Source organism: Littorina saxatilis, linkage group LG17 (genome assembly GCF_037325665.1).
Source record: "Littorina saxatilis isolate snail1 linkage group LG17, US_GU_Lsax_2.0, whole genome shotgun sequence".
Lineage (NCBI taxonomy): Eukaryota > Metazoa > Mollusca > Gastropoda > Littorinimorpha > Littorinidae > Littorina > Littorina saxatilis.
In genome coordinates, this window is record NC_090261.1 from 38,698,487 (window position 1) to 38,811,653 (window position 113,167).

General features: G+C 41.9%; 4 protein-coding genes across 8 annotated transcripts; 1 reads left to right on the forward strand and 3 right to left on the reverse strand.

Annotated features, from left to right (window-relative positions):
• Positions 1–10,284: 10,284 nt before the first annotated feature.
• LOC138952333 (kelch domain-containing protein 2-like) lies at positions 10,285–21,427 on the reverse strand. 3 transcript variants are annotated; one of them, XM_070323977.1, is made up of 11 exons: positions 21,256–21,427; positions 20,396–20,569; positions 19,085–19,152; positions 18,495–18,716; positions 18,022–18,115; positions 15,477–15,563; positions 14,574–14,713; positions 14,106–14,218; positions 12,323–12,486; positions 11,709–11,761; positions 10,285–11,076 (listed from the first exon to the last, which is right to left on the reverse strand). In XM_070323977.1, the coding sequence occupies exons 2-11, from the start codon at positions 20,555–20,557 to the stop codon at positions 10,863–10,865; spliced, it is 1,317 nt and encodes a 438-aa protein (XP_070180078.1). In that variant the 5' UTR covers positions 20,558–20,569; positions 21,256–21,427; the 3' UTR covers positions 10,285–10,862. The 3 variants fall into 3 exon arrangements, with proteins under 3 accessions (XP_070180078.1, XP_070180076.1, XP_070180077.1); XM_070323975.1 differs by having other exon boundaries at positions 21,237–21,426; XM_070323976.1 differs by lacking the exon at positions 21,256–21,427 and adding an exon at positions 21,099–21,230.
• Positions 21,428–21,835: 408 nt separating this feature from the next.
• On the forward strand, positions 21,836–24,198 carry LOC138952334 (COA8 family protein CBG23705, mitochondrial-like). Of its 2 annotated transcripts, none has more exons than XM_070323979.1 (4): positions 21,836–22,133; positions 22,872–23,078; positions 23,365–23,465; positions 24,095–24,198. In XM_070323979.1, exons 1-4 carry the CDS (start codon positions 22,053–22,055, stop codon positions 24,189–24,191), a joined length of 486 nt encoding a protein of 161 aa, XP_070180080.1. In that variant the 5' UTR covers positions 21,836–22,052; the 3' UTR covers positions 24,192–24,198. The 2 variants fall into 2 exon arrangements, with proteins under 2 accessions (XP_070180080.1, XP_070180079.1); XM_070323978.1 differs by having other exon boundaries at positions 21,864–22,133; positions 23,365–23,489.
• A 176-nt stretch (positions 24,199–24,374) lies between these two features.
• On the reverse strand, positions 24,375–47,859 carry LOC138952332 (S1 RNA-binding domain-containing protein 1-like). The gene is made up of 18 exons (XM_070323974.1): positions 47,756–47,859; positions 47,117–47,367; positions 45,088–45,205; positions 43,700–43,835; positions 42,556–42,652; positions 39,713–39,932; positions 39,095–39,300; positions 37,652–37,809; positions 36,764–36,860; positions 36,243–36,350; positions 35,746–35,837; positions 33,211–33,293; positions 32,743–32,849; positions 29,952–30,128; positions 28,001–28,171; positions 27,530–27,615; positions 27,050–27,148; positions 24,375–25,550 (listed from the first exon to the last, which is right to left on the reverse strand). Exons 2-18 carry the CDS (start codon positions 47,329–47,331, stop codon positions 25,273–25,275), a joined length of 2,448 nt encoding a protein of 815 aa, XP_070180075.1. The 5' UTR covers positions 47,332–47,367; positions 47,756–47,859; the 3' UTR covers positions 24,375–25,272.
• A 19,320-nt stretch (positions 47,860–67,179) lies between these two features.
• Positions 67,180–103,955, reverse strand: LOC138952374 (uncharacterized). 2 transcript variants are annotated; one of them, XM_070324035.1, is made up of 13 exons: positions 103,836–103,955; positions 87,892–88,040; positions 84,640–84,886; positions 82,637–82,753; positions 80,309–80,422; positions 79,064–79,346; positions 78,508–78,747; positions 75,278–75,443; positions 72,748–72,855; positions 72,333–72,459; positions 71,605–71,803; positions 70,349–70,569; positions 67,180–70,003 (listed from the first exon to the last, which is right to left on the reverse strand). In XM_070324035.1, the coding sequence occupies exons 2-13, from the start codon at positions 88,002–88,004 to the stop codon at positions 69,611–69,613; spliced, it is 2,328 nt and encodes a 775-aa protein (XP_070180136.1). In that variant the 5' UTR covers positions 88,005–88,040; positions 103,836–103,955; the 3' UTR covers positions 67,180–69,610. The 2 variants fall into 2 exon arrangements, with proteins under 2 accessions (XP_070180136.1, XP_070180137.1); XM_070324036.1 differs by lacking the exon at positions 103,836–103,955 and adding an exon at positions 90,056–90,096.
• Positions 103,956–113,167: the final 9,212 nt, after the last annotated feature.

Genomic DNA, 113,167 nt, shown 5'->3' on the forward strand with positions numbered 1-113,167 from the left:
TCTCTCTCTCTCTCTCTCTCTCTCTCTCTCTCTCTCTCTCTCTCTCTCTCTCAGTCTCTCAGTCTCTCTCTCTCTCTCTCTCTTTCTCTCTCTCTCCCCCAGCTCTCTCTCTCTCTTTTTCTCTCAAAAACGTTCTCTCTCTCTTTCTCTCTTTCTCTCTCTCTCGCTCTCTCTCTCTCTCGCTCTCTCTCTCTCTCCCTCCCCATCTCTCTCTCTCTCTCTCTCTCTCTCTTTCTCCCAAAAACGTTCTCTCTCTCCCTCTCTCCCCCCCATCTCTCTCTCTCTTTCTCTCTCTCTCTTTCTCTCTTTCTCTCTTTTTCTCTCAAAAACTGTCTCTCTCTCTCCCTCTCTCTCTCTCTCTCTCTCTCTCTCTCTCTCTCTCTCTCTCTCCCTCTCTCTCTTTATTCCTCACTCTGTCTCTCAAACACTTTCTCTCTCTCTCCCTCTCTCTCCCTCTCTCTCTCTCTCTCGCTCTCTCTCGCTCTCTCTCGCTCTCGCTCTCTCTCGCTCTCTCTTTCTCCCTCTCGCTCTCTCTCTCTCTCGCTCTCTCTTTCTCTCGCTCTCTCTCTCTCTCTCTCTCTCTCTCTCTCTCTCTCTCTCTCTCTCTCTCTCTCTCCCTCCCTCTCCTCTCTCTCTCTCTCTTCTTTATGTGAGCCACGCATGGCCATCTCTGTGACGTTATTCTTCTGCTCGATATCAAACACATTCTTCAGCGACAGTAGTATGCTGGTACGTATAGTTTCTGGGTGTGTCCGACGTAAGATCAAACGACGAAAGATCGAACGACAAAAATGACGGACGCGGTGGCCCAGTGGATAAGACATGGGCCTCTTTATCGGAAGGCCGTGAGTTCAAGTCACGGCAGCGGCCGCCTGGTTGGTTAAAGGGTGGATATTTTTCCGATCTCCCAGGTCAACTTATGTGCAGAACTGCTAGTGCCTTATCCCCCTTCGTGTGTACACGCAAGCACTAAAGACCAAATGCGCACGGAAAATATACTGAAATCCATGTCAGAGTTCGGTGGGTTATAGAAACACGAAAATACCCAGCATGCTTCCCCCGAAAGCGGCGTATGGATGCCATTGCCAGAATGACAGGATAAAAACGGTCATACACGTAAAAACCCACTCGTGCAAAAACATGAGTGAACGTGGGAGTTTCAGCCCATGAACGAAGAAGAAGAAGAAGTGGAAGAAGAAGAAGAAGAACGACAAAAGATCGAACGACAAAGTATCGAAAGACTGACACAAGATCGCACGGACAGAAGATCGACGCAAAAAAATGATCGAAGGAAAGAAGATCGATCTTTTGTGGTTCGATCGTATGTCACGGACACAGTTTCCGGAAACCAACACACACACACACACACACACACACACACACACACACACACACACACACACACACACACACACACACACACACTGACATTCACACTAGCACTGTACCCATACCCCCTCCACAACCACACCCGACCTCCCCACCCGCATCACCCTCAAACTCTGAACTTCTTGACACACACAAAAACTACACCGTACTGGTCACATTGCCAACCAAGAAAGAAGACCATAATTATATGACCAAGGGGTCTGTAGTAAATGTACATAAATCCCCCCCCTCCCCCTCCTCCTTCCCTCCCACCTTTTCCAGTCAGGGTCACTGGCCAGAAAGACCATTTTTATTGTTGTCGACAAGAAGCTCGCCACTCTGACAACTCATCTCTATATTTTTCCTGCCTGGGCGTTCTGCCAAAGGGCGAATAACCGAGCATGTCCGGTCTGACCTCGATGGGTTATTCCCCTTGCCTCGTATCTCGAGCCCGAGACTGGCGAGATGGTCTTGGGCCGAGTATGATTATGTGTGGCACGCAGATTTTTTTTTTTTTTTTTTGGGGGGGGGGGGGGGGAGGGGGGTCGAAGGGGGGAGGGGCTGTCAGGTGGTGGTCTATGCGGCTAGCCGAGCTGGACCATATCATATCCACTGGCTGCCAAGAAGTGTTGGTATACACTGAGCGTCTGCTAGATGTGTTTAGGCGTAACATGTCAGTTACAAACGCACGGCACTCGCTATATTGATGTCATCTTCATCGCAGGTGCTGCGTCAGCAGTCCATTAAAACGAGGGTCATTACTTGATGAGGTTATTACCTTCACCAGCTCAGAGACTGTAGAGACCTACAGCATGATATTAATTGGGACAATGTCGAGGTCGCGAAGTCTACTTCACGAAGCTCGTTGCACAAAACTTTGGCACTGAAGTTTCGGTGAAAAGACTTCGCAAAACCGCGGTCTTCGCATAATCAACTTCAGGCTCAATTATAAGAACAGCATTCAAATCTGATATTTATTTGGCCAAGTCGACTTCGCGCAGTTTCCAAAATCCGTTTATTGTCCAGCCATGGTGATGGATATATAGTGGGCTTTTCTTTCTTCTTCTTCTTCTTCTTCTGCGTTCGTGGGCTGAAACTCCCACGTACACTCGAGTGGAATTTTACGTGTATGACCGTTTTTTACCCCGCCATTTAGGCAGCCATACGCCGTTTTCGGAGGAAGCATGCTGGGTATTTTCGTGTTTCTATAACCCACCGAACTCTGACATGGATTTCAGGATCTTTTTCGTGCGCACTTGGTCTTGTGCTTGCGTGTACACACGGGGGTGTTCGGACACCGAGGCCGAGAGTCTGCACACAAAGTTGACTCTGAGAAATAAATCTCTCGCCGAACGTGCTTTTCTTTCAAATAAGGTTTGCTTAATTACTGAGAACAGCTTGGTTTTCTTCTTCTTCTGCGTCCATGGGCTGCAACTCCTACGCACACTCGTGTTTTGCACGAGCGGGTTTTTGCGGCGAGGTACCCCCACCCATTTTGCCCCCGCTTTGTAGTAGCCGATTTTTCAATCTGTCCGTGGTGTCATTTCGCCGCGGCGCGCAGTGGCAAATCGCCCCCGTATATTCCATGCGATGAAGTCATGTTGAATTTCTGAAGTTTTTCGTGCATACCATGTTTGTTTGCTTTTTAAATCAAACGTTTCTAGTGAGGCAAGATTTCCTCACGTACTTCTTGTCCACGTGGAGTCAGACACACCCCTTGCTAGTGACTGGTCTATATCACTTGGAAAAATTTGACGCAAAAAAAAACCCCAAGAGCATTCACTCTTTCACAGCTCATACAAACCCGACAGAGTTATTTCCAAACAAAACCCGACCGAGTTATTTCTGAACATCGTCTATTCTAGTCGATCTGAGAAACGAAGGGACGAAACTATAATATGCAACAAGAGTAAGTGAGAGTTATGCGGCGGAACCACAGAACCCATCTCCTGGCACCTGAGAGAATAACAAGCATTGAAATGAACAAGCGAGTTTCATATGCGGCAACAAGAGTAAGTGAGAGCCGGTTATTCGGAACCCATCCCCTAGCACCTGAGAGAATAACAAGCATTGACTGATGAACAAGCGAGTTTCACATATGCGGCTAAACGCGGAGTAAGTGAGAGTTTTGCTGAACCAATTTCCTGGCACCTGAGAGAATAACAAGCATTGAAATGAACAAGCAAGTTTCATACGCGGCAACAAGAGTAAGTGAGAGTTAGGCTGAACCAATCTTTCGGCATCTGAGAGAATTATAACAAGTATAGAAATGAACAAGCGCCAGACTTTCATTCTCGGGTTTTTGTGGAGTCTGCAGGCCCCTGGCTTACGTCAGCACTGCGAGGGGATTGAGTGTCATTATCAGGGTCCTAATTAAACCGCCCCTCAGTGGCTCCCCCGTGATGGACAGGTCAGTTAATGGACTGTCTGACTCAAATGGCGAGTCGGGGATCAGCGGCGTCTTTTCTTTTCTTTTTCTTTTTCTTCCTTTTTGTTTTCTTTCTTTTTAAATCTCATTTGAGAACGAAGGAAAAGGGAGAGAAGAAAAAGAAGACGAAAAAAAACACGAAAATAAACCTGCGAGAGAGCGGAAGCTATACTGATACCAATAACAGACTTTTTTTCTCTCGGTTTTACGCTCTTCTTTTTAACGAAGCATAATTTTCTTTCTTTCTTTATTTATTTATTTCTGTCTTTCTTTCCTTCTTTCTTTCTTTCTTTCTTATGAAAACTGTAGGAGAAAGTGAAGATAAGGTAGGCTGTATGTCTGTCCGGTATTTATTAAATTAGTCTTAAAAGTATGCAGGCATGCAGTCATGCCCTGGTCATTTTTAGGAACAACTGATAAAGACGGGAGAAAAGTCAGGGTGCTTGGGAGGGAAGATAGAAATACTTGAGTTGTGCAGAATGTTTTTTTCGGAACGGAGAGAGTTACATCCCAATTTGCTGCATTGTGTCCAATACAAATCGGCAAAAACTTGCTTCTATATTTGTTGTAATTAACATGGAAATCTCTCTCTCTCTCTCTCTCTCTCTCTCTCTCTCTCTCTCTCTCTCTCTCTCTCTCTCTCTCTCTCTCTCTCTCTCTCTCTCTCTCTCTCGTTTTAATTACTTTAGATTTGTTCTAATATATTATAAAGTTATGACTATGGGACATACATCGTATTAGTACATCCATGTATATTACATAATTTATTTGCTAATATTGTTAATGTTTTAAAAATGTATTTCCCTACTTTGGGCGAGGGCTGGCCGCTGGATGTAAAAAAGTATGAGAATGCTTATTCTAGAAAATAAACATTTATCTCTCTTATCTCCCTCCCCCCCCCCCCACCCCCTTCTCTCTCTCTCTCTCTCTCTCTCTCTCTCTCTCTCTCTCTCTCTCTCTCTCTCTCTCTCTCTCTCTCTCTCTCTCTCTCTCTCTCTCTCTCTCTCTCTCTCTCAATGTCGCTCTTTTGCGCAAAAAAAAACGTCACCTTCGACAAAGCCGTAATAAAACCAACTCAGGGGAAACAACCGTGCCGCCTTCCTTCGTCAATATCTGTCTACAGTACCTCTGAGCCACAGGGAACCCACAGTCTAGGCGACACCGGCCTTGTTCCCGAAAAAGGTTGGAAATCGAGAAAGAATGTAAGTAGCACGAATTGAAAAAGAAAGAAAGCGAAGATCGTTGCGACGGACGGACCAAGGGTGTCGTGGAAGTGTGTCTGGTCGCTCAGTTCACGCCTACTATCATTGCTACCCCAACCCCCTCCCCCTAACCCCCTCCCCCGTACACACACAACCTGCATTCATCCTTCCTGAAGAAAGTTCCTCATCTAACCCGTCCGCCACTTCTGACCTCCTTAGAAATTGACCGAGAGTGGAATGGCGGATGTGGGGAGATATTTCGTTCATCTGTTGTTGTTAGTGTTTGATGGTGGTCGTCGACGTCGTCTTGTTTTTTTTGTGTTTTTTGTTGTTGTTACTGTTGTAGTAGGTGATTATATCGAAACGCATGATAACAACTTAAATAATGGCATTATTTGACAAATGAGTTTTTAACGTCATGCAAAGGATGCCAAGCAACTTTTTTGTTTTAAATCGTTCTATAGAAATGTCAAGCTTATGAATGCACAGTGGCCCTATAGATTTGTAGTTTCTGGAAAACAACAGATACAAATTGAATCAGAAAAAAAAGAAATATACAACAAAATCCGAAAATGCGAAGAGAAAAAAAAAAGAAGAAAAATAACCTTCACTTGGGACGCACACACACCTTGACGAAAACGCCACCCACACCCCAACACAAAGAAGACTTTACATACAGACCAGTAGTTACACCACCTGTCCTGTAGCCGCCGCCGCAACAAGCAAGCCGCAGACCTGAACTCAACACTACCTGCGGTGGGGAATGGAGGGAGGGGAAAAAGCGTATGTTTTGGTTTTGACCAGAAGCGAGTCAACGACCTGACCGCAAACCACAATCACCGCGACCCTCCCCCTCCCCTCCCTCCCTCGCTCCCCCATCCCCCAGCAAGCTCCTCGCACCTGTCTTTGTTGCGTTCCCTCTCTTGTCTTCTATATGTCTGCCTCCCTCCCTCCCTGGTTCGAGTCATAGGCGCCTGATGTGCGGATTTGTTTTAAGGGTATGGTTTTGGATGGGGTGGACACTGTGTGTGTGTTATTGGGAGAAGTGTGTGTGTGTGTGCAGTGTGTGTGCCGTGTGTGTGTGTTTGTATGTGTGCGTGCGTGGGTGTTGTGTGTGTGTGGGGGGGGGGCGAATGTGTGAGCTTCCGTCTGTGTTTCTATGTTGTGTCTTTCTGTGTTTATTTGTCAGTGTGTCTGTCGGCAGTTTGTTCGTCGGTTGATCGGTCTGTTCGCCTATAGATCTACTTTGCTTGCCTGTCCACCCCTGTTCCCATGCTTGCGTGTATGGCGTTTCAGAGCAGATGGGGGGGGGGGGGGGGGGGTGGGGGTGGTCTGTATTTGTGAGTGCGTGTGCCGGTTACATTGTAAGTTCCAAACAAACTACAGCAACTATTCGACTGTGCAATCCTAAAATCTGAAAGTTAAAATAAAGTAAATTATTAAGATAAAATCTGTAATTTTCTTAAATTAAGCTCACACAAATAAAGAACAATCTTCCGCGTGAATACTTAGCGTCTATAAATTCCAAAACGATTGCCCGAAATTAATGTCCTTTCAACAAAACGCGCTCTTGCCCACCCCAACCGCCACCCCTCTTTCCATACAAAGACAACTTGACGCGACATCAACAAACTAGAAAAATCCTAGCGCCAAATTCACAGCCCAGGGATTCTCAAGGACACTTGTGCCAGACTCACAGACCGTGGGAAAAGTGTCTGTCAAACAAAACAGCGGAACCTCGCCCCTCCCCCACACCCCTCCCCCGATTTAAAACTGTTCTCCTTTTAATGACCTTGGTTTCTCATAGTGTCTGTATTATACGCTCTGTAAATCCACCCTCATTTTATGAGTACTGGGTTGTTGTTTTGTAGTCTTGGTGTTCTTCTATTGTTTTTACTGTACCATATTCAACCCTGACTGACTCGACTCAATTGAAATCCCCAAGATTTTATTTCTTCATTCTTTGCCATAGATTAAACAAAGCAGATTTGTGATGTCCACTGCATGTTCCCTGCTATGTGAAGGGTCTAAATTGTATCTAATTTCCAAATGTATACATGTATAATTAATTCATTGTTTTCTTGCAAACCCGAAGGGCTGGCCGTTCGCGTATCGCAGGCGCATAGGTCAAAGGGAAGTAATCGACTACAAATAAAACTATTTCTTTCTTAAAGGTTGTTTCCCTTACAGAGTCCGGGGAAGTGTTCGTAGAAAGGCAAATACATAAATAAGAAAAATGTTTTAACAATTATAATAAAAAAGCAGATTTTAAATTGGGTTTTTTCTTCTGACATTTACCGACATCTAGGCACAATTGATGATTGATACCCATAGTGTATGGACCACCTCCACCCTCACAAACACCCACAAAACTACTCTAAAACAACAGGGGCTTAAAGGTCATTGTCCCAGCCTTTTCATCTTCTTGTCTTTTGTGACCTGGCCCTCAATATGGCCACTGGCTATTTTCACCTGTGTGTCACATACCTGCTTTTCTCTTTTCTCTGTCTTGTCAGTCCCCGACACAGACGACTGGCTTTCCCTCTCTAAAATCCCCCCGCGGGGTCTATGGCGTGTTTATGAGGGGAGTGACTAAATCTACATACCGGCTACTGTAAGTGGACAGGTGATGACACTAGCCAGCGATAACTTATACAATGAGTCGTTATATTGAGAGACCCGTAAAATAGAGGGCTCGTTAAATGGAGGTACCACTTTATCAGCTTACAACCTGGACCTTTTACTATTTTTTTTATAACAGAAAGGAACATCTTTTGCTGTTAATTTTTGTAGTACCACCCCCAAAATAATACATAATCAGTTACAACAACAACAAAAGATCAAAGAGAAAGAGAGTGACAGAGAAACCGTGAAAGAGAAAGCGATAACTTAAGATAAGTATTAAAAAAAAAAGTGTTTTTTTCCACATCCAAACCTCGCTGGAGGAGAGATTACTCTGCATTACACGTCATGATGAAAGAGACAGAGAAACAGAACCAGAGAAAAGTGGGGGAGGGGGATGTAATGGTGGGGTGGGGCGGGGCGGGGTAGTCAGTTAGCTTGGTGGTAACACTTCCTTAATAACCACTCATTCTACAGTTCTTATTTTTATTGACAGGAGTGTCCCCCGTTAAGACAGTCTCTGGAATCATAGAAAATGGCTCTGTTGTCTAAAATGACGAAAAGTGTGCAATAATCAAGCCTATTTATCTTAGAACAGCTAACAACATATTTGTGTGTTTGTGTTTGTGTGTGTGCGAGAATGTGTGTGAGCGTGTTTGCATGTGTGTTTGGATGAATGGGTGCGTGAGTGTTAATAAAATCTAACAAATAGCAAGCATCAAGCACACACATTTAATTGAATCCTGATATATCCGAACATTTGAAAATGTTTCCCAGTCCATGAACCTTTAAGGAGTCTTAACCTCTAGTAAACACACTTTATTCTTTGACCTAGCACAAATATTTTCTTATCTAGAAATCTAGAAATAATTCGCTGGAAAAAAGAATCGTAACCATTTCAGCAGAGCTGTTATGTGGTTAGAGGATAGTCATAAGATACAAGACTTGCTATCTTCTGAAATCTCGAAAAGAGTAACAGTACTAAACACAGAGACAGAACAAAACACAGGAGGAACAGCATATCCATGTATGTATATGTTACAGTCAAAACGGGAAATCAGTCATTACGGGTAATGACTAAAAGTTTTAGTCATTTCCGGAAATGACTGATTTGATCAGTCATTACCGGAATTGCCTAAAATCTTTAGGCATTACCCGTAAATGACTAAACTTTGTGAATATTTTTTACCCTTATTGCCTGACTGCTAGTTCATGTTCAGTCATTACTGGTAATGTCTAGAGCATATTTTTAGTCATTTACGGGTAAGGACTAAAGATTTTAGGCATTTCCAGTAATGACTGATCAAAACCGTCATTTCCGGAAATGACTAAAAGGCGAGATAACAACACGTACACTCTTGCAACAAAACATGGGATTCTAAAAGGTTCGTATGAAAGGAGTGGGTTTGAACTATGTCCACAAAAACTCCTGGATACGGCAGACCTTAACTGTGACACAATCCTGAGCCTGCGAGAAACAGTTATTCGCGGATCACAGAGTGGTGGGCAGGGTTATATCAAGTGCAACTGTGCAGGAACAAAAAAGTGTCGCACTAACAGGTGCAAGTGCTACAAATCAAAGATAAAACGCAACAGTCGCTGCCACCAAAGCCTGAACTGCCACAACAAATGAAATGTGTGTGTGTGTGTGTGTGTGTGTGTGTGTGTGTGTGTGTGTGTGTGTGTGTGTGTGTGTGTGTGTGTGTGTGTCATTTACTTCAATTTTCCATTGATTTATTCTATTTTACTCCAGATTTCTGTTCAATTTATCGAATGTGTATTTGTCATTACAGCGTCAAAGTGTGTGTTCAAGACGGTTTAGTTGCAAGGGGTATTGACAGGGGGAGGGAGAGAGAAAGAGAGAGAGAGAGAGAGAGAGAGACAGAGAGAGAGACAGAGAGAGAGACAGACAGACAGGCAGAGAGAGAGAGACAAAGAGAGAGAGAGAGAGAGAGGCACAGACAGAGAGAGACACAGACAAAGACAGAGAGAGAGATAATTCCATTTTCTTTAAATTTCTGTTCATTTTATCTTTTCTTTATTCCAAATTTCTGTTCATTTTATCTAATGTGTATTTGAAATAAAAGATTGACAAATGTTTAACATCAGAGTTGCGAATAGATTGAGAGATTATGCGGTTCGGGGTTTGAGCGCTTTATGGCGAAGGGAGTGCGTTCTATATAGCATTTCTATTGGCCGATCTGAGAAGTACACGCATTTAGTGCGCGTTTTATAGCAATTGGCTTTCGCACACACGGGTGCAACCTTCGTGTCTACCACTCTGTGTGTTTTATAGCCTTTACAACCAAATAAATTTAATGTGTTTTTGCTTGATTTTTGAATTATTACTAAGTTTAATATTGACTTATGTTAAATATTGTATGGAAACACAATATCATGCATAATTGGATAAAAATTAGATGATTGTGGGGGAGCAAACTATGAAGACTCACAATTTTTGTAATAATGGGATTCATCTCAGAACATTTAGTTCATGTTCAGTCATTACCGGTAATGTCTAGAGCATATTTTTAGTCATTTACGGGTAATGACTAAAGATTTTAGGCATTTCCAGTAATGACTGATCAAAACCGTCATTTCCGGAAATGACTAAAACTTTTAGTCATTACCCGTAATGACTGATTTCCCGTTTTGACTGTAACATATATACCATATTTATTCACATAAAAAAACCAGTGTTTCGTCATAAACTTTCATAGAAAAGAAATAATTGCCACACTTTCAGAACAGCCGAGAAGTGTCAAGAGCAAAACATTCCTGATTTTGTTTTAATGCCAGTCTTGGAATACATGAACCCATGCAAGTTTGATATCACCTACTGCCAAAGAAAATCTAAAGAATAAATCTTAATGACCTTGTCCATACGCTTGCAGACACACACACACACACACACTTAACTCTTTCTCTCCAGCCCCTACCCTAAAGCTGAAGTCTCTCTCGCAGCAAAATGCAAATATCAGCAGCAAACATCTACCTCATTCAAAATTTCTCCAACTCTAAACAGCAAATATATCGGCCATCTCCAAAATTAGCCCTATGAAAGTCAGTGAGGCCATATACTGAAATAAGAATGAACATTATGAGACTCACTCACTGTCACCACGACAACCTCACACAGGGCTAAATAGGGAGCCCCGACTTTATTTGAAAAGCAATACCTGTGAACAGAAACACTTAAATATCACAGTCCGTGCTGCATTGTCAACATAAACACATTTCTCTCAGATTCCTGGGTCACCGCCCCCAAGACCAAACTTTGTTGAGTGTTCATGTGCCTCTTCTGAGTGAGGACCCATCTCCAAGCGAATTTGCTCTGGAAGGGCTAGCCATCGATCACGCACTCCTTCTTTTTCTTTCAACCACCACTGTAGTTGTTCAGGCAAATACATCCAGTCCTCAGACTTGTAATGATGGAAAACGTGTTCCAGGCAAAGTCTGAAGAAGAAAAAAAGATCAGAGAAATCAAATCCACCCGTTCATCCGTCCATCTCTGTGCTATTTAGTGGACAGGTTCACATGAATATTTTCTGTTTAAAATTAGGTGCCAACTGACTAGTTTGTCAAAAGCCCTTTACATTAGAACCTTTTTAAGACCCCCCAATGTAAGACTGCCTCCATTTTTAAGACCCCGTTTTCTCACATATTCTGTTCATAACCTCTGTAAATTTACCCCCATTTTAAGACTCCCTCCTTTTTAAGACCTGATTTTCTCAAGAATTGTTGAGGTCTTAAATCAAAAAGGGGGTTCCACTGTACCTCCAATTCATAAGGTATATTTTTTGCAGTGCAACGAAACAAAACATTCTACACTCAATATTGTCCTGAATTCAAAATGTTCACTGCTAGATTCAAGCAGAAGAAACATACTCATTAATTTAACAAAGAAAAGAAAAAAATGCTGTCTGCTTGACTAAACATATTACTCAATATTGTCCTGAGTTCAACATTTTCACTGCTAGATTCAAGCAGCAGAAACATACTCATTCATTTAAAAGAGAAAAGAAAAAAATTGCTGTCTGCTTGACTAAACGTGGCGTTTGTTTGACAGTGCAAAGCAAGTTACTCACAGTTTCAAGGAAGAAGGCTGAAGGTGGAATTTGATCACCCTGTTTGAAAAACCCTGAAAATTAAATAAACTGTTCAGCAATCATGTTCTTGCCTTCTGCCCCAGAAAGATATTTCTAGTTAATGGGTGGTTTGGTTGACTGGTTGGTCTGTTAGCTCGGTAGTTATTTGCTTGTTTGTTATTTTGTTTGATTGTGTTTTATGTTAATATCTCTAGAAAGAAGATATTCTGTAACTAAAGCCAAGAACAAGCAGACTATTACTATCCCCCCCTGAACCCTACCTTGATGAAAACACCCTGCAATAAAGAGAAGAAATAACTTATCACAGGGGTGGCCAAATCTCAACATTTTAACTCGCCAGCCGGGCGATTAACTTCAAGAAAGTCACTAGCTAGCCAGACATTTTGCTGGCCCGGTACATACCACAGTAGCTGCATCTGCAGTGTTTATATGGCTTTGAACCTCGATATTACAACCACAAGTGTTGTATTTGACCAGACTTTTCACTGGTCAGCCAGGCGAGTTGCCAGGCGCTTTGTACTAGCCCGGCGGATTTTTTTACTCGCCCCTGGGGATCAGGCGGACGATTTGGCCATCCATGTTATCATGTCTACCGTTTCAGCTTCCACGTTGTTGCTGATGTTGGCGATACATCCACCGAAGATGAGAACATCCTTGGCCTTGGTAACGACAGCCGAGTGCCAGAGTCGCGGGCAGGCCGAGTGCAGCACAACCACCGTCCAGTTCGACATAGAGGCAGTGAAGATCCAGGCATCATCTACAAACAAACAATTATCATTTCGTCATTGATCATTGCTTCGCCGTCATCTTGCAAGCGAGTCCCGTTTCGTCAACGATTTTGAGATAAGTTCATTATTTGCATCACAAGTGTTTGTCTGTCTGTCTACTTAAACGACCACTGGGTACACGTACTGTACATGTAACGTTTTGTTTCTATATGTCAATAATTAAACGTTTTAATAACCTGGCTTTCTTGTTTCTTCTGCCTTTTTTTGATTACAAACAAACAAACAAATAATAATCATAAAAAAGAACTGTTCTGCAATGAAAGCTTTCTGTAAAGGCAGGGATGGCGAATGGCGTCAGCAGTTTGCAGAACACCAAAACTTTTTCAAAATTGCATAAACTTTGCAGTCATTTCGGCAGTTCTGACAAAAAATTTTAAAGGGGGAAAGGTGACACCGAGGACTTTCTTAATGGCTGACATATAGTCCTATTTAATTAGTTTAATTACTTGCAGGCTTTTCCCATCGTTGCGGGGATGTATAAATTAAGCTTCCTGCAAAGTTTTAAGTTTGAAGTCCTTACCAATTACGAGAAATAATTAATTCTTTATTGCATTGTTTAGCAACAGTTCTCCAGGACTTGGGCTATTTTTAGACCGTTGACGTCACTTCGTGATGTTTCGTAAACCAAAGATGGCGTCGTGAACCAAGTACAAAGGGGATACTGAACTCGCCAAAGTTTTGCTGGAAACGTGAGTACATAGGCCTATTAGAAAATTAGATGTACTTGTAGCTTGTCAGCTAGCTGAAGCCTGTGGCCTTATTCTTGCGAATATGTGCTGTGAGAGATCGTATATTTCCGCCTGCGCAATTTCCGGAAAACATCCACTTTCACTTTGAGACTGTTCTGTTTACATTCGACACTATCAACACCACTTTGCAATACTGAAATAATTTTTTCTGTGTTCGAAAGCTACAGCCAATCTTTATCATATCCTCTTAGGTACAGTTTTATAACATTATTGGCACATGTAAACAATATGAATTAATTAATGACCGCTACGAATATGGCAGCCTTTTACCATCTGACATTTGTTAAAACATTTTGTTTAACCATTTCGGTACATTTCTCAAAGAAAATACATCATAGACAGTGTTCAAGATGACGGGCGAAGTGGTGCAGTGGTAAGACGTCGGCCTCCTAATCGGAAGGTCGTGAGTTTGAATCCCGACCACAGCCGCCTGGTGGGTTAAGGGTGGAGATTATTCCGATCTTCCACGTCAACTTATGTGCAGACCTGCTAGTGCCTTACCCCCCTTCGTGTGTACACGCAAGCACAAGACCAAGTGCGCACGGAAAAGATCCTGTAATCCATGTCAGAGTTCGGTGGGTTATAGAAACATGAAAATACCCAGCATGCTTCCCCCGAAATTGGCGTAAATTGCTGCCTGAATGGCGGGGTAAAAACCGTCATACACGTAAAATCCCACTCATGCAAAAACATGAGTGAACGTGGGAGTTTCAGTCCATGAACAAAGAAGAAGAAGAAGAAGTGTCCAAGATAGAAAGACACAAACTAACAGAGACAAAGAAGCAAAGGGAAGCAAGCCGAATATCCCGAGAGTCGCAAAACAAAGAAACAGGACTTACCAAGCACAACTTCTGTCTGCGTGAAGCCACCATACAAAAAGATCTTGTCTTCACTGACGGCTGACCATGTGTGCCAAGAGCGCCCAGCTGGCTGAGGTCCAGTGGTTGTGATTCTGCACACAAATAATAAGTGCTTACTTTAAAAAAAATAGTTACACTACCACTCTGTACATGTATGTAGAAATCACCATAAATATCCTGATATAGTAACATTAAAGCAAAATATGACTAGTTTTGTCATGAAGCCCTGATATGTATGCAGGTGTAAATCTGCCTGCACCCACACATGCATGTTGAGGAGAGAGCACACACACAAACACACACGCACACTCTTGAATGCACATGGGCGTGCTTACACATACAAAAAACCAACAACAGAAGACAGGCATATTTCCGACCATGCCTAATTCTACATTCATAAGTGTCTGAACCTTCAACCTGAGCAAAACCAACAGACACAGAACTTACTCCCCACTCCAGGTCAAGGTGTCAAGGTCAAGGCAGTGAAGGTCATTCATGCGACGAAGCTGATGGCGACCTCCAAAGATAAAGACTTTTTCGCCTAGCACTGCAGCAGCGTGGGCGGCTCTGGGAAGGGGAACGGGACCCTGTTTAAACGAAGACTAGAATGCAAAAACTCCACAGATTTTTGTTTCAAATTGAAGTAGATGTCATGACGCAAACATTTTTTGAAGGCAAATTATTAAATAATTAGCTTGATACATATTTCAAACCCGATCCTGCACCAAAAGAGCACAAACACACATACATTTCAGCTGAAACATGTGTGAATCTTTACAGGGCTAACACAAAACAAAACAAAACTGAAAGGCCAGGGTCCATGGAGGCAGGGCCAAACAACAGCCTTTGCTGGTACCAAAATGTATGTCAATGAATTATACAGTAACACACATTTTGCCTCCATCAAACATCCAAACTAAAAAAAATAATTTTGTTGTTGTAATTTTACTTTAAGAAACTGTTTTCAAAAACCGGATTTCCGACAAAAAAACGGAAAGTTGTTAGCCCTGTCTTTATGTACATGTAAAAGTGTGTATTCAAAGAGAGAGCAAACAGAGGGAGCAGAATAGAGACAGATAACAGCTACAGAAACATGGACTGTGTGTCTGAACACGAAGGAGTAACAACACACATGCATTACATGTGTACAGCTGAAACATTTGTGCATCTTCATGTCCATTCAAAGAGAGAGCAAAAAGATGGAGCAAAATAGAGACAGACAGAGAGAGACTGTATTTTTGTATGTCTGTGCTTGAGAGGTTGAAAGTCAAGAACTGGGTTCTCTACCAATCAAACACACATGTATAGGATGAATTACACAAAGACAAACAAAAAAAGCCAGCAACTTACGGAACACTTGGGATTACTCCATTGAAACGTTGATGGGTCCAGAATCAGCAACTGGTTGTTCCAGCCGTAAGGATACCATGGGTTGTTCTGTTTGAAAATAAACCAGGATTAAGTTTTTTTCTCCAAACAGTATTTGATGGTGCTTATGTTGGGAATACTACTTGAGATGATACTCCTTGACAGTAAGCGCTTCAAAAGCTACTTTTTTTTAATTTCAGAACTTGAAATCATTACAAATGTGCACTCAGTTTTTGTTTTATTTGTAGCATACATTTTATCAAGACAAGTTTTTGTGTTTCTTCTCTTCTGCAACTTGCACCATTTATCTGCATGTTCATGCAATCCGAACATGAAAAGACTGAAGGAAAAAAAAATCCCTTTCAAAATCTCCACAAATCTGAGAAAATCAGGTCTCAAAAAGGAGCAGACCTGTTTACCCCCCAAAATGGAAATCAGGAATGCAACTGGTGCTTTTGAGTAATTTGGGGCATCTTTGAGTAATCTTTTTTATCTTCTTCTTCTTCAGCGTTCCAGAATTTTCTGGTTACGTGTGAGCTCGTTTGCCCATTTGGGTTCCCCACACTATGCTCTGAGAGCATAGTCAGCTTCACTCCGCTTTCGTTGAGTAGGCATGCTGAGTATTTTCGTGTTTCCATAACCCACCAAACTCTGACATGGATTACAGGATCTTTTCCGTGCGCACTTGGTCTTGTGCTTGCGTGTACACACGAAGGGGGTTAAGTCACTAGCAGGTCTGCACATAAGTTGACCTGGGAGATCGGAAAAATCTCCACTCTTAACCCACCAGGCGGCAGCGACCGGGATTCGAACTCACGACCTCCCGATTAGGAGGCCGACGTCTTACCACCACGCCACTGCGCCCGTCATCTTTTTTATCAATCATAAACCAGCTCGAAAACGATGTTTGAACGTGTGCTACCATGCAATACAAGTACAAAATTAAATATCACCATGTTTAACAGTATTGTAGTACACACACAGAAGCTCACAAACACACACAGGACACCTGATATGCAAGTTAAAAAAGACAAGTCTACTTTATCTAAAAATAAAACCACAAGGCCAACAAAAAAAAGTTGTATGTTTCTGGTCACCCGACCCTACCTAGTTTTTTCCCGCCGACCCTAGACTTTTTTTTTTATTGCATTTGTAAAAAAGAAGAAAAAAAGCGTCAAAACGAAAGTAAAAGACTGCAGACAACACAAGGGGGATAACCCCCCATCCCTTTTGTCTCATTTGTTTTGTAATGTGTTGTCTTTCTCTTTGTATAGTAAGTCCAGTCTCTTTGCGTCACTGTATAGTTATTTTCTACCTTGACCACAAAAAAAAACCCCAAAAAATACCTACCTACCTACCCTATTTTTTGTAGCCATGTTACCAGAAACATACAACTTTTTTTGTGTGGCCTAAAGTATTTACAGTCAAGATGCATGTCAATAAAACATCTTAAATTCAGTCACATCAAACATCCTGCATTAAAACCAATCATAATAATATCCTCCCCAATACAATGAAATTGTCAAAGTAATTATTACATGGCCTATTATTCCAAGTCACACGGGTATTTTGGTGGACATGTTTATCTATGCCTATACAATTTTGCCAGGAAAAACCCTTTTGTCAATCGTGGGATCTTTAACGTGCACACCCCAATGTAGTGAAAAAGGCAAGTTGTGCTCGATGAGAAAATCACACAAGTAGGCTTCTGCTCTTGTTATTTTCCTTTCTTCGCTCTTCTCGGCGTACTTTTCTTTGATGTAGCTGCTCACTGATGGTATTTTCTCCTTCAACGATGCATTTTGCTTGTGTCGAGTACTCTCGATGTGCCGCTTACAGTCGTGTGCGCCACCACTCGAACACGAGAAGTCCGACCCACACACAGTGCAAAAAACATGCGATTCACTCTTCTTGCATTTCACCAGACACGGCCACCTGGCTTGATAGTTTGGTATATATCTCTGAACAACTTTGGCCTTTTTGGTTAGTGTTTTGTCCACAGCGCGATAGGCCTTACGCTTCGCCGGACCCATGTCGACCAAAAACCGCGCGTTGACCGACAAACACCTTGGTGTGCACATGCGCGGACAAGCCTGTTCCGGTCAGCCTTGAGGTAAAAGGGAAATCACAGTCCTGGTGAATACCATAATTTGACTTTGAATTTTCGCGCACGGAAAAAGGTTCTCGCGACCGGAATTTCCGGAATTTTCTCTAGCTTTCCGTAATACCGGAATTAGGACCCCAAATCCGTAATAATTCCGGACAATCCGGGAGGGTAAACAGGTCTGAAGGAGGTAGGCTTAAATTAAAATGGAGGAACTTGCAGAGGTCATGAAGAGAAAATCTTAAAAAGCAAGGTAATAAAAAGAGAGAAGTTTAAAATCAGGAGCTCTTAAAAGGGAGGTTTGACTGTACCACTTGCATCATGTAATTCATTGCATGTCCATGCAATATAGATATGACAAGATAAAGTGAAACAAAGTTCTGCATAGCAGACCATCAATACATAAACAAACAGAGCTCTTACGTTTTCCCCCTGATCTGTGACGTACTGTCCATTCTCAAACAGCCAACCACTCTGTGTTTGGGGATCAGGTCCATAACCCCCGAAGCAATAAATTCTGAAAGAGGAACAAAAAATAAAAATGTGTTTAAACCATTTATTCCCTTGCCAATATACTGGACAGAGAGACCAAGATTATATGCGTCTGTGTGTGTACACAAGCGTGTGTGTCTGTCTGTCTGTCTATGTGTTTTTCTCTGTGTCTGCGTCTGTCTGTCCTCTCCAGACTCGGACAAAAATCATTGACACTCCAGTTCTGCTACAACAGGTTATTATTTTTTGCTCATTATCACTACATCACAACTGCAAGGTGTCATCACAGAATAGCAGCCCGAATTCTGTATGTGGCATCAGCAAGAATTACGTTAGCTGCATAAAACCAATGAAGAACAACCAGTTTATCATACAGTTGTTACAAAGAAAAACATACCACATACTTTTTATCAAAACCCCAAGCAGCAAACTTGTCACGAGCGCTAATGGTATCACCCTGAAGGTTGAGCAACTCCCATCGGAACTCAGTCAGATGAAGACGATACACTCTGTCGTCGTGATACTGTGCTCGATGACCACAAATAATGTATGCGTAAGGATGCACCAACACGCAGGAGGCTCCAGAAGTGCCGCGTGGAATATCTCCAGTACATTTTTGACATTTCCTGTTGACAGAAGTATTTTTTTCTCTATCAACCCTTTTAGAAATGTAGCTTACACCCAAAGAAACTGTGTATGTATCACTTGGCTTTATAAATGCAGCTCAATGAACCCCTTAGGAGAACATAAGGGATGGGTCTTGAGGGGGGGGGGGGGGGGGGGTGAATGGTTGCCAGAAGAAGCATTATCCTGTTTACTTACCCTTGTCCTCCCATTGTAATTTTAACACTATATGTTTTAAAAACATATATATATATATATATGTATAATGATTTCATTTTTGAGAAAGAAATGTTCACTGCGATTCAAAAACTTGCTATCAACAGAAAATGCATTTTAGACAAAAATTACACATTTTTAAAGTTGAACTCACCAACAGTCAAAGTTCTTGTGATAAATCCACAAGTGATCTCCTGGCATTGGCATTGCTCCATTCCCATCCTGCAAAACAAAGCAAACACTAAATAATAATCAAAACAAAATGCTACTTTTAAATCAATGAATTTGAAAAATGTGTTCCACTCTACACAAGATTACAGCTTGAGAGTGAAGACACATTTCTGGAATCTGCCTGACATCAGGCTATTTTGACAAAAAGTTAGGAAGCATAGTTTACATTACATTTTACTTTCCCCCTAATTCTAATACTTGTAAATGTGTATCATAAACAATAATTTCTACATTTTTAGTTTATTCCAAACCTTTCCAACCTTACAGCACTTTATTACTCACCTGTAAATACTGGCACTCATAATAAATACACTTATCATGAAAATACAGCTTTGTAATACCATTACAGTCATCCTAAATAGGTCATCTTCGACTGGTCCCAGTAAATAAAAACTGTTTTATGAAGCGAGTACTACTACAATGGAACTCCCTTTTAATTTATGAACACCACCCCACCCACCCCCCACCCCTCCCATGTAAGATTCCCTCCCTTTAAAAACCCTGTTTTCCTAAACCTCTGTAATTGTCAATGTACCCCTTTCCTTCCAAGAGGCAAAAACCCTCATTGCCAACCGCTGGACTTCCAACCTTCAAAGCTGCTAGAGACAGCTACCAGCCCACCCAAGACACCATCCTCCATCTGACTCGCGCAGAGCAAACTGCCATTTTCCGCCTTCGTACTGGACACTGTAAGAGAATAGGCGTTGCAACCACAGCTCTATGTGACTGTGACTGTGGCGAGGACGATCAAACCCCCCAGCACATTCTACAAGCCTGCCCTCTCCATGCCCCCCTGCACGACCTGACCTGGCCAGAGAGGACAACCCCCGACACAAAACTTTGGGGAACTGTGGAAGACCTACGCCGAACCTGTGAGTTCATACAATCAGCAGGCCTAAGATTATTAGGGACACAACCGTCAAACGCTGAAGAAGAAGGAGTCAATGTACTGCAATTTGAAGACTCTCCTTTTTAAGACCTAAATTTTCTCAGATCTTTGGAGGTCCAGAGGAGCTAGTTCAGCGTATGGTAACGGTACTAAATGCAGGGAAGCAACCATCATGCTGCAAAAGTACTTACCATTTCATCAGAGGACGAAAGTCACTTGTTCGTTTCAATGCTTGTTATTCTCTCAGGTGCCAGGAGAATGGTTCCGAATAACTCTCACTTAATCTATTACACATGTCGTATGCATTTTAGAGCGCTTACTTCCCTTTGTTTATCAGATACTTACCATTATGTATCCTCCCCACACGTACAAGCTCACTCCATCGCAGAAGGAAACATGGCCGCATCGAGAGCGACAGCGGTGTTCCCCCGCCATGGTACTTGGGTGAGAACCAGGAACAAGGAGATGAAACACTCGGTTGCGGAGACGCCTCAGATACGACCACATTTACACTAATCCCTGTTGGCAAAAAGATAACAACAAGAAGATAACAAACCAATGACAATCTGTGACTTTGTGCCAGCTAGGTTCTATCTTCACAGATAACATTAGAATGGAGGCCCCCCCCCCCCCCCCCCCCCCAAAAAGAAAAGAGAAAAAGATGAGTCTTAAAGTTAAAAATTGTTAATTTACAAAGGTACATGATGTATCATGATTGAACAGGAAATTTAGGTTTAAAATGGTGAGGGGCGTTCCACTGTGGTACATGTACATGTAGTCTTGTTCGCAAACATCACAGTCATCTGATGAAATACTTTTCACGAACATGTGTTTTGACTGAATCATGTGTGTCATGAAACTTTGTGAGTCTGATGTGACAGTAATTAACACAAAGTTTGCCATTCATGCTATGTCCATCTCACTGTCGATGGCACGGGCTGAAGAAACCTCCAAGTAGTATGTATATTAGTAGAACAACTGAGATCTGATTTCTTCTGTCATTTCCAAACATGCTAATTTCCGTACAAAAAATACATAATTTACAAACCGTAGCAAAGTACAAGAACAGTCTCCCCAAACTTTAATATATATCCGTAAACAGTCCGCCCTTTTTATCGTCCTCAATCCGCCCTTTTTATCGTTCTAACTGCAACCAACAAACGATTTGGGTATCTACGCTACAAACCTCAGAGTCAGAGTCTTACTTCGGAAGCTAGGCCCAGCTGTTTTGACACAATTCTTTTGCGGAGTTCTCTCCCCTGAACAGTAGCGCACGAAATCGAAAGAATGTGTTAAATGCCTGAATGCTTAGGCGTGTTAAAAAGCCGTGAACATATTTCAGTCACAATGACCTAAAAACCAACAATTTGTTACAGCCACTACCATTTTTTGTCCCATAAATGAACTTTTCACAAACTTTTCTTTAGAGTTTAGCAAAGCGTTTTGTTGGCCTATGCCTATGCCTCGTTTCCGGTTTAGTATAGTTATCGGACTTAGTCTTTTCACTGCAAGTACCCGGTACTACTTGTCTCCGAAAACCCCCGAAAACCTCAACAACAAAAACGAAAACCTCATCAGAAATAAGAAAATTCGTCCTTAGATCGTGTTTTGTTACATGATTGTTTGCAATCATGACTTATATTTGCAACTTTCATAGTTCATGGCTTTATTTTCGTGTTTGTGCGAGGATTTACGAAGGCGCGGAAGCACTAATGACATGACGTTCATCAATACTTGCGCTTTCGAGTAACAAGAGTTACCTCCCTTGCATTGAAATTGTTGCATCGATTTCGTCGATAATACTGCTCTCAACACAAATATAAGGGTGCATGTAGCATGAATCAGGCTTACTTTTCACAGGCATGTCCAATACTTCACTTTGAAGATAGATTTAGTTAGTCTAGATGGGGTTTTCGGTTTTTTTTTGAGGTTTTCGGGGTTTTTGGAGGTTTTCAGAGACAAGTTGTACAGGTCTACAACAAACTTCACGAAACGTACAACCATGTTCACACTTCAGCGGAATTTGTGCCTTTCTTGTACTCGCAGACGCTTACTCTCAAGTGTTTCTTCAAAGTCCAAAGAGGTGTGTTTGTGTTTTTAACATAATTAGGGAATTATGCCCGCAAACATCTACCTAGCTGTTGTTTAGGCCTATGTGTTGAGCCTGCAGTTGACTTTGACAAGGACTGGAATGTCTCTTTCCGTCAACCTACAACTAGCGCGTATTCCCTTACAACTACAAGTGATTCTTAATCTATTCCCTTACAGCTACAAGTGATTAGAATTCAGTGTGTGTGTGTGAGAGAGAGAGGTAGATATAGACATAGAGAGAGAGAATGAGAGTGTGTGTATGTGTGTGTGTTCTTCTGATAATCAAATGGAACAAGTGACGTCTATGAATATAATGCAGTAGTTGACACATTTGCAGTTCACAAATATATGCAATGCAATAGTTTACACAAATTGACGCCAAGTGAGCAGCAACAAAGCTGATATTAAAGCTTTTAAATTGACACACTGTGATCAAGGTCCGTCCCAATAGACCTGAAGACACAACTGTGGTAACGGGAAGTGGCAGTGTCTTTATGACAGACATTGAATTTAATTTTAAAGTTTCAATTACCCACTAGCACATGCAGGGAACGAAATACAAAAAATGTAGGTCTTATTTCAGTTGTGGATAGACAACCTGTTACTATTTCAAATGAGTTTAGATGATCAAATCAAGATTTGAGAATGTATTCTATTCTGAATTCGAACTTGAATTACAATATATATCTTTGGGAACCTTTGCCTTTAACCTAAAAGCTTTTTTTTTCAGGAAAAGTTTAAAATAGAGGCAGAACCTCCACCACCAGGTACCAAAGACTGGATTGGACCCCCTGACCCTGTGTCAAATATTCGACCAATCAAGTTCCAGGTGCACAAAAATGAATCGAACACTGAGCGCAGTTTTAGAAAACAACAGGCTGCAAACATTGAGTGGAACCACGACTTCTGGCAAAAGCACAATAACAAGTTCTTCAAGGTTTGTGTTTCATTTTACATTTGATTTCCAAGCAGGCTGAAGCTTGAATTCAGTTTATTTTATTTTTTCCTGTGAAGAGTTAAATCTGATAATGATATAAACCATGTCAAGTGATTTATATAATGTATACAGTGCAAAGTATACTGTCTTCCAGAAATGTTCTCCGAAGTCCTAGTTTCACCGTTTTAAATGTTCTTATTCTTACAAGGAATAATGCTCTTGCGAACGCATAGAATTAATGTTGTTCTGGCGAATGATTTTTCTATGCTAACATTCTTTTTTTCAGGAAAAGGAGGACTTTGTGGAAAAGATAAAAGAAGAATCAGGTGAAAAAGCCTCATCAGATCAACTCTCACAGTTCTACAAAAAGTTCTTGGATGAAAACAGGCGAGAACACCTCAAGTACAACAGGTAGAGATATTGTGCAGCTATACTATCTCATGTATGGAACCAAAAACCATCATTTATCAATTTATCTTTAAAATTTGAACATGTTTATGACATTTCGCAGTGCTCATTAGATTAACCGAGTGTTGAAAGCTCTGCTTGTGTGTGTGAATTCATGTGATTGTGAGTAAAACAGAAGCAGGCTGGTTCATGATCTACCGAAATCAAATGTGTAGATCTATATAACCCTTATAAGAGTACAGCTTAAGGTTATTCATATATTATGTATACAGTGGTGCCTGTGATGTAAAGAGCCGTCGATGAGAGGACACCTCCCATGAAACTATTGAAAGGACACCTTTTGTTTTCCCTTTTGTCTGTTACTTTGACCAAAATATACCTGTCATGGAAGGCCATGCACCTGCAATCTACGGAAAATTGTTGCTAATTCAAAGGGTGACCCTACATTGCAGGTAGGTACCACTGTACATGATTTCAGAGGTCTGCCAACATGATAAAGAGGGAACCAACATGAGCAAAGTATGTAGAGTACCAGAATTGTTCAGCTCATAATGTCTTAGTCATTGTGTGTGTATAAAATTATAAGCATATTTCTCTTTCATGTGCAGGGAATGGTATGTGAAGAACATCTCCCTGCTGTGGCCTGCGCTGCAAGTGGCTGTGATAAAAACAATCCGAAGACTGAGACCAATAAAGAAGTCATGAACACAGAGTCTGAACCGGCACCGTCTTTTTATTCATCGTTTGTGGGAATGTTTTTCTTTTCTTTCATTTGTGTTCTTTTCAGCAGGCATCTCTGCTTTTTATTTTTTTTTCACTTGTAGGAGTATAATACCACACTTACACATTCACGCAAACACACAAGAGGAAAAAATCCTCGAAGAACAATTAGTTGCTCGCTATCTTTCCTTCTTTCTCTCCCTAACAATTACATGGATTTTATTGATGGACTCATCGTATTCACACATGGAAATAATCATACACACAGAACAAAATAAACCTTGAACACTTGTGTGATGTGCTCTCTCTCTCTCTCTCTCTCTCTCTCTCCAGACACACACAGACTGTATTGACAGGTTCGGCATATTTACACATCAAAACAAATTCACACATACATTCAATCAATCGCCTTGAAGCAAACAAAAATGTACATCGACATGTTGGCACTTGCATAAGTAATGGTAAATCGAATCTTTTTCAACTTTGCAAAAATTACATAAATTACTATTAACAACTTTCATTTCCTTAAGGACTGGAAATGTGACAACTGTATTAGACTAAACCTTACTGATAACTTGATACTTTTTGGTTTTGACAGTAACATAAAGACAGATCAAGGCTTTGATTTCATACTCTTGAACGCTAAATTTTTTGTTTATAAATGTAGAATCAATAACATCAGACCATGTTTACGTGTATTTTTGAAAGAATTATCTTATCTACATAAAATTGACCAATATGTTTACAGTATTCATATGAAACAATATCAGTTTACCCTTAAATGGGCTCCATATAATGCATTATTAGCTGCCATATAAATTATGTATTATGTTGTTTTGTCAAATATTTATGTACCTTGAATTGTTTGACAATTAATTCATGCATGCCTGAATAAAAAATGTTGAAGAAAAAAAAAAATGTACATCGAATTGGCACCACCCTGTAACTCTTTTGCTCTCTTTGAATTTCTGTCCATTGCACTGACATCATATCTTTTCTCACTTCTCAGGATCAGCTCTTAAGACAAATGAAATCAGTTCAAACAAGTCAACAATAACACCAACAATCACGTGCCAAGGAGCTTTTTCAATTGAAGGCCAATCCTGTTTTTGGAAGACTCCACAGACAGCACACACACCTCCACATGATCACCGAGTCCCAAGTTCTGGTTTGGCGCCAGAGGGGGTCGCATTTTGCTGACATGTATGAGTCCATTCTGTCCAACACCAATGTCCACAAAGGCGCCAAAATGGGTCGCATTGGTCACCCTCCCCGTCAAAACTGTTCCAGGTTTGAGGTCTGCGACCGAGGTCATTCCTTTCTTGAACAGTGGCTTCTGAAAGTCTGCAGAGACAGGAAACAATTATTTTATTAATAACGGAGATAGGCAACAACAACAAATCAAGACAAATAAACAAGTTTTCTGATGAAAAAAACCACAATGCAAATCTTGCCCCTCAGTAGGATTTTCCATTCAGAATTGTGTTTTCTGTGCTCAAGGCTTTCTTTAGAATGATTATAAACAACAAATTTAGCACACAGTCTAGAGAAATCCTGCTTGCTGCCGCGCGAGACGAGAAAATATTCCCTCTTTATCTTCACTGGTGCTGGCTGCAAAACCCCTCCGTGCGGAGGGGCACGGAAGGGTTTTGCAGCCACATCAGACACAGGGTGCACAGTACACAAAGCATATGTTCCCCATCTCAAAGAATTATCTAAAACATGGAAGACTCTGCAATATAGTGGAACCCCCTTTTAAGACCCTGACCTCTGTAAATTCACCACTATCTAAAGACTCCCTCCTTGTAAGACCCTGACCTCTGTAAATTCACCACTATCTAAAGACTCCCTCCTTGTAAGACCCTGACCTCTGTAAATTCACCACTATCTAAAGACTCCCCCCTTTTAAGACCCTGACCTCTGTAAATTCACCACTATCTAAAGACTCCCCCCTTTTAAGACCTTGACCTCTGTAAATTCACCACTATCTAAAGACTCCCACCTTGTAAGACCCTGCCCTCTGTAAATTCACCACTATCTAAAGACTCCCCCCTTTTAAGACCCTGACCTCTGTAAATTCACCACTATCTAAAGACTCCCTCCTTGTAAGACCCTGACCTCTGTAAATTCACCACTATCTAAAGACTCCCACCTTGTAAGACCCTGCCCTCTGTAAATTCACCACTATCTAAAGACTCCCCCCTTTTAAGACCCTGACCTCTGTAAATTCAACACTATCTAAAGACTCCCTCCTTGTAAGACCCTGACCTCTGTAAATTCACCACTATCTAAAGACTCCCACATTGTAAGACCCTGCCCTCTGTATATTCACCACTATCTAAAGACTCCCACCTTGTAAGACCCTGACCTCTGTAAATTCACCACTATCTAAAGACTCCCTCCTTGTAAGACCCTGACCTCTGTAAATTCACCACTATCTAAAGACTCCCACCTTGTAAGACCCTGCCCTCTGTATATTCACCACTATCTAAAGACTCCCTCCTTGTAAGACCCTGACCTCTGTAAATTCACCACTATCTAAAGACTCCCACCTTGTAAGACCCTGACCTCTGTAAATTCACCACTATCTAAAGACTCCCCCCTTTTAAGACCCTGACCTCTGTAAATTCACCACTATCTAAAGACTCCCTCCTTGTAAGACCCTGACCTCTGTAAATTCACCACTATCTAAAGACTCCCTCCTTGTAAGACCAGATTTTCTCAAAAGGGGAGGGGGGGGTGGGGGGTTCCACTGTGGTACACAAATTATCCAAGACAAGCGCGACTCTGCAAAAGAGAATACACCAAGTAGACACCCCAGAGAGATAATGGGACAAACTCACCTGATCTGAAGTCATAAGACATGGGTCGAGACAAGGCATCCACTATGAGCTGCATGGTCGGTGCACCAACACAGTGTTCCTCTGCCAGCTTGTCAATTCCTGCATGAATCCAGAAACAAATATAGTACATGTATGTGGAATGTTGCTTCCATCAACAAAAGACAACAAAAAGTTCACAGAGATTCCTGCATGGTTATTTCAGAATGAAAATTCGCAAATCCAGGCAGAGGGAGTGAAAACTCCTATTTTATTCAATATCTCAACATTTGCCTTGTTATAATGTAGCAGAGAATTCTGACTGGTGTCAAAGTAGTATTTGCATTAAAAAAAATAAAAATAAAAATTATACCAAATCTGATACAGAGGACGATGGCTAATAAGAAATTGATTATTTATGGCACTGCACACAAAGCCAACCATAAAAGCCTTCTCATCATGAAAATATACAAGGTTGTACATGCTTCTGTGCAAGAACAGTACCTTTGCCCGCAGCAACCTTTTTCGTTTTCTCAATAAACTGGCTGCTTCCAACACCTTCTGCTGCCAATCCCAGCTCTGAAATGAACCTGATAAACACATAAACAGTTAGATCATATCACCAAAAATATAACATAGCAGTCTTAATCAAACAGAGTCGAACTAAGTTGATTGGTCCCTAACTATGAGTCTGATGATCATTTGATAAGAAACAACACAGAAATGTTGACAAGCAAACACTTTGTAGCTAAAACTGTTATATTATCTTCAACAAATAGTGCAGAACCCCAAAAACTAAATTAACAAAACGCCTAGTAACAGACAATTGATGTGCAAACCAGCATGCCACCAACCCCTATTTCCTTCCACTAGCCTCAAATCATGCACCTGAGACAAGATCCGCAGCCAACTGGTCACAAATGTTACGTGGAAATGCTGTTCTTGCTAAAGAATATCAACACAAATCTGCCCCACCTTTCAGCCACAGGGTAGGACTCAGGATGTATAGCCGTCATGTCCAGAGGATTGACCGCATCAGAGGCGGTCAGTTTGGCTTTCTTCCCTTTCGCCCCGGCTTTGCCAGTGGCCTTTCTCTTTTGACCAGCTTTTGCTGGTGCTGCATCCTGAGTTTCTGACTCCTCTGCTCTGAGCAAACATCCAAAGAAATATATCTTTCTGATATGACTGATTTGTAAACTGGGTACCAATCTGTTCATACAGTGGAACCCCTCTTTCAAGACTCCCCAATTTAAGACTCCCACCCCCACCCCCTTTAGTTTTAAGACCTTGCTTCTTTAGGTTTTTGGTTCATAACATTTGTAAAATTACTTTACTTCCATTTTAAGACTCTCTCCTTTTCAAGACCTGATTTTCTCAGATTTGGGAAGGTCTTAAAAGGTGGGTTCCACTGTACTATCCGGCTCAGAAATTGTGTTTGCTGTGACTGTGAGGATTTTGCTCTGTGCACATCAAAAGATAATACACCAAGTAGACACCTCAGAGAGACAAAGCAAGAAGAGTGTGTGGATCTACAAAACACAGAACCTCTGTATCAGATCAGCTGAACCCTGACAGGTGAATCTTTGTAATGATCAAATGTTTAATATTGTACTGTACTGTACTGTAACAAAAGAAAAGCTGATATCACTGGATGGGTTACCCAAAATCAGCAAATTAGATGCCTTAAAGGCAGAGTAAGCCTCCCGTAAACCATCACAGATACGGTCAGGCTTTTACACACAGTACAAACACCCTTTCATATAAACACTCACCGATTGAGAACATCCTAGGTGCCCTCCGTAAAGAGCGAACAATTTCCAAAGAATTTATTTTTGTGTGGTTTATCTTACCCCTGAGCCATCGTGAACCCGTGTGATCCAGTTTGCCTTTTTCACAATGTAGTCGTCAGTTAGTTATTTGAATGCGACTATTTACAATAGCACGTTTTTATGCACGAAACAAACGGCTGTGGTTCACAAGAACTCTAGCGATGGCTTTTGACTGTTGAGAGGAACGGCGATATGCACTGATAAACCGGCGTCGTCTGCTACGACCCTTGCGTGACCCTGCTTCCGGGCTTTTCTTTTTTCAAACTTTCACAACTTCGAATTGTACTGATCTTGTCTTGATGAAAAAAGAATTCTTTTATGATTAAAGAATGTTTGTGTAACAAGCTGTCAATTTATTATTTAGATTTTAAAAGTTAGGTCTAGCGCAAAAACGCACCACGGTCCAAAAACATTTTGATAATCATCGATTCACGGCTATCGCCAGTTTACATCGATAGAATGAGACCCGAAGGGAAGTAACTCATGTTTGACCTGAGTTCAGGATGGGTCCAAAAAGTGTTCGAGACAATCTGCAAAATTAATTCTTTAAAAATTGCTCGCTCTTTACGTAGGGCACCTAGGATGTTCCCGTTTGGTGAGCGTTCAAATGGAAGGGTGTTTGTACTGTGTGTAAAAGCCTGACAGTATCTGTGATGGTTTAGGGGAGGCTTACTGTCCGGGCGTGAATTCCGGTATTCATAACAGCCGTCCAGCACCAAAACGAGGCGCCATTGCTGTTGAGGCCAAGTCCACGAAAATAAATTCTTTGAAAATTTCTCACGCTCGACAGAAAGCAGCCAGGATGTTCCCGTTCGGTGAGCGTTCAAATGTAAGTATGCTTATACTGTATGTAGACGCTCGGGGAGCTCTGTGATGGTTTACGGGAGGCTTACTGTGCCTTTAACTTTCTACCTTTGAAATACATGCATGAAACAAATTTGCATCTGAAATCATGGGACTCTTCGCAAACAAAACTGCACAGAGAAGAGAAACAAACAAGGCAAAATGTGTATCTTTATCTGTCATTTTCTTTTTCATTGACATACAGTCCTTGCAATATACATGGAACAATTTCTTAGTGACTTTGTAAAACTTACTTCATGTTATCTGCAGCAAACTGCTGAACAATCCGCACAAAGCCAGCACACTGCTCGTAGCTCTTTTCACCAAGTCCTTTGACCTTGAGAAGCTGTGACCTGTTTGTGAACGTTCCGTTCTTGGTACGCCAGTCAAGGATCTTGTTCGCTTTTGTGGCGTTCAACCCTGCCACACGTCTGCAAGACCCAAGACATAAACTGTTTATAATTCTTCTTCTTCTGCTGCGTTCATGGGCTCAAACTCCCACGTACACCCATATTTTGCACAAGTGGGTTTTTATGTGAGCGACTGATTTTACCCCGCCATTTAAGGCAGCCATTACCAATTTTGGTGGATGCATGCTTGGTATTTTCGTATTTGAGACTGTGCCAAAAGGTGACGTTTTCATGTCAGTATGTCCCAAATGACATCACCAGTACATTTTTCATTCTATCTAATCTGTTTTCGTTCTATTTTTTCTAATAACATGCGTTAACAATTGATTGCCAACTGGAATGGAAGAGCACAAAAAGTGTAACTTGATATGTAGTTTCTCTAGAGGGAAAAACATCTTCCACTTTCATGTCAGTGTGTCCCATGCAACATACATTTGCCAAACAGCTATGTGCAAGTAGATTATTTGTTAGTGGTATAGAAAATACTGATCAACAATTAAAGTCAGTTTTCACATTCATTTTCTACCTATTTCTTATTTGTTTATTCTGTTGGCAATGGTGAAATGTCAGCAATCGTGTGTCATTCGGGACAGTAGACATGACACCTGACCTTTTGGCACAGTCTCATTTCTATAACCCCCCAAACTCTGACACAGATTACAGAATCGTTTCCTTACATACTTGGTCGTGTGCGTGGATGTACACGTGAAGGGGGAATAGTGCATGAACAAGCCTTCACATACGTTGACCTGGGAGATACAAAAAATCTATTGCGCCCGTCAAACCGTTCATAATAAATCACTAAATACAAAGAAGACAGTGGTAAAATCATGGAGAAAAGTGCACTGGAAAGAACCAAAGCCATGTTGATTTGTACAAGCACAGTTCCCTTTATCTCCCTCTCTCTTTGCCTCTCTCTCACTTAGCCGGCTCGCGGGACGGCACGAGATCAAGCAGGGCGGATTTTTCACTGTTGCGATCTCTCCAGCTTGAAATTCTTCATTACTCCACCACAATGTCTGTTGTTGGACTTCCAACCGCAGTGAAAGCCATGCTAGAGGCCCTGCTTGCTGAAAATCAGCTAACTTCCTGGAAAGTTGCCTCTGAAGGAAGCAAGACAGTCGTTTTTCGAATGACCAGTAGCAGCACAGCCGCCATTACCGCTCACTCAACCAGTAAACAACAGTTTCGTCGCAAGCCCCCCAGCCAACTACGAAGTGATGCGATGAGGGCCGAAGCCTACACAAGATCCAAACAACAGGAACAACACCAGGAACAACAGGCAAGTCCCCTTTTTCGCCCAACCCCCCTATTTTCCCCCACGCCAGAAAAGGAAAGTATAGGCAAAGATGACAGATGTGACACACAGTATGAGCAAGCAAGCATTCCATCGCTGTCACCATTGCATCACTATGGCAATTCAGCACGTGAAAACCGTGAATTAGATATCGCCGAACGGGCGACTGACTTTGAAACTGGGTCACTGGCTGACATGCATGCGTGCTATGTAAACAAAAACACTGACTTGGTGGAAGAAAGTGCAGTGGATTCAGAGATGAGTGAGGGGAAGGGGAAGGCGTTGCGGAAGGGGGACTCGGGTACAGAAGAGGAACGTGTTATTGAGAACAGTGCAGAACAGGCTGGTTTTCTCCTAGATGATATCTACGAACAAGTGGGTGCAGTGACAAATACGAAGAAGCAGAGATGGCTGAGGGATATCCGTCGTAACCAGTCCATACACCACGCGGTGCTCGACAAGCGTTTTGATCAGAACGTGCTTGTATGCGAATCGGACGACATCGTGCTAAGATACGACATAAGAGAAAGGAAAGTGACTGATTGGTACATCAAAATGAGAAAAGCAGAGGCTACAGAACTGGAAGACTTTTCAGTGCGCTGTCTGAAGAGGTCGAAACCTCTGAGCAAAGACGACTTCGCAGAAGACAGAAGGCAGGCGACCAGAGACCTGAATGTTTTGGCGGCAGTCGTGAGACTGTACCTTGGCTGATCTTCGACCTGCATTGTTAACGGAAATAACGAACAAAGACCCCCGTGTGACGGACGTGCACCTCCCTACACCTAGCTGTGTGCACAGACTGACTCGCTATCGGACTTCCAGTAGCGAGAATCTTTTCGCGATCGTGCATGTTTCGGTATCCAGAAAGCTTTGTACGTCGACATCCCAACCCCACAACACCCTTTCGCTAAAACCCATTCAGTGTTACCGCGAATAAAACATTCTGATTCTGATTCTGATTCTCTCTCACTTAGCCACCTTTCAATGCGATATCAGACTGCACCATGAGCTGAATGCACAAACAGGCTATGGTTTAGGTAAAGATGGTGGGGTGGGGTGGGGGGGGGGGGGAGAGGGGGGATGGTCTGTTTTATTTAACAACAAATGTTACATTTTATCCACATACCAACTGGTTGCCATAAATACGTTTTGGAGAAAGCATTCACAACATTACATAACAAAAGCATTATTTCTATCACATTTAATTGTCTGAGAAAACAGCACGTAAGACCTGAAGATAGGGTGACATCTCTCTTACTTGAGTTTTCAGGCTCTCCTTAACCTTTTTGCATCTGTCAGTTGTAAATGTTGTATTCTAATTGAAAGTGTGTGACTAACCTTAGCAGACATTGGCTAGCGGTGTTGAGATCTACCCCAGTGAAGCTGACGCACTCTTCTATCACCGAGTCCAGCGCTGTCTGTAGCTTGGTCTTGGCCACATCGTGCTGCACAAAATCATCACTGGGATCAAGACTCAGAGACTCAGACTCAAAATGTTACTGTCCTTATAAAAACAAGGAAAATTGCCATGCAGTGTCAGGCATAAAATACATCACATTTACTAAGAATTAAAAATTGCACTAAAAACAACAACACAGCAAAATGACGCCCACACTGCTAACCACAATGACACGTATGTCTTGTCAGAAAAAAACCCACAAAAATGACACCTTCATTCAGTCAAAAGCAATATTGCATGTGTTTTGCCAAAGTCACTGACATTCACACAGTGAAGTTAAACCATAATACATCCAGCTCACTTTTTTTAACAATAGTTTCCGAAGAATCAAAAAGTAACTACAGTACCTGATACATGCCCACTCCAATGTGCTTGGGTTCAATTTTAACCAGTTCTGACAGGGGGTCCTGCAGCCTTCTTGCTATAGATACTGCAATGGAAAGAGACAGGTTCCAAAAATAACTCAGTTGAGTATTTGACAGGCTGTTGAAGAGTTGTCACCTGAAGCTGAGGCAAGCTAACATGGTGGTACAGTGGAACCTCCCCTTTAAGATCCTTCAAAAATCTGAGAAAATCCGGTTTTAAAAAGGAGGCCGTCTTAAAGGCCGAGGGTCGGGTATAAAAGCAGAGCGGCGCGTGGCACTTTAGTCTAATGTCCAGCCCTTTTCAGGAAACGAGCTCTCACTTGAAATATTATTTTCAAAAATACTCTGTCTATACCAAACTCAAAAGCACCATTTTTGTCAAGCAAACATTTGAAGGTGTACACCACACATGCACCCCAAAAAGTGTTTATAATAACCCCTGGATAACGTACTTTCAGAAAAAAATTCACTCGCCAAATTTGAATTCAAAATCAAACGGCTGTCAGTCGTGGTGGACTGGGCGGAGCTAAAGACACGAGAAAGATAATGTCCACGCACCGCTCATTCCTTTTCGGCAGCACACACCCGCCACATAACGTTTACCAGATGTTGCCTGACCCCAAAGTTCCGGTCACTCCGCGCTATTGCAGCCGCCATGGATGCTACATGACACCACTGGTTAATCTGCCTGAGAGTTAAACACTTTCAATAATCGTTCTGTAATTAATAAATCGTTTCAAAGATTGTCTGCACTTTACGAATGTTAGTTTGGTATTTATTACTTTTTTTTAAAAAGTGAAACATATTCAACCGAAAAAAAAGTTTTCTTCTTGGGCTGAAAAGGGAAGCTGAAGTTATTTGGTGGATGAATACGATCGTCAGTAAAGTACCAATGTCTTGAATTTATGGCAGACTTTTCCAGAGAAAATAATTGTATACGCGTTGCTTGATGTTTCCGGTAGAACACCGCGTATCACAGTCATGCACGTTGGAACCAGGCACTCATGACTCATGAAACACACTTTCTTCACTTTTTCACACACTAAAACACCATTATTCAGGCGACTCTGCAGCAAATGTCGTAATCCCTGTCTGTCACAGATATCATATTCATCCACATCCAGCAATAGTGATGCTCTGCTATCTAATTAAACATTTATTAGTCACAAAGCTGTTCTCCTCCGGACAGTGACGACGCGAGACCATGCCTTGACGACTAAATGCAAGTTTTCCCACCAAATTTCTCCTCTTCCCGCAAATTTTGGTAACCTAAGACAAAACCAAACATGTGGGCTCGGGGAGCGAAATGCACGCTCACAGTGCCGTTATGTATCTGGATTTACTGGTCAACCTGAAGCCAACGGTCACATGCGTAATTAACAACCGCAAACTATATCTTTTGTTCAAAATAAGGGTGTCTAACAAGTCAGTTTCAACTTGTTAGATTCACAGGCTTTACATTTGGCTTATTAAGGCAATGGTCAATATATTTTCTTTAGAGAATGCAGTCGGTTTGTGTAACAAGGGTTCCACTGTTCCAAAAGCCGGCTAGACTGACCTACTGTCTTGAAAACGGTACCGACCTTGATACCTTGGGAACTGTAAAACCAAGACACAGAGCTACATAGTGGCGCCAATGTCTTGGGTGAAACATTCAAACATGCATGTACAGAAAGCAGTGACACATTTAACTCTGTAGATGGTCCCTCAAGTTCTTGGCATCCGATTGTTGGTGCGAGTTTCCACTCAGGTTCTGCACGAAGAGAGAGGGTATTTCTACTCTCCAGTCTACAACACGAAGTCAGGTTGACCGGTTGCGTTAGTGCATGGCACTGCATAACTTTCACCATGTGCTCAGTTGTATTGCACACGTGTACAAATGCGCGCGCGGCATGCGACGGTGTGTGCGTATGTGTGTGCGTGTAATCTGCATTCAGAGGATTTATTGCTAGTGTGAATAAATTATTGCAACTAATAATGCTTCCAAATAACCGTCAGAAAAAAAGGTGAATACCACATACACACACACACACACACACACACACATAACGGGACTTTACAGAGGTTCACAAGAAAGGCACACACACCAAGGCGAGGTATGCAGTCTGCTGTTGGCTTGTTTAATCAAGCGGAATGCCTTGGCCACTGCATCCACCAGACTAGGTAACTTGAGACCTGTCGGTCACTGAAAATAGGCTCCGCCTATACCCATGGGTATTCTGGCCTGTTGGACCTCGGCCTTTAAAATGGGGGTACATTTACAGAGATTATGAACAGAAAGTCTAAGAAAACAGGGTCTTAAAATGCTAAAGACGCTAAAGGATTTGTATAATTAACAACCAAAAAAAATCATCACCACAGACATTTCGAATCCGGATTTCCGGCATATACCGGAAGAATCCCACCCATGCACATGTACACGCGCACCCACAGACTTTCTCTCTCCCTGTTAATTTACTGTTATTCTAAACACTTTCCTAATATTTCTATCTATGTTAAGGAAACAAAAGGGCACACCTGCTCCTCGAAGAGTGGGATCCAGATCTGGCATCTCTTTCTGGGCTTCGTCAGACACACTGTATATTGATGCTCCTCCTTCATCCACGATACTGAATGCCAAATAAATCAACAAATACATCAATAAATCAACAAATGCATAAATGAATAATAAATAAATAGATCAATAAGAACCTTAACTAAAACCTTCATTTTATTCACCTCATGAGTCAAGCAACTCCCCAAACATTTGTATGATGTTGACGTAACACACAGTCAAACATTCATATTCATATCCCATGTTTCTGGATAGTACACTGCAGAAAAAAATTGTGGTAATTGTCAAAAGAGTCTGAGCAACAAAATAGTATTAAATGTGATTGTCCAGTTTTAATGCGACACACAGCTCAAAAAGGACAAGAAGTTCAAAAGCACTGTTGGAAACTTCATCCCTCAACCCCATCACAAAAATGATCTCTTTCCATGAACTAAGCAGAACATTGAACATGTACACTCACCAATAGACTACAGACTGAGGCTGGAAGCTGTTCCTCTGAATCATTTCTGACACTATCTGTTCTGTTTCTCTGCAGGCCACTCCATTTCCTATCGCTATAACATTGCACCTGCAACAATAGCATCAGAGACAAATATGAAGCAAACATGGTGGCAATGCTTGTACAATCTCATGCATTTACTGATCTCGTTACACCCCCCCCCCCCCCATCTCTCTCTCTAATATCAAGTTATACAAACACTGACCCTACCCTACCAATGACGCATGCAGATGAAAAACTGTTCAAAACTACATTCAATATGGTGCTGTCTGATGCAAATCTGAGCACGTTCATGGGGTTTTTTTCTCCTGCTTTTTTATTTTACATTGGAAATATGAAAATTCTCTGAGAAGGAGCACCCTTGTACAGAGGAACCCCCTTTTTAAGACCTCCAGAAATAATTTGAGAAAACAGGGTCTTTAAATGGGGGGTTCATTGTATACATTCTAACATACACATGCACCTTTATAGCCGCTGCTTACTTGTAAGTTTTGATAGCGTTGATCATTTTCTGCTGCTCAGCAATCTTGTTGGACTTGTAGTCATGGAGGTACAGAACCACTGTGTGAAGAATTGCACCTGAAAAAGAGAGAAGTAAGTCATACATTTTAGAAAATAGACCTAACTCACACTAAATCAATTTTTTGATTTTTTACTTTTTAGTGGGTCTGTTTTAGCCTTCTGAATTATTTTTCAGTTTATTTTCATTTTTATTTTCATTAATTTATTGTCCCATCGCTGGAAAACTCGGGTGGCTTCCTCCCAGAGGAAAGCTAGCAGCAACAGGGCCACGCTACCAAGGTCTTTCTTTCTTTCTTTTTTTATTTGGTGTTTTACGTCGTTTTCAACCACGAAGGTTATATCGCGACGGCGCTACCAAGGTGTATGCCTGTTTAGGTCCAAACAGCCACTTGTGGCAAAATAACCGAGGTCTTCTACGAGCTACAGTGGTGATGCGGGGGTGGAACATGGATACCGTCTTTGGGTCTGCACATAAAGTTGACCCATGTCCGTCCCGGCTGCGACCTTAGGATCACAAGTCCAGTGCTCCACCAACTGAGCTACCAGGCCCCCTAATATAAATTACCACAAAAAGAAAATGCTACTGAAATCACCTAACTCAATCACCTTACAGAGGATACTCTTTTGGTTTGAACAGTTATTCATTCGCATGATCATTGAAGTAAAAAATCATAATTATTTCAGAAAACAACAAGCCTAAGGCTTATGTGGCATCTTCAAAGCAGAATTTGAACAAGCGATGAATATGGAAATGCAAATGGTGAGCAGTCACTTTATTACATAATATACAAGAGCAGTAAACAGAATACTCTTTTACGTTTGAAAAAAACAACAAAGCCTGAGGATACCTGTGGTTGAGATTACAGCCGCTTTGCATCCATTCTTGAAGCCTGGGTCGACACCAAACACAGTTTTGCCTTTCACCGGTGGCTGCAGGAGCAGGCGGTGAAGGTTGTCACCAAAAACAGCAATGGATGCTTTCTCTGCTGCTTTCGTCTGTTCTGATCTGAAACAAACTCAGAACTAAAATGCACAGGTAAAAAGAAGTGCAAGTTTTCAAAATTGAGAAATCGGTTCCTTCTTTTCGTCTGAGCTGCCTTAGATCCCATTTGATTCTCTATTCCACCCTCGGCCTTTCTCCTTTTGTCTTTCTTTTTACATTTAGTCAAGTTTTGTTTTGACTAAATGTTTTAACATAGAGGGGGAATCGAGACGAGGGTCGTGGTGTATGTGTGTGTGTCTGTCTGTCTGTCTGTCTGTGCGTGTGTGTGTGTAGAGCGATTCAGACCAAACTACTGGACCGATCTTTATGAAATTTTACATGAAAGTTCCTGGGAATGATATTCTCAGACGTTTTTTTAATTTTTTTCAATCAATACCTTTGATGACGTCATATCCGGCTTTTTGTAAAAGTTGAGGCGGCACTGTCACACCCTCATTTTACAATCAAATTGATTGAAAGTTTGGCTAAGCAATCTTCGACGAAGGCCGGACTTCGGTATTGCATTTCAGCTTGGTGGCTTAAAAATTAATTAATGACTTTGGTCATTAAAAATCGGAAAATTGTAAAAACAAAAAAAAAATTTTATAAAACGATCCAAATTTACGTTCATCTTATTCTTCATCATTTTCTGATTCCAAAAACATATAAATATGTTATATTTGGATTAAAAACAAGCTCTGAAAATTAAAAATATAAAAATTATGATCAAAATTAAATTTTCGAAATCAATTTAAAAAACACTTTCATCTTATTCCTTGTGGGTTCCTGATTCCAAAAACATATAGATATGATATGATTGGATTAAAAACACGCTCAGAAAGTTAAAACGAAGAGAGGTACAGAAAAGCGTGCTATCCTTCTCAGCGCAACTACTACCCCGCTCTTCTTGTCAATTTCACTGCCTTTGCCATGAGCGGTGGACTTACGATGCTACGAGTATATGGTCTTGCTGAAAAATTGCATTGCGTTCAGTTTCATTCTCTGAGTTCGACAGCTTGACTAAATGTTGTATTTTCGCCTTACGCGACTTGTTATTTTCTTCTTCTTTTTGTGAATGACAGGACTTCTTCTTCCTGCAAATACAGACCGAACACACTAATAAACAGATTTATTGATTGAATTAATTAAATAGCTGCATCATACATAAATTACAATCCTTGTAAATTTTCAGGCACCCACACATAGCAGTAAAAAAATACATTTTGCAAAATTCTAGTGCCACAGCCTGAACCTAAATATAAGGCTAGACAATCACTTTTAACCAATTAGCATTGTATAGTTAAGTCACCTGATGTGTCGACACATCTGCGGTTGCACCAGACGATCAAAGCTGTCCTCTATGCTCTTCTCAAGGATGGCCCGGCACAGCTCTGGGAAGAAGTGACGGACAAACTTGTGATGGGCGAAGCGAGTGAACCTGACCTTGACACCATCAGGCATGTTGATCTTTACGGTCAGCACTTTCTGCTCTTCTCCTCTGTTGATGGCTAAAATCTGGTACAGAAAAAAATGTCGGCAAAACTAGTGAAAATTGAAGGAACTTTTCTGCAAATGTCATGTAAATCGGTTTTTGACACTCCCTTTCTTGTAAAAAGGGTTTCATATCTCAAGTAAGCTTAACAAAATTAGTATGTAGTTCTGAAATATTCCTCAAGCTGCAAAGATTACATTCCATGTTTCTACAGAAATATATTGAAACGTTTTTGTATTCAAAAACCAATGGCAGCCCCATTTCTCAAAAAGAATGTGATAATGTTTTGGCACATCAGGGGAAGTTAATGTCTGAACGTGAGAGTCCAGCCGATCTTCTTTCTGTATTTTGTGTATACGTACACCTAACATTCAGGTGAATAGAAGCAAACATGCATGAAAATGCCCACATGCACGCACATAAACACACTCTTACCTGATGTGGTTTGACATGCCTGATGGGACAGCTGAAGTCAAAGTATTGCTCAAACTTTGCACTGTTGTCTTTTCCTTCCCTTTTTATCCCTGCGTTCTTCGTCTCCACTTTTGTTTCTGCAGCTTTCTTTTTCTCAGCTGTTTTTGCTGTTGTCTTCTTTGCCTCTGCATTACTGACTTTAGATCGCTTGCTTTCCAGCACCACATGTGATGTTGCACATCTACAAAAAGAGAAAAAAGTATAAGATACAATTTTATGAAAGATCAAAACTTCTATGCGGTTTATACCTTAGGTAATGGACCAAGGCTGCAGTAAATATTGTCACAACAGGTGTATCATACCAAAACATAAATAACACGTTGAATACAAAAATATCACATGACCAAAGCTAAGGAGAACAACCCAGTAAACATTTATGGTGCGCCGCGCATGCATTCACCGTCGCTTGGGCGATCCCACCTGCGCGGACATACGCCGCGGAGACTACGCGCCGGTGCATTTAAATTCTAGGTTACACCATCGCCACTGTCAATGCGCCATACCGACGCCGCGCAGTTCCGAAATGCGGGTGTATTTGTTTTGCTTGGTTTTTGTTGTTGTTGGTTTGTTTGTTTGTTAATTTTGTTTTTACGTAGAGCCGAAAGGTACATCGGATTGTGGGTTGGTCGTGCAGACGGTAGAAAAAAAAACCAGCTTTAAAATGTGAAAAAGTCCAAATAGCTATTTCTTTAATTTAATTCGGCGGCTAAACGGCTCAAGCGATTTCAAAATCCTTTTAAGACAGTATCATGCTATTGAAGGGGTACACTAAAAAAAAATTGGCAAAACAATATCTGGTCTCTGACGGCAAGCAGCTTGATTTCCCCAAAACGTTTCACGAGAGCGGCGTCCTAACCGTAAGAGCTAGCGCCTGCGGATTTATTGTGAACGAAGAGGGGGGGAATGTGCTTATGAAAATCAATTTTCGAGAGCCTATAGGTCTTATTTTTTGTTTTTTTAATGAATTTAGTGGGGGAAAGATCTGTTTTCAAATGTAAACACAGTAGATAAAATAATAAGAAGATAGATAGATCTGTTTAACCAATCACAATGGAACTCCAAAATATTCCATAGATTTGTTTACTTAATTTTTAAAAGATAAGTTCGAAACATTATCATCTGATAAGTCGCCGTATAACCTCATAGGTTCCAGCGACTAAATATTCCTGATCCTGTTCCCCGGGTTTTTGAACCAAGGGCGGCAACTGTGCAACCATAGACATGTACGTCATCATGATCTCCCCTTATTATGCGTTATTCTTCGTCAATAATTTGACCGTTATTTTGGCTGTCTTAGTGAAATGGTAAGATATATCTCTATGTTTTTTACATGTAAGTGTTCGGAAAAAATACAGTTATAGCAGTTATGTACAAAAATAAGCAGCATATGCTCTTTTCGCCAAAGTAAAGTCCTTTTTATATTTAGTCAAGTTTTGACTAAATATTTTAACATCGAGGGGGAATCGAGACGAGGGTCGTGGTGTATGTGTGTCTGTCTGTCTGTGCGTGTGTGTGTGTGTGTGTGTGTGTAGAGCGATTCAGACTAAACTACTGGACCGATCTTTATGAAATTTGACATGAGAGTTCCTGGGTATGAAATCCCCATACGTTTTTTTCATTTTTTTGATAAATGTCTTTGATGACGTCATATCCGGCTTTTCGTGAAAGTTGAGGCGGCACTGTCACGCCCTCATTTTTCAACCAAATTGGTTGAAATTTTGGTCAAGTAATCTTCGACGAAGCCCGGACTTCGGTATTGCATTTCAGCTTGGTGGCTTAAAAATTAATTAATGACTTTGGTCATTAAAAATCTGAAAATTGTAAAAAAAAATAAAAATTTATAAAACGATACAAATTTACGTTTATCTTATTCTCCATCATTTGCTGATTTCAAAAACATATAAATATGTTATATTCGGATTAAAAACAAGCTCTGAAAATTAAATATATAAAAATTATTATCAAAATTAAATTGTCCAAATCAATTTAAAAACACTTTCATCTTATTCCTTGTCGGTTCCTGATTCCAAAAACATATAGATATGATATGTTTGGATTAAAAACACGCTCAGAAAGTTAAAACAAAGAGAGGCACAGAAAAGCGTGCTATTCATCTTAGCGCAACTACTACCCCGCTCTTCTTGTCAATTTCACTGCCTTTGCCATGAGCGGTGGACTGACGATGCTACGAGTATACGGTCTTGCTGAAAAATGGCATTGCGTTCAGTTTCATTCTGTGAGTTCGACAGCTACTTGACTAAATATTGTATTTTCGCCTTACGCGACTTGTTTCTTTTGGTTTCTTACATGTGTCACAGCACACCGCAAGCATTTAGGCGAATAGCAAGTGAGTGGTATATATATATCATCAATTATATAGTAGGTAACGGTGTTAATTACTTGCCATGTTCTTTACACGTTTTCCATTTGTGTCATTGATTATTGCTTGATGCCATGTATATGTCTTTCAACAGTGTGTCAACAGTGTGTCCAGTTAGATTGCGTACATGCATAGTCATCGTAACTCGAATTTTGTTTTATTTCGAATTACTTGGGATGCGCCGCATCGACTTCTAGCATGCATATGTCACCTGCTCCAGGCATGGTCACGCGATGGTCAGGCGCACCATATACGCATGCGCCGCGTCGACTAGTGGACGATCATAGTATTGACTGAGGCGCATGCACCAAAGTTCCATGAGGCGCATGCACGGCGCAGGTGTATGGTGCATGCGCGGCGCATGCGCGGCGCACTTAAAATGTTTACTGGGAAAGTCCAAGAAAAATGTGTGTTTTTCACTCACATTTTTCTGATTTCATCCATCACCTCTTTGTCCTTAGAGATGATGTCGGCAATGATGTGCTGGCTGCCAGTCTCCACCTCGCCTCTGTTTGACACACCTGCAAAAACAGTTCTACCTTTAATGTTCATTCTTTGTTTTGTTTATTAATTTTATCACATCATGTGGTGGTTATACATATATAATAATATATATGTATAACCACCACATGATGAGATAAAATGAATATATGTCTCATATTTTTTTCTACATTAGAAATGTATCTGCTTATTCTGCAATTCTTTTTGCCAGTAACAGTGAGAAATGGTTGTTTGTACTCACATGAAGACAGCCTAACTTCAACCTACATGGCCTAGCAAGCAGCTCTTTCACATTTAGCTGAGTGATACCAGGGCCCCTTGTCACCTTTTCAGAGTCTGACTCCAAGTGCTGATTGAAAACGACAAAAAGAATTTGTGCATGTTCAGGGGTGTCGTTTGGATCGACCCTTCAGCCAATCGCCGATTTTTTTTTACTTTGGCCGAAACTTTCGTGTCCTTATCGGCCAAATGTCCGAAGAGTATCCGTCTGAATCGGCCAAGGTTTGTCAGTTTTTTGAGAATTGGTGTCTGTTTTATCAGCAAAGCTGATTGTTTACCGCCCTGATATCACCCTTCGTGGTGGACTGGGCGTTAAGCAAACAAACAAACAAAGCTGATTGTTTCAGTTGCAGTATGCAACATAATTAAGTGCGATGACTTTCGATGATCTAAAATAATAGCCGAACATTTGTCAAAATGTCCTAAAGCTTTCTGACAATTTCGGCCAAATGTCCGAACTTGAAAATGTCTAGCAACACCCCTGCATGTTAATTAACATAATCAAAAAAATTTAAAAGACTTTTCTTCTGCAAGGCCAAAAGCCACAACTGTGCAGTGTTTGCCTGAAACGAGTTCTTAGAAGAAAGGGGTATTAAATCTAAATCTTAATATACATTAAACAGAGACAGAGAGAGAGAGAGAGAGAGAGAGAGAGAGAGAGAGAGAGAGAGAGAGAGAGAGAGAGAGAGAGAGGCAGAGAGAGGCAGAGAGACAAAGAGAGAGAGAGAGACAGAGAGAGAGAAGTGATGTTCTTCAATAATAACGGAACAAGTAAAATCCACAGATACCTTTTTCACCGGGTTTGATATAGTTCTCCAACTTGATCATCTTTCCATCCAAGACAGCCAGAGCTGCAGGTTCTAATCCCAGGGCTTTGGCTCTCTCCGCTAAACTGCCTTTGTGGCCAGGCTTGAAAGGTGCATACTGAAATTGCAGACAAATATATACACTCTATACTTTAAGAAGAAAATAACGCATTAGAAAACAAGAAGGGCAAAGCCCATACGACTCACATGCTTTACACATTTTTCCTACCAAAATACATGTGACCTTGACCCAAGGTCAAGGTCATCCAAGGTCATGCAACACAAAGCTGTTAATTCAAGACATAGGAAGTACAATGGTGCTTATTGGCTCTTTCTACCATGAGATATGGTCACTTTTAGTGGTTCACTACCTTATTTTGGTCACATTTTATAAGGGTCAAAGTGACCTTGACCTTGATCATATGTGACCAAATGTGTCTCATGATGAAAGCATAACATGTGCCCCACATAATTTTTAAGTTTGAAACAGTTATCTTCCATAGTTCAGGGTCAAGGTCACTTCAAAATATGTATACAATCCAACTTTGAAGAGCTCCTGTGACCTTGACCTTGAAGCAAGGTAAACCAAACTGGTATCAAAAGATGGGGCTTACTTTGCCCTATATATCATATATAGGTGAGGTATTCAATCTCAAAAACTTCAGAGAAAATGGGAAAAATGTGAAAAATAGCTGTTTTTTAGGCAACATTTATGGCCCCTGCGACCTTGACCTTGAAGCAAGGTCAAGATGCTATGTATGTTTTTTGGGGCCTTGTCATCATACACCATCTTGCCAAATTTGGTACTGATAGACTGAATAGTGTCCAAGAAATATCCAACGTTAAAGTTTTCCGGACGGACGGACGTCCGGACGGACGTCCGGACGGACGGACGGACGGACGGACGACTCGGGTGAGTACATAGACTCACTTTTGCTTCGCATGTGAGTCAAAAAACCACTTCAACTAGCATGCATCCATAGTAAACAAGAAAAATCCAATGAAAAAGTATATATATCTTAATGTCCAAACATTTCTTAATTCATGTATTTGTTTTGTTTAATTTTGTTTGTTAAGTTGTATTTTTTTTCTGAATAAAATGAGGACAGTTCCTTTCATTTGACAAATCACCAGAAGGATCAGAACATAAACAAAATTACTACTTTACACATTTGAAAGCACCTGACACAGTCAGTCAGACTATTTATTATCACTAGTTTCTCTCTTTTTACTGGAGCAAAATAAATGCAAGTGTCAGCTATGTCCCTTAAGTTAAAACTGTTTACTGATCAAACAAAGAGTCCCCGTTGTACATATACTCCTCTAGCATATCAAGTAAATCACTAAATGAAGAAAAATCCAGGTGTTACCAGCATTTCCACTTCCTCCATGGTACGAGCATGTTTGAGGGTCACTTCCAGCTGTTTGGTCATCTTCCCCTGACCGCTGATAGAGTTGAAGACGCTGGACATCTTGGACTTTACAGTTCTAAAGAAAAATAATGTGAAGAGACATTATGGGAAAGAAAGAATAGGGTGGCCGAGTGGTAAGTGCACTTGCCTCGGAAGCGAGAGGTTGCGAGTTCGACCCTGGGTCGGGGCGTAAGCAATTTTCTTCCCCCTTTCCTAGCCCAGGTGGTGGGTTCAAGTGCTAGTCTTTCGGATGAGACGAAAAACCGAGGTCCCTTCGTGTACACTACATTGGGGTGTGCACGTTAAAGATCCCACGATTGACAAAAGGGTCTTTCCTGGCAAAATTGTATAGGCATAGATAAAAAATGTCCACCAAATACCCGTGTGACTTGGAATAATAGGCCGTGAAAAGTAAATATTCGCCGTAATGGCTTGAGATTTACTGGCCGATGTGAATGCGTGATATATTGTGTAAAAAATTCCATCTCACACAGCAGAAATTAATATGTAAAGCGCTTAGAGAACGTCAAGCGCTATATAAATCTCCCATATAAATAAATAAATAAATCATGTGAAGTGTGATAAATTAAAAACAATGCATGCATAATGTCAACAAAAAAACAATTAATGTAATAACTAATAATGAGAAGTAAAAATTTAGCAGTTTAATTCATTATCTTGTACTAGTTCAGCACTTACAGTCACAGTTTTCTGTAAAGTTGTTATGTGTTCAGGGATGTTGCTACAAATTCATACCTATAGGACAAATGTCCTAGCTCTTCAGCATCAATAGGACATTTGACCGCTTTCAGAAATTTCAATAGGATGTCCGAATTTTTTTCATTTTTAAGAATGACGGTCGCCGTGTTCCCCCCTGTTTTTGACACTAATTTAGCACAAGATGCCGTTGAATAGATAAACGTGTTCAGCTTTTGTTGAACTTTGGCAGGCTTATTTTTTATTTTTCGGTGGCATAACTCAGTGCGCTTCATCAAAATGTCTCGAACTGAAAGTGAAAGCAAAAGCAGACGCAAGACTTAGTCAGTTGGAGTTGTCTCCCATACTCCTAACTTTAATGTGCTGCAGACGGGTTTCACCCAAACGCAAGATCCGCACTGCACAACTTCAGAGCACCTGTACGCGAGAGTGCTTGGTCGCTTTTTGAAAATGTGTATCTTGAAAGGAACATTAACGGATATCGCGCTGTCCGAAGGAATTGAGTTCTTATTGGACAATGCCAGAGGTCAGTTCAAAACGATAGGACATCTGACCGCCATGCGGCTATGTGAATCGGACATTTGAGCCTCTTAATCGGTCTATGTCCGATGTCCTACGCCTAACGACATCCCTGTGTGTTACTGGCTCAGCAGATCATTGTAGTTAAAAATAAGATGACACCTATAGATAGGCTATAGGACCACTTTAAATGTCAGAGAATTGATGTGATTTGTTGTTGTAGTTGTATAGTTGTTTCAGCAAATTTGCTGATGGAAATAAATCCATGCAAAATCTTTGCAATTATGACTGCTTTCTTGGCATTTAAAAAAAATTTGTTTTAGCTCTTTATGCAAGAAATACAGTGCTTTTACTTTTAGGACCATCCAATTCGACTTCCCTCCCTTTAATTTTCAGATGTACTGTTCATTAATTATGTTTATAACCTCTGTAAAGTTGCCTCTATTTTAAGACCCCCTCCTTTTGAGTTTTTAATCTAAGAGTAAGACCTGAATTTTTTTTATTTTTTTTAGGTCTTAAATTAACTTATTAAGTTGAAAGGGCATTTCCACTGCACACAATAGACCTTTTCGGTATCTGAGTGCAGCTCTCGCGAGACACGCTCTTTGTTATGCTTTGAACATTCAACATCGCGAGAACTTCTAACCTTGGCTTGTGCAGCTCGCACGAGATCGCTGTACCGCATGCTTTGCTATGCTCTGAAGTTTGCGAGAGATTACGAGAGCTTGGAATACCGATAGGGTCTATTTACCTCAGGTCATCCAGCTGTGCAGAGACTTCACGCAGCTTGTTGACAGCCATATCCCCTGTCTGCTCCTTGCGGTATCGCGCAATGAAGGGAATGGTGGCGCCTTTGTCCAGCAGGTCCACCACATTGTTGACGAAGCGTTCCTGTTCATTTACCTTCTCTGCAATGACCACCCCTTCTTTCCATGCTGGATCAAGGTCTTTTACCTTACTTGCCATTGTTCTTGCTCTTTTCTTCCGTATTTCCGACTTCTTCTGTAAAGAGAAACATAATGTGATCAAGGCTTACACACACACACACACACACACACACACGTACATGTACATACACACAAAAGAGCAAGAGGAAATTAAAAATAAAATCGGTTTCAGTCATTTTTTTCTTCACATGAATTTTAGTTTACAATGAACATTTGCCGAAGATTGAACATTGACAGAATACTTCGCAGCTGCATTAGCCTACAAAGTGTTCAAATCCTATCACTGATGACTGAATCAGGAAAAAAATGCGTTGAGCATCATTATCATATTGCTTTAAAAATAACTCATTCAGCGAAATTAAAGTTATTCAAGCCAGACGACGGAGAAATTTAATCTGTGACACTTTCCTTGAGTTTTACCCAAGCATCTCATTTAGACTTACCAGGTTTACCAGCTTTATGGAAAAGATGCATACGCCGACCGCTTCCCGCAACGTGTTATGTTCAGCCACTCTTTTGATCACTATATTGAGAGTCGTCGGAGTTATTTCCCATACAAATGTTTCACTTTGCTGGGTCCTGCTGCGCGCTTGCTGTTGGGAAACGGACTGAACCCATACCGGTTCCTTCCAACCAATATCTCTGCCTCTCACCCTCCACTACAGCCCCCCCCCTCCCCTACCCCCTCTCCTACCCCCTCCCCTACCCTTTTATTCCCCGTTGCTCATCCTCCTATTACCTCAACGACACCGCCCCCCCCCCCCCTTCCCCTCCCCTCCCCATGTGCTAGACCACCCCACAGAACTTATATTAGTGTGGGTGTGTTTGTGTGTGTGAGCCTGTGTGTGCGTGCGTGCGTGCATGCGTGCGTATGTAAATGTGTGTGTGTTTGTAAGAGAGAGACTCGAAGAGACAGAGAGAGAGAGAGACAATGACAATGACAATGACAATTCTTTATTTTACGAGGGTAACAGAATAAGCATTGGTATACTTTTTTGCATCTGGCCCTCGCCCTAAAGAGGGACTAAATCTACTATAAAAACTACTACTACTACTACTACTACTACTACTACATACTTACATAATTAGTAAAACAGTATAAGTTTATGTACACACGTGCATTATTATTATTATTATTATTATTATTATTATCATTTTTATGCGCCTAATCTAGATATAGCCCTAGGCGCTTACATATTAATTTCTGCCGTTTGAAATGGAATTTTTTACAGACAGACAGACAAACAGACATTTTTTACACACAATATATAACGCATTCACATCGGCCAGTAAAGCTCAGTAGTATATGAAACATTGTAGTTTAAACATGTTCATGACAAGGTGCAAAGCAAAAATTTGCAAGTCAATTAGAGTAAGAATACTATGCAATAGTACATCAACTCTGCAAGACAATGGATATAATGCAGAACATCATAATTTCATAAACAAAACAATAAATCAAAAGTGAGTGACTGTGTCTCAAAGGACATAACAATCAAGAATATACTATTTTCATTAAATGGGATATATATTTGTTTTTGAAAGAATCTGTGCTGGTAGCTTCCCGTAAGGCATTCGGAAGAGCGTTCCAGAGACGGCCACCTGAATAAACTAGACTAGACTTAAATAAGTCTATCCTAGGAAGAGGAGTGTTAAATTTCATAAGGTGGTGTGAATTCTTCAAAGAGAACTTTGAACAAATGGTTTGGGGTAAAGTTTCGGATATAATTTTATGCATAAAGATTCCTTTGTTAAAAAGCAGTCTTGACTTTAGAGGTAAGGGGTGGGTTGCATGAGAGAACTCAAATTCCAAGCTGAGGTTCGATTTTACTCTAAAGCTTGCTCTGTTAAGAATCCGCAAAGCACGAAACGAAGTCGGGGTGCATGAGCCGTCTTTAGGGCCGACTCAACAGAGAAAGAGGGCAAGTCGACGTTGTCGACCTACTTAGAGCGTTAGTGGGAGATTCCATGACGTCACGGGAAATGTGGTCAGCAACAGCCAATGCAAACTGCAGTCTAGTTGGTTCGCGGGAAAAGGGCGCATCAGAGACCGTCTGTTACACAATAATGTACTCTGCGGCATCTGGGCGCATTCAAGCATGCACAGGAAGCGCGCGCTCATACCAACACGGGAGATGCCGTGTGTAGTACAAAGTAGAGCGTACGGCGTTATAGTACTATTTTGTGCATTGTGCATGTTGGATCGAGTAGAAGAAAAATAAAGATTGTCTTCTTGATCTTGAATCGCTCTCTACTGAAAAGGTAAACATCAACCAAAAAGTAAAAAAGTAAATACAAAAAGAAGATAAAAATACAGTAATTACAAAAAAACACGAATTATATCAAAATAAAAAATGAAGTAAAAACAAAATCGAAGAAAAAGAAACCAAAGTCATATAATGTGAGATTTAAAATTTTTTTTTTTTAAATCAAATTATAAAACACTTATAACTATTAGAGACAGCATTAGGTAACAAAAGATGATTTCTAACAAATAAAAAAAAGACAACAAAATATAAATATATTAATGATTGAATAAATAAATACATAAATACATATTTCAACAAATAAAAAAAATTAAAAAAATGATTTCACCCTAAAGAAAACAAAAACAAAAACCTTTTGGTTGCCGGGCACAGATGAAGTAAACAAGAAAGTTGTCTAACTCCGTCGCGTTGGTGCGACCTATTATAGCACCAAATGATAAAAGGTTTTAAAACATCATCTTGCAAGCGGCAACTGGCTGGTTAAGTCTGTTATCTCTGCCAAGCTCAGCGTTAAGCCTGGGGGGGAGCAGGCTCAAAGTTAAGCAAAAAACGCTGTGCTCAACGAACGTAAGACCGCTCATGCACCCCGGTTTTCGCGCTTTCCGCGTAAAGTCAACCATCTCAACTTTGAGCACATTTCCGCCCAGCTTAAGTCGTCTCATGCAACCCACCCAAGATCCCTAAATGTATGTAGTCTAACTCTGTGAGGGTAGTGTGCTTTAGTAATACTACTTTTAGCGCTCTTTTATGTAATCTGCTAAGTGGTTTTAAGGAATTTTCACTTGCTGAGTCCCATAGAGTGGATGCGTAATCAATAACAGATTGAATATGAGCAATGAAGAATAATTTTCTGGTGTGGCAGTTCAGGAAGTGTTTAATTCTAGATAAGAGGTACACTTTCTTTGACACCACTTTACTAAGTTGCTCTATGTGGGTTGACCAAGACAAGTTGTTATCGATATTAACACCCAGCAGTTTGTGATGGTCGACTTTTTCCACTATTTCACCATCTATCATTAAAGCAGGACCAGCTGAATAAATATTCTGGCGTTTTTGTCTTGTTGTTATGACCATATATTTGGTTTTCTTTGGGTTAAGAGACATATGGTTTAGTTCAGTCCACGCTGTCAACTGGTTTAAACTTCTTTGAAGTGATTCTGATAAGCAAGTTGCTTTGTGTTGCTGGAGTGAATTGTGGTGTCATCTGCAAAAAGTTCACATACATTTTGAATATATAGGGGGAGGTCATTAATGTATATAGAGAAGAGGAGGGGTCCTAAAACCGATCCTTGTGGTACACCGTATTTTACTTCTTGCATGCTCGACGCCGAGGCGTTTGTTAGTACAGTTTGTTGTCTGCCGGTGAGAAATGAACTAATAAGTTTGACAGTTTCGATTCCGACGCCATACAATGCGAATTTTCTCAGTAATAACGTGTGATCAATAACGTCAAAGGCTTTAGCAAAATCAACAAAAATGGCACCACAGAATTCATTGTCGTTGATTTTCTCCAGCCATTGATCAACAAGAGAAACTAAGGCAGTATGGCAGGAATGGTTAGCTCTAAAACCCGATTGTTTAGGGTGAAGTAAATTGTTTTGGTTAAGATGCGTTAGAATATGTTTGTTAATGTGTTTTTCAAGTGGTTTTGATAAAACAGACAATATTGAAATTGGCCTATAGTTTGATGGGTCTTTTTTGTCACCTGATTTAAAGGCCACCATCCAAAAGAATTTTTCTCCTGGAGCGACCTAAACTTGAACCCGTCGCTCTTCTTGCATGTCTGTTTACTTCGTGTTGCACGCAAAAATTGCGCGACTTCCTTGCCGCGTGGATTGACGAAGCTATTTTATTCTCGTGACTGAAAACACTGCAGTGCGTGCAGTTTTTGACGAGCCGCAGGAGCGGCGACTCATATGGTCTCGGCTCGAAAGCTGTCTGTGGAGGCTGCGTGCTATAATTAGCTGACCTGCTGCGCGAGCAGTCACTGCAGAGTTTTGAGATAACTTTGTAACACGTTTTATTTTATGCTCCTCAAGAATACAACTTTGGGCAACGTGCCACGTAAAACTACACGCAACAAGGATTCAGTAGGTACCAAACATGCCTTGGTCAGAAGTAGAATGTAAATGAATCTTTATAAAGAAGTAGGCTACTTCAAACGACAGCCACAGCCACGGTTGGGTTCACGGCATCAAACCGATGCGACTCTCCGTCATATCATACACGTAATCTGACTAATAAACATGTAAACTACATGTATACGTCTATCGTCGGACATAAGAAAGGAGAGCTTCCCCCGGGCCTGTGCATGTGTTGTTCGTTGTGCGTGTGTAAATGTACACAACAAACTGACGACAAAACTGAGACAGACCTCTTTCGCTTCAGTCTTGCAGAATTTAAAGACGAATACAGGTAAATCGTGCATTATACTAACTGTTTGGTAAAAGTATCAAACGTTTCTTTTTATAAATAAGTGGCAGGCTTACAGGAATACAAAGAGGCGCAAGTTGAAAGTAATGGATATATCTCTGGAAGATGCCATCAGTCCAAGTTGTCAAATGAAATCAAAGATGACAGAAACAGAAGTTTTCCATACAAATGTTGGTGTTTCAAAGGAAGTTGGCATTCTTTCAGATAATGATATAGACGAGGTGGCTGTTTGTTATGAAGTTTCAAAAAGCCAACATTCAAATGATTTTACTTCATCTACAGATTTTTTAAATTCAGCACTTTATAACTGTCATTATGAACTTGGAATCAGAGAGAGACCGTCTTTCCATTGTCATTCATGCCATAGATTTTTGTTTCAGAATCAATGTTTCACATGGCGTTCACAAGAGAGCATGCGAAGTTTCCGACAGTCTTTAGGATTTGTAAACAAGTCGCGTAAGGCGAAAATACAATATTTAGTCAAGTAGCTGTCGAACTCACAGAATGAAACGCAATGCCATTTTACTCGTAGCATCGTCAGGCCACCGCCCATGGCAAAGGCAGTGAAATTGACAAGAAGAGCGGGGTAGTAGTTGCGCTAAGAAGGATAGCACGCTTTTCTGTACCTCTCTTTGTTTTAACTTTCTGAGCGTGTTTTTAATCCAAACATATCATATCTATATGTTTTTGGAATCAGGAACCGACAAGGAATAAGATGAAAGTGTTCTTAAATTGATTTGGACAATTTAATTTTGATAATAATTTTTATATATTTAATTTTCAGAGCTTGTTTTTAATCCGAATATAACATATTTATATGTTTTTGGAATCAGCAAATGATGGAGAATAAGATAAACGTAAATTTGGATCGTTTTATAAATTTTTATTTTTTTTTACAATTTTCCGATTTTTAATGACCAAAGTCATTAATTAATTTTTAAGCCACCAAGCTGAAATGCAATACCGAACCCCGGGCTTCGTCGAAGATTACTTGACCAAAATTTGAACCAATTTGGTTGAAAAATGAGGGCGTGACAGTGCCGCCTCAACTTTCACGAAAAGCCGGATATGACGTCATCAGACATTTATCAAAAAAATGAAAAAAACGTTCGGGGATTTCATACCCAGGAACTCTCATGTCAAATTTCATAAAGATCGGTCCAGTAGTTTAGTCTGAATCGCTCTACACACACACACACACACACACAGACACACACACACACACAGACACACAGACACACGCACACACACCACGACCCTCGTTTCGATTCCCCCTCGATGTTAAAATATTTAGTCAAAACTTGACTAAATATAAAAAGGCCGTGTTTTGCTGTACATGCAAAAACTACCTGTCAAAAGGGAAAGTGCCTAACAGATTGCAACAACATTCCTATTTTAAGCTCAGCCACACGCCGACATGGAAGTTCAATGGTACTTTCAAACTTTTTCTTCTCTTCGTCGTATTTGATTTCTTTCTATTTCATAAGTCGAGTGCATATGATTTCGGCTCGTGTTCATCGTGAGATGGACTTAGTTTCTTGTATTCTGTGGGTTCGACAGATTAACTAAATGTTGTAATTTCGCCTTACGCGACTTGTTCTCTCTCTGTTGGCAGCGTGTAATGCAGCTGCTTAGAAATTAGAGTATTATTTTGCAAAGTGTGTACCAAAAGTTTGTCATGAGCTGCTTTAGGTTTGGGGTGTGGGTTGGTTTGATATTTCCTCCTTGCAGATCAAATCTGTATTCATTTTTGATGTTGTGTCTTATTTTGTGAAAGGAAACATGCAGACTGACTGAACGCATATATATAATTATGTAACTCATAAACACATGGGTGTAGTTATGTTCAAGAACACACACACACACACACACACACACACACACACATACACACTGACACACACACACACACACACACACACACACACACACACACACACACACACACACACACACACACACACACACACAACTGTGTAGATGTATCGTACACCTGATATAATTATTAAATTGAAGTTCACGAAGAAATCGTTTTATTTCTGTGTCATTCAACATCTAGTTTGAATCAGACAAATTGAAACTGGTACAAATATTCAATAATGTTGCGATGTGGAAATGGACATGATATCGCAAAAGATAGACAACGGCAAGATCATTCAAGTATGTACATGCTTGTTGATGTCTACTTAGGCGATGCTCAGAACACTAGTTAGATCTTCCGAGATTAAAAAAATGACGATGATCTGTAAACAAACCAGGACAAGGAAAGAAAGACAAAACGTATTTGAAAACAAATCATACTATACAGATTGACAAACTGAAACTTCGAACTCTGTTGATATTTCACGGGAGATGAGGTATGGTGCAAACGTATATAATTATACTGACTACATTTTGTTACGTTCAACATTTTGTTCAACAACAACAAAAACCGATATAACCAAAGGCACACACACACACACACACACACACACACACACTTTGCTGGTTTGCTGATCAATGTCACAGGAAACGAATGAACAACAGAAAGCGTGATGAATTCCTGGCCAGAAATCAGTCACAAAGACCTGAAAGTCTGCTGAATGGAACTGGTAAATGTACACATTTGAACTGCTGTCAAAATTACTATGTAATACGATAGTCGGGTTTTAAAATTGGTAGCAAATTACAACCAATAATGATGTTTTTTGCTTCGGCATTGAAGCAATGTTCACTATTTACTAACAAAATAATGACGAAATAAACACAAAACCAAACAAGTCGCGTAAGGCGAAAATACAATATTTAGTCAAGTAGCTGTCGAACTCACAGAATGAAACTGAACGCAATGCCATTTTACTCGTAACATCGTCAGGCCACCGCTCATGGCAAAGGCAGTGAAATTGACAAGAAGAGCGGGGTAGTAGTTGCGCTAAGAAGGATAGCACGCTTTTCTGTACCTCTCTTTGTTTTAACTTTCTGAGCGTGTTTTTAATCCAAACATATCATATCTATATGTTTTTGGAATCAGGAACCGACAAGGAATAAGATGAAAGTGTTTTTAAATTGATTTGGACAATTTAATTTTGATAATAATTTTTATATATTTAATTTTCAGAGCTTGTTTTTAATCCAAATATAACATATTTATATGTTTTTGGAATCAGCAAATGATGGAGAATAAGATAAACGTAAATTTGGATCGTTTTATAAATTTTTATTTTTTTTTACAATTTTCCGATTTTTAATGACCAAAGTCATTAATTAATTTTTAAGCCACCAAGCTGAAATGCAATACCGAACCCCGGGCTTCGTCGAAGATTACTTGACCAAAATTTGAACCAATTTGGTTGAAAAATGAGGGCGTGACAGTGCCGCCTCAACTTTCACGAAAAGCCGGATATGACGTCATCAAAGACATTTATAAACAAGTCGCGTAAGGCGAAAATACAATATTTAGTCAAGTAGCTGTCGAACTCACAGAATGAAACTGAACGCAATGCCATTTTACTCGTAGCATCGTCAGGCCACCGCTCATGGCAAAGGCAGTGAAATTGACAAGAAGAGCGGGGTAGTAGTTGCGCTAAGAAGGATAGCACGCTTTTCTGTACCTCTCTTTGTTTTAACTTTCTGAGCGTGTTTTTAATCCAAACATATCATATCTATATGTTTTTGGAATCAGGAACCGACAAGGAATAAGATGAAAGTGTTTTTAAATTGATTTGGACAATTTAATTTTGATAATAATATTTAATTTTCAGAGCTTGTTTTTAATTCGAATATAACATATTTATATGTTTTTGGAATCAGCAAATGATGGAGAATAAAATAAACGTAAATTTGGATCGTTTTATAAATTTTTATTTTTTTTTTAAATTTTCCGATTTTTAATGACCAAAGTCATTAATTAATTTTTAAGCCACCACGCTGAAATGCAATACCGAACCCCGGGCTTCGTCGAAGATTACTTGACCAAAATTTCAACCAATTTGGTTGAAAAATGAGGGCGTGACAGTTCCGCCTCAACTTTCACGAAAAGCCGGATATGACGTCATCAAAGACATTTATCAAAAAAATGAAAAAAACGTTCGGGGATTTCATACCCAGGAACTCTCATGTCAAATTTCATAAAGATCGGTCCAGTAGTTTAGTCTGAATCGCTCTACACACACACACAGACACACACACACACACACACACACACACACACACATACACCACGACCCTCGTCTCGATTCCCCCCTCTACGTTAAAATATTTAGTCAAAACTTGACTAAATATAAACAAGTCGCGTAAGGCGAAAATACAATATTTAGTCAAGTAGCTGTCGAACTCACAGAACACGTGGAATTGACAAGAAGAGCGGGGTATTCGTTGCGCTGAGAAGGATAGCACGCCTTTCTGTACCTCTCTTTGTTTTAACTTTCTGAGCGTGTTTTTAATCCAAACATATCATATCTATATATTTTTGGAATCAGGAACCGACAAGGAATAAGATGAAAGTGTTTTTAAATTGATTTCGAAAAAAAAAAATTGATAATAATTTTTATATATTTAATTTTCACAGCTTGTTTTTAATCCGAATATAACATATTTATATGTTTTTGGAATCAGCAAATGATGGAGAATAAGATAAACGTAAATTTGGATCGTTTTATAAATTTTTATTTTTTTTTACAATTTTCAGATTTTTAATGACCAAAGTCATTAATTAATTTTTAAGCCACCAAGCTGAAATGCAATACCGAACCCCGGGCTTCGTCGAAGAGTACTTGACCAAAATTTCAACCAATTTGGTTGAAAAATGAGGGCGTGACAGTGCCGCCTCAACTTTCACGAAAAGCCGGATGTGACGTCATCAAAGACATTTATCAAAAAAATGAAAAAAACGTTCGGGGATTTCATACCCAGGAACTCTCATGTCAAATTTCATAAAGATCGGTCCAGTAGTTTAGTCTGAATCGCTCTACACACACACACACACAGACACACACACGCACACACGCACATACACCACGACCCTCGTTTCGATTCCCCCTCGATGTTAAAATATTCCATTAATTAATTTTTAAGCCACCAAGCTGAAATGCAATACCGAACCCCGGGCTTCGTCGAAGAGTACTTGACCAAAATTTCAACCAATTTGGTTGAAAAATGAGGGCGTGACAGTGCCGCCTCAACTTTCACGAAAAGCCGGATGTGACGTCATCAAAGACATTTATCAAAAAAATGAAAAAAACGTTCGGGGATTTCATACCCAGGAACTCTCATGTCAAATTTCATAAAGATCGGTCCAGTAGTTTAGTCTGAATCGCTCTACACACACACACACACAGACACACACACGCACACACGCACATACACCACGACCCTCGTTTCGATTCCCCCTCGATGTTAAAATATTTAGTCAAAACTTGACTAAATATAAAAAATGAAAAAAACGTTCGGGGATTTCATACCCAGGAACTCTCATGTCAAATTTCATAAAGATCGGTCCAGTAGTTTAGTCTGAATCGCTCTACACACACACACACACACACACACGCACGCACACACGCACGCACATACACCACGACCCTCGTTTCGATTCCCCCTCGATGTTAAAATATTTAGTCAAAACTTGACTAAATATAATCAGTGAGGCAGAGGGGACAAAAAGCCGAGCGGGTGTGTGTGTGTGTGCGTGTGTGTGTGTGTGTGTGTGTGCTAGTGTGTGCCTGTGTGTGTGTGTGTGTGTGTGTGTGTGTCAGTGTGTGTATGTGTATGTGTATGTGTGTGTGTGTGTGTGCGTGTGTGTAGAGCGATTGAGACCAAACTACTGGATCGATCTGTCGAACCCACAGAATAAAACTGCACGCACTGCAGTGTTTTCAGTCACGAGAAGGCAGCTTCGTCAATCCACGCGGCAAGGAAGTCGCGCAATTTTTGCGTGCAACACGAAGTAAACAGACATGCAAGAAGAGCGACGGGTTCAAGTTTAGGTCGCTCCAGGAGAAAAATTCTTTTGGATGTTGGCCTTTAAACAGAGGAATGACTTTAGCCTGTTTCAGGGAGACTGGGAAATAATTTTTTCCTAAACAAAGATTATAAAGGTAAGTGAGTGTTTCAGAAATTACAGGGGCTGACAATTTAAGAATCCTACCATCGAGGCCGTCGATTCCCCGGGAGCCTGTTTGCTTAAGGTGTGTAAGTGCGTAAAAAACTTCAGGTACTGTAAGTAGAGGAATATTCGCTTGACTTGAAACTTGTTTCGACTCACAATATTCTTCTAACACTTTCAAATTGTTCAACTTGGATTTGTCAAAGAGAGAGACTGAGAGAGACTGAGTGGGTTTGTGTATGTGCGTGTGCATAACTGTAGGGCGGCTATGTGTGTGTGTATGTGTAGTGTTTGTTTGTAAAGGTGTGTATGTCCGTCTGTCTATATGTACGTGTGGGTGTGTGTTTTGTGTGAGAGAGTGAGTGAGTGAGTGTGTGTGTGTGTGTGTGTGTGTGTGACTTGGGGTGTGTGTGTTTTTGTGAGAGAGAGAGACGAGAGAGAGAGAGTGAGAGCCTGAGAGAGAGAGACTGAGAGAGCAGGGCCGGACCCAGGGGGGGGTTCCAGGGGTTCCGGAACCCCACCCCTGGAAAAAGCATGTACCTTGCTTTGAGTGTTTTTTGTTTGCTTTTTTTTAAAAATAAATTTTGTGTGTCTCTAACAAATTTTATTCAATGTGAAATCCGATGAGAAAAAGGTACCCCCCCCCCCCCCACCAGAATGCACCAGATTGCACAGATTTTAACCGTTTTTCAAAAATTTTCCGGGGGAGCATGCCCCCGGACCCCCCTAGTTCAGAGAGAGAGAGCGGATTTGTCCTTTGCTGGGGGTATGCAGTGCCTTGGCATTGCACTTCTACTTAATTTTTATGTTGTTGCATACAGCAGGCAAACACTTTGAAGTGCCGAACACTTGTTGCAATTTCACAGTAAAAATGACGGTGTGAAACGCAATCAGTCTCGTGGACGACTTCTGTCTTATGTTTGGCGCATGTTAAATGTCTAAAAGCACCGTCTTTGAAATAATCCTCGTTGTTGACAAGGACGTTAAACCTCAAAAGATCGATTGTCGTGTAGCATTTCAAAAGTAGGCACACACAAAATGATGATTGAACACATAACAAAGTGAAAAACTAATGGTCACAGATCTATCGATGCGGCCGAAGTTATACATCAGCAAATCCTTACTACTGGTAAATTAGTAAGTAAATGGACCTGCTTTTATTCACACAGTACGTAAACGTCAGGTCGTCAACGTAAACAGAGACAAGGCACACCGTGAGACCAAACTGCGCACTGCTTGTGTGTGACGCTCGCCGCGATCGTTTGTCAGTCTCAGCATTAACAAGATGGCGGCCGGCCGAGCCAACCAGAACGCGTTTTTCGATCGCGCTAAGAGGGCTTGTCCCTTCTGTCTAATATAAGTTCTGTGGACCACCCCACCACTCTGACCACACACCGACATCTGGGGTGCGTTGCATAGAGCGGACGTTCTGTTCGCGAAGAGACAAAAAGTTTTCATGTTGTAAGCAACGCTATGTTCGCGGCGAATTGTTTGCAGCAAACTCAATTCTACCCTCTCTACCCACTTTCAAGTAAATGGACCCATCTCTTCGCTGACGGCCGAGTCCATGCATGCATATTAGGGGCGATCCTGCGAACAGTCGCTTTGTATTTGGAACAGCCCTCCCGCACTGACCAAAGTAGACGAGTCCAATCGCTTACAGCCCAGTCCATGAGTACATTTTAGGGGTGACGCTATGCGTGTGTTTGAGTTTCGTACCCCACGTGGAGAAGCAGGGGCTTTCATTTTTTTGGGGGGATGGTCAGATTTGACAGTGGGATTTCTTGTTGATTCCGTGCAAAAGTGTTGTGGTCTTCATGTCAGTCAATAAAGGTTGATTAAAGGGTAATGTTTAGGAGAAAAAAGCCCGCGTGCGCGCTCTCTCTCTCTCTCTCTCTCTCTCTCTCTCTCTCTCTCTCTCTCTCTCTCTCTCTCTCTCTCTCTCTCTCTCTCTCTCTCTCTCTCTCTCTCTCTCTCTCTCTCTCTCTCTCCGTGTCTCTGTCTCTCTTTCTCTCTCTGTTCATCTGTCTGTTTCTCCCTTCCTTTCTTTCTCTTTCTCGATCTCTCTATCTGCCTCTCTCTCGCCCCCCTCTCCCTCTCGTCCTTCCGCACACACGCGCGCGTAACCCCCCCCACACACACACACACACACACACACACCCAAAGATATGTTTACATACACACATGCACACGCGCGCACTCACTCACACATTAACATACACAAACAGTAACACACATAAATACAAACACGCACGCACACACACACACACGCACACACACACACACACACACACACACACACAAACACACGCACACAAGTGTCACTATCTGCACGCATTCTTCTCGCTCTGACTTTTTGTGGACGTCAGCCTTTTCAATCTTAAGTCCGATCTCGTGAAAAAAGCAGATAACGCGACCTTGCAGCAAATACAAGATGACACACTTAAAGTGCCATGCAGTAGCGTATGTTACTACCAAAACACACAAGCAAATACACCCAAGCATCTTATTTAGACTTGGAAAAGATGCATACGCCGACCGCTTCCCGCAACGTGTTATGTTCAGCCACTCTTTTGATCACTATATTGAGAGTCGTCGGAGTTATTTCCCATACAAATGTTTCACTTTGCGAGCGCCACAACAAAACTATGCGTTGCCTAGAAAACGTTCGCAAACGTTCTGTGGCGCTCTGCCTTTGCAACGCACCCCTGTTATCTCTCACAATTAACTTTCTCACGGTGGCATCACAGCTACGCCCCCCCCCCCCCCCTCCCATTCCTGCACACAGCAACATACACTCTTAGTTTAAAATTAACTTTCTCTAGGGCCGACTGAACAGAGAAAGAGTGCAAGTCGACGTTGTCGACCTACTTAGAGCGTCAGTGGGAGATTAGTCCATGACGTCAGGGAAAAATGTGGTCAGCAACAGCCAATGCAAACTGCAGTCTAGTAGGTTCGCGGGAAAAGAGCGCATCAGAGACCGTCTGTTACACAATAATGTACTCTGCGGCATCTGGGCGCATCATCAAGCATGCACAGGAAGTGCGCGCTCATACCAACACAGTACTCCGTCACGGCGGAGGGCTGACCGTGCACCCAAAAGCGGACTCAACCAAATGGGTATTTTTTGAATGCTTGGGGACTGCCGAACATAAAAATCGATGTTAACAAGAAATATTCAAGGGCGCACTTTCTCTTTTCAGTCAAAATTCAACTATACCCTGAAGAGTGATGCACGAGCATTTCAGACGCTTGCCTCTGAAAAAAGAAGTTCTCAGCCAAATTACGAACTCAAACTAGTACGTTTTACATATAAATGTGTTAGTTGGTATCTCTTGATTATCACAAAACAATTTGCGACTGCTTTGGCCGAGGATGCTGGTGACAGTATCATTATTATGAACCCTACCCTAAATCCAGGAAAGACGTCGTCCAAAATGTAGGTAAGTTTTGATTAAAAATAAATTCACACAAGACTAGTATTGTTGTTTGGCTTCAATGGATATATTTTCGTCAAGTATGATGTCTTTACATAATATCTGTAAAATATGAATGGATTTGAACCATATACTATGTCACTATGACCTTCCAATCTTCCTAACCCCCAGCCCAGTAAAGCGTGCGAGACGTTTCCTGAACAAATGTCGCTTTGTGGTGCGAGTTCAGTGTGACATGATTAGTTTCCAGAACCCCATTTCTGACTTTCGAAGTTTATCTACATACATTTAGCAATGCACGAGCAAAATATGACAACTTAATGGTGCCTTTTGGTTTAATGCTATGGTAAAAAATCCTAGTGATAGTGTTTACAGCTTGAAACAAAACATAACAGAGGGGAGTAGTCTTCCTCAATCTGGTTCAGAGCATAATGTATTTCTATTTTCAGAGGTAGCATTATTTCTGATAAGAGCTAGAGCCAATATAATGATGCTGAATATTTGAAAAATGAACTTTGTGACTCATCTGAGTAGCAGAAGAGCCTTCGTGATCGTCAGCGTAAGGCTGGCTGTCTTCAAGGCAATTCCTAGATGAACAACTTAACACTGCGTTCGATTATTCGCCCGTTTCTTAAGCTAGAGCTTTGAAACTTTACACGCGTCTAGGGCTACATGAACGCTTTACAATACATACAATATAGTTGACTCTCGCGTTATTTAAAGGTCACAACAAGGTCATTACCAGGCAAAAACGAGGGAAAACCGACGGAAAGTACCATTTTCTGCAACTGTTTGTTAGAAAAAGCTTTCAAATTCAATTATTTTTGGGGGATTAACGCATCTCTAGACATGACAATCATCCGATTATCAGACATCAATTGTGGAGGTCACGACAAGGTCATTACCAGGCAAAAACGAGGGAAAACCGAGGGAAAATACCATTTTCTGCAACTTGTGTGAAAGTAAAAGCTTTCAAACTCCATCTTCTTCTGGTATTGGCGCATCTCTAGGCATGACAATCATCTGATTAACAGTCCTCAATTTTCAAGGTCACAACCAGGTCATTACCAGATAGAACCGAGAGAAAACCGAGAAAAAATACCATTTTCTATAACTTTTTTGTAAGTAAGAGCTTATAAACTCCATCTTCTTCTGGGATTAGCGCTGATTTCTATGACCCTGAAGTCCGAGGAAAGTTTTCTTGACCCATGCCTAGTTTGAAGGTCATGACAAGGTCAAGTTTACACGTTTTCTATTTGTGTTCGGCTATTTTCTAAGCTAAAGCTGTTGAGGCAAATTCATGACATCTTCCTTCGCCCACAGGGGCTCTAGGGGGGTGGGCGGGGCTGGATGTAATATGGGTAGAAGAGAAGGGGAGAGAGAAGAAAAAGTCAATGTTAAGGTGTTCATCTACCGATAGCCTTGCGGTCTACAAGCCTGACTGAGGATCACACCGGCTGTCCTGGCACTCAGACGAGTCATAAAGTTGATATATTTTCCGTCGTTTTACCCAGTAATGACCTTGTTGTGTGACATTTAAATATTACGAGAGTCAACAATATTTGTTTCATGTCTTATAATGCCTAGACGTGTGTAAAATCCCATCCTTGTCATGAGCTTCAAACATTGCATGGGTCAAGAAAACTTTCCAAAGACTTCAGGGTCATTAAAATCAGCGCTAATCCTAGAAGAAGATGGAGTTTATAAGCTCTTACTTACAAAAAAGTTATAGAAAATGGTATTTTCCCTCGGTTTTCCATCGGTTTTATCTGGTAATGACCTTGTTGTGACCTTGAAAATTGAGGACTGTTAATCAGATGATTGTCATGTCTAGAGATGCGCCAATACCAGAAGAAGATGGAGTTTGAAAGCATTTACTTACACACAAGTTGCAGAAAATGGTATTTTCCCTCGGTTTTCCCCGGTAATGACCTTGTCGTGACCTCCACAATTCCTGACTGTTAATCAGATGATTGTCATGTCTAGAGATGCGCTAATCCCAGGAAACAATTGAATTTGAAAGTTCATTCTTACAAACAGTTGCAGAAAATGGTACTTTCCCTCGGTTTTTCTTCGGTTTTACCTGGTGATGACCTTGTTGTGTGACCTTTAAATATTACGAGAGTCAACAATATTTGCGTTATGTCTCATAAATCCCAAGACGTGTGTAAAGTTGTAATTAAGCTTTAGCTTCGAAATTAGCTGACGTCCAGAAAGTATTTTATTTGACCGTAAAAGATATTCCCAAATAGAAAACGTGTAAATTTGACCTTGTCATGACCTTCAAAGTAGGCATGGGTCAAGAAAACTTTCCTCGGACTTCAGGGTCATTGAAATCAGCGCTAATCCCAGAAGAAGATGGAGTTTATAAGCTCTTACTTACAAAAAAGTTATAGAAAATGGTATTTTCCCACGGTTTTCTCTCGGTTCTATCTGGTAATGACCTTGTTGTGACCTTGAAAATTGAGGACTGTTAATCAGATGATTGTCATGCCTAGAGATGCGCCAATACCAGAAGAAGATGGAGTTTGAAAGCTTTTACTTACACACACGTTGCAGAAAATGGTATTTTCCCTCGGGTTTCCTTCGTTTTTACCCGGTAATGACCTTGTCGTGACCTCCATAATTGATGTCTGATAATCGGATGATTGTCATGTCTAGAGATGCGTTAATCCCAGGAAACAATTGAATTTGAAATCTTTTCTTGCAAACAGTTGCAGAAAATGGTACTTTCCGTCGGTTTTCCCTCGTTTTTGCCTGGTAATGACCTTGTTGTGACCTTTAAATAACGCGAGAGTCAACTATATTTTACGTATTGTAAAGCGTACATGTAGCCCTAGACGCGTGTAAAGTCTCAAAGCTCTAGCTTAAGAAACGGGCGAATAATCGAACGCAGTGTTAAGTTGTTCATCTAGGAATTGCCTTGAAGACAGCCAGCCTTACGCTGACGATCACGAAGGCTCTCTTGCTACTCAGATGAGTCACAAAGTTCATTTTTCAAATATTCAGCATCATTATATTGACTCTAGCTCTTATCAGAAATAATGCTACCTCTGAAAATAGAAATACATTATGCTCTGAACCAGATTGAGGAAGACTATTCCCATCTGTTATGTTTTGTTTCAAGCTGTAAACACTATCACTAGCAATTTTACCATAGCATTAAACCAAAAGGCACCATTAAGTTGTCATATTTTGCTCGTGCATTGCTAAATGTATGTAGATAAACTTTGAAAGTCAGAAATGGGGTTCTGGAAACTAATCATGTCACACTGAACTCGCACCACAAAGCGACATTTGTTCAGGAAACGTCTCGCACGCTTTACTGGGCTGGGGGTTAGGAAGATTGGAAGGTCATAATGACATAGTATATGGTTCAAATCCATTCATATTTTACAGATATTATGTAAAGACATCATACTTGACGAAAATATATCCATTGAAGCCAAACAACAATACTAGTCTTGTGTGAATTTATTTTTAATCAAACCTTACCTACATTTTGGACGACGTCTTTCTTGGATTTAGGGTAGGGTTCATAATAATGATACTGTCACCAGCATCCTCGGCCAAAGCAGTCGCAAATTGTTTTGTGATAATCAAAAGATACCAACTAACACATTTATATGTAAAACGTACCAGTTTGAGTTCGTAATTTGGCTGAGAACTTCTTTTTTCAGAGGCAAGCGTCTGAAATGCTCGTGCATCACTCTTCAGGGTATAGTTGAATTTTGACTGAGAAGAGAAAGTGCGCCCTTGAATATTTCTTGTTAACATCGATTTTTATGTTTGGCAGGTCCCAAGCTTTCAAAAAATACCCATTTGGTTGAGTCCGCTTTTGGGTGCACGGTCAGCCCTCCGCCGTGACGGAGTACAGGAGATGCCGTATGTACTGAGTACAAAGTAGAGCGTTCGGCGTTATAGTACTATTTTGTGCATTGTGCATGTTGGATCGAGCAGAAGAAAAATAAAGATTGTCTTCTTGATCTTGAATCGCTCTCTACTGAAAAGCTTGCTGTTGGGAAACGGACTCAGTGAACTCATACGGTTCCTTCCAACCTATATCCGAGTCTCTGCCTCTCACCTTCCACTACAGCCCCCCCTCCCCTACCCCCACCCCCACCCTTCTATTCGTTGCTCATTCTCCTATTACCTCAACACCGCCCCCCCCCCCCCCTTTCCCCTCCCGCCCTCCCCATGTGCTAGACCACCCCACGGGCCACTCTGACCACACACCGACATCATTCTGTTATCTCTCACAATTAACTTTCTCACTGTGGCACGTACACAGCTACGCCCCCCCCCCTCCCAACCCCTCACCCCCCCCCCCCTTCCTGCCCACAGCAACATACACTCTTAGTTTAAAGGCACAGTAAGCCTCCCGTAAACCATCACAGATACGGTCAGGCTTTTACACACAATACAAACACCCTTTCATTTAAACACTCACCGATTGAGAACATCCTAGGTGCCCTCCGTAAAGAGCGAACAATTTTCAAAGAATTTATTTTTGCGTGGTTTATCTTACCCCTGAGCCATCGTGAACCCGTGTGATCCCGTTTCCCTTTTTCACAATGTAGTCGTCAGTTAGTCATTTGAATGCGACTCGATGTGAGCTTATCTACAATAGCACGTTTTTATGCACGAAACAAACGGCTGTGGTTCACAAGAACTCTAGCGATGGCTTTTGACTGTTGAGAGGAACGGCGATATGCCGCATAAACCGCCGTCTGCTACGACCCTTGCGTGACCCTGCTTCCGGGCTTTTCTTTTTTCAAACTTTCACAACTTCGAATTGCACTGATCTTGTCTTGATGAAAAAAGAATTCTTTTATGATTAAGAATGTTTGTGTAACAAGCTGTCAATTTATTATTTAGATTTTAAAAGTTAGGTCTAGCGCAAAAACGCACCACGGTCCAAAAACATTCTGATAGTAATCATCGATCCACGGCTATCGCCAGTTTAAGGGAAGTAACTCATTTTTGACCTGAGTTCAGGATGGGTCCAAAAAGTGTTCGAGACAATCTGCAAAATTAATTCTTTAAAAATTGCTCGCTCTTTACGTAGGGTACCTAGGATGTTCCCGTTTGGTGAGCGTTCAAATGGAAGGGTGTTTGTACTGTGTGTAAAAGCCTGACAGTATCTGTGATGGTTTACGGGAGGCTTTCTGTCCGGGCGTGATTTCCGGGATATTCATAACAGCCGTCCAGCACCAAAACGAGGCGCCATTGTTGTAAAGGGCCAAGTCCACGAAAATAAATTCTTTGAAAATTTCTCACACTCGACAGAAAGCAGCCAGGATGTTCCCGTTCGGTGAGCGTTTAAATGGAAGTATGCTTGTACTGTATGTAGACGATCGGGGAGCTCTGTGATGGTTTACGGGAGGCTTACTGTGCCTTTAAATTAACTTTCTTCTAGAAACTACACACAAATTTCACATGGATTTCGGCAAAAAGATGTAAGATGAAAACGAAAGTAGGACAAGGTACACACATGCACGCACGCACACCATGATACACACACACACGCGCGCACGCACACCATGATACACACACACACGCGCGCGCACACATTCACACGCACACAATCACACACACACAAACTTGTGACACTGACACACACACTGACACACACACACACACACAGACATACATATTTGTCTGCCTTTTAATAATTGTTCCCCGAACTTCATAACAATTTTTGTGTCTACATAAGTTATTGCTTAATTCAACATATATTAGTTTAGAACAATTTGGAACATTAAAATCACAGTTGATCACGATCAGGGCTGATAAAGCAATTTGAAAAGTCTTTCATTTTCAGAAACCCAAACAGAATAGACAGACAGACAGACAGACAGACACTGAGAGACACAGACAGAAGAAAAGATGAGAGACCAGACAGAGGATTTAGTGTGTACAGCACATTCATGTCTTTTCGTACAAATTGGATATCACTGATCGCATTATTCACACTAACACATCTCAAACCAAAGACACTTCGCTAAAATAACAATAAGAAGCGTTTTAAACAAAATAATAACAAGAAATATTACTTTTGCCGTTCTTCAAAGTACAAAGTGATTCCATCCTCATGCACAGTACCCGGTACAGCTGAACTGTTCCACATATCTTACAGACAACGGACTCCGATTGAACCCCAACATTGACTTCGCTGATATTTTACCAGTGAAATGTTTAGATTGTGTTGGAACAGGTGTAAACAAATTGAAATTTCAAGTCATGGACAGACCTTGGAAGAGGTGTAAACAAATTAAAGAAATCTCATGGATAGACGTTTTGGTGCAAACTTTTGAATACGATTACATTTCAAGAATCATATAAACCATTCCGAAAAGTCTGTTTCCTAAAGTCTATCTGGTATTTTTCTCTATTTTGTTCACACTTGTTTCAATACACTGTGAAAACATCACTTGCACAGTAATTGTAAAATATAAGCCGAGCGTTTTTTTGGGTTAATCGGTGTCCTATGTCTTTAAATTGAAGAAATAGTACCTCATGGTCTGATTTGATAACCTAGTAAATACGCGGCACGGGATTTATCTGCTAGCGTTGTAGATTACTGCTAGCACAGGAAAATAAGCTGGTGGACAGAATCGGGACTCTAGCGCAGAAGAGTTTGCCACCAACGAATTCGAAACTGTTTCCCTGTTTACGTTGATTTGATTAAATTAATTTAATTAAATTATAGTAACGGAGCATTTTTGAGATGATTGTGTACGTGTCCAAGTAACAGAGTGAATGTCCCTTAGACTTCTCAAGGTCAAATACGCGAGAAAACGTCTCCAAAATAGCATCCGCTAACACGTTTATCTTAAGAATAATTATAGGGGAAGGGCTCCTAATATGGACCGGCTCCTAATATGGACCACCTCCTGTTCTGACAAACTAACGGCGCTAGAGCGCTCAAAACAATTTCATTGGCTGTATTCACCCTCTCTGGATAACTTTCACATGTCAAAACAGTTGTAAAAACACAAACCTCAAAACCGTTTGGCCTTTTCTCTTTTTTTCACCTGTGGCAGGGTTCACTCTAAAATTGCCGCCTAAAACGGACTCGTTTCTGTCCACAGCCAAAGCTTTTATCACACAAAAATTGCTACATATGACAGCTAAGACCGTATTTGTTACATTTTAGCAGTGTTGACCCCGAGTTTCTACTGCAAACTAAAAATAATTGCAAAATCTCAAAGTATGTGTGAGTCCCCTAATATGGACCACCTTCAACAAATCGAAGAAAACAAAAGCTAAATGCTATTTTCATTAATTCATTCCGAAGCTTGCTGTAAATAACCTATAACTAGCCTTCGAGATTTAAAAAAAAATATCACAAATAGTCTTCTTTTCGTGGAAGTTGATCATTTCACTTATTTTCACTCTGTTTTTGATAAGCTTCTTTAGTTTCCTGGTGTGCTTCAAATAATGCTCTCATCAACCCGAAACAGATAAATATAAAACATATTTTGATTAGTCTGACTTACACACTAAGTTGTATCATGTTATTTTGAAGTATAGGTGGCTTTTTACAGTGATTCGAGAAGGCCGCTTCAGTGGTCCATATTAGGCACCCAGGCTCCTAATATGGACCATCAAAGCTATTCCACTCTAATAAGGCTTAACGGTTAACCTAAGAAAGACCGGCACGGTTGGCCTAGTGGTAAGGCGTCCGCCCCGTGATCGGGAGGTCGTGGGTTCGAACCCCGGCCGGGTCATACCTAAGACTTTAAAATTGGCAATCTAGTGGCTGCTCCGCCTGGCGTCTGGCATTATGGGGTTAGTGCTAGGACTGGTTGGTCCGGTGTCAGAATAATGTGACTGGGTGAGACATGAAGCCTGTGCTGCGACTTCTGTCTTGTGTGTGGCGCACGTTATAATTATGTCAAAGCAGCACCGCCCTGATATGGCCCTTCGTGGTCGGCTGGGCGTTAAGCAAACAAACAAACCAACCTAAGAAAGAAGGACTACCAAACACAAAATGAAACTTCTTCGCAAGAAAACAAGCTAGTTATCTGCAATTAACAAAAAGTTGTCCATATTAGGAGCCCTTCCCCTATATCTAATTCAACACGGTCGTTCAGCAAATTTATCAACTTGACTGTACGTGCTCTTGCGGAAGAGTTTCCTGGTCTGAAGTTCCCGCCAGATGGCGCGAATCTCCTCCAGTGGCGTCACCACGATAACGATGGCCGCCATGACGAAACTCCAAATGTGCATTGACGTCACGTAGGACGCGAACTCGGATGACGTCAGCACGCCGAGCGAAGCCATGACGCTGGGGATGATGAGGACGAAGAGCGAGAGGCAGAAGATGCTGCCCACGATGGCTGTGACCTTGGCCTTGCGGAAGACCTTCTCCAGCTGGTGGTAGCTGGGTTTCTGGTTGCCCTTGAGGTTGGGGAACTCTTCAAGGTAAAAGTTGGTCCAGGGGTTCAGAGGGTTGTCGATGTCACGCACCTGTAACGATCGTGAACACGAATGCTTTTGGTATACAGTAAGGCTTGTACCATTGATGAAAGAACTTCTCCCACTAAATGACACCTTCTGTTATCCCTTTGTCTACTAGCTTGACTAAAATATACTTGTCATGACAGGCCACCTGCACTGTAGGGACATTTTCGGCTGACCCAAAGCGTATCCTTTCATCGCAGGCGGCACATTGTCATTGTTGCATTAGCAATAATAGACACAAAATATTTGGAGGTTCATTGATTAATTCATTCAAAGGAGCACCGGAGATTGTTCAACAACAACAACAACAACAACACTCAACCATTCCGCACAATCACATCCACGACGCACCTTCTGCCATTCCAGTGCTACATCGTCCTCGTCCTTTATGGTATGGGTGACGAGAGAAACGATGATAGTGACGATGAAAGTGACGAAGAAGCTGGTGCAGGAGCCCAACATTACGGTGTAACCCTCGGAGGTGTTGACCCAGAAGTCGCCGATGCCGCCAGGAAGGGTAGAGGCACGTGCTAAGGTCGCTGTGACACCGCACAGGAGGCCCGTCACAGAGCCTGACAATGACATACGAGGGGTGGGGAAACATTATTACGATAAGGACAAAAGAGACAATATTAATGATTGTGTATTCACGCCCCCAATACTGTGTCACTTCGATTTATTTCAAGTGACCCTTTCTACTCGATGAACTGCAAGTGGTTTTTTTTTTCTTTTTTTTTTCGCGTTTGTGCTTTTCTGTTTTATGATCTTGTTTATTCGCTGTACAGGTTTCTAACCGGATCCAGCAATCCAGTGGAAGTATCGCATTTCGCGATTTAATCAATATTCATTAAGATATTCTCCCGTACTTTATGTGGTCTTTTGAAACATTCGCACAATATATTTTTCCCGTACGGTTTTAGTTCAACGTTTGTGTGTTGCAAAATGTTTTCTTCGTCAAACATCACTGTAGCAAACGCTTATCAGACCTATGATACTTGGTACTAAAGTATTCTTCTTCTTCTGCGTTCGTGGGCTGAAACTCCCACGTACACTCGTGTTTTTGCACGAGTGGAATTTTACGTGTATGACCGTTTTTACCCCGCCATGTAGGCAGCCATACGCCGCTTTCGGAGGAAGCATGCTGGGTATTTTTGTGTTTCTATAACCCACCGAACTCTGACATGGATTACAGGATCTTTTCCGTGCGCACTTGGTCTTGTGCTTGCGTGTACACACGAAGGGGAATAAGCCACTTCGTCGCGATATAACCTTGAACGGTTGAAAACGACGTTAAACACCAAATAAAGAAAGAAAGGATAAGCCACTAGCAGGTCTGCATATAAGTTGACCTGGGAGATCGGAAAAATCTCCACACTTAACCCACCAGGCGACCGCGGGCGGGATTCGAACCCTCGACCTTCCGATGAAGAGGCCGACGTCTTACCACCCCGCCACAGCGCCCGTCGAATTACTACCTATAAGCATGCCCTTGGCAGTAGTTTTAACCCTCTCTCTCTGTCTCTCTCTGTCTCTGTCTCTGTCTCTCTGTCACTGTCTCTCTGTCTCTGTCTCTCTGTCTCTCTCTCTCTCTCTCTCTCAGTACTCACCTATAACCATGCCCTTGGCAGTGGCTTTAACCCACACAATGCTGAGCACGACGCCAGGGAAGCAGGGAATGGTCACGACACACCCTGTCATGAAGGCCCAGTTCAGGTCCATGCCAGAGTGAATGATGAGGAGCCCTACAGGAACTATGGTCAAAGAGACACCCAAAATTGTCCAGCTTTTTAGGCGTACCAGAGCATCCTGCAGACAAAAGAGAATATTTGTAATGTCATGAAAATATCCGAAAGGTTTTCTTCAGTGCGGGAGGGGGTAGGTGAAGGCGGGAGAGTTGCATACACGCAGGTTTGTATCTCTCACAATCATTCAAAACACAATATTTAACCTCAGAAAATATTCCAATGTTCCTATAACTTTTTGGAAAATACAGTCCATAAAGACCACATAAGGAACCAACACAAATGATCGTTATACAGTACTGAGACAGGTGGTCATTATGGAAATGTGAATTATAAAGAAAAATGAATTCGTCGGGGATCCTTTTGGGTGGTCGTTTTGGTGAGGTGGTCGTTTTCGAGAGGTGGTCGTTTTGGTGAGGTGGTCGTTTGGAGAAGTGGTCGTTTTCGAGAGGTGGTCGCTAGGGCAGGTTCGACTGTATAAAAAACAAAGCAACAAAACAAAAACAAGCGGAACAAAAATTGCCAAATTAACCAACATTTTCAGCAAAGTTGTACATTTCGTGGTTCTATTCGTGAACGATATTGAAGCTTACCTGGTAAGTCCGGTACTCCCCATGAACAGGGCAGTGATGACGTAGAAGCTGTTGTGAAAATCCTGTGGTCGCCAGTATAGCCTCTTGATCCTCCACACACGCTGCGCACTCGGTCACCGCTGGACATCTGAATTGTAGTTAGAAATAAGTCTTTAAAAATTGTTTCAGATGAATGAATATTAAAAAAATAAGCTTAAAAAAAGTGTATATTACTCAGAGTCTGCCGGACTCTACATAGAAATAATTGTTTTACCTCCTGATACAGAGGGACACACACACAACCATGCACTCACAAACACAGCCATGCAAGCACACTCTGACGCATTCACAAACACATCCATGCATGCACGCACGCACGCATGCACGTACGCACACATAGACACACAGACACACACACACACACGTGTGACCGTACCGACACACATCAGACATGGTGGGATGGTGACCGCGAGTCGTTTCGTCCGCTGCCTCCTCCTTCTTTACCTTCTCGCACAGAATACAGTGACCCAGCCGCGACCCTGACCTGAAACAGTTCTTCTTTAATGACATACGATACCGATACACATACAGCCTGGCGGTAACCTTACGAGTAACTTTCTACTGCTTGACCATCCCTCCACTTGGACACATTGCAAACATTAAAATCCTGACGGTTTCCTGTGCAGACGGAATGGAAATGTTTTGACGAGCTGATATGTACCTGAAGTCGCTTATTCTTCATTTTATTCATTTACGTTTACGATTGGTTAAACAAATGTTCTCGTATTTTGAGCTTAAAAAAAGCATATAATGTATTTCCTGTACCATCCTAGTAAAACTATGCATTATTGTGCCTCGTTGTGCATCTTGTGTCTCCAGTGTCAATGCGTAAGTGGAAACAAAATGAAGAACGAAATCTTTCTCAATTTCTTATTTTAAAACAAAACTTGTTTTCTATTTTTTTGTTACATGTAGTATCATTCCCTACCAAGGGTCATATTTGATAACTCTTCGAAGCATTAGGCAGACTTCGTGATGAGGATTGTCCCTTTGTTTTTTAGATTTAATGTGAAACATTATGACAATCGGATCTGAACTTTTACACATAAAGATCTACGAGCTCTATGAAATGCAAATCTCTTATCGCTTTCATTTGGATGGTAACACTCCTGGCAGTTTCCAGCTCTGCAAAGTTGAAGCTCGACCTCCATCAAAGCCGTGTTCCCAGGGAGACATAGAGAATACTACATGGCTTGCTGTGTCGTACCAGATTTACACGAGTTGGTTTTTTAAATATTGAACTGCGAGCGAAAGCGAGCTGTTCACTATTTGAAAAAGCAACGAGTGTAAATCTTGTACGACACAGCAAGCCATGTAGTATTCTGTTTATCCTACATACTGTACTTACGTGTATTTTACTGAAAATGTCCTGCATTCGAGGCAGCTAAATTGAAGACGCTTGTTTTGGAACCTCGATCTCTTCTAAAGCCTCGTGCAATCTATTACGTCAAAGCAAAGAAACGTCACTCTGAAAGTGTGGCGTGACGTGTTAGTTCTAAAGATTCATCGAGGGTAATTAGCGAGCGCAATTTGTGTTTCTATAATGACGTTTGTCTCGGTGACTTTGGCATCATAAGCAGTGGAAAAACAGGTCCCTGCCAGACTTGCTTGACATGACCTCATTTACATGATATACACACGTGTGATTTGAACGATTATTATCTCACGGGTGTCTCTCTCACGTATGTAGGATAAATAAATTTGTCATCATTTTCACGAGTTTTCATTCACAAGCACCTGGGAAATAAATCTCATGTTCCCCGGGGAATAAATCCCTGGTTACCATAGTTGCAGGAAGCCCTATTACATGGATAATCAAAAGCAAACCCAATAGAAACGCTCTGGGGTTCATTGGCTCACAGGTAAGAGGGAAAACAAGAGAAAAGCGACTCGCTCATCTTTGCTTTCTGCTATTCCTTGCTCTCGATTCGTCGCACGTTTAATCCACATATCTGCTAAGAGATGTCACGAACCGAGACAGTGCCGCAAACAAGCAACTCTTCGAAACAGCGGGGCAATCCCATCGCAAGCAAAATAATGCAAAATGTAGGTCATTCTTTGCAATGAAACGCCGCTGTCGGCCCAAAGTCGAAGACGCGTACTGCTGGATTCACACACCATTCAGTTAGTCGGAACCTACAGAACTTTTCTTCCTCAAACCTGACATACTTGTCTCAACATGTCATCAAATTAATACACAGATCTCCTTGACTCGCTTTCACTTGTACTTGTAGCGCCTTCACTCTCGCGCCTGCCTTCAGTGATTGCAACAGCGTGGTGGGGCCCCAAAAACGGTATTTTCAAAACCAAACTCGCGTTTCAACTCATGGCTCCCTCTGTTAATGATGCAATTATTTTCGCGCTACCAAAATGATGACAAAAACGATGTTTGATGGGTTGTTGTCAGACAAGCTTTTTTTGTCGGTCCTCGGAGGGCATATCGACTTTTGTTTCATATTTATTGACCGCGGCCTTCGGCCTTGGTCAATAAATATGAAACAAAAGACGATATGCTCCCCCTCGGACGACAAAAAATCTGGTCTGTCAACAACCCATCAAACATCTTATATTACCAGACGACGAAACGTCAGAATAAATGTTTCACTGAAGATTTTGTTAAATATTTAAAGACTTGAAGCCCTACAGCTTGATATTAACTGGGCAAAGTCGAGTTTGCGAAGTTTACGTCACGAAGCTCGCTACACGAAGCTTGGACACTGAATTTTTGGTAAAAAGTCTTCGCGAACTTCAGGCTCAATTAAGGAAAGGCTTAAGACTTCGCATGGTTATTTCAGTGACAAGGTTCATACTCAGTATGATACTGAAGGTTCTGCGCGTGGTGTAAATGTCTTGCTCTCTGCGCACTTAGCAACATGGGAGCTCGGGTTTGAACAAACCTTACTTACTTAAAAGGGCAGACGTAGGACTGGAAGATGTCGTAGACGATGATGGAGGAGATTCCCATGACCTCTCCAGACCCCGTGGACATCATCAGCATGGTAAACATGATCAGTATCATGAAGGCTCCGTCACGACCCAGAGCCTGTTGGGCTATGTACGGCGTCACTAGCCCTGTGGGACAGAAACATGATCAGTATCATGAAGGCTCCATCATGACCCAGAGCCTGTTGGGCTATGTACGGCGTCACTAGCCCTGTGGGACAGAAACATGATCAGTATCATGAAGGCCCCGTCACGACCCAGAGCCTGTTGGGCTATGTAAGGTATCACTAGCCCTGTGGGACAGAAACATGATCAGTATCATGAAGGCTCCATCATGACCCAGAGCCTGTTGGGCTATGTAAGGTGTCACCAGCCCTGTGGGACAGAAACATGATCAGTATCATGAAGGTTCCATCACGACCCAGAGCCTGTTGGGCTATGTACGACGTCACTAGCCCTGTGGGACAGAAACATGATCAGTATCATGAAGGCTCCGTCACGACCCAGAGCCTGTTGGGCTATGTACGACGTCACTAGCCCTGTGGGACAGAAACATGATCAGTATCATGAAGGCTCCGTCACGACCCAGAGCCTGTTGGGCTGTGTACGACGTCACTAGCCCTGTGGGACAGAAACATGATCAGTATCATGAAGGTTCCATCACGACCCAGAGCCTGTTGGGCTATGTACGACGTCACTAGCCCTGTGGGACAGAAACATGATCAGTATCATGAAGGCTCCGTCACGACCCAGAGCCTGTTGGGCTATGTACGGCGTCACCAGCCCAGTGGGACAGAAACATGATCAGTATCATGAAGGTTCCATCACGACCCAGAGCCTGTTGGGCTATGTACGACGTCACTAGTCCTATGGGACAGAAACATGATCAGTATCATGAAGGCTCCGTCACGACCCAGAGCCTGTTGGGCTATGTACGACGTCACTAGCCCTGTGGGACAGAAACATGATCAGTATCATGAAGGCTCCGTCACGACCCAGAGCCTGTTGGGCTATGTACGACGTCACTAGTCCTATGGGACAGAAACATGATCAGTATCATGAAGGCTCCGTCATGACCCAGAGCCTGTTGGGCTATGTACGACGTCACTAGTCCTATGGGACAGAAACATGATCAGTATCATGAAGGCTCCGTCACGACCCAGAGCCTGTTGGGCTATGTAAGGTGTCACTAGCCCTGTGGGACAGAAACACGATCAGTACCATGAAGGCTCCATCACGACCCAGAGCCTGTTGGGCTATGTACGACGTCACTAGCCCTATGGGACAGAAACATGATCAGTATCATGAAGGTTCCATCACGACCCAGAGCCTGTTGGGCTATGTACGACGTCACTAGCCCTGTGGGACAGAAACATGATCAGTATCATGAAGGCTCCGTCACGACCCAGAGCCTGTTCGGCTATGTACGGCGTCACCAGCACTGTGGGACAGAAACATGATCAGTATCATGAAGGCTCCATCATGACCCAGAGCCTGTTGGGCTATGTACGACGTCACTAGCCCTGTGGTACAGAAACATGATCAGTATCATGAAGGCTCCATCACGACCCAGAGCCTGTTGGGCTGTGTACGACGTCACTAGCCCTGTGGGACAGAAACATGATCAGTATCATGAAGGCTCCGTCACGACCCAGAGCCTGTTGGGCTATGTACGACGTCACTAGCCCTGTGGGACAGAAACATGATCAGTATCATGAAGGCTCCGTCACGACCCAGAGCCTGTTGGGCTATGTAAGGTGTCACTAGCCCTGTGGGACAGAAATATAATCAGTATCATGAAGGCTCCATCATGACCCAGAGCCTGTTGGGCTATGTTACGACGTCACTAGCCCTGTGGGACAGAAACATGATCAGTATCATGAAGGCTCCGTCACGACCCAGAGCCTGTTGGGCTATGTAAGGTGTCACTAGCCCTGTGGGACAGAAATATAATCAGTATCATGAAGGCTCCATCATGACCCAGAGCCTGTTGGGCTATGTTACGACGTCACTAGTCCTATGGGACAGAAACATGATCAGTATCATGAAGGCTCCATCATGACCCAGAGCCTGTTGGGCTATGTACGACGTCACTAGCCCTGTGGGACAGAAACATGATCAGTATCATGAAGGCTCCATCACGACCCAGGGGGTGTTGGGGGCGTTACTAGCACTGTGGCACAGAAAAAATGAACACTAATTATTTCTAAAAATAAAAACAAAAAGGTGTCAATTAGCCCATAAAACAGGAGACATGATCAATGCCATGATTTACATGATCGATTATCATGACATTTCCATAACCTCCCTAGTCTTCTTGACATCACCAAGACGGTGAAGTTGATCAGTATCATGAAGGTTGTGTCATCAGCACAAAAATGGACAGTGGTACAGACATATCTATCGTGTTCAAACTCGCGATCGTTTTCTTGCTCATCAGAATCAAAACCGCCATTGTAACAGTCATTGCGAACGTTTTGATGCTAACCAGCATAAACATGACCAATCTTACATACATGGTTATTGTTTTTAAACTCACCATCATAAACCTGGCCAATCTTACAGACATCGTCATCGTTGTTATGCTCACCAGAATCAAAACGGCCATTGTTACAGTCATTGAGATCGGTTCGGTGCAAACTAGCAAAAACATGGCCAATCTTACAGACATCGCGATCATTTTTTACGCTCACCAAAATCTATTGTTACACTAGTCATTGCGATTGTTTTGGTGCTAACCAGCATAAACATGGCCAATCTTACAGACATCGCGATCATTTGTTTTATGCTCACCAGCATCAAAACGGCCACTGTTACAGTCATTGAGATCGGTTCGGTGCAAACCAGCATAAACATGGCCAATCTTACAGACATCGCGATCATTTTGTATGCTCACCGTCATAAACATGGCCAATCTTTCAGACATCGCGATCGTTTTCATGCTCACCGGAAAAAAGCATGGCCAGCGTTACAGTCATTGCGATCGATTTGGTACTAACTAGCATAAACATGGGCAATCTTACGGACATTGCAATCATGTTCATGCTCACCAGAAACAAAACAGCCATAGTTACAGCCCTTGCAATAATTAAAACATGGCCAATCTCAGTTTAGACATTGCGGTCTGTTTCCATGCTCAGCAAAATAAACATGGCAAATGTCACCAACATTGTGATAATTTGTTTATGCTCACCAGCATTTATGTCCGAGTCAGGCAACATGAGCGTGGAGTTGCCAGCGCTGAAGGAGAGGTAGCAGATGGCGGTGGTGGTGCCGATGGTGGCCGGAATGGCGAACCATAGAAACGTGGCGCCGAAGAAGCCCAGAACCCCTTGCACCGGCTTGGCTGCGATACGGGACTGCCAGGCTGCTTGATCGCAGAAACACACGCTGGCCGCGACAAGGGTTCCCTGCACCATCCACACTAGAGAGTCTGTGGACAAAACCCTGACCAGAGTATTTTATGAAAGCAAGGTTTACAATTACCTTCATTCTCGTGTGAACGATCGTGAACAACATCACAGATCTGTCAAAAAAATTTTTGTGTGTGTACACGGAATGAGATAAATCTTCCACCATAGAAACCAACAACTATGAAAATACACATGTTCGTCAACACGGTACACTGTTTTGCATGTGGTTGTGCAATGAGATTGCTATATTTTGAGAAAAAGTGCCTCAAAGATATGGGTCACATGGTTCCACCTTGTCCCTAAAGGTCTAGATGTGTACTGTAACAGATAACTAACCCACAGACAGAAAAGTGGCGTAGCTTCTCTCCTTGTTGTCTGCAGGTCCCACCAAGCAAGAGATCCTTTCGTACACCTCGTCAAGGCTCCCAAAGGGCAAGGAGTCATCATCAGGCACGTAGAAGATGCGCACGACGAAGACCGCGAGGATGACGAAAGCCATGAACGCGTTGAAGTAAGACACGTAGAACGTCGAGCCCAACCCGCCCACGAAGGAGTAAGAACCGAAGAGAGTCGCCATTACCAGAACGCAGAATTCGTCGCTGGAATCTTTAATAAGAGCCTGCAAGGAATAAAGTAAGTAAGGAAGGAAGGAAGGAAGGGAGGAGGGAAGGAAGGAAGGAAGACATGTAGAAAGTCGACCCAAGCCCGCCCACAAAGGAGTAAGACCCGAAGAGAGAAGCCAATACCAGCACGCAGAATTCGTCGCTAGAATCTTTCATTCGAGCCTGCAAGGAATAAAGTGTGTGAGTAAATGAAGAAGGAAGGAAGGAAGGAAGGATGGAAGGAAGGAAGGAAGACATGTAGAAAGTGGAGCCAAGCCCGCCAACGAAGGAGTAAGACCCGAAGAGGATTGCCATTACCAATACGCATAATTCGTCACTGGATACTTTGATGTGAGCCTGGAGGATAAAATAAGTAAATAAAGAAATAAATCGATTGATCAACGAATAGATGTCAAGAGAATATGTGGAAAGTCGAGCCAAGCTAGCCCACGAAGAAGTAAGAAGCGAAGAGGGTTGCCATTGCTAAGGCGCAGAATTTGTCGCTGTACTATTTGATTAGGGTCTGCAAGGGTTAACATCAATCAATCAATCAATCAATCAATCAATCAATCATTGCAAAATGATAGACAAATGAATAAAATCAAAGTGGTGCAAAGACCGCCTACATAGGAGAACCGATAAGAGGGTTGCCATTCTAAGCACGCAAAAGTGTAAAGCTGAATGAGGCACTGAATGCTGCATATATCGCATTAGGCATTTGTTTAGTGAAAAAAATACCATAAGCCTTAGTGTTGTTGCTGATATTCAAGTGAAGTAAGTCGGTGTACTAGAAAATTAGCAGGAGGAGCACAAGAACGATGACGACGACGATGACGACGACGATGATGATGATGACGACGACGACGACGATGATGATGATGATGATGATGATGATGATGATGATGATGATGATGATGATGATGATGAACGGCAGAAGCGATGATAATAATGACGATGCCATACACATTAAAAGACCTACCTGGAAGAGGTCCGTACAGCCGATGATGATGCAAGTGAGGATGGTGATGTTGGTCATGAGAGCAAAGCAGCTGATCACAATGTGTGTTCCCTTCCCGAACCTTGCTCCTACCACCTGCAACATTGGTCAGATAAAATGGGGGGTGGGGGGGGGGGGGGTAGTATTTAAAGAAATACTTTTTTTTCCGCCTGAATCGATTAACATGAACGACGTTGCAGAAAGAAAATTTTGGAGCAGGTTGCACATCCAGGTTTTCTCATGTTCTTAGTTTTCCCACAGTGATATGATTTTGTATTTGTAATTTAAGGACAGGACACACCTTCTTCTGTTACATGTCAAGTATTAAGCTTACTCGATCCGTGAAAGGTGTAAAAATGTCACAGAGAGACAGGCACGCAGGTACGCAGAGAGAGAGAGAGAGAGAGAGACAGAAACAAAAAGACAGAGAGAGACTGAGACACACAAAGACAGACAAAGACAGAGAAAGAGAAAGACAGAGAAAGAGAAAGACAGAGAAAGAGAGAGACAGAGAGAGAGACAGAGAAAGAGAGAAAGAGAGAGAGAAACAGACAGACAGACAGAGAGGGAGAGTGCTGGGGGGTTGGGTAATCGAACGATCCACGAACATCAGTGTACACATAGTCTGTTACACAAAAACAATGCATCGTGATTCGGTCCGAAGCATCCAACTTGTAATCCAAGTCGGGAAATAACTTTTCCGTTTCGAACACGGTATTGTTCCATATCGATCGCAGTTTGTCACAAACACACATGCAATATGTGTGCCCTGTAGTTTAGCGACAACAGTCAGTCTGGCATGACACGGAGGTAGCACTGCACCAGTGAGAACTCAGAACTCAGAACTTTATTACATAAGGATAAAGGTTTTAGGCTTAGCCTAATCTTCCAACCTGTCCTTGGAACATATACAGAGAATAATTGTAAACGAAAGCAAAGACTGCGCACATACACACACACACATCCACACCCACGTATACACACACACATGCACACATAAACTCACACACACACACACACACACATGCACACACACACATGCACACACACATGCACACACACATGCACACACACACACACACACACACACACACACACATATACACACACACATGCTCGCGCGCGCGAGCGTGCGCTCGCATATCTACACACAAGCACATGCTATCATTTCATACCTAAAAGGAACAGTATCTAATCAAAGTATTAAACTAGTAAAACATCAAAATAATGGTCGAGTATAAACATAAAAAACAAAACACTTAAGAGCATTGCATACATTATCCGAGTACACAATGGAAACTAGACAGCAGGGGCAGTTTATAGTGTGCTCAAATGTGTGTGCAACTGCCTTTTAAAGGCCTTTAATGATGCGGATCGTTTGATTTCTATTGGCAAAGAATTCCACAGAGATGATCCTGAAAAGGCTAAGCTGGATTTATAAAGATCTATACGAGGAATTGGAGGAAGTAAATTTTGAGACCCATACCTCTTCGTAACATGTGTAAAATAGGATTGCACATAACTGGGCACATCACCATGAACTACTTTATACATAAAGACAGCCTTATTGTATGCAAGGTGGGTTTTTAGGGGAAGGAAATTAAGGATGTTTAACTTCATTTCTGTAGACATGTGCGATTCATACAGGATAAGTTTTGCAGCACGACGGTACAACGAATTGAGTTTTAATAAGTGAACATCGCTGCAGCCATCCCACAATGTCGAAGCAAAATTAATATGAGGCATTATATGAGCATGAACGAACATTTTTAATGTTTCAGACTTCGCATAATGTTTGAGTTTTGACAGCAAATACAAATTCCTTCATAACACTTTGCAGAGGTTGCTTATGTGTGTTTGCCATTTCATTTCTTCATCAACAGTTACACCAAGTATGCGGTGTTCTTTAACTTGCTGTATTTGAGTTGTACCTAAGGTCAGTTGTAATTTAAGAGGACTTAGCTGATGCTTTTGTCTTGTGGTAATAACAATGCTTTTAGTTTTTTCTGGGTGCAGTATCATGGCATTTGATGTGCACCATTTCGCAACTTCGTCCAAAGTGAGAGAGAGACAGAGAGAGAGACAGACAGAGAGGGAGAGAGAGAGAAACAGACAGACAGACAGAGAGGGAGAGACAGAGAGAGAGACAGATAGAGAAAGACAGAGAGGGGGAGAGAGAGAAAGAGACGGAGACAGAGAGAAAGAGACAGGACAGAGACAGAGACACACAGAGACAGCCAGACAGTGTCAGAGAATTGAATTATAATTGAATAGACAGCAAAATGATCCTTCACTATCAATGTTATATACCTGCAAAAAGGTCTTTGCTCCAGGTGCCTTGGTTTTGAACTGCAGGGAAAGCAGAGGAAACAGAATGATGTTGACCACCACGGCGGATGAGTACCAAAATGCACCAGCGATTCCGTACTATAGGTGAAAAAGAAAGAAGAAACTATCAGTCCATTTCGACTTTGTTTCGATCGCTTTTTTCATGGTGGTAAAAAAAACACCGCCCTATTTTCTTTTTGATCTCATTTTTGACTGCGAAGAGAGATGTAGAAAATGTCTTCACCAAACAATAGCAGAATCATGGCAAATTATGTCTGTTAAATTTTGTTTGGGCTACATGTGTTGCAAAGTATTTGAAATAGAGAATACTACATGGCTTGCTGTGTCGTATCACATTCGCTCGCAGTTCAATATTTTTAACGAGTGTAAATCTGGTACGACACAGCAAGCCATGTAGTATTCTGTTTATCCTACATACTGTACGTATGTAGGATAAACGGCGTTATTACTGTATATACAGTGGTGCCTGTGTTGAAAAGCGAATACCGTTTGGACCAGCCATACAGAGGAACGTACAGCGTTTTTCCTTTTTACTCAAACAGTGTAACGTGAATAAAAGGGAAGCACATGATCAGGAAGACAAACCAACGTTTGAACAGCGGTTAACACAACCCCGAAGAAAAACATAATATTAATAATCGTTACTTTGAATCCGCCGCTGCTATGAAACCTGGGATTTTATGGGACACAGCAATGATCATAACATCTTGCCTTCCATTTAAAAAATCAGTAAATTGCACATAGCTGTCCAGGTGCTCGTGCCTCCGGGCAAATTTCAAGCCAAAACCTTGAATATTATTGTTGTTTTGTGCATCCTTTCTTGCGGTAACTTCCTTTAAAAAGAATAGGGTAAGGCAAACCTAGACTATTATTGGACAAGGCAAACCTAACAACTAGTCTTCCTTTGCAAAAATAAATACAATTATACACAGCTGTCTAGGTGTTCGTACCTCTAGACACATGTGTATCTTAAATCAAAACATTGACATGTTACTTTTGGTTTGTGCATTCTTTAAATCTTGGAAAAGGGGACGCATAGAACTGCGCATGACAACCCTTGCAAGCCTGGCCGGTGTAACAAGAAATTTTTACTCCACGAAAAATTTACTCCGGAGTAAAAATTTCGTACGAAATTCTTACTCCGAGTACATTTTTCGTACGAGAAAAGGCACGAAAAAATTGCTCCCTCCACGAAATTTTTACTCCCCATTTTTTTTTACTTCCAGTAAAAATCTCTACGCGAAAATGGGATGCGGGCGAAGGGATAATGCCAGTATGTGATCTCGCGCAAACGAATGTCGCGCTACCCTCCCTCCACCCCTTCCACCACCAAGACTAACAGGGGACAAGGGAGTAAAAACTTCGTACACCTGGCATGGAAAGTTAAATTGCTCGTGTTAGGGTGAAGTAATTTATTCGATTTTTATTCGTCAGGGGAGTAACATTTTTGTACGAAATTTTTACTCGTAACTCACCTGTCGTGGGGAGTAATTTTCTCGTGTAATGGGGGAGTACTTTTTTCGTAAAGGGAGTAACATTTTCGTACGAAAATTTTACTCCGGAGTAAAAAATCTCGTGGGAGTAATTTTCTCGTGTTACACCGGGCAGACACACACAGTTCTCTGCTGCGCAGAAACGGGGCTGGCGAGCTTACAAAACTTTCTTCGTTGTATCTCCGCTACACGAAAAATTGCCTTTTGTGCGTTCACTTCAGATGGACAAAAACATAATAAAGCAAACACCAAATCCCTTGTGTATTGTGTTCTGACAATAAAGAGTGCCAATCGCAAAAACATGTTAGAGATCTCAACTTTTCTGGGGCCAGCTGTTATGAGTGTTCGGCCCATCTCCTCTCCCTCGTTGCCTTTGTCTTCCCCGGCTGGGCGGGTGAACTCAAGAGAGCTTGGAAAAATCAGGTAGGCCTTACATGCATTAGTATTTCCCCCGAGTGGCCCAAGGCATACCTTTGCCGTAACAGTAGCACTCTGCAGGAGGTCAGCAGGCCACAGGAGCTGCACACCAACGGTCACTGCGGTCAGACTGGTCGTGACGCGACCGCCCGCGTCAAATGCCGTGTCCAGGTTGCTGACGTCACGGAAAACGTGACGTCGGATGGCGTTGTAGACCAAAGCCAGAAGGACGGAGAAGCCTCCGAACCCGAGAAGCAGAAACAGGGCTGCTTCATACTTCTCTACTTCCTGGCTCACCTTTCTGTTGACACCATGAATAATGATATTATATTATTATACATGTAATATATACTGTTCAAAAAAAGAAACGCATAGTTGCTACTTGCCAAATTTGTTTTATTTTTCGAAAAAATTAACAGAAAATCCAATATTTAGATTATTTGTTTGAATTTGGTATGGACACAGTTGAATGCACACACAGTTCATTTGCATCTTCAAATCAATCAGTCAATCAATACGATTGGGTGCCGAGGCTGTCAAGTCAGTAGGGGGTGTGACTGCCTTGAGCAGCAACAACTGCCCAGCACCTTCTGGGCATGGACTGGATCAGATGCCGGATATCTTGCTGTGGGATGGTGTCCCACTCCTCCTGAAGTGCCTGCAATAGATCGCGGTGATTTGCCGGCGCTTCTTCTCGCCTGCGCACACGTCTGTCCAATTCATCCCAGAGGTGTTCTATCGGGTTCATGTCTGGCGACATGGATGGCCAGGGAAGCACCTGGACATGGTGGTCGGTGAGGAACTGGGTGGTGAGTCGTGCTGTGTGCGGGCGAGCGTTGTCCTGCTGGAATATGGCATCCTGGTCAGCCAGAAGAGGAAGGGCGTGTGGGCGCAGAATTTCCTCCACGTATCGCTGGGCAGTTATGCGCCCTTGGACGTGCACCAGAGTGCTCCTTCCAGCGGTATTGATCGCCCCCCACACCATGACGCCTCCACCACCATGAACGGGTGCCTCATCCACACAGTTGGGCGCGTAACGTTCGTTTACTCTCCGGTAGACCCTCCTCCGACCATCATGTCGCTGGAGCAGGAAGTAGGACTCGTCGCTGAACCACACGTGTCTCCAGTGATTCCGGACGGTCCAGCGAAGGTGCTGGTTGCCCCACTGCACTCGGTTCTGGCGATGGCGGCGGGTGAGGACAGCTCCTCTGTGAAGTCTGCGAGCTCTCAAACCAGCTTCATGCAGGCGGTTCCGCACGGTCTGGTCCGATAATCGGTGTGGCCAGGGGAGAGCCTGGACAGAAGATGAGGCCGACAGGAAACGATTCCGGAGGTGGCGGAGCCGTATGAAGCGGTCGTGAGCAGCAGTTGTCGCCCTTGGTCTTCCCGCTCGTGGCAAGTCAGCAACGGAGCCAGTGGCTTGAAACCTGACCCACAGTCTACTGATGGTGCTCTGGGACACGTGGAAGTGCCTGGCGATTGCACTTTGACTTTGGCCTGCTTGTAAACGACCCAATGCAATTTGGCGGTCTTCTCTGCTCAATCGGGCCATCTTTCGTCGCTGAATTGTCGTCTGATTTCTTTGTGGCGAACAATCCGCTTTTATGGGTTTTGGAAGACATGGTGAGAGCTCAATATTCCCCGAGTTTCACGAGATTACACTGAAGCATGACGAGTGGTCATGCCAAATGAGCAATTTTGACATTGTAGCCACTGATAACGCATGCGTCACGTGCAGAGCTCACTTGTGGCAATGGACGAAAGGTCGACGACCAGATAAACATTTTCTGCAGTTTGGTGGATATCCTTGTAGCCATATAACTAAATTATCCAAATATTACAAGCTATGTGTTTCTTTTTTTGAACAGTATATCATGTTGTCATCATTTTCACGAGTTTTCATTCACAAGCACCTGGGAAATAAATCTCATGTTCCCCAGGCAATAAATCCCCGGTTACCATAGTTGCAGGAAGCAGCCGTTATACATGGATAATCAAAAGCAAACCCAATAGAAACGCTCGGGGATTCTTCGGCTCTTTTCATTGGTGTTTCCCCAGACCTAAACAGACGACACGACACTGCTTTGCAAAGTTCCAAAAACGAACTGGCAAACTGGCAAAAGTAAACAAAAAACAAAACTACTTCATGAAAGGTCATACATTTATCAAAAACAAATGAAACCTAGCGATATGTTTTGTCTTCTTACAGAGTCATGGAGTGCGTGTATCTGTGTTTCGATACACAAACGTTCGGAGAAACACGAACGTCAAGTTCAAGTAAAACGACCCCTGACACACACATTTTGACCCGTGCACAAGACGTTGTATCGATAAACGAAGCACAAATAAGAAACAATAATAAAAGCAAAGAAAATAGCAACAAGATATGCAAACATCTAACAAAGCCGAGCAAGCAGAATGACAGGTCTAATGAAAAACAAAGAGGTACTGAGTCGGAAACAAGATCGCAATTCTTTCCTTCGCTGCACGACACAAATCTTCTGTGACCTTTGACCAAACGTAGCTTCCACATTCGATCACTCAGCTTAATATTTACAACAGAAAGCCGAGGGGGTGGAATACCGAGATGAACCTACAGAACTGTGCATCCTCAAAGCTGACATATTCATCACAACATTTAATGAACTCAAAAACACAGAAAGTTGCTTTCACACGCCAGCTTTGATTGCCAGTGGTTATCAAACCGGGACTCGTGTGGTTATCAGCACGGAACCCGTGTTTCAAAGCATGGCTCCCTGGGTTGATTGTGCACTTATTTTCTCACTACCAAAATGATGACAAAAACTATGTTTGGTGGTTTGTTGACAGACCAGCTTTTTTGTCGGTCCTCGGGGGGCATATCGACTTTTGTTTCATATTTATTGACCGCGGCCTTCGGCCTTGGTCAATAAATATGAAACAAAAGACGATATGCTCCCCCTCGGACCGACAAAAAAGCTGGTCTGTCAACAACCCATCAAACATCTTATATTATTCGTCTCACATAGTACCGTCTGCTTCATGTTATTTTACATTGTCATTATACTTCCTGCGATCATTGAAGGAGCAACCCCAACAATCGAAGCGAAGTGTGTGTGTGTGTGTGTCTGTGTGTGTGTCTGTGCGTGCGTGCGTGCGTGTGTGTGTGTGTGTGTGTGAGAGGTGTGTTTGTCTCCCTGTCCGTCGGTACTTCTGACGATCTGTCCCTCCATCCGTCCGCCCGTCCGCCCGTCCGTCCGTCCGTCCGTCAGTCCGTCATTCAAATAGTGATATGTACGCTTGCAAGTATACTTTGAATACACTCACCCAGAAGGTAGACCAACTGTGGCAGTCCCGTTCGTGATTGCGTCGCAAGACAACTGCGCAGTGGCGAAAGATATCACCAGTAGTGCAGTTGCTACCAGAAAGATTTCCCTCATCCTTCAGTCTTTGTGACAAAAAACGGTTCGCCTTATCTAAAATCAAACAAACTTCACTGTACATACATGTATCAGGTTAACGAGATTCAGTGTGGTCAATGGCAACTCTATTACATGGCGATAGGCCGTACCTGGTTAAGACAGCCTCGTTGGCGTCTCAATGAATCTGATTAAAGAATGCGGTCGCGGCAGTGCGGTCTCAAGTTTTTTTGTGGATCGATATGACGTAATCAAAGACATTTATCGAGTTACAGACTAAAAACAAAAAATCCGGTATTTTTCTGGGAATTGCTGTACACGAACACACGCAAACAACAACCCCAAACACAATCACCCCCCTCTCAATTCCCAGTATACTGGAATGCATTTAGTCATATCTGGACTAAATTCTAAAAAGGACAGAAAAAAGAATTGGTTCGTTGCTACTTACTTTTTGACGCGAAGAGCTTAATTATAAGCATAGTACGTGTGTTCTCGCATAATTCAATTAAAGTGCCGTTCACATGGCAGACTTTCAACCAATTTTCCCCCCACAGTAGTTGGTTGAAATCGCTCCCAAAATGTTGAGGCAAAGTCGGCGAAAAAATCTGCCATGTGAACGGCACTTTAATTAAATCATGTGTTAGTTTGAGCGTTTGCGCTGTTCACATAGCGATTTTTATTTGACTTGGCGCCGACCAAAGTCGCTTGAAAGTTGGTAGAAAGTCTGCCATGTGAACAGCACTTAACCGACCTGTTTTGACGCGGCGAAGAGCGCAATTATAAGCTTAGTACTTTAGTCACTCATAATTAATGAACCGACCTGTTTTGCAGAACTAATTCTTATAATTATACAGGGTGACCCCTCAAAAAATGCAACCCATAACAATTTTCATAACTTCTACATCTGTTGACATAATCACTTCATATTAAGGGGACATAAACTGCAGCCTATATAAGCATGACCCTTCCACAAAGTGACAATTTTGTGCAATTTCAAAAAAAGTTTCCAAATTTGGGGATCGACTCAACAGTACGAGGTTTGAAATTGAGCAGTAGCCAAATTAACCCGATTTAAGCCCTCCATGCAAATTGTTACCTTTGGGGTAATTTGAATGAAGTAGTATACCTTAATCAACAGTAGACAGTCAACTACTTGAATACAGCAATTACAGGCAGGATCAGGGCAATACCCAATGGATGAATGGGTTCATGTCATTGATTAATGTTGCGCGACATTACACAAGTGTAACTTTACAATGAAGGGGTTACTATTTCCAGTCATTTGAGTTTGGCAAATATATTTTCATAGTTGTTGTGCACGTACTTCAGTTCGTCCACGACTGTCACGCACACATGCACAAAACACGCACGCAGTCTGTCATCCACGACTCAAAACAATCTTACTCTTTCGACTACAAAACACAAGTTGACACGAACAGTAGATTAAGGACATTTCTTACAAAAAATCAAATATACATAGACCAAACATAAATACACACACAACTCACTAACTAACCATATAACTCTTTCTTACGATAACATCCACAACGACAACAAAGATTAACTAGTATTAAAGCCAATAACAACAAAGAATAGTTATTTTCCTTTTAACGCAGGATCCTGCACTTTTAGCTGTTAGGACGGGCTAAGGCTAATGTTACCGTGCTTGCGTATCCGAAATCTTAACGAGGCCGTAGTGCGAAGCGACAGGAGTCATCGGTGACGTCGAGTCCTTGCCAGGCGAGCAGTGCCGTCGTCGAAAGTGGAGCGGCAGACATCTCCTCAGTAGTAGGCCATTTCAGTATAGCCTCCGTATGGTGAAATACATCAACCACATCCTGGTTGCATTGAAGTAGCCATAACAATATCCCCTGCCATTGATAGCAGTTTTCCGGCGTCTGCTCGACGTAAACAGACCCTACGTTCAACGAAGAACGGATTCGCTTGGAACGCAAGCTATCTTTCCTCGGCTAAAGGCAAAGAACGAATGAATAAAAAGGAGTATCTACGAGCTCAAATTTAGCTCTGAGTTCACCTTACAAAATACAAGTAAAATACACGTGAAATACCTGAGCACGAGCTCCACGAGACACTTGCAGTTAACCAGCGTCTACCTATGACAGGCGAAAAAGAGGAACACAGGCGCTCCAATACAATACCTTTAACACCACAGCATAAAAGTATGCTAATATTAAAGCCGCTTGTGACAAACCCCCCTACTCAAACCGAACTACGGTTCGTCACAAAAATTCTACACAATGCGGCTGTAATAGTCTGCTCCGACGTTGTCGCATCCTCGGATTGCTCTGATGCGGAACGTGAATGTCTGAAGCAACAGTGCCCAGCGCATCAAACTTCCGTTCGTCATCTTGGTCTTCTGTAGAGGTTGAAGGGACTGGTGATCAGTCTGTAGCGATTCTCTCTCTCTGAGACTGTCAATGTGCCAACACGGTCGACAGCGATCCTTCTGAATGGTTCATCCACGAGGGGTATTATTCCAAGATGAGCTTTGGGTAATCCTCCTTTGGGTAAAGCTCGCTGGCCAACATCACAGGAATGAACATAACGCCTGATGTCGCCCTCCATCCCTGGCCAGTAGAACGAATGCCATAGTCTATTCTTAGTTTTCTTTGTCTCACGATGACCAGTCTTAGGAACATTGTGGTATAGTCTCAAAATACCCGAACGAAGAGTCTCGGGCACCACCACCTGACTGAAGGTCTTCTCCGTGGTTATGAAAAGGCGATGTAGGATGCCCTGTTTCCAAAGGAATTTCACCTTTCCTTTCTTCCCGGATGGTGTAGGGTTCCACCCTTTGGCCAGCTCCCGCACCCTGGACAGAGTTGGGTCAAGCGTCTGTAGCTGGATCAACTTCTCTCTGGTAACACCTAGACCAGAGTCCTTCATCCATAGGGTTTTAGGAGGTTCTTTTTCTCGCGTATTTTGGACTCGGGTAATGGCGGCTATCTTGACAGGTTGAGCTTTCGCCCGGTACACAGGAACTTCAAGGGTTTCTCCTCCAGGCTGAACGATCCGGTTTCCGATGAGTACGGGATATGTTAGCTGGTCAGCCACAATAGCGACAACGTTCCCTGAGAAGAGTGGGGACTCTAAATGTACGATCGTAGTAGGACATGTCTTCTGAACGTTCCCTGCTGCGAGACGAATAGTTTGACTCCCTTGCTTGAGTTTACAGTCTTTTACCAAAGAGGAGTCAATGACCAGTCCGTCGGCGCCTGTGTCACGAAGAGCAGATACTTGTGATCCATTGATACTGACCGTGCATAATGGAGTGTATGAAAGTTTGCTACATGGGTCACAAAGGGCAGGTAACTCGGACGTGTCAGAAGAGGTTCCTGGCGTTACAACCGTCCTCAGATTAGTAGTGTTGGAAGGACGTAGGCAGTTCCTCCTATGGTGGCCCTCTTTTCCACAATTGAAACATTTTCCTTTGGCAAACTGAGGGTTGGCGGAGCATTCTTCTTCGGGCTAGAAGGGTCTTTGGAACTACCTCCCACACGGGCACCCACCATAACAGGGTTTTTCCTAGCTCTTTTTGATGCAGCAAACCTCTCAGCTAGTTCGGCGGTCTCAGTGATGTTCGCCGGTTCGTGCTGCCGGATGAAATCCGCGAGGTCCCCAGACACATGGTCCAGCAGGTGTTCCGACAGTATGAGGTCTCGGATTCCAGCATACTGGTCTCCTCCTTCTTCGCGGCTTTCCTCCACCGCTCAAACCAAATTCGGAGGCGGGTAGCGAACTGAATAAAAGTCTCCTCTCCTCTTTTGGCCGCTAGTCTAAACTTAGAACGATAGGAGTCAGCCGTCCAGCGAAAAGATCCTCTAAGGGCGTCCACGATGACATCAAAGTTTCCCGCATCCTCAGCTGGCAGTTCTAAGTAAACATTGGCTGCAAACCCCTTTAGGAGAGCTCCCAGCCGAGCTCCCCAGTCACTCTCCCTGTCCCAGCCACTGAGAGTTGCTGCTCTCTCGAATCGTCCTAGGAAGGTATCGAGATCCTCTTTGGCTTCATCAAATGGATCTATTTTCAGACGAACTGGTTCAACAGCCCTACTACGAGAACTTGAAGTAGTCTCTTCTCTCCTAGTCTTTTCTATCTCTGCACGAACTTTTTCTTCTTCCAGTTCAGCTAGACGTCGGCGGCGGTCGTTTTCTTCCTCTTCTCGAAGTACTTTTCTTCGGATTTCTTCTTCCTCCCTCTGAAGTCTTCGTTGAGCATCCTGTTCCTCCCTCTGAAGTCTTCGTTGAGCATCCTGTTCCTCCCTCTGAAGTCTTCGTTGAGCTTCTTCTTTTCTCAGTTGAGCTTCCTCTTCTTCTTGAAGTAGTCTTCGTTGAGCTGCTTCCTCTTCTTGAACGTATTTAGCTAAAGCAGCCCCTGATCGAACGCCCAAAGCACGTCCCCTAGCGGCTATAATTTCTTGAGCTGTCGTGAGGGAACTAGATCTTTCAATACGATCAACAGCAGCTCCATCCAGATGCTTTGGCGTGATCAGTGTCATACGGGGTGGAGAATTACCATGATCAGGGGTAGAAAAACTTGCCAGAGCGGCATTGCGAGATTTGGATACCGACATGATTTCTCACAACAATGCAAAACAGTTGATTCGCCAACTATGAAAAAGCAACCTAACTACTTCACAACAAAATTCTGAAGAAAAAAAATCTCAAATCTACAACATTTCCTGATAAGTTACAACAGGGAAAAATGCTATAAACAACGATGAGACATGTACCCAGCACAGGCTAGTATCACAAGTGGCCCCTGTGAAAAAAACATGTTAAGCCATAGCACAGTGTACAAGCATGTTATTCAATCATCACTATTCAAAAATCAAACATGACAAGACGGTACAAACAAACAGACGAACAGAGCAAAATCATAGGTGACGATGTAATAATAAATTCAAATCCCGGACGAGCCCCCATTTGTCACGCACACATGCATAAAACACGCACGCAGTCTGTCATCCACGACTCAAAACAATCTTACTCTTTCGACTACAAAACACAAGTTGACACGAACAGTAGATTAAGGACGTTTCTTACAAAAAATCAAATATACATAGACCAAACATAAATACACACACAACTCACTAACTAACCATATAACTCTTTCTTACGATAACATCCACAACGACAACAAAGATCAACCAGTATTAAAGCCAATAACAACAAAGAATAGTTATTTTCCTTTTAACGCATCTTTCACACCTCTCACTTTCGCTCAGTTCACAATGACGTTATGGATCCTGCACTTTTAGCTGTTAGGACGGGCTAAGGCTAATGTTACCGTGCTTGCGTATCCGAAATCGTCCATGAACTGGAGTTAACGAGGCCGTAGTGCGAAGCGACAGGAGTCATCGGTGACGTCGAGTCCTTGCCAGGCGAGCAGTGCCGTCGTCGAAAGTCAGTGGAGCGGCAGACATCTCCTCAGTAGTAGGCCATTTCAGTATAGCCTCCGCATAGTGAAATACAACAACCACATCCTGGTTGCATTGAAGTAGCCATAACAATATCCCCTGCCATTGATAGCAGTTTTCAGGCGTCTGCTCGACGTAAACAGACCCTCCGTTCAACGAAGAACGGATTCGCTTGGAACGCAAGCTTTCTTTCCTCGGCTAAAGGCAAAGAACGAATGAATAAAAAGGAGTATTTACGAGCTCAAATTTAGCTCTGAGTTCACCTTACAAAATACAAGTAAAATACACGTGAAATACATGAGCACGAGCTCCATGATCCACGAGACACTTGCAGTTAACCAGCGTCTACCTTTGACAGGCGAAATAGAGGAACACAGGCGCTCCAATACAATACCTTTAACACCACAGCATAAAAGTATGCTAATATTAAAGCCGCTTGTGACAACGACCATTCTACAAAGTTTCGAGTCTATAGGTAAAATGGTCCGACATGTACTTTTTCTCCAAAAGATGTTCCAAATTACACCTCCAAAATTGTCAATGGCACGAAAGCTTTCCTGTCTATGGATTGCCTTGAACCTAGAGCTGTAACTGCTTTCTTCAGGTCACCGATGATCTTAGGGGGTGAAGGGGGTGTGTGTGTATACTCAGACTTTCAGATAATCCAAAAGGTAAAAATCTGGAGGGTTTAAATCAGGTAAGTATTGCTAACGCTCAATGTCAAACCTCGTTCTGTTGAGTCGATCGTCGAATTTGGAAACTTGTTTTGAAATAGCACAAAAGTCAAACCATTTGATCTACAAAATGGCCACTCTATGGAAGGGTCATGCATAGGCTGAAGTGTATGTCCCCACAATGTACAGTGGTTCGGTCCACAGATGTAGAGGTTATTTGCATTTTTTTAGCGTTGCATTTTTGTGGGGGTCACGCTATACAACGTCTTGGATACGATCTGCAAAATGATAATTTGTAAGTAGATTGAGTCGCTCTACTTTCGCACGCCACTTCTCAGTCAGTAGAAAACGAAGTTAATTTGTTAATTTTGCATGGCATTATATACACAGTACTTCCACTCGAGAAATAGGTCAAGACAGTTACACAGCAGTAAACAAGAGGTTACCAAGTGAATACATCTTGTTCAGGAAATACTGAGGACACTGTATACGCACTACTAACCCTGTAGAAAACTAAAGGTTCATAGGTTAATGTGTCATTGCATTTTTGCATGATACTATACGCAATACTGACTTATATACACTGTAGAAATCGATAGGGCCATGGGTTAAGAGGTCTTAACCTTTTTGCAGGACATTATGCGCACTACTTACACTCCAGGGGTTAACTGCAGATGAATATATTTGTGCAAGACACCGTATACGCACTATTCACACTGTAGAAAACGAAGGGTTCATGGGTAAATGCATTTGGTGGGACACTGTACAATCTACCACGTATATGTACATATCATGTTCTGTAGAAAATGCGGCGCGGGGTAAATAGGTCAGCGGGCCATTCACCGCAACCCGGTGTAGGATCCGGTTCATCACCCACAAACTATTCAGACGGCTGTTTATTGCCCGGCGATTGTTAACAAATGTTGTTCGGAAAGTTTAAAAGTAAACCCTGTATATAAAGACAGATTTTTTAAATTGTGTTATCTGTTTTTGTTGTTAGAAAAATAATATTTGAATACCGAAAGACTGAAAGACATGTCACATGCTACCGGCCACACATTGACATTTTCAAGAAAAGTGTACAAGGACGATTATTTTTATTCTGCTGTATAAATAGAAAATATATAAAGTTAAATGTGCATTATTATTCCTTTTTCCGCGTACACACCGAACTGCTTTTTACAACAATGAGTTCTATCCCTTTTCCTGCTTTTCTTTCGTTGTAATTTCCCCCTTTTTGCAGATTGTTGGATTCTTCCTTTTTCTTTCTTTTTTCCCCTCTCTCTCTCTCTCTCTCTCTCTCTCTCTCTCTCTCTCTCTCTCTCTCTCTCTCTCTCTCTCTCTCTCTCTCTCTCTTTCTCTCTCTCTCTCTCTCTCTCTCTCTCTCTCTCTCTCTCTCTCTCTCTCTCTCTCTCTCTCTCTCTCTCTCTCTCTCTCTCTCTTTCTCTCTCTCTCTCTCTCTCTCTCTCTCTCTCTCTCTCTCTCTCTCTCTCTCTCTCTCTCTCTCTCTCTCTCTCTCTCTCTCTCTCTCTCTCTCTCTCTCTCTCTCTCTCTCTCTCTCTCTCTCTCTCTCTCTCTCTCTCTCTCTCTCTCTCTCTCTCTCTCTCTCTCTCTCTCTCTCTCTCTCTCTCTCTCTCTCTCTCTCTCTCTCTCTCTCTCTCTCTCTCTCTCTCTCTCTCTCTCTCTCTCTCTCTCTCTCTCTCTCTCTCTCTCTCTCTCTCTCTCTCTCTCTCTCTCTCTCTCTCTCTCTCTCTCTCTCTCTCTCTCTCTCTCTCTCTCTCTCTCTCTCTCTCTCTCTCTCTCTCTCTCTCTCTGGCGTGACCACCAAGCCCGCCGCACGCGCCGTGTATCTCTACTACAATTTTCCCCCATTGTGTGGAATCGTTTTGCACTAGTGGACGAGGAGTTGAGTGGTGTCCAGAGCCTTATCGACGGTTTGGGAGTTTCTGTTACCGGCCTTGGCGAAAGCAAGGCTGACAAATGTCTAGTCGAAGACATCAAAGTCCAGATCAAAAACACACTGAAGCTGGACTTATTCAAACACAAATGGACAAACTCATGACTAGCATCGAGAAACTCACAGGACGGGTAAATGCACTTGAGAAAGAAAACCAATCTCTCAAATCTAAAATAAAAGACAACAAAAAACCCAAAAGCATTAGTACAACAATGACCCAAACCCCCAATGAAACTACAGTTCCAATTTCAGTAGTCTCCAACATTATACCTTGCCAACGCCTTATTCAGAACGACCAATCTCACCACAACGAATACGGTGTATCAACAGCAAACGCCTTCCATGTGCTAGGGAACGAACATAACGTCGTCGAAAATGGACCTTCGGAAACAGGCAGCCACCAAGATAGCGCCGCTTCGTCTCAACCTGTTCATCAGTCGTCCCATCCGGCTTCTCCTGAACAGGTACTCTCTAACACTTCCGTCTCCCCTAATGCTAACCAGCTGCTGATAGGGGATTCTATGATACGCGGTGTCGACGCCAACAGACTAGGGCCTGAGTCGGTGTTAGTACACAAGGTATGTGTCCCTGGCATGAAAATATACGACCTCTGCAAATGGCTTCATAATCGCACCCCCTCAGAAAACATTAACAGCGCTACAGTCCATGTAGGGGTGAACAGCTGTAAGAGTGGTGAGATCTCGGATAGGGAGTGGGCAGATGTCATCAATCTTGCTTGTAGAGCTTTTCCCAACGCCGAAATGAAACTGAGCTCCATTATTCCCGCCCGAGGACGCCACAACCTCAACAATACCATCAACCCATCAAACAGAACTCTTGAAATTGTGTGCAAGAGACTCGGGGTTACCTTCATCGACAACCGCAGCAGCTTCCTGACCCAGAACGGCGCTCCTCGTAAGGCGCTGTACAGAGATGCCATCCACCCCAGCGCCGCCGGTACCGCCCAGCTGGCCTGCAACTTAAAGGGAGAAAGCCCTGCTGCCACCAACAGCTACCACCATAGCCTGCAACCCGAGCGACCCGAGCGCCAGTATCAACACCTGCCTGATCGCCAGTCTATGCACCAGTCATCCAGACAGCCACCCAGTCAATCACTCCGTCAGTCTCGGCAGTTTTGGTCGGGTGCAGATGCGTCCTCCCATCCTCCATCCTACCCTACCAACACATACCCACCCCCTCCTGGTGATCACCCCCACTTCCCTCCCCTAGCCAGCAGGCGTCCATCTACAGGCCCCAACCCCCCACATCTCATCCCACCAGCCTATCCCTCTTTCCCCCACCAAGCACGAGGGTCTGGAGATGCTGACTGCCCTCAGGGGCCTGTTGATAACAGGACTGGTCAGCGCACAACACAGTGGTCTGCCAACATGATACCCTCCCACTTCGCCCCCCATGCTTCGCAGCGGGACGGACCGCCCCCCCCCCCCCCCCCCCAAGCACTCGACCTATCCAGGCCATCAATGATGGCTGAGTGCTCCAACCTATGACGGCTTACTTGTGCCAAAACCTAGGGTTATCGTTTTCACGTGAAAATTAGTAATTAACAGTGTTAATTACTAATTTTCATATTTGCCTCGTTTTCGGTCACAGTAGTCGGATTTTAAGAGTCCGCACTGAGAGGCTTCAACGCCCGGCAAACATCACTCTCACACTATTTCTAAAATATCTTTTAATAGAAGGCCTTATCGAGCAAGTAATTCGACGGGAAGATGCATGTCACTGTTTTCTGCAATAGCGCTATCCTAAACGTTGTTTTGGGTATCTTAGAAAAGAATAATCGACCCTGAAAACTTTCGAAACGAAGCTGTTCGTAGCAGACGGACTTTTGATCGGCTGTGGTCTCACACTTTCACAGATATCTTTCAATATAATTCCTTATTCGACAAGTTGTCAGGCAGACAGCTGTACTTCATATTTGTTTCCACTACCACACTCATACATTAGCTTAAAAGTGTATTAGGGAAGGACAATCGATCCGAAAATGTTCGAACCGAGAGAGGAAAAATGGCGGCCGGTCGGACATGTGCAAAAGGTCCGACGACTAGCAGACGGATCTCTTCATCGAGACTCACACACTTTCACAAATATCTTTCGATAGAATTCGTTATTCAACAAGTTTTCGGACAAACAGTTGTATGTCACGGTTATCTACACATGCGCTCAGCTCTTAGTGTTAATTTAAAGAACTATGGACCAGAAAAGTTTCGAATCGAAGGATGTTTTGCTCTGGCAGGTGAAACAGTCGCGCATGCGCATTGAGCCCCCACAGTCACGAGGTACAAGAAAATTAGTAATTAACGCGTGAAAATTACTAATTTTTAGTTTTGGCACTAGTAAGCCGTCAGGAAGCGAGCCAAAACTGAAAATTAGACATTAACACTTGAAAATTAGTTATTAACACTAGAAAATTAGTAATTAACACGTGAAAATTAGTAATTTTCCCGTCAGAATTGTAATTTTCTCGTGAAAATTAGTAACTTTCACGGGTTAATTACTAATTTTTAGTTTTGGCGCTAGTAAGCCGTCATACCAACCGTGATGTACCCTTCTATCCGCCACTACACCCACACGTGGTGCAACTGCTAAATGTGATGGCTAGTCAGTTGTCGACTCGCCAGTAATTACACAGTGTGTGTGTGTATGTGTGTGTGTGTGTGTGTGTGTGTGTGAGTGTGTGTGTACGTGTGTGTGTGTGTGTTTTTGTGTGTGCATGTGTGTGTCTGTGTGTGTATGTGTGTGTGTGTGTGTGTGTGTGTGTGTGTGTGTGTTTTCTGTCATGTTGGTGTATGTATGTGTGTGTGTATGCAATCCTGTTCCTGAAATTTCGTAACCAAACGCCGGGGTTACCACGCGAGAAAAGCAACATTTATAGTACTGAGACTCTGCTTTCCAAGGAGTGAGTAGTGTATTCGCTCTTTTATACTGCTGTGAAGTTATACAGTGGTGTAAACAGTGACGACTCTTTGATGTGCAGTCTATGTACAGATATATACGTGTGTGAACATATGGAGCTTCCTTCGGTTGTGTGTCAGTAACGAGCCGTGAAGCAAAACTGTTTTGAAGTGACTAGATATATACAGACTTTCCTCAAATCGAAAACTGACTGACTTGAAGTGATTCACGATACGGACTCTCCTCTTGAGACTAAAAGAGTATGAGTGAACGGGCGTAAAGCTCTATAGCTTTGAGTGACAAGGCATATCTTCTGCGCCTTCTTGCAACAAGGACTTATTTTTTGACAGTAGATATTACTGAATACGCTTATCTTTTTTAACAGTAGATATTGCTGACTACGCTGATCTTGATTTGCAAAGAACACTCTGCAGGTTCAACATTGTTTTGGTAACAGACTTGTGTAGGCAATAAGTATGCCCAAGGAAAGTGCGTTATCTGATCTCTGATCTCTTGCTCACTTGAATGTGTATCACTTGCGTAACAAAACCGCGGACATATGTGTACTGTTGAATCAGGGCAAACAACCGTTACATATATTAGGCATAAGCGAGACGAGACTTGATTCGAATGTTTCTGATGACTTTCTGAATGTACCCCGGCCATTACTCTATATTCAGGCGTGACAGTGTGAGACCGCAGCAAACTGGCCTCGCCGCCTATGTACACGAATCGTTAGTTAATTACACTCACCGTAGACCTGATTTGGAAGCTGAGAATGTTGAGTGCCTGTGGCTTGAAATCAAAATTAATAAGTCTACCCCTCTGCTCGTGGGTTTCCTGTATAGAAACCCTGCTGCATTGTCAAACTGGACAGATGATTTTATCAACCTAATGGACAGTATCAAGAGCCAAAATAAGCCTATATTAATATTAGGCGACTTCAATATCGATTTGCATAAACCACAGACAGCTTGGTGCACAACTTTGTCCCTCTTTGGCCTTCAACAACTAGTTGAAACGTCAACAAGAATAACTGCATCAACAGCGACATTAATTGACCATATATACACGGATAACAAAACAATGGTTTCGAATGTTAATGTGGTTAATTCTGGCATTAGTGATCATTACGTGACTTGCTGCTCATGGAACTATATAATCCCAAAATGTCATAAAAAAGGACACACAACCATCGAATATCGGAGCTTTAAAAAATTTCACGAGTCTAAGTTTTTCATGGACTTATCTTCAGCTCCGTTCCATGATGTGTTTAATTGTACTGAGGCTGAGGAGGCGCTTAATTGTTTCTCACGTATACTCTACCCGATTGTTGACAAACATGCCCCTCTGAGGCAACACCGAGTAAAATCCCCTACATTACCACCATGGCTTACTCCTGAGATTGTAGAAGCTATGGCACTACGTGATTTTTTTAAGAAAAATCAAAGGAAATCAGAATTTAAAGCACAACGCAATAGAGTTACCGAGCTAGTACGCCAGGCAAAAAGTAATCATTTTCATAAATTGGTTGAAGACAAAAAAGATGTTGCCACGCTTTGGCAAGCCATAAATGAAGTGTTAGGTAAATCCCAGAGAAGAAATAGCAGATTAAATAGCGCCATTTCTCCTGACAAATTCAATGAGCACTTTCTGTGTTTGGCTGATCGATTGATCATATGTATGTAAATGAAGAAGTCGAGGGTGGGGACACCCTGTTGTTTAGACTAAAAGAATTTTGTAGTCATAAATTGAAATCACAAGATTCATTCTCTATCCCAACTATTGCCGTACATGAAGTTGGAAAATTTATAGAAAACCTTCAGAATAATAAATCCATGGGGGCCTGACAAAATCCCCCCGTCGTTGCTTAAATTAGCCCTACCGTACATAGTGGAATCCCTAACGTATGTGTATAATCTTTGCATTGAACAAAATATGTTTCCTGATGCATTTAAAACGGCAAAGGTCGTTCCACTTCCTAAAAATAAAGATGTGTCTGACCCTAATAACTTCAGGCCAATTTCATTGCTTCCTATTTTATCAAAGCCTTTAGAGAAGCACATCCAGAAGAATCTTCTGAACTACATGGAAAGGTACAAATTATTTCACAACTTTCAATCTGGGTTTCGTCCGAAACATTCCTGTAGTACAGCTCTTTCATCACTATGTGATAACTGGCTATCGGCAATTAATCGTTCGGACATATCAGGGGCTGTATTTCTTGATTTTAAGAAAGCTTTTGATCTTGTAGATCACACATTACTTTTACATAAACTCGCATTGTACGTGAACAATCCCGCAACGTGTTCATTCTTTAAATCATATCTTGTCAACAGAACACAGTATGTTTCTATAAACGGTAAAACATCTCCCAAAGGATGTTTAAAGAGTGGAGTCCCCCAGGGGTCAGTTTTAGGGCCTATCTTGTTTTGTGTATTCATTAATGACCTCCCCCTTCATATATCTAATTCCAAAGTTAAAACGGATTTTTTTGCAGATGATTCGACGCTTCACACAAGCTGTAGGACTGTTCAAGAAATTGAAATTTCCTTACAGTCTAGTCTGAATGAAGTCAACAGTTGGTGTAACCAGAATTGTATGATAGTGCACCCAGGAAAGACAAAAAGCATGATTATTACAACAAGACAAAAACACCAGTCACGACCTCTTAAGTTAAATCTTTCTCTGGAATCACAACCTGTTCAGCAGGTAACGGAACATCGTGTTTTGGGTGTGATAGTCGATCAAGAATTAAAATGGCAATCTCATGTACATTATATTTGTCAAAAAGTATCCAAGAATTTGTTTCTGCTATCAAAGTTAAAGCAATATGTCGATATCGCAACACTAAAACTATTTTATCATGCCCACATCTTATCCCATATTAATTACGCATCAACTCTTTGGGATGGCGTCTCTGATATTCACATGAAAAAGTTAAACTCTCCACATCGTCGGGCAGCTAAAATCATGTTAAATGGTCCACAATTATCAGCTGATTTGAAGTTAAAGAATCTAAACTACCTGCCGCTAGTTAAACAGTTACAGTTTAATAAGACTGTAATGATGTATAAAGTATATCATGGCGAAGTGCCCATCTATATTCAGGACCTATTTCACAGAGTCACCGAAAGGTACGGGTCTATCAATTTTCTACCACCAATACCCAGGATTGATTTGTTCAAAACTAGTCAAGCCTTCTCTGGCGCTATGGTGTGGAACTCCATTCCGTCTGTAATAAGATCATTAACCTCACTAAAGAGTTTTAAACAAGCTCTGCATAATCATTTTATGTCTACCTACATGGCTATACTAGTCTTAACACGTGCAAGTAGCTGTCAACAATTGGCAAAGCTTTATGAATTACACAAATATGTTCTTTATTATATGTATTATGTGGAATTTATGTTGCGATTTTCCATCATCACTTCATCATCATCATCATCATCATCATCATCATCATCATCATCATTATCATTTACACCATATAATCATTATTAGCATTAGTGTAAACGTTGGTATCGTGTGAATTTTACCGTCGATCACTTTACATGTGTTAACATGTTGCATGTTTCGCTTTCGATTTGTATGTTGCTTACTTTGCCATTTTATTGTTTATGTTTATTTGCTTGTTTGCTTACTTGTCGATTGTTTGCTGGTTCGTTCGTTTACTTTGTTTATTTGTCATGTTGCTTTACTTGTTTATCATTTATTAGATATTTGTATTAGAAGTAAGGACCGGTTGTAAGAAAAGGCGTCGCCTTAAACCTCTATCCTTGAAAAATAAAGTTCCATCATCATCATCATCATCATCTCTCTCTCTCTCTCTCTCTCTCTCTCTCTCTCTCTCTCTCTCTCTCTCTCTCTCTCTCTCTCTCTCTCTCTCTCTCTCAGTATGTTCAGTGTACTAGTCTAACAGCTTTTTGATCTTAATTGTCCCATCTTTCAATTTTTGACTGCACTTACTCACATTTACTTATTTAGCATAAAACATGCTTGCTTGCAAACCGTTACATTTTACCCAAAGTCGTGTTTTTTCAACGATTACTTGAATTCTTTTTTTTTAAATTAAAAAAAAACACACACACATGAAGACCTCACTTAATTGACACAGCGCCGGTGTCAAGTCAACTGAATGGCCACTCAGTGTTTTCGACAAGTCAAAGTGATTATATCAGACAAGTTCGAACAAAACCTCCATCTAATTCAATTCAATTCAATAAAACTTTGTTGTCTGAATGTTACAAACAGACATTTTTCTTTTGGCTCGTGTATAACATCACATAAAACCACACTCTCAAAACATATAGGCACATAAAAGTACACACCAATACACACATAACCCAACCACACACACCCTAACATTCATCCTCGTACGTACTCTCGTTTATCCTTTATAATCATAAATACATTATGGTTAATATCATTGCTAGTCCACTTCATTTAAACTTAAAATAGGATATACTAAGAAGTCTTCTTATAATCTAATCATTAGGGAGGCAATAAACCCTTCTTTCTGTAAAATACAGTTGATATCGAACTAATAAAATATAATAATAACACGTTTTGCTATATAGCGCTTTTAGCCACCAATCGGCAGTCTCGTGGCGCTTTACAAAATGCATTGGACATTAAAATTCAACATTAACCACACATATAACATTGTCAGTCAATTACACAGCACTGATCTCAAAAGAAAAGTCCCAAGTACTAACAAAACACACACATAAAAAATAAAGATTTAAAGTAGCACAAAAGTTCAACAGAGGCTGTCAAGCAAAACAAAAAACAGAAACAAACAAAATTAAACAAAGAAAAGAAAAGAAAAGAAAACCAACAACAACAACAAACACTAGACATACCTGCACACACACCGAGTGAATAGCGACTCCGTACCTTCAACACGTCAAAGCGATTTGATCGGACATGCGTTTGCAGCGATGCGATTTGTTAAACAGAGTAAGTTAGAAATGACGAGGGAGGGAGGAGGTAGGTGAATATTTTGCGGGAGGGGGATCATATAGGTGTTCGGGGGGTTGGGGGGGGGGGGGGGGGGGGCCGGAGAAAGAGAGAGGCGCAGCTAGTGGAAAAGTAAAGCAAATTTGTGCCAAAAGCGTATCATCATCCACTATACACAGAATACATTAATTGTGACGATGGGCGCAGTAAGGTGGGTGTGGGTAGGTTGATGTGAAAGGGTTGGGGTAGGGAAGGGGGGGTGGTGTCTGGAAGGTGAGGGGTGGGGTTGGTGCGCTGACAAGGAGAAACTTTTCATTTCTGAGCCAGGTTGGGGTCAATGTACCATGGACCAAGAAATATGTAACCGATTTGACATTCTGAGAGAGGGAGAGAGAGAGAGAGAGACTGGAGAGAGAGAGAGAGAGAGAGAGAGAGAGAGAGAGAGAGAGAGAGAGAGAGAGAGAGAGAGAGAGAGCGAGCGAGCGAGAGAGGAGTGTGTGTGTGTGTTCTGGGGGGGGGGGAGAGTTATTCAACAGTGTTTGCAGTGAATATCAGGAATAATAACGATGTCTTTTCTTTACGTTTTAGGTAGATGCATGGACATGCAGGGTCAATAATAGTTTCAGTGTAAGTGGGACACAAAGATATCCATTACAATGAAGTTATATACATTGTGTCAAAGCATTTATCCCCGAGTACGCTAGTACTTGGGCTCAGCAGACTTTAATCGTGTGTCTGTGTGTGTGTGTGTGTGTGTGTGTGTGTGTGTGTCTTTCTCCACTTAACAGCTTATTGCTGGGAAGCTACTGGGCGCAGTTCGTTCAAAAGTTGATACACTAACTTGATAATAGGTCCGATTGATCGTATTAAAACTTCATAATGTTACCTGGGACCTAAATGCGAAATAATCCACAAAAACGACTCTTGGCGGTGGGCGCAATTCGCGGTGGGATAGAACTGCTGTTCGGCTAATAGAACAGCCAGCCAGTTGGTGGCTTGGTGGAAAGCACGTCCGCCTATGGCCAAAGTGATCCGGGTTCGATTCCCGGCATTGGCGATCTATTTTTTTTTTATCAAATTCTTGTTTACTATTGTTTATTATAAATTCTTGTTTACTATTGTTTATTATGAACGTTTTAATGTTTTATCCCCGAGTACGCTAGTACTTGGGCTCAGCAGACTTTAATCGTGTGTCTGTGTGTGTGTGTGTGTGAGTCTGTGTGTGTGTGTGTCTTTCTCCACTTAACAGCTTATTGCTGGGAAGCTACTGGGCGCAGTTCGTTCAAAAGTTGATACACTAACTTGATAATAGGTCCGATTGATCGTATTAAAACTTCATAATGTTACCTGGGACCTAAATGCGAAATAATCCACAAAAACGACTCTTGGCGGTGGGCGCAATTCGCGGTGGGATAGAACTGCTGTACTAATGGAACAGCCAAGCCAGCCAGCGACACCAGGCATCGCGTGCGTGTGCCACTTCGCGTGCTGCCAGCGACACCAGGCTTTGCGTGCGTGTGCCACACGACCCGAACGAGCAAAGTTAGCAATCTAGGCATTTGAGTTCACTGGCAAAATTGTCAGAGTTGGTGGCTTGGTGGAAAGCACGTCCGCCTATGGCCAAAGTGATTCGGGTTCGATTCCCGGCATGGGCGGTCTATTTATATATTTTTTTTAATTCTTGTTTATTATGAACGTGTTAATGTTTTATTTGACTCTAATAATTTTTTTAATTGTGTAAAATAAATAAAAAAAAAATTTTAAATCCACGTGCACAAGACAAAAACTTTCATACTGGGGGAGCGAGCCAGTCTGAAGAGTACTCGAGCGTTTTTTATTTATTTTATTTATTTTATGCTGCTTGTTATCGCGCGCATATTTCAACATACGGATTCAAGGCGCAGGGATTTATTTATGCCGTGTGAGATGGAGTTGATTTACACAATACGTCACGCATTCACATCGGCCAGCAGATCGCAGCCATTTCGGCGCATATCCTACTTTTCACGGCCTATTATTCCAAGTCACACGGGTATTTTGGTGGACATTTTTATCTATGCCTATACAATTTTGCCAGGAAAGACCCTTTTGTCAATCGTGGGATCTTTAACGTGCACACCCCAATGTAGTGTACACGAAGGGACCTCGGTTTTTCGTCTCATCCGAAAGACTAGCACTTGAACCCACCACCTAGGTTAGGAAAGGGGGGAGAAAATTGCTAACGCCCTGACCCAGGGTCGAACTCGCAACCTCTCGCTTCCGAGCGCAAGTGCGTTACCACTCGGCCACCCAGTAGTTAAGGATGCCTTTCGCTTTGACACAGACATTACGGCAAATGACTTGTTTGATGAAACTTGCCCAACACCTTTTTTTCCGAAAGTGATACTTTTCTCCTGTATATGTTTTGCTTTTGTCAGATATTGCGGAACATGACTGAGTCAAACCATCAAGCCGAAATGTTTGATGCAAGCATGTCGTTTGGTGTCGGCGGTATAGGCGAAACGTCGAAACTTATTTCAAACCGTCCAAAACTGTGTCATCTTTTTGGCAGAGCTGCTCCACTGCTTCAGAGCTGCTTCACTTTTTCCCAATGGGGGAACAAGGACACTAATCTAAGGGCCCGGTCACACAGCGTTAGGTCCTTACCACGACCATGCCGATCACTCCGATCTGAAAAAAGTTATCAAATCGGGGCATATCGCCGTCAAAATCCAGCACATGGCACAAATACCCCACTCATATTATAGACGCCGCTTCTACTCCGTTGTAAAATTGTCGGAGAGCGTGGCCAATCGTGAGCCAAACGTGGGAGGATCTCCATGAGCGTGGTTTGGTCGGGTTGGGATCTGCTAGGTCGCGAAGCTGCACGCTCTCCGTACGTTTATTTTGAACTGCACAAAACAAGCATACAGTCGTGATGTAGTACCCAATATTGACGGACTGTGTGATGATATCTTCTGCTATGGTCTGTTGAGACAGTGATATCAAAATCGAGACAGGAGGTCGAGATTTTGATATCGCTGTCGAAACAGACCAATAGCAGAAGATATCATCACACAGTCAGTCAATGTTAGATATATTGCTCATTCTCTGGACATTTTGTATTTACTGTAAAGAAATTACAAAAGTATTTGTCTCAGTTTTGGCTGTTCCATATCCCTCCCTCTGATTATTATTTCTTTTTGTTCACTCTTTTCTTGTACTTTTCAGTATTTAAAAATGTCTTTTCTTTCAAAAAGTCTTTAGTCACTTGCTCAACTAAATTCTGGGATCATTACATTTTCATATATATTTGTTTGTTTTTAAATTCAGGTGTTTTTGTTTTTGAAGTGGGGAAGCAATAAAGAGGTCGTCGATATCAAAAGTGATATCGACGGAAATGTCGTCGATATCACTTTTACAATGAGCTCAGCTTTGCCCAATTGACCAATGGAAATCCACGTAACATATGAAATAGCAATATTTTTTTTTATTTGCCACATTGTGCTGGATTTGGACGGCGAGCCCCGACTTGATAATTTTTTGAGATCGGAGAAAACGTAGAACTGTGTGACGGGGGCCATAAAAAAAACAACATCACGACTGTACTGTGACCATGTTTTCTCACACTTTCTGCTCAGAACCTCTGTAAATATTATCAAAAGTGATATCGACGGAAATGTCGTCGATATCACTTTTACAATGAGCTCAGCTTTGCCCAATTGACCAGTGAAAATCCACGTAACATATGAAATAGCAATATTTTTTGTTATTTGCCACATTGTGCTGGATTTGGACGGCGAGCCCCGACTTGATAATTTTTTGAGATCGGAGAAAACGTAGAACTGTGTGACGGGGGCCATAAAAAAAAAAACTACATCACGACTGTACTGTGACCATGTTTTCTCACACTTTCTGCTCAGAACCTCTGTAAATTTATTTATTTATTTATTAAGGAGATTTCTATAGCGCATAACTAAAAGCACTATGCGCTTTAAATTTACCCCCAATTTAAGATCCCCTCCTTTTTAAGACCTGATTTTCTCAGATTTTGGGAGGTCTTAAAAGGGGGGTTCCACTGTATCCTCCAATCCCTCCAGGCTCTGGCTGATCTTTTGGCCATGTCCCAGGTGGGACTGATATGGCTTCCAACTCGTCGAGCAGACTACGCCTCCAAGTGTGGTAAACACGAGGAAGTGTGCACCTGGGTAGGAACCAAGCGCTAGGTCGGATTGGTTGAATCTGAGGTTTGCTAAAGAGTTTTAACGACACGACCTCACGCGTGGTTCCCAAATGGCAAGCACTCACTTATGCAATGGTCTGGCACTCACGCTAGCATTCTCACTCTGGCACTGGTCTGGCATCTCGACTGTTTTGTAATTACAATACAGGGGCGGATCACTTCATTTTTAGGGAGGGGGGGGGGGGTGTCCAAATTTCTTTTAGGGACAATTCGACGACGCGAAGCGTTTAGTTAAGGGCGCGAGAAAAATGTCCAAAATATTGATAAAAACATGGAAAATGGAGCAATCTGGTGCACTCTGAGCCAAGAAACTTCCCTTAATACACCTTCCAAAAAGTAAATTTACCAGACAAATTTGGATCAAAACAAGGACAATTGATCGATCTGGTGCAACCTGAGCCCACAAATTACCCAACTACTTTCCTAAACCGTCACTTAGAAGACAAAGGCCGGCTCCTAGGGAGGTCCGGGGGCATGCCCCTCCGGGAAAATTTTGCCTGGAACCTCTCTGCAACCAACCCAAATGACCCCTGACTAGTTTGTTGTTGTTGTTGTTGTTGTTGTTGTTGTATAATTCACCTTTCCATAGCGACCATCTGTCTATAACAACCACTTTCGGTCGGACCCTCGGGTAGTCGTTATAGACAGGTTCTACTGTACAAGTGAGTTTGACCCGCGGTTGCCGTGATCAAATGACCGGTTTTCGCTCGATGTGTCACTCGCCTTTTGGTTGATACTGGTTTACAAAACACACAACGCTATCACTGCACATTTTTATGTCCTCCCTTTGTGTCATCCCTGGCTGCCCTCCAAGGTTAATCAGACCATTTACATAATTACACACTTACATGATATGCAAAGCCGTCTGGAGTGTTTTTCGAAGGTCTATTGAGAGTTTATCTTTTCCTTCAACTCAATTTTGTTCTACTATATATATATATGTGTGTTTTTTGTGGTGTTTTTTTTTTACAAAATTCTTATGAAACGATTCGGTTTTGTCAGTGTTAGGAGTGAGCAAGTTTGGTATCACCACACTGACATACAGAAAAACAGACAGGCTCTCTTTTTCTCCGTAACATACTGACACACTAAATAGTTGTTCTCTATTTCTGTGCTTTTCATAGAGCTTTTATTTTGCAGTGCTATTCAAGCTGTTGTTTTGTGTATGTTAATGATGATGTTTTAAACAGTGTTTTTATTTATTCATTTGCATAAATACAAAGCCATAATTGAATGTTATAATAAAGGAGCACAACAAGATAACTTTATACATGTGCTCTTAGAAACAAACAAGTAATGTGGGGGACGATATTGTGATAATGATGATATACTTAATGTGGATCCAGCCATCCCTTGTTCATATATTCATTAATGTATGTACTGTGCAAATACTTTGTGTGTGTGTGTATGTGTGTGTGTGTATGTGTTTGTGTGTGTGTTTGTTTGTGTGTGTGTGTGTTTGTGTGTGTGTGTGTTTGTGTGTGTGTTTGTGTGTGTGTGTGTGTTTGTGTGTGTGTGTGTGTCTGTGTGTGATTGTGTGTGTGTGTCTGTCTGTGAGTGTGTGTGTATGTGTGAGTGTGTGTGTGTGTCTGTGTGTGAGTGTGTGTGTGTGTGTGTGTGTGTTGTGTAAGGACCCCCTTTAACACAATACGATGTTTTTAATATTTTTCTGTTCTGTTTTGTTTGTTTCTTTCTTTCTTCGTTTCTTTGTTTGTTTGTTTCTTTTGTTTATTATTTAGTTGTCTGTCTGCCTGTCTGTCTGCTTGTATGTTCATATTATCACTGTACAGCAGTATTGTCATTTTTGTGCTTGTCGCGGTTTTGGATGTAGTCAGGAGAGGTTGTCAAACTTAGGCATGTGTCTCAACCCTCTATCCATATTTATTAAAGACCAATCAGTCAATTAGTCGTGCCAATTTGAACTTGAAGGTGCTGAAACAGCAATTATATCTGTTGAAAACTCGGAGTTGAAAACAAGAACGATCAGTGTTGACTGTTGAATATGGCCTCTCACTTGCACAAATACTGATAGACGATGACAAGATTTGACAATTTTTTTTCTTCAGTTCCATGGGGAGTTTTGAAGTTCAACCAACTCCCACACAAAGAACAAGAATTCATGCTGATAAAGCAGAAATTTATCACGAAACTATCAAAGCTGATTAACGAAAACTGGCCTGGTGACAAATTAGGCTTATATATAGACAAACTAAGAATAATAAGTATTTCAATGCGCAAATGCATCATTGAAAAGTAGAATTCTGCATCAAAGCATATTCTACAAATAACCTCATTTGGTTGACCTGTTCTGTCTAATACGAATAATAATTAATCGCTTTTTCTATAGCGCAAGTCACGATGACAGCTCCACGCGCTATAATGATGCCATGGCGTGTTAAATTGTGCAGCTGTCGTTCTTTACAAAAGTCACGAAAGGCGCCTTTTCATTGAGTTTTTATTGGGCAATGCATCGCCAAACCCCCAATGACCATGTCTGTAAATCCCTGGCACACTGCATAATGATAGTGATAACAAATTAGTCATCTTCTTTTCTTTCTACGTTCATATCATGGGCTGAAACTCCCACGTTCACACGTGTGTGGTTTTGTTTGTTTTGCACAAGTGGCATTTGACGTGTATGACCGTATTTTACCCGGAGTAACAGGCCATTTTGACACATAGTCAGTTTTGACCGGGAGGTCATTCTGGGCTAGCTGATTTTGACTGGGAGGTCATTCTGGGCTAGCCAATTTTGACCCCCCCCCTCCCCCCCAGTCAGTTTTTACCTCCCCTTCAAACTTCAAGAATAATTACGTTAGGACCTTTTAAAACGAAATATATGTATATGTGCACAATATTTGTTGGAAAAATGATCTAAATTTTTTTTTTTTAAGTTTAAAAAAAAAATTAAAAGATAAAAATAAACTGTTGACACCTCCTTTGAAACTTCAAGAATAAGTACACTAGGACCTTTTAAAACGAAATGTACAAATTAATAAATGCATCTATGCATCTCCACAAGTTTGGGGGGGGGGGGGCCAGAATGACCTCCCGTCAAAATCAGCTAGCCCAGAATGACCCCCCCGTCAAAACTGACTAGGCCAGTCAGTTTTGACCTCCCCTTCAAACTTCAAGAATAAGTACTTTAGGACCTTTTAAAACAAAATATAATGTATATGTGCACACTATTTGTTGGAAAAATTAATTTTAAAAAAATCGAAAAAAATCGGGAAAAAAACTTACTTTTGAAAAGAATTTAAAACAAACAAAAAAATTTCGACGCTTCCCTTCAAACTTCAAGAATAAGTACACTAGGACCTTTTAAAACGAAATGTACGCATATATGTATGCATCTATGCATCCCCACAAGTTGTTTTTTTGGGACCTTTTAAAAGGAAATGTACGCATATATGTATGCATCTATGCATCCCCACAAGTTTTTTGGGGGGACAGTCATTCTGGGCTAGCCTAGAATGACCTCCCGTCAAAATCAGCTAGCCCAGAATGACCCCCAGTCAAAACTGACTAGGCCAGTCAGTTTTGACCTCCCCTTCAAACTTCAAGAATAAGTACTTTAGGACCTTTTAAAACGAAATATATGTATATGTGCACACTATTTGTTGCAAAAATGATTTTTTTTTAAATCGAGAAATAAAATCGAAACAAAACTACTTACAAAAAAACAAAAAAAAGTTTCGACGCTTCCCTTCATACTTCAAGAATAAATACACTAGGACCTTTTAAAACTAAATGTACGCATATATGTATCTATGCATCCCCACAAGGTTTTTGGGGGGGCGGCAGTCTTTCTGGGCTAGCCCAGAATGACAAAGTTGTCATGATAATAATAATAATAATAACGGGCATTTATAAAGCGCCTTATCAGAAGTTCAAAGCGCGTGACAACAATACATGTCATATATCACATGAAACCATCAACTGAGTCCAAGGTTTTGTGAGAGCAAGTTTATAGACCAGCAAAATTAGTCACTCACTCATTGTGTAACTGTTACCCAGTATCATGGACGTGTGCAATTAGCTTAACCTTAAGTTCAAATTAGTTGGACTATAACCGGGTTGTCAATATACGTATAGGTAAAGGTTGACAGATGACAAAAATGCATCACGCATGCATTCAGCCTGTTTGGCAGCTGACGACAGGGCCTTTGCCCGAAACTTCCAGGATGAAAACTGCTCTTTTCAATGCTTTCTATGGGTGGACTTTTATACTAATCTAACACGACAGCGACATATTACAGAAATTTTGTCAGAAAAAAATCTATGTAAAAGGTAAATTAGAGAGAGAGAGAGAGAGAGAGAGAGAGAGAGAGAGAGAGAGAGAGAGAGAGAGAGAGCGACAGAGTTGAAAAAACCCTGCGTGCAACTGAGGTAACAAAACAAAACAAAATTTAAAAAACAAAAACAATCACACGAAGATGTGCTTCTGGTGTTAACACTGTCGCTGTTGGCGCGTCCATTGGCGTCGCAGATACGCGTGACTCGGCTCATGTGTTTCGATATATTTATGCAGATCATCTTGAACTTTAGCGTTGTAAATTCAAAGCTCACGATCCAGTTTATTATTGCTTTATATTTGATAAAAGTCCTCATTACCCATAATTGGCGGAATGAGCTCAAAAAGTGAGCAAACATTCAGAAACCGTCAAACCCGTGGCTTGCAGTTGCAAAGTTTGACCACATTGTGTGTGTGTGAGTGTGTGTGTGTGTGTGTGTGTGTGTGTGTGTGTGTGTGGCTGTGTGTGTGTGTGTGTGTGTGTGTGTGCAGTTTATTCTTCAGAAAAATGCACACAAAAAATGGGTTGGGTTCGGTGATTTGCACATAAACGTCTTCCTCACGATAGATTCGCTGATTTGTCTTATGAAGCCGTCATCAACACGAACACAATGATTGCAGAAGCAAACTCCTACATGACCGAGACACAAGACTGATTATTTCACAGCTGCAATGTGAATAGAGAACAAAGACGTTTTGGGTAAGCTTACTCACGTTAT

What these genes read in the sequence shown, in the direction of transcription:
- LOC138952333 (XM_070323977.1), bottom strand. Translation starts at nt 20,557, where the DNA reads ATGTGGTCGTATCTGAGGCGTCTCCGCAACCGAGTGTTTCATCTCCTT. An exon ending in TCACAGATCAGGGGGAAAAC is followed by an intron (nt 15,564 to 18,021) that starts GTAAGAGCTCTG and finishes ATTTTCAAACAG; the next exon opens with AACAACCCATGGTATCCTTA. An exon ending in GGAGTAATCCCAAGTGTTCC is followed by an intron (nt 14,714 to 15,476) that starts GTAAGTTGCTGG and finishes TCGTTTAAACAG; the next exon opens with GGTCCCGTTCCCCTTCCCAG.
- LOC138952334 (XM_070323978.1), top strand. Translation starts at nt 22,053, where the DNA reads ATGTTCACACTTCAGCGGAATTTGTGCCTTTCTTGTACTCGCAGACGC. An exon ending in TTTCTTCAAAGTCCAAAGAG is followed by an intron (nt 22,134 to 22,871) that starts GTGTGTTTGTGT and finishes TTTTTTTTTCAG; the next exon opens with GAAAAGTTTAAAATAGAGGC. An exon ending in ACAATAACAAGTTCTTCAAG is followed by an intron (nt 23,079 to 23,364) that starts GTTTGTGTTTCA and finishes TCTTTTTTTCAG; the next exon opens with GAAAAGGAGGACTTTGTGGA.
- LOC138952332 (XM_070323974.1), bottom strand. Translation starts at nt 47,331, where the DNA reads ATGGCAAGTAAGGTAAAAGACCTTGATCCAGCATGGAAAGAAGGGGTG. An exon ending in GCACAGCTGGATGACCTGAG is followed by an intron (nt 45,206 to 47,116) that starts GTAAATAGACCC and finishes ATTTTTCTTTAG; the next exon opens with AACTGTAAAGTCCAAGATGT. An exon ending in TATCAAACCCGGTGAAAAAG is followed by an intron (nt 42,653 to 43,699) that starts GTATCTGTGGAT and finishes CTGTTTTTGCAG; the next exon opens with GTGTGTCAAACAGAGGCGAG.
- LOC138952374 (XM_070324035.1), bottom strand. Translation starts at nt 88,004, where the DNA reads ATGAGGGAAATCTTTCTGGTAGCAACTGCACTACTGGTGATATCTTTC. An exon ending in ACAGTTGGTCTACCTTCTGG is followed by an intron (nt 84,887 to 87,891) that starts GTGAGTGTATTC and finishes TGGTGTCAACAG; the next exon opens with AAAGGTGAGCCAGGAAGTAG. An exon ending in TGCCAAGGGCATGGTTATAG is followed by an intron (nt 70,570 to 71,604) that starts GTGAGTACTGAG and finishes TGTCATTGTCAG; the next exon opens with GCTCTGTGACGGGCCTCCTG.